The sequence below is a fragment of the Alligator mississippiensis genome, chromosome 10, assembly GCF_030867095.1.
Source record: "Alligator mississippiensis isolate rAllMis1 chromosome 10, rAllMis1, whole genome shotgun sequence".
NCBI lineage: Eukaryota > Metazoa > Chordata > Crocodylia > Alligatoridae > Alligator > Alligator mississippiensis.
In genome coordinates this window covers 26,275,182-26,407,237 of record NC_081833.1, presented here as the reverse complement: position 1 = coordinate 26,407,237, position 132,056 = coordinate 26,275,182, and the positions used below count along the sequence as shown (strand labels likewise).

General features: G+C 49.6%; 3 protein-coding genes across 16 annotated transcripts; 1 reads left to right on the top strand and 2 right to left on the bottom strand.

The window, feature by feature from the left end:
* Window positions 1-18,938: 18,938 nt before the first annotated feature.
* Window positions 18,939-46,359, bottom strand: EWSR1 (EWS RNA binding protein 1). Of its 2 annotated transcripts, none has more exons than XM_014593617.3 (17): window positions 46,258-46,359; window positions 40,536-40,572; window positions 40,203-40,254; window positions 36,669-36,792; window positions 31,042-31,228; window positions 30,094-30,261; window positions 28,835-29,046; window positions 28,078-28,258; window positions 25,195-25,232; window positions 24,634-24,666; window positions 23,215-23,333; window positions 22,339-22,468; window positions 21,749-21,871; window positions 21,450-21,609; window positions 20,763-20,860; window positions 19,672-19,945; window positions 18,939-19,346 (listed from the first exon to the last, which is right to left on the bottom strand). In XM_014593617.3, the coding sequence occupies exons 1-17, from the start codon at window positions 46,268-46,270 to the stop codon at window positions 19,307-19,309; spliced, it is 1,989 nt and encodes a 662-aa protein (XP_014449103.1). In that variant the 5' UTR covers window positions 46,271-46,359; the 3' UTR covers window positions 18,939-19,306. The 2 variants fall into 2 exon arrangements, with proteins under 2 accessions (XP_014449103.1, XP_014449104.1); XM_014593618.3 differs by having other exon boundaries at window positions 25,195-25,229.
* A 7,138-nt stretch (window positions 46,360-53,497) lies between these two features.
* RHBDD3 (rhomboid domain containing 3) lies at window positions 53,498-61,954 on the top strand. Of its 4 annotated transcripts, XM_059713583.1 has the most exons (7): window positions 53,498-53,901; window positions 54,030-54,570; window positions 56,034-56,254; window positions 56,944-57,333; window positions 58,986-59,151; window positions 59,728-60,069; window positions 60,601-61,954. In XM_059713583.1, the coding sequence occupies exons 3-7, from the start codon at window positions 56,101-56,103 to the stop codon at window positions 60,794-60,796; spliced, it is 1,248 nt and encodes a 415-aa protein (XP_059569566.1). In that variant the 5' UTR covers window positions 53,498-53,901; window positions 54,030-54,570; window positions 56,034-56,100; the 3' UTR covers window positions 60,797-61,954. The 4 variants fall into 4 exon arrangements, with proteins under 4 accessions (XP_059569566.1, XP_059569565.1, XP_006265904.3 ...); XM_059713582.1 differs by having other exon boundaries at window positions 53,498-54,570; XM_006265842.4 differs by lacking the exons at window positions 53,498-53,901; window positions 54,030-54,570 and adding an exon at window positions 54,607-54,940.
* A 376-nt stretch (window positions 61,955-62,330) lies between these two features.
* EMID1 (EMI domain containing 1) lies at window positions 62,331-131,767 on the bottom strand. 10 transcript variants are annotated; one of them, XM_019493662.2, is made up of 16 exons: window positions 131,561-131,767; window positions 130,247-130,697; window positions 116,919-117,032; window positions 115,939-116,042; window positions 99,349-99,435; window positions 89,417-89,478; window positions 88,981-89,125; window positions 85,622-85,669; window positions 84,949-85,056; window positions 79,253-79,399; window positions 76,470-76,559; window positions 75,787-75,830; window positions 75,471-75,533; window positions 74,438-74,482; window positions 73,748-73,792; window positions 62,331-64,380 (listed from the first exon to the last, which is right to left on the bottom strand). In XM_019493662.2, the coding sequence occupies exons 2-16, from the start codon at window positions 130,363-130,365 to the stop codon at window positions 64,129-64,131; spliced, it is 1,473 nt and encodes a 490-aa protein (XP_019349207.1). In that variant the 5' UTR covers window positions 130,366-130,697; window positions 131,561-131,767; the 3' UTR covers window positions 62,331-64,128. The 10 variants fall into 10 exon arrangements, with proteins under 10 accessions (XP_019349207.1, XP_019349208.1, XP_059569558.1 ...); XM_019493663.2 differs by lacking the exon at window positions 131,561-131,767 and adding an exon at window positions 130,908-131,011; XM_059713577.1 differs by lacking the exon at window positions 131,561-131,767 and adding an exon at window positions 68,871-68,955 and having other exon boundaries at window positions 64,159-64,380; window positions 130,247-131,005.
* Window positions 131,768-132,056: the final 289 nt, after the last annotated feature.

The window sequence follows — 132,056 nt, the reverse complement described above, 5'->3', positions numbered from 1 at the left end:
GGGGTACCTCTTGGAGTACCTCCTGGGTTACAGTTCTTTTACACACAAAGGACGCATTGAGAGACTGTTAAGAAAGTTGTGCAAGGTAGAAGATGAAAGAGAAACCCTACCAACACCATCAAGTGAAGAACACACTAGGACAAGCAGATCATCTACTCCAGCAGTTCACTGGAGGATGTGCATATTCTGGCAGAAACATTCTAATAGGAGGAGGTTGAGTCAAGTGTTGTTGTTTGAATCAGCCAATACAATACACAAGCTGGCAGAGAAGAATGAAGTGTTGCGTTGCCAAATTGGTGTCAAAGATCTAACAGCTGCTGAGGCACATTCCCATCCTGAATGCAGGCAGAAGGAGCAACAGAAACAATGAGTCTCTCATTCCCATTCACATATGGAGATTGTGCAAGAAGATATTCTTCTTTCTCCAGAAGTGAGATCACAGCATCAAGTGACTGATGAACTAGATGCCGGTTTTGCACAGAAAAATGTGTACAGTCTGCGATTTAGTAGAAGATGAAGGTGGTAAATGTCCCCTGACCACACTAAAACAAATGAAGCAAGAACTTCAGACTGACTTAGACATTCTGAATGAACATAACAAAAGAAGAGATATCATGAACACCATTATCCAGAAACGTCTTACTACAGATGCTACCAAGAGCTTCTATGCAAATGTACCCAAATCAAAATTGAAAACCTTTGGGAATGTAAAGTCAACTATGGGACAGGGCAGCAAAATGAAACAGATGCAGAATGCAGAAGAGATCCAGCAAAGGCTACTCACAGCATTTGCAGCTGGTAGCAGGTTCAACACACTCTCCTACAGCTTCGTGAAGGAACATCTTGAGAAGTTGGATACCTTCAAGTCAGCCGGCCCTGACAATCTTCACCCCAGGGTACTCAAGGAGCTGGCGAGCATCATAGCCCAGCCTCTAGCACAGATCTTTGAAAACTCTTGGCGCTCTGGTGTAGTGCCCGAAGACTGGAAGAAGGCCAATGTGGTGCCTATCTTCAAGAAAGGGAGGAAAGTGGATCCGGCTAACTATAGGCCCATCAGCCTGACTTCTATCCCGGGGAAGATCTTAGAAAAGTTTATTAAAGAGGCCATCCTTAATGGACTGGCCGATGCCAACATCTTAAGGGACAGCCAGCACGGGTTTGTTGCAGGTAGGTCTTGCTTGACCAATCTCATTTCCTTCTACGACCAGGTGACCTATCACCTGGACAAGGGAGATGAGATTGATGTCATATATCTTGACTTCAGAAAAGCCTTCGATCTGGTTTCCCATGATCACCTCTTGGAGAAACTGGCCAATTGTCGCCTTGGGTCCTCCACGATCCACTGGCTGGAAAATTGGCTCCGGGGTCGGACCCAGAGGGTAGTAATTGATGGAAGTCACTCATCGTGGTGTCCTGTGACCAGTGGGGTCCCCCAAGGCTCTGTCCTTGGACCCATACTGTTCAACATCTTCATTAATGATGTGGACACTGGAGTCAGAAGCGGACTGGCCAAGTTTGCCGATGACACCAAACTTTGGGGCAAAGCATCCACACCAGAAGACAGGCGGGTGATCCAGGCTGACCTGGACAGGCTCAGCAAGTGGGCGGACGAGAATCTGATGGTGTTCAATGCCGATAAATGCAAGGTTCTCCACCTTGGGAAGAAAAACCCGCAGCATCCTTATAGGCTCGGCAGTGCTATGTTGGCTAGCACTATGGAAGAAAGAGACTTGGGGGTCATCATTGACCACAAGATGAACATGAGCCTGCAGTGCGATGCTGCAGCTAGTAAAGTGACCAAAACGCTGGCTTGCATCCATAGATGCTTCTCAAGCAAATCCTGGGATGTCATTCTCCCCTTGTACTCAGCCTTGGTGAGGCCGCAGCTGGAGTACTGCGTCCAGTTTTGGGCTCCACAATTCAAAAAGGATGTGGAGAAGCTAGAGAGAGTCCAGAGAAGAGCCACGCGCATGATCAGAGGTCAGGGAAGCAGACCCTACAATGACAGGCTGAGAGCCCTGGGGCTCTTTAGCCTGGAAAAGCGCAGGCTCAGGGGTGATCTGATGGCCACCTATAAGTTTATCAGGGGTGACCACCAGTATCTGGGGGAACGTTTGTTCACCAGAGCGCCCTAAGGGATGACAACTAGGTTGAATGGTCATAAACTACTAAAAGACCGTTTCAGGCTGGACATAAGGAAGAATTTTTTTACTGTCTCAGCCCCCAAGGTCTGGAACAGCCTGCCACCGGAGGTGGTTCAAGAACCTACATTGAACACCTTCAAGAGCAAACTGGATGCTTATCTTGCTGGGATCCTATGACCCCAGCTGACTTCCTGCCCTTTGGGCGGGGGGCTGGACTCAATGATCTTCCGAGGTCCCTTCCAGCCCTAATGTCTATGAAATCTATGAAATATATGAAGCACAAACTTTCTGGATACCCTCTCTCACTTTTTAGATGTGACAAATCATCCAACATGGCCAACAAAGCCGCCTTGCCACAGAACTTGATTGGAGATAAAGCAGTAACTGTTCTGCCAGATGCTACTTCCAAGAAATCATCTGTTATTATTGATGGCATGGCTCTTGTACAGAGAATAGGAAAGCCCCAAACTGCACAAACATTTGGAGATTTGGATGATTTCTTTGTTCAACAAGTGTTTGCCAACTATTCCAACACGTGCAATCCAGTTGTTGTTGTCTTCGATCAATAAATATCACCATCCATAAAGGCAGGCACAAGAATATTAAGGATTCAAACTAGTAGGTAGATCTGAAGAAGAATGAGAGTAGAGTGCATGCGCCTGTGTCTGTGTGTGCATGTGTGTGTACGTTGGGCCGTAGCAAGAGCAGGGAGAAGAGGCAGGCATGTGCCCCACAGCCCAGCAGGATCCACCCAGCTTCCCCTGCCAGCAGTAGGAGGGGAAGGGGCTCCTCTCCCTCCCGGCAGCCCAGTTTCCATGGCGGGGAAGGGGCCTCTAATTTTATGCTTGCCCAGGGCCCCAGTACACCTTAATCCACCTCTGGCAGCAGATGTCTTCCATTACTGGCATCATAGAGTAGTTTTATATTCTTACCAGCAAACAAAGGAAACATAGTTAATTTTCTAAGCAAGGATCCTGGTTTTCCCTAATTGCAAAAAAATTGCAAATTCTCTGATTAAAACCCCAAAGTCTGTGATTAAAATGAAAGGCCACTATACATATAGGTATCAGTTCAACACAATCTTTTCTTGATATATTTACAATTTTAAAGCAATTTGGAAGCCTACCAGCGTCTCAAGCATTATAATAAAATACATTCTAAATAGCTATACATTTTGGTATTTGATTTTGGGGTTTTTTGTCATGGAAAGTCAGAGCTCCCCCTGCTTTCTTTACTCAAAGAACATAGGTCCAGGCCCCTCACTCCCCACCCACATCCCCTTGGCCCTACTGGTGCCCCTCACTCCCCCCCACAGCCCATCAGTCCTGCTTGTGCCCCTCATTCCCCGACAGCCCCCCAGCCCTGCTGGTGTTCCTCACTCCCTCCAACAGCCCCCCCCCCCAACCCTGCTCATGCCCCTCAGTCCTCCCCCCATGGCCCCCTGCCTTGCCAGATGGGTTCCCAGCTGCCAGAGCTATGGGGCCAGGGATCCAGGTCTGCAGCGCCCAAGCCCCAACCACCACCTGTGGGAGGTGGTGGCTCCTGAAGGCAAGTGGAACCCGGGTCACCTACTCTCCTGCTGCTTGCCCGCTGTGGACTCAGGTGGGGCACAGGGGTGGCTTCCTGACACTGCATACACTCCCAGGGGGGCAGAGGGGACCTGTGCCCCCGAGATTGGTGTGCAGGGCAGGGCCAGGCTGCAGGCTTCTCGCCCTGCTGCCTTCCCCCAGTGCCTCCACAGCTCAGCAGGTGCAACCTGGTACTACAGGGCAGAGTGAGGCCGCATGGGGAAGCTCCTTGCCTCTGCAAGTTCTGTGTTATCCTGGTGAGAGGCGTCCCCTGTCCGCACAGCAGCAATGGGGGTGGCAGCATAGGGTTGTGCCCCCTGCTGCTGCTTCAGGGTACACCTTGCCAGGGCAGTGCGGAGCTCGCAGCAGCAAGGGGCTTCCCCACACAGCCCTGCTCTGCCCTGCAGTGCCGGGTCGCACCCGCTGGGCTGTGGAAACCCTGGGGGAAGGCAGCAGGGTGAGGAGCCTGAGCCCACAGCCCATGCCCACCCCCACCCCACGCACAGATCTGGGGGTCATGGGTCCTTCCTGCCCCCCTGGGAGTGCATGCAGTGGTGGGAAGCTGGCCCCAAGCTCCATGCACCGCCCAGCTGGGCAGCAGCAGACCCAGCCCTGCCCAGCTCATTCCCTCCCTCCCTATGGGGACCTCAATTCCACCCCACTCCAGACTTACCTGTGGGAGCTGCTCTCCAGGCTGCCTGGCAGCCCTGTGCATATACATGCACATGGCGCCCCCTGCCTGCCTGCCCTCCTCCCGCTCCCCACAGCCCCTAGCAGCCTGGAACTCTGCCACCCTGCAGAGAGCGCTTTGCAGAAGTGCAAAATCCATGGGTTTCTCCATTAAAATTAAAAATCCATGTTTTCCTCAGGTAAAGGGGGAAATCCACATTTTTCTCTGGTTTCCTGTGCGAAATGGAAAACAGATCCCTGATAAGGAGTTTCTTACAGAATCATCCCAATGCTTCTGAAGTGAACATGTGCTCATTGTTGCTGGTTTCACTGATGGAAAAGCAAAGCACTCTAGCTCAGGTGACATTTCACAACTGCATTCACAGCAGGAAGAGGCAGAAACAAGAATGCTCTTATATGGCAAACATGCAGCTGGTCATAGTTTCATAGTTTCATAGTTGGTAGGGTCGGAAGGGACCTGAGCAGATCATCAAGTCTGATCCCCTGCCGTGGCAGGGTCAAATTACTCCAGCAAGGTGTTCATCCAGCCTCCTTTTAAAGACCCCCAGGTTAGGAGCCAGCACCACTTCTCTTGGAAGTTGGTTCCAGATCCTAGCTGCCCTGACAGTGAAGTAGCGCCTCCTGATGTCTAGCCTAAATCTACCCTCTGCCAGCTTGTATCCCTTATTTCTTGTTACTCCTGGTAGTGGTTGGGGGAACAGGGACTCCCCCAATGCCTGCTGGTCCCCTCTGACCAGTTTGTAAACAGTCACTAGATCCCCCCTCAGCCTTCTCTTGTGGAGGCTGAACAGGTTCAGGTCCCTTAGCCTCTCCTCGTAGGGCCTACCCTGCTGCCCCCTGATCATGTGAGTGGCACTCTTTGGACCCTCTCCATGCTGTCCACATCCCTCCTGAAGTGCGGTGCCCAGAACTGGACGCAGTGGCCTGACCAGTGTCACATAGAGGGGGTGGATCACCTCCTTGGACCTGCTTGAGATGCATCTGTGGATGCATGACGCGGTGTGGTTGACCTTCCTGACCGCGTCCCCACACTGTCGGCCCATGTCCATTTTGGCATCAATAATGACTCTAAGATCCTTCTCTACCTCTGCACTGAGGAGAAGGGAGTTCCACAGCCTGTAGGTATGCTGCTGGTTCTTCCTCCCCAGGTGCAGCACCTTGCACTTGTCAGGGTTGAAACCCATCCTGTTCTCATCTGCCCACCCCATGTAACCTGTCCAAATCCAATTGCAGCCTATTCCTCCCTTCTAGCATGCCCACTTCCCCCCACATCTTAGTGTTGCCTGCGAATTTGAACAGGGTGCTTTTTACCCCCTCATCCAAGTCACTGATGAAGATGTTGAACAGTGCAGGCCCAAAGACCTAGCCATGGGGGACCCCACTGCCCACATCCCTCCAGGTCGAATAAGACCCGTCCACCACCACTCTCTGGGTACGGCCCTCCAGCCAGTTAGTGACCCATCTGACTGTGTAGGTGTCAACGCCACAGTCCTCTAGTTTTTTAATGAGAATGGGGTGAAAGGCAGTGTTGAAGGCCTTCCTAAAGTCCAGAAAGACCATGTCCACTGCTACACTTAGACAGGTTACAGGGGTGGGCCAATGAGAACAGGATGGGTTTCAACACTGACAAGTGCAAGGTGCTGCACCTGGGGAGGAAGAACCAGCAGCATACCTACAGGCTGGGGAACTTCCTTCTCATCAGTGCAGAGGTAGAGAAGGATCTTGGAGTCATTATTGATGCCAAAATGAACATGGGCCGGCAGTGTGGGAACGCAGTCAAGAAGGCCAAATGTACCTTGTCATGCATCCACAGATGCATCACGAGCAGGTCCAAGGAGGTGATCCTCCCCCTCTATGCAACATTGGTCAGGCCACAGTTGGAGTGCTGTGTCCAGTTCTGGGCGCCGCACTTCAGGAGGGATGTGGACAGCATGGAGAGGGTCCAGAGGACGGCCACTCGCATGATCAGGGGGCAGCAGGGCAGGCCCTACAAGGCTAAGGGACCTGAACCTGTTCAGCCTCCACAAGAGAAGGCTGAGGGGGGATCTAGTGGCCGTTGACAAACTAGTCAGGGGGGACCAGCAGGCACTGGGGGAGTCCCTATTCCCCCGAGCACTACCAGGAGTGACAAGAAACAATGGACACAAGCTGACAGAGAGTAGATTCAGGCTAGACATCAGGAGGCACTACTTCACAGTCAGGGTGGCTAGGATCTGGAACCAACTTCCAAGGGAAGTGGTGCTGGCTCCTACCCTGGGGGTCTTTAAGAAGAGGCTGGATGAACACCTTGCTGGGGTCGTTTGACCCCAGTGCTCTTTCCTGCCATGGCAGGGGGTCGGACTTCATGATCTGTCAAGGTCCCTTCCGACCCTACAAACTATGAAACTATAAAACACCTGCGTCTAAGGTGACCTGGTCATAGAAGGCCACCAGGTTGGTCTGACAGAAGGACCTGCCTCTAATGAACCCGTGTCAGCCACCCCTAAGCATAATCTCCCCTGCTGGCCCCTTGCACCAGGATAACGCTCTCAAAAATTTTACCCAGGACCGAGGTAAGACTGACTGGCCTACAGTTTCCTGGGTCCTCCTTCCTCCCTTTTTTGAAAATGGGAACCACACTGGCTCTTTTCCTGTCCTCCGGCACATCGCCAGAGCACCACGAGTGCTCGTAAAGCCGTGCCAGGGGTCCCGCAATGACCTCTGCTAGTTCCCTCAGCACTCTGGGGTGGAGGTTGTCAGGACCTGCTGATTTAAATACGTCCAGTCCCTCCAGGAGTTCCCTGACTAGGTCCTCGCTGACCCTGGGCCTGGGTGTGCCTCCCCTGGGACCTACGGGGGTCCCAGTGTGGGGGGGTGACCCTGTCCCTGCTCAGGAAAATGGAGGCAAAGAAATTGTTAAATAGGTTAGCTTTGCTGTCTGGTGCAACAACCAGATTTCCTACCGTGTCCTGCAGAGGCCCCACATTACCAGGTACCTTCTTTTTACCCCCTACGTATTTAAAAAAGGATTTCTTGTTGTCCTTAATCCGGGTAGCTAGTCCCAGTTCCACCTCCGCTTTGGCCTTCCTGACAGCCCTGCTACAGCCCCGAGCAACCGAGGTATAATCCTCCCTGGTGATGGCCCCTCCCTTCCATTGGGTGTACGCCTCCTTTTTAGCTAGGAGACATTCCTGGATGCTTTTGGTGAGCCATGGGGACTTTGTGCCCTCTTGCCCCCTTTGATCCGTGTTGGGATTACCTCCCTTTGGGCTTGGAGGATCGTCTCCTTAAGGAATGACCACTCTTCTTGGACCCCCGACTCCCCTGGCTCCAGGACCTCAGTGCCTCCCCAACTAGCCTCCTTACCTCATTAAAATCCGCCCTCCTGAAGTCCAGGGCTGCTGCCTTGCTGCAGGCTTTTGCCACCCTGTGCTGGATGGTGAATTCCAGCAGGCGATGATCGCTATTGCCCAGGTGGTCGAGCACCCACAGCCCCCTCACCGGTCATCACCTGTGGCCAGGACCAGGTCCAGGTCCAACAAGGCGTCTCCCCTGCTGGGGCTGTGCACCTCCTGGGTTAGATGGAGGTCCTGTATCTCGGCTAGGAACCTACGTGAGCGGTCAGACCTGGCTGACTGCTCTTCCCAGCAGATGTCTGGAAAGTTCAGGTCACCCATGAAGACCATGTCCTTTGACCTAACTACTTCCATGAGCTGACTTAAGAATTCCCGGTCTAGCTCTTCCCCTTGGCTGGGTGGCCTGTAGTAGACCCCCACTGTTAAGTCCCTTTCCCCTCGACTTCCTTGTATTCTAACCCAGAGCACTTCAGTCTGCCCCTCCTCCGACCCAGTGCCACTCATTGAGGATGTGTATTTCTCCTTGACCTAACGTAGAGCACCACACCCCCACTTCTCCTCCCTGTTCTATCCCTCCTGTATGGGGAGGGATGTCAGGGATACTCTTCTCTAGTATTCTCCTATGATGATGACACAGACATACTGGTCATTCTTCTATGGCATAATCTTGTGCCTAAGGTTTGGATGAAGAGAAGCTACCCAGTAAGATTCATTCTAGTTCATGGTGTGTCAGAATTGCCTGACCCAGTCCGTGCATTTCTAAGTGGATTCCACACTGTCACTGGTTGTGACACCACCAGCCAATTCAGTGGTTGTGCTAAGAAACCTGCTTGGAAAGTGTTTATTCAACATGCACATCTATTGGCAGGTCTAGGAAGTAGTCCTGACTTTGATGACTTGTACAGTTGTGTTTGTACAGGGTGAGTTTGTTGTGTTGCTGTGTCAGCCATCAACATCTTTGACAACCCTTCTGGATATTAGGGTGAAATTATTCCATCAAGGAAAAGCTCTGGATAAACTTCACCTAACATACAACTGCCTTGTGCACCATGTATGCAGAGCTAATTATCAAAGTGTCCTTTGGTGAAGTGTGCTTAAACCTAATCCACCATTGCCATCATCTGACCAGTGTGGTTGGCAAGCTAAAAACAGCAGTTATGTGCCTATCATGTATATGCTTGAACTATAACTGAATACCTTCAGATAACAAGTTGCAAGTGCAAGACAGAATGCCAGGGACCAGCATGCTTGTGCAAGCAGGTTAATGTGCCATGCACTCCTGACTGCAAGTGCTATGAGACAGCATGTTGCAATTCATATAATCACTACAGGGATTCAGAAATAGATTTAAGTAATGAAGAGATTTGAAAAAATACCTTCCAACCCCAGGCCCCGAGCTCCATGCACCCCCCTGGCTGGGCAGCAGCCCCAGCCCTGCCCAACTCATTCCCTCCATATGGGGGCCTCAATTCCACCTCCCTCCAATGCAATGAAAACATGCAATTACATGTTGTATTAATGTTATATATATGCCTTTGTATTACTGTTATATTACCACTGGATTAGACTATTACACTTTCCTATTGCCTTCGCCAAACATGTGTCTGTGTGTTGCATTGAGTTATGTATTATTAATATCTGACTTACCCACGTTCTGAAATTAAAAAAAAAATGTGTTGTCTTATTCAATATAAGTCAAACAAGTAGGTTAGCCTCAGTTATAATGTTTCACTATTGTAGGCCTGCTATGAAATTTATAGTGATAGAATTTGTGAGATTTTAGTATTATTGTTTACTAGGTTTTTAATGCCATTGAGTCAATATATGCATGCTAATGTGTCATCCACCTTGGAATCCGATATGGATACCAGAATGGAAATGTTACAGTTGATCTTCTCGGTTTGCACAATGTTGGTTTTGTCACTGGAATTAATTTTCTAACTCTAGTGGGGGCTGAAATATTGACCAAAATGTGAATTCACTGCAGCCATTTTGGATGCCAGCGTAGCAGCTACACGGACCACTTGCCAGATTGGCAACATGATTTTCTGACATGGCTAGATCACCTCTACCTGAAACACTGCTGCCACTTGTGGCAATGACTTGTCTACAACAATAAAATCTAGAGACCTTATGTGTCAATTTATACCTTATTATTAATCTTAAGGCACCTTGCCACACCTCTGTGGCAAAAATCTCCAAGTGCTGAGGTTATGCGCAGCGATCGCAGTATAGCAGCTGCATTATGCAGACCCATCACACTGAATAGGTCCAATACTAAGACTTCAGTGGGGAAACTGAACTGGTGATAGCGATCATGGAGCAGGGGGCATGGAATTCACATGGAAACAGTCTCTCCGTTCATCCTTTCACTGCAGGGCAGCGCTGGGAAGTGGAAGTGACTCCAAGGTCCATCCCTGCCCAGTCCCTTGTGAAGCCACACTGAGTGCCACAGGATGCCAAGAAAGCTTAGAGAATTTATTCCTCAGATCCAGTTACAGAATCAGTCTGAGATATTAGTTATAGATTCAATAGCTGAATAGCCTGAGCCTGTCCTATTTCAGCTTATGTAGCCTTGAGGTATGGGGGAGGATAATTCTGCATTTTTTATATATATTTGAAGTGTACAAAGTGGGGAACTCTACACACATGATGCAGACTCACTGACAGAAAGGGGCAAATACTGATTCAAAACAAAATAACCTGCAAATATTTAGGTACCTGTTTGTAATTCATGTGCTGTTTGTTTTTTGCTGGCAGCCTGAGTTCACTCATAGAATCGCATCAATATTCTAACGCGTCCTGGCAGGACAGCTAGCTCAGAGACTAGATTTGAAGGCATTTCTGTGCAGAGGGGCCCTAGGGCTCAGATAGGACTTAGATAATAGCAATACAGGCAACCCCCACTTAGCGCTCATAATTGGTTCCTGAAAAACCGAGCGTTAAGCGAAACAAGCGTCAAGTGAAACCAAAAGTATTTGATGACCAGAGATGGCGACTGCAATTGTTTTTAATGACCCAAGATGACCATAAGTGTTATAACGAAACTTGCTGAGCGCTAAGTGAAATCAGGTATCAATTTCAAATGAGCGTTATAGTGAAATAGCACTATGTGAAACAGCGTTAAGCAGGGGTGGCCTGTAATGCCTCAAACGTAGACTTCAGAGAACAGTACCAAGGCAAGCGTAACAACAGATTAGGCTGTAGTACTGCAGAAAAGGACTTGGTGGCTATAGCATGAATATGAACTGAGTATGAATCCATAATATGGTTGCAAAAGAACTAATAGCACACTAGACTATATTGGCAGGAGGGCTGTATGCAAATCACCAAAACCAAGTCTTCCACTCCATTCAGCACTAGTGAGGCCTCACACCTGGTACAAGACCGCTTGAGAGTATTTGGGATCTAGAAAATGAGACAGGTGAGAAAAGGTTGGAAGATATTTAGTCTGGGGAAGAGAAGAGATTGATGCAGGATTTGGTAACAGTCTTTGAATATTAAAGGGCTGTTATAAACACAACAGGAATCATTTGTTCCAGGTACAGAGTTTGTCATTGTAAGATTTTAAGTGCAGAGTCAACAAAGATTTGTCTGGGATGGTTTAGTCAGAGATGAACCTGCCTTGAGCAGGGGGTTGCATTAGGTGAGCTCTTGCCATCCTGTCCAGCCCTATTTTCTTCTGATTATCCTTATTTTATAGATGGGGAAATAGTGGCACAACAGAGCAAGTAACTTGCTGATTGTAACTCACCAGGTCAGCAACAGAATCAGGCACAAAGGCCAGCCCAAGTCCCAGCTCAGCAGCCAAGCTGCTGGCACCATCCTCCCTAGCAGTGCATGCAGGCTCAAGCTGGGGCTGAGCAGAGGGGTGTGGTTTAACTGTCACACCTTTGCTCTGCAAGGACAATTGCATCCAAACACTTTGTGACATGCATCCAACCCAGGAATAGGAGCTTAACAAGCAACGCATGCATCCCATCCAAATAGCCTGAAGTCCTGGTATTGAATCCTCCCAAGTAGCTGCTGACAAACGAGGTCCAGAGCAAGAATGAGGAGTTGAAGTGGTGTGAAGCATTGAGTAACAAATGCACCATAGTAAATGACAATCCATCGTCAGCAACAGTGAGCAGGAAGAGAGCAAATGATTTAATGATGAGCCTTGGAGAAGTGACTGTTATTAATTACTCATCCTAGCACTGCTCAGCCTCTGAAAACTAATGTTTATTATTGCTACCTGTCTATTTTTGCTGTGCTGTCAACACCCCCCCCCCCCATCTCTTTGTCCTGTTTGCTGTAGGGATGATACACAGGCAGCAGCTCACATTCTGAGTGTTAGATAAGGAGAAATAAAGGAAGGAGGAAGGCAGGCAACAGTAAAATATGCAGCAGCAGTCCCTGATCACTGCTTGTTTTCTGAGAGCATCTTCCCTATAAAGATACTGTGAACTCTGTCATAGCCCTCCCCAGCCCAGAGAGGAGGTGTGCCATTCACAGGTAAGGAAACAAAGGCACAGAAAAGCCAGGTGACTTGCTGAAGAAAACAGGTTGTCTCTGACAGAGCTGGGACAAGAACCCAGGCATCCTGATTCCCCTCCCTGCACCTTAGTGGGCCAATTATCCATCCTCCCACCCATCTCATAGGAGCTCATATTGGTCTTAGCATTGTTGCCTGCCCACTCACAAATTTTCAAAAGGGGAAGGCCAAATCTCCCAGAGACTCATTTGGATGGTTGGCTGAAGGGAATGTGATTAGCTAGGATTAGGCATCCAGGCTGTAGCCGTGTTGGTTTAGAGCAGTGGTTCTCAAACCATTTTTTTTGTGGACCACTTGAGCACACAACTCATATTTTAATATCAATAGTCTTACAAATACAGATATTCTCCACTGTTCTGCAACCTTTCTGTGGACCACCTGAATGGAGCTCATGGACTAGTGGTGGTCTGCAGACCACAGTTTGAGAACCTCTGGTCTAGAGGAAAAGGCAATCAGGACTCAAAGTAGAGATTCTCTCTTTTGCAAAAAAAAGTCTTTAATTGCAAGCTTTCAGGCACAAACACCCTTCATCAGGTATTGGAGAAAAGATTGTAAAAGTTCTCCTGGGTAGAAATGAAAGTTCATATTTCATAGGATTTCACAGAGGAGTCAATAGATGGAAAACTCCTTTGGGCAGTCAGTTCATAGCTGGTATGGAGCCTGTGAGGATTTGTGATGATGCAAATTGTCATGTATCCACAGATGCACCATGAGCAGGTCCAAGGTGATCCTCCCCCTCTATGCGACACTGGTCAGGCCGCAGTTGGAGTACTGTGTCCAGTTCTGGGTGCCGCAATTCAGGAGGGATGTGGACAGCATCGAGAGGGTCCAGAGGAGGGCCACTCGCATGATCGGGGGCAGCAGGGCAGGCCCTACGAGGATAGGCTACAGGACCTGAACCTGTTCAGCCTCTGCAAGAGAAGGCTAAAGGGATCTAGTGGCCGTCTATAAATTTACCAGGGGGGGACCAGAGGGGAATGGGTGAGACCCTGTTCCCTCGAGTGCCCCCCAGAGTAACAAGGAACAATGGCCACAAGTTGATTGAGAGTAGGTTCAGGACATCAAGAGGCGCTACTTCAGAGTCAGGGCAGCCAGGATCTGGAACCAGCTTTCAAGGGAAGTGGTGCTGGTTCCTACCTTAGGGGTCTTTAAAAGGAGGCTTGATAACTACCTAGCTGGGGTCATATGAGCTTAAACTTACCAGTGGTCATATGAGCCCAGTATTCATTCCTGCACAGGGCAGGGGGGCGGACTTGATGATCTGCTTACGTCCCTTCCGACCCTACATCCATGAACCTATGAAATTACCTTGAAACAAAGGCAGGAGCAGGGTCTCAGGCAGCCACAGTGACTTCCTGCTTGGGAAAATAGATAGGATTAACTACCCTGAGTCATTCAGAAACTTCCTGGATCATCACTGAGGCCAAAGCAGGTGATCCTGGATTGGTGTGTCTGCCCCAAACCATTACATTGCTCAGGGTCTGGGGAAGTGTGGATACAAGCCATTCCCAGACCCCAAAGACTCAAATTTCACTGTGCTTCAGACAGACAATTCATTGCCAGGGCAGAGAGGTGGTGGGTCAGAGGAATGACCCTGTATGTTAGGAAACAATGCATAAATCATATTCCCGATTCCCAGCACCTACCTAGACTCACAGGCCTTTTCCAGAAGGTTGTTTGCTTTTAAGGATTTAATCAGTTTTAATCAGGACTTTCCTCACACTGATCAAAGCAAATCATGTTTTAGTTTCTTCTGTCCAGATCTAGACTCAATTGTCTTGGGCATGGGTGGGGGGCGCCCAGGCAGACCACTAGTCATCCCATTCCCTAGGGAGAAAGCTAGCCAACCTCTGTCAGCTCCATCAGGCAGATGTAGAGTCGAAGTCAAAGCCATCTGTATTTTCTTGTGGTAGCCCACGTGCCAGGCCCCAAAGAAACGTACACGAAGAGAGCGAGGAGAGGCTACTTGATGCATGATGATTCAAGATGCTAAAGATCAATTCAGAGGTTCTTAAATATTTTTCACTACAAGGACAACATTTTGGCGGAGATGCAGTGGGCAATTCCCCTTATTTGCTGGATCACATCTCCATGGCATCTAAACTAACAAGTGCACTAGAGAAGAATGTATCCCCTTGGCTGTCTTGAGTGAACCAAGAGTCTGGTCCTTTGCACTCTGCTTTTCCCCTCCATTCTATCGTCTACTCCCCACCTCACAACAATGGTCCCCATGAGACCCGACTCTTATAAGCCGACTACACTGACCAATTATGTCTGAGAACTTAGTTTTATATGAAAACAATTCGACTATGGACTGGTGTTTCCCTGGCATTGTATCACTCTTTTGTAGCCTCTGGGTTGTCCTTGTGTTACTTGCTTCAAGGATAAAGTTAAATTTGACTTTAATGTGCCTTTTTGGATGAAGGGAAGGGGCCAGGACACACGGAGAAAATGTGTCAAGATTGCATACAGCAAGGCCAAGTTGGCTTTGAAGTTTAGCTTGAGGCTTTATTCACAAGTCCAAGATCATGCCTTGCCCAACTATGTTCAGCAAATCTTTCTTTCTTATACTGAAACAGAGCAGCCCCAACGTCACTGGTGCCAACTTCAGTCCCACGTTCTCAATCTGCTCCTTTTGAAAAACAGCAGTTTTGAAACAGCTTATCCTCTGCATGGGTCTTTCTAGCTACTGCATGATGAAGGTGCTGTACATGCAGTCAGGCATAGATCAGTAGTGATGTACTTGCAGTTGCTATCCTACAAACTATGTACAGTAATTTGTAAAGTACACCACAGGTCAATAAGCAGCTCAGGAACTGGTTGAGGTCCATAACAGTTGTCCACTGCAACTGGTTTGTTTTTCCAACTTTCACATCCTTATTCCCAGGATGTCACCTCTGCCCCATCAAGGTACCTTACAGGCACTAGCTATTTGCAGTAATAGCACCACCTCTTTCACTTTTTCTTCCAAGCATTATTGATGTTGCAGGTATAGGGCACTCCTCATCAAGCACTCTCAGATGTGTAGAGCAATGACCACAGCACTGCATCGTGCCTGGCACTTTGTCTTGCTGAGGCACTGTGGGGATAGCTATGTAGAATGAATCAATGTAAGCTCATTTTGCTATCACAGAAGTTGGTGACAAAGGTTGTTGTGTGCAGCCACCTGGACAACACTGGTTGTAGCCAAGTCAGATAGGCACCACAAGTGGGTTACCCAAACACAGGTATACTTGTAGCCTGACCAGAACATTCATCCACAGGGCTTTTCCACCCAGATCTGCTACTTCACTCCCTCTGCCAAGAGGGAGAGAAACCACAGGTGCAATTGCTCTTCAATATATTACTTTTAGTCAGTCTCCCATTGTTAGTATAATCCCTCTGTGCCTCTTGTTGAAATTTTTTCTTTCCTTTTACTATGCTGTCACAGCCCTTTTATACCCGCCTTGGGCTTCACCTCATTATTAATAGATCATCCCTCTCCCCACAGAGCTACTTGCTAAAGCTGCCTGTCTACAATCACTACTTCAGAGAACTTGGGCACATCACATGGTCATCCCCTGATCTGCTTATAACCATTAAAGTTGTAGAGCTGATGTCACCCTGACAGCTGGGCTAGAGCCCTGGATAATCTGGGTTTTAATTAGATTATGGGAGTAATAAGGGCTAGACTACAACGTAGTTTTTAACCATGTTGCAACCAGGTCCGGCTTGGTTAAGAGTTGTAGTACACATTGAGCATTAAAACACCATCTCCTTTGTAACATGCCAACCACCAGCTCAGCTGCAGCTGTTGTATTTTCTAGAATCCCTCTGGAATGACCTGTTCTTTTCTTAATTTGCTACCACACCTATAGCCACTGGTGGGAATGGATTGGGCAACTCTCAGCTCTCTTTGCTTCAGTACAAAACTTGATTCTCCACTACTGCAAGTAAATCCTTAGCCTTTAGAAGCAACAGGCATGCAGGCAGGCTGGGACAACTAGCACAGCCTGTAGCTAGTCAGGTTACTTGCTGCTGTGCTCAGATCAGTACTGCAGGATGTTAGGATTTGTCAAAAGGGCCTATGAGAATTACACCCACACATCCATTGAAATTCAGTGGGAACTGGAGGCCTTACTCTGAAAACCTGAACCTCCTCTCTTGTGACTTCAGAGGGACGTTCATGTTTCCAGGAGCTAGAGCAAAGACATGCTGTATTAAAAAGCCCACCCATAACCAGTCAGGACTACCCAACCAGATCAATTTTATTAAACAACTCCCTGTCATGTAGTTCCAAAACTAAAGGAGGTAAAGCTTGACAAATGATGTAGGGGGAAAAAAACAAATGAGTTAGAAAAATCTAATTGAAAGCTTCCTCAGGGCTGCTTAGGTCCAAAGGTTTTGAATTTAGTACAGAAAGCCATACACCCAAAGCTGTCCTAGACCAACTCTTCCACCTAGTGGCTGTACTGAGAACAGCAGTTCTCACTTTGGGGCTCCACTCAAACACAAGGGTAGTTTCTGATTCTTTTTATCCAGCATGTTTAAAAAATGCCTAACTTGCTAATGTCCAAAGTCACTTAATGTCTTCATGCCACTAAATTTATTCAACCCACAATCTCTTCCTTGTAAAGGTTCAGGTGTAGCACAAGTTCTTCCCATATTAAGAGCTGTAGAGGTAACATTTTGGCTGTGCCTACTGTACCTTGTAATCCATTGTGAGGGAAAGTTGGATTGGGCAAGAGGTTATTACAGTGCTTGTCCTTGGCACTAATTTATCTGCAAGTTGCACCTTGTTAGCCTCTGACTCCACTGTAGAGTTGGAGGTCTGTTGTGGGTGGGATTCACCAACCTGAGCTATTCAGGGGAGCAAGTTTAGGGGGTGCTCAGGGATTAAGGCATTTATCCTGAGGATGAGGCATCAACTGGCAACATCTGAAAAGGTTCAAGCATCGAGGAAGTGGCTTAGTGATGCAAAATTGACCTGAGTGCTTCTTCAGGCTAGTCCTACTTAAAATGCATCCGAGTCAGTGCCTAATCCTTTCATTCTAGAATGTATCCACTCCCTTTTGACCCTCAGCCAACCAGATTACATGGACACAGAACACCACTTTCACAATCCTGTAGATCAGGGCTGTTAATAAGCAGCTGAGGGCTCCATGCCAGCCACACCAATGCAGGCCAAAATCACCCCCCTGCCACATTACACAAACTCCTCCAGATTGCCAGAAAAGGGTGGGAGAGGCCAGAGACCCTGGATGCTGCTGAAGTTGCTCCAACTGAAGCAATGAGGGGAGTGGTGATGGGGTGCCACTGGGAACCCAGGGGCTGCAAATTAACCCCTTGTTGGTTACATGTTGGACAGCCCTGTATTAGACCATCTCTTATCTGTACTACTGTTGTGCCTAGCAGGTCTAAATCAGAGCTGCAAGGGATGAACTTGCACATCACAGAAAACCTATTCAATGGTGTGGAGACAGGAAACACTGTCATACTTGTACAGTTTAAGGTAAGCAAATGCTTTCTGATTGACATAATTGGTAAATTCTCAATTTTATCCTGAATTAAAATGACAACACAATGGCCTCTTGTCTAGCCCAAGCTATGGACACTAGGTGAAGTAAGCAAAATGTCCTTATGCCAATGCCTGTATCAACTGCATTCTATCTTTGATGTTTGCCAAGCATGTAAAGACATGCAGGGTCACTGTCACTTATTTGATGCTTGTTACTATTATGACATGGCCTCAGATTTCTCCTGTAGCCTCAGCTTCTTGCTGGGCAATATCCAGGTTCTGAAATTTCCCATCTTTGTGGTCTCAGAAATAATGAACTCTGGAGAGCACTGCATTTCACACCAGGGACTATGCATTCTGGCAATGACAAGTTTTCACACCATGGAGTCCCTATGGAGTGTAGTTGCGCTATAAGCAAAACAAAGACCATTTGTTCAGTTTGAGACTACATGTTTTGTCTTAGAGACTGATATTTAACATGCCCACATTAGACAGCAGACACCAACCCCTGAAACGGCTGTTTTGCTTATATTACAAGTCCTTCATGATGTAGACTGAACAGTGTTTCTTGTTCAGATCCTATATAGGAAGGCCACCTGCTGTTTTCAATGTGACAACTTGGCTGAAGAATTCAAAACACTGTCTGCATTACTTTTAGACAACTTATTACTCAGGGTGATGTCTTTAACCATTCAAACCCACACACTTCTCAATATCAATGTAGTAGTTGCCTTTTCATGAAATGTTCCCCTCCTGGGTGCTGTCTCCCCAGCAATTCACATACCAAGGGTGCATGTAAGCCCACTGTAAATCAAACAAAACTACCACCAGATAATGGATAAGCTACTTAAAGACTAGTCACTGAAATACCCCAGCAATACATTTTTTACTTACAGCTAAGATGCAATTTTGAGCTTATTTGAAGCGATTAGTCAATTTTATCCTCTGAATGCAATGAGTCAAACTTTGTAGTTTGACTAAAGATGCCTGGTCTTTTCCAAAGTTCTTTTAGTGCAGGTTCAAGCTGCATACATTACAACTCAGTATCAAATGGACTGCAAGCCAGTTAGTGTAGACACCATTTTGGTGAAAGCCCCCGACTCTTCTACAGACACTGCAAGACTCCTAATTCCAGGTGGGGATGTTCTGAATAGAGTCTGAGAAGTGTTACATTTATAAACATTTGGAATTTTATTTTAAAAAAACATCACAACCATTAACATTGTTACAGTTAGTTCTCCTCTTCCCTCCTGGTTTTCCACACAATGATACCGAGCATGCTCACAACAATGGTTTCTCATTGGTTTAGTTTTAGTTAAACAACCATTTTTTAAAAGGAAAAAAAATAACTCAGCACACTACCATTTAACCTTGTTTTAATGTTTCTCCACAAATGGTGAAAAATACTAAAGTACAGACAAGGAATAATCATAATGTTGTGGCCAACATTATAAATATGGAATTATAAATTTAAAACATTTTCTGGTTTAAAAAATAAATCTGGTAGTAAATGCAGCTCTGCGGGGTTTTTGCCTCTAGTAGGGCCGGTCTCTGCGCTCCTGACGATGCTCGCCCCTGCAAAGGAAAAGGCTAGATCAGTTTTAGCTTCTGGGACAAACACTCCCACACTCCTGACTGATGTTCCTTTTACATTAAAGGAGAAAGGCATGCTTCTAGCACAAGAGAACAAGAACCACTCTGTACTGCTGACCCCTTGTCCTCCCACACTCACCAGGTCTTCAATTGAGAGGAATTGACTTTAAGTTCCATTCCTCCCTTGTCTTTCATCAAATCAGATCCTGGTTTATTCTTCCTTTAGCTCGTTAGAGGTTTGATCTCAGATCTAACCACATCCTACTGTCAGGTCCATTTAAGAGACTCCAGTTTATTCCATACTTACTTGTCCATTTTTCCTGGTCCTCCACGCCTGCCACCTCTGCCGCCACCTCCCATTTGCTCCATGAGAGGTCCAGGTGGGCCTCCAGGTCCTCCTCGCCGGCCACCTCCTCCACCACCGCCTCCAAATCCACCTCGATCCATACCCCGGCCTCCTCTAAAACCACCTCTATCTCCACCACGTCCACCTCTGAACATTCCCCCAGGACCACCACGATCCATGAGGCCTCCTCTTCCTCCTCTCATACCACCAGGGCCACCTCTGCCACGATCTCCACCTGGCAAAAAAAAAAAAAAAAAAAGTCACCACACTAGTTTGAAAACAGCCTTATAGAATGAGCACTTCCCTTCTCTGGATAGAAAACCAAACCTTTCAACAGAAAACTTGTTCCTTGACTTTAAAGAGACCTAACAGCCTTCCAGATGAACTCAAGTAGACAAGTGGTAAAATCTGCATTCACTGAACTTTAGGAACATGGGCAGCACAGGGTCTGGTGGCTGTTGGGGAACCACAAAAGGCTGGCATAAATTATGGGTAAAAAGGTCCAGTTTCTCCACACTGCCGGCCTCTGACAAAGACATCAATGCTTTGACTCAGGCCAAAGGAACAAAGTATAAAAGGATTAAGCCACTCCGCAAAGTGAAGGTAACCCCAGGGGTCTAATGGTAGATTGGAGGCGCTACAGGTATTCCTGAACACCCACTAAAAGTGTTATGCTACTCTTTCAAGATCCATTAAGGAGTTCCGAGAGAGAGACAGCAAGGTGAAGAGAGATTACTCTGACTGGGAGCAACACAAGTTGATGATGATGCTTTGGAGAACTGGACTGCTGCAGGCAGGCACAAAAGAAAGGAGTTTAAAAGAAAAGAAAAGAAAAGAAAAGATCTAGGGGAGAGCAATGAGTGGCAGGCTGCCTCTGCAGCTCAAAATGGGCTTTGATTTAGACCCAGTAATCATCTAGGACTAAAAACAGACACTCCTTGAGAATAGTGCATAAGCCATGTTAGCCACAAAGTTAAGGCAGAAGCACACCATCTTGACAACTGCTTCCCAGAGTCAGCAGATTATCAGTAATAACTGGGGCATATACATACCTGGAGGTGGAAAGGGTGGTGGAAGAAAGCCTTCTGGTTTAGGAGCCTTGCACTGATTACACTCTGTTCTCCAAGCAAAGTTCTGGTTTCCACATCCCCTAGATAGAGCCATCAGTTAGTAAAACTTAAAAAGATTCTTAACATGCAGATATTACATTCAAAGACCTAATGATTTTAACTGGCATAACTGACCTAGTAGGGGAGCTAATACAAAGTGGGAGGTGAACAAGGACTGATACTGAAGCTATGGCACTGATCAAGTCAATCAGCCTGCATGTCTCCATTTTGCAGGTCTTGAAGATTACTTCATATACACACCAGCAGTTCTGCATAATAGGCATCTCTTTCCATTCTCAGATGCATCTTGCCAGTAGACAAGAATGGCAACACATTACCCTAAATGACTTGACTAAGAATATTCTGGGACATTCCAAATAAGTTCTTGGGGCAAAGGCCTGTCTTTTTGCTGTTTTGTACAGAACAATGGGGTTCCAATTCAGGATAGGCACATTTGTTTCTGGTTATGACAAAGCACAACAAGGTTAGGCTATTCTGCAGGAGATGAAGGCAACACAGAGCAGCAAGGCAGGTAACTTGCAAGCGAGGGAGTGATGTCAGGTTCAACATGCAAGAATAGAGGAGAAAAAGATGTCACAGTTCAGATGCGCACAGTTCAGATATACTTACGGATTGGGGCACTGCCAGTCTCCAGCTCGATGCTGGACATTCCCACCAGAGCTGTTTCCTCTAGAACCCCGAGGTCCCCTTGAGGAAAAGCCACCCCTGTCTCCGCCTCTGCCTCCCATACGGCCCATTGGACCACTAGGACCACCAGGACCTCCTGGACCTGATAGAAAGAATTCATTAATTTCAACAGATGCTGATGACCTCTGCAGCCCAGAATGTAGACCAGAGTAGGCTACACCCTTGGAGCAACATGGTAGGGGGTCAAGGGCTTTGCAGCTCATCCAGATCCAGTACATTACCTCCACGGAGCGGAGGAGGCATTCCACGTTGTTCACGTTGGGGCATCCCACCTCTCATACTATTCATTGGTGGCTTCTTTCTTGTGAGAGTAACTTTGAGTTTGTTCCCCTGGAAATCTTTTCCTAAGGAAAAAAATACAGGAAGGAAGAGTTCATTTTTGTGTTTGTATACTTCCACTATTAGAAAAGGAAACTAAGCTTGAATAAATTGGCACATAATTCAGTGGAGAAGTAGGGTCAATGATCACAGGGAAACGTTTCCTCATACCAAAAAGTCTTTGGGTGGAAAGAGTCCCCATTTGACCTGAAAAAAGAAGAAACTCTCCTCTCCAGAGGTTATCAGACATTAGAAGAGGGAGCCAATGCTAGCTGGGAAATAAGAGCACTGAGCAGTCTCTTTTATGTAATCTGAAAATCTCCCAGATAAAATCCTGGAAGGCAAACCAGATCTTACTCTTTTAATACCTTGTTATCACCTTCCCTCTGCTTAAGGCAAACACCCGCTTTCCTAGTCCAAGTTAGCAGAGAGTTTAGCTATGAAATCCTGAACGAAACTACTCTCATCAGGTTTTTTTCCCCCAATTACTTACCATCAAACCACTCTATAGCTGCTTTAGCAGTTGAAGGGTCATCATAGGACACAGTGGCATCTCCTTTTGGTTTTCCAGTTTCTTTATCAATGTAAAGATTTATCATTGGCTGCCCAGTTCTCTTGTTCATCTAATGCAAAATCAGAATCTCACTTTAATTTGCAGTTTGATACTAAGCTGAAAGGCAAGGTCTTTCCTGCATTTCCCCCGTTCAATTTAAGTCAACAAAGCTCACCTAGCAAACCTTGTTCTTGTGACCCAACCCCCAAGACTGAAGAAAGGAGAGTTGACACACAGAGGGATCCTTTAGAGCACAAAAACGTCTGAACCATTACAATTTGAATACATTTAAGAACCATGTTCAGAATAGGATCTGGTTAACAACTTATGTACCTGATAATGCCAGATGCAATTGGACAAAACTGAATTAAGATGAATCCACATCCCTTTTTGTACTCCCTTCCATTATTCCTAGTTCTGCTAATATTCCAATGTTTCAGAAAAGAACAATACCAACATGGAAACAATTCCATTCTCAATGGATACCAATACTGCAGCATTTAGAACTGCAATATAAAACTGAATGACAAGTCATAAGAGGCTCTTTGGAAGACCTGCGGCTTATTTCAGGGATTCTCAATCTGGGTGGTTAAGACAATCCTCTCTCCTTTCCAGTGTTAAATGGGAAACGGTTTCCAGATAAATGGGGTGGATAAATGATAAATACGTCTGGATTAGTTTCCAGACAAATGGGATGGATGCATAAGAGGCATACCCTGGTATGGAAAAGGTTGAGAGTCCAGCCCCGTGAATAAGTGTGGAACATGATTTACTGCTCATTCCACATTTGTCCTTGACATACATGCTGTCACTCACCTTGACAACACCACATTGTTTGAAGAAGTCTGCTAGCTCTTCCAGGGTCACATTGTCATTCAGTCCCTGTACATACACTGAACTGTTGTCCGAATCTTCATCAGGGTCTACAGACGGGCCTAAGGAAATCAAATTAACCCAGGTGTCATTAACACAAGGCAGCAGGAGTGCTTATAAAGACACAATTTTTGTTTGTTCACCTTTACTTTATTTCCCATTCACCTCCACCCAAGAGAGGATTTTTGGTCTGGTTTCCTGTCATGATAGGGTATATACAGTTTAAACCACATATAGTGGTCTTATCTGTCAATCAAAAAAACTGCCCAACATGGAAGGTACTTATTCCTTTCAGCTCATGTTTCCTGCCAAAAACTGGTGAGGTCCTGCCCATTTCAAGTGTGCTACCAGCAGCAAAGTCCTATAAGTAAAGGTGTGGTAACACACCTTAATGAGGTGAAAACAGCTGAGCACAAACAGTAGGTAATAATGAAACAAACAAACATGAGGGATGAAAAGCAGGAGTGTTTGCTGTTCCGAGTGAATTAGCAGGTATATTTAAACTCATTTAAGTCATCCCTCTCAGTAATGAAATCAATTGGATTTAGCAAAAGGTAGTTCTATTCACGCTACTTAAATAGACATTCTATTCTACATTCTCCATGGACATCTTAAATGGGATGCATTATAACACTGATGTGCCAGGTGAACCACAGCTAAAACAGGATGGTTAGTGACCATATTGGTATGATGTGGAAAATTTTAGGTAGTAACTGAAGAAAAACATCTGTGTTAAAACTGGATACCAGCTGCAAGTACATACCAGGATTTTACATCCTTTGTGTAACTGTGTACCAACATTTAGCCTAAACAGCTATTTTCTTGCTGCAGTAGGTCCTTTATAACCAGTCAAAACTATAAGCTGGTTCTGGGACACAGCAACTGTAAAAATGTGCCTTTGTATGCATGTGATAGGAAAGAACAGATTACAAATTCACAAGCTATGGGGTAGAAGAGCAAGGAAAGGGAGAGAAGTTTTTTAAAGAGAAAAGAAGTGATCACTACACAGGCAGATACTAGATTTGTTTTTATATTGCTTAAAGTTAATCCCTGGCTATTCAGATATAGCAGATATTAACTGCTCAAAAACAGAACCTCATTTCCTGAGCAAAGGAATAAGGATCTAATGAATGCTTGCAAATTTAAGTCAGCTAGCTGGCTGTTCGATTAATCAAAAAGGCAACAGCAAATGAAATTGTCATAAAAACACTGAATTACAGAGGATGAGTATTCTTGGGCATTTAATACAGATGGGTAAGAAATAAGGTGGAGGGATTTTTTTGTGGACAAGTTATCTGAAGGATGGCTACATGGGGATGAGGTTAAGTGGGAAGGCACTCTGAACAGTTATGCAAAAATTACCTAAATCAAGATCTGGTCCTTCTTCCATGGGTCCTGCCAGTCAGGAAAAAAAAAATCAGATAAAATGTTGTTAGTGCACGTCTTGCAGCCTGAAAAACTGACACACACAAAACTATCTACTTACAACCACCATTTGATGGTGTTTGTTAAACTCAAATTGACCTGCATTGCAAAAATGTTAGCAATGCACCTTTTAACTCTGTGATCAGTTTGCTATGATTTTAGCAGCCTTTTAAACCATTAAACCACTATTACACTTTTTTAACACTTTATTGGGCCAATCAGTGTTAAGTTTATAAAAAAGTTACTTTTTTATTTATTAAATCCAAACAAATCTATTCTCCCCAAATTACAGAAGTAGTTTCTCAATACTTCGTTACCCTTTGTTCTGTAACCATAGGTTAAACCTTATACCCCTAGGCATTGCCGGCAGTACCCATTAAAGTCTTGTTGCATATGTCATTTTTAACCACTTACGAAACTAATAAAAATTATATTTTTTTCTAAAAACTGACTGAAATTTTTTTTAAACACTATCCATTGTAATGCTCAAAAACTTACCACCAGGCTTATTGAAGCCACCTCGCTCTCCAGCGCTGCTGGGGGGATAAACGAAGAAATGAAGGCCTTTCCCTTTAAAAAGCCAGTACCGCTCTGAGCCTCTGGGGCTCACTGGGAAGAAGGGCACTGGCTAAACATCTCCAAACAATGCATCTGTCTCTCTCTCTCTCTCATCTCGTCACTATGCCTTTCTTCAGGGCAGCTTGCTCAAATTTCCTTTACATACACAACCTTGTTTGTCTGGCTTTAGACACCACTTTTGCTGTGGAACCCTTTCATTACTTGTATTGGTATTAATCAGTGCAATACTTGGGAAAAAGAAAACATTTAGAACTTTTAAATTATGCCTAGATTTTTTTTTTTTTTTTAAAGAAAAATAATTAACATCATCTACTGGTCAACTCCCTCCCCTTTCTGTGTACATAAAGGTGCACCCTCAGCCTCTGGCAGCAAGACAGCAAACTGAGCCCCAAATCCCTAACATTAACAGATAAAGGCAGGAAACAACCATATGCAATACCTAGAAGAACACAGTTCAGATGACATTTCCATTAAAACCTTAGTATAAAGGTATACACATTCAGGTCACTACTGAATTTAACAGTCTCTGTGGAAAAAGAACTTACAAATATATCAGGGCTCATAGGCCTGGGGGTGCAGCTTTGTGGACACAAAAAAAAAAACAAACCAAAACAGGATTTAAGATCTTAGACAGGCCAATGCAGAATCACAGCCTGCAGCTTTTAATGTAAAAGCTTTAGGCTCTTAGTTTACAACTACTGGTTAGCTAGGAAAATGCCACCTGAAATGGACTTTGTTTTTTGAGAGGATGGGTTTGTTTGGTAGGAGGGAATCGAGGAGGGAGCGTACCATCTATTTTCTAGCAAATATTGCACCTTTAATACCTAGAAATTTTTAAATACACAGTTCCAAGCTGTTGCATGCAGCTTTGCTTCCTCTTTTTTTCTTAAAAGTACACACCATATATGTAATGTCTCTCTCTTTAAACACACGTTTTACACTTTTTAATGTTACACAATTCTAAAGTAGTATACCTCCTCTGCTTTTATTACCAAATAACAAGTATGCAGTTACCAAAGTTACAGAAGGATTCCATTTATACAATGAATACATTTGATTAAAAAATATTCTATGTATATTTTTCCTCTCCATATGGACACCGTGTCTAGTCCCACTTTTCATTAGGCTGCCGGCTGAGTACTGAGTACGGGTACTTTTTAAGTATTGAAGTGTATACAAGGCTCTCACTTTGTAACCTGTAGCATATAAATGCGACAAAGCATGTTAAAAAGTTTCCATGTTTAACAAGCCAATGAAAATATAAAATAATTGAGTCAATGAAAAAGGGCATGTTAATAACATTGAGCTCCTTACCTGCAGGAGACACTGAAATCCATCACCACAGCATGATAAAAAGGGCCGAGTTCCCCTACCCTGCCCCCTTGGTGCTGAACCTACTGCTTCATGGAAAGGCCACCGTTTCTACGGACAGTAGAAAAATCTACATTCATAAAGCAGAGGTCCCTCAAAAATTCTACTCCGCTGGAAATCACTACAAAAAGCCATTTAATCTCCGATTACAGGGGTGAAATTAGAGAGAAAAAAATTTGTGAATCTTTTGCAAATGTAAAGTACTGAGATGGCTAGAAGTTTTAAAATGTGATGATAGTAATTTCAAGTGTCTACATCTACTTTAAACACATTAGAGAAATACATTATGGCTGAAATCTTTATATAGAACAATGGAACTCTTCCATCCAAGCCAATTATGAAGTCACATGTGTTGCAATATTAATATAAATCCTTAAAACTACATTAAAAAAAAAAGCAAGTGGCTGCATTTCTCCAATAAAGATTTCAAGCTGTCTGGATACATTTTAGGTAAGCTATGCAGAATGACAGAGTAACTTCTTCAATTAATCCAACAGAGCTATAAAAAAAGCACATTCATGAATGGCTGTAGGACTGCCCCAGCCAGATAAATAAAACTAATCTTTTACCAAGATCACCCTGATGTTTTACACTTCCCACTTCCCCTTATCTAATTGGTAGTGATGACAGTCTGCATAGCTTTAAACTATGTTACAGAGGGACAGAACACACACAAAGCTACACCTTCCTTACAGCAGCTTTTGATATTAGTTCATCATCCTCACCTTTATTAAAACAGACACCAGAGACAGGGAGATATAAAGTACGGACCTGAATAAATAGGCTTACTAAACAAGATTATGCCATTAGTTAAAATGACCAAACTGATTTTAGACCACCCGAGGGCTCCTTGGGGAAGTCAAGTCAGATCTTTGTGTTCTTGGCTTTTCCTTCACTCTCCAACCAAGTTCTCCTTACTCTGGCCATTCTAGAGTCATGGCTGCAACGGCAATAATCTGACCCACACATTCAATTATGATAGTAGCTCCAAGTGCTACTTCTAGTACAAACAGACAGACATTATAATAGCTGACATTAGGCTTCCATTATGTACATACCTGAAACATCAAGATCCCAGTAGTGAGGCAAAGAAAGTGAATCTTGGATCTCTTGGAAGGTTTGTGTGTGTTTTATCCAGTTATTGTTAAACCCCAGAGGATTTCACCTCTTGATAACCATGAAGGGAGCTGAAAGTTCGATATTTAGCTACACCCTTAATTCCCCAAAACCCAACCAGCTGCAGGAAAAAAAATAGCTCCTGCCCCTACTTCCCCTAGAATGACATCTCCATGGACTAGAAGCAAGCCTGCTATTGATAAGCATTCTCCATGGAAATGTGGTTGTACATTTCAATCTTTCAGTCCCCTCTTTCCACTTCCAATCCTACGGGTAAAACAGAATTAGGTAAAGAGAGAAAAGATTTGCTCTTACCCCATTCCACCGCGTCCTCCTCCCCGCCCACCTCTGCTCATGCCTCCACGATCAAATCCCCCTCGTCCCCTGCCCCGGTTATCAGGGCCGCTCATGTTCCGATTTTCTCCTGGGCCTGAGTAACCTCCAGATTCTTGTCCATATACATTCATGCTGCTGGGATGGTCCTGACGGAATGAACCTGTGGAAAATTAGTATTGAAGATATTTAGATGGCAGCAATCTTATTCTGAAATACCCATTCCTTATACACGCATGCCTTCAGTACCAAGAATCCTAGCAATACTGAGGAACAACTGTTATATGTGGATCTTAATGCAATGGTTCATTTAAAGAAAGGTGTACTGCATTACATTTACAGAATCAAGCTTGAAGCTACTCCCAGGTAGTCAAGAGTCTACAGAATTATCTGCTGACAGAACTACCGGTCACAAAGTAGTCTTGCTCATTTTAACCATTCATATAAATCTGTGTTTCTACACACATTAACAAGTTGCTCACTTCCACGCTCCAGAAGTGTCAGGGGCAGGGCATCACAACTGCAACAAAATTGAGAAAGCCAAACAAACGCAACAGGTTATATGTATTACCATCAATATGCTTGCAAGGTTCTTATTTAATATAAATAACATCTGGGTTCTAACACTGAACTCATACAAAGCCTCTTTCAGGAATTTACCAGTATGTTTCATTTGCTTTATGCAAGTATAAAGCAAGATACAAGTCTTGTACTAACAGAAGATGTTAAGCAAACTCACTCTGTTGGCCATAGCTGCTGCTCGGTTGGCTATACTGGCTTGGGGCCTGGCTGTAGGATCCGGTTGGAGGTGGATAACTAGTGGGTGGTTGCTGTCCATAACTGCTTTGCTGACCGTAGCTTGTCTGTTGACCATAGGTACTTGGCTGCCCATAGGAACTCTGCTGTGAGTAAGTGCTCTGATCATAGCTACTTGGCTGTGTAGATGAATAGCTGAAAGATACAAGTGATTTTAGAAAAAATCTAAATCAAATCCCCTACAGAATGGGCTGCAGAAGTGCCTAACTAGACAGCAATGCAAGTCTTAAGTAGCCTGCATTATCCCAAGTTCTACAAAAAGCAATCAGTTTACAGGTGCTGATCTACAAGTATTACAAAAGAAATAAGCATCCAAACTGGGTTGCTAAAGTTTTTTTAGTATGGTCCCTTGTTCTTTATGGCACTAGAAAGAGGTAAATATAAATCACTGGGGGTGGGAGGAGTGAGTAAAGATGAAGGGTGTTTTCCTAGCAAAATATATATATAAATAAATTCAGGTAAATGTCTGAAAACAGACATTGCCAGTATAGGATTTTAGCACCACAGAAGATTATAGATGTATGCCAGATTAAATTTCAACCAATAGTTTATTTCACCAACTTTTAAACACAAGAAGAATAATTATTTGTTATTTCATGGATGTTTCCTACAAAATAAACCAGACTTGCTTTCAGTTTTTTCTAACACACCAAATAATTTAAAAAACAATGCCCATTTTACATTTCAGGATCAACAATTCAACAGATAATTCTTCTTCTTTTTCTTTTTTTTTTTAAACAAAATCAAAAGCTAACACTGCAAAGGAGTGAAGGGATCAGAACCTAAACTATTCCTTCTTCAAGACTCAAAATATTAGGCAGCAACAACATGTTACAGGTTAATGAGTAGCTTTCACATTAAAGAAATATTCACCTTTAAATATTATGCCATGCCTGCCTTTAAAGATATGCCTCCTTCAACAGGGACTTACTCCATCACAATCGTGTTTTTCCTCCCTCTTTGACCCAGAAAGTAAAAACTGGCCAAAGGGGATAATCTCTTGCAAGTGTGTCAAGAAGAGTTTTAAAAAGCAAGCAATTAAAGCACAACACATTTTACATCTCTGCAAACTAGGGAAGTTCCTTAAAAAAACAAACTCACAAAAACCAACAGCACAAGGATTTACCCATGTTTTATGCTCCAAATCCAGCATTAATAAATCTAGTTTTCTGGAGAAGTTACCTTGTAGGAGGATAGGATGGAGGTGCAGTGACTGGCTGCATAGGGTAACTGCCAGGCACCTGAGGATAACTGTAGTTACTCTGTCCGTATCCTAGGCTGGGCTGGCTGTAGCCTGCTGTACTTGACTGAGGCTGGCTAGTTTCCACTGGCTTGCTGCCATCCTGGGGTCTAAGGGAAAAATTGAGCGATAATGAGTTATCTTGTATCAAAGGCACATCTCTGCCACAATTCTTCTTGCAATAAGGATGCAGATAATCCCTCAAACATGCTTTAGAATACTAATTCTATTTGAGAACACTAAACTCTACTTGATAAATTTGACCTAAAGGTCGCCTTGGGTAGACATAAGCTTTTGGCTTTCACATCAAAATCTGTTGAAGTACTTACTAAACAAAATAGTTTAATTTCTATAAATGACTAAACTATTTGTAATTTACTGCCCTACACCCTATTTTTAAATGCCAGTCCCTCCTTCCCTCCCTCCAATAAACCTTTCTTATATACTGAATAATCAATTAAGTAAAAGGCTTGGTATCAGCATAAGTCAGACATGCTGTATACATTCTACATCTGAAGTCATCCATGTACCTACCTGTTCCAAAATCCAAGCACAAGGGCATGTTAGGTAACACTATTTTAAGTAACCCTTTAACTCAATGACTAGACAAAAGTTAATTTTCTGTACTTTACTTCCAGCCAAATGAACTGTTTTGTTCATCACTAGTACTTCCTGTCACAACTGGCAATATCACTGATTCACTACACTGGAGAGAAAAACCCTAGGCCCTACAAAATAGGATAAAAAACACAGCAACACTTCCCATCTTTGATTTTGAGAAAGAGCAGTGGATTCAAGCATATCTGTTGTTGCTCTTTAATCGACCGAAAAAGGGCTCTTAACAATAGGTAAGGAAAATGAATCTTATTTAAGAAGAAAGACAACATTACCTTGCAGGTGCGGATGTTGCTGGCTGCTGCCCATAGGCTGGGTAGGCAGGCTGGGTGCCATAAGGGGACTGTGCTGCATAAGAAGCCTGGGTGGTGGTAACTGTAGCTGTTGTAGCATCATAGGCAGCTGTGCCATATCCCTGGACAGGCTGGCTATAAGCTGGAGGGGCAGTTGGGGTAGTATAACCTAGATAAATAGTAGCTTGGTCAGACTGACAGTTGAGTTATAGCTTTCACATTTCAAACAGTTTTACTGTTGCTCACGATTCTTATTTGGAGCTTACAAAGTCACTGATTTTAATTTAATTTAAAATGAGCAATACACAATCTGAAAAATTTAGTTTTGTCCTCCTCTTTGCTTCTTTCTGGCATGTGAGGGCCTTTTTTTTTTTTTTTTTTTTTGCTTCCAAGCATTGGTTTTTACCATTTTTTTCTTCTCTTTGCTTTAAGACTGCAAATTCCAGCCTATTCTTTCAGCTCTGGCTGAAGGCTAGAGAAGTAATGGCAGGAGATCACAAGTATCAACAGAATGAAAGGAGTAATGAGTAACTTTAGTCCATATTGAAAGACTACTTCAGTTACTTAATTTTAATGACTAATTGAAAAAAAAAAACAACCCCAAAAACAAAAGCTGAAACATGCAGAAAGTTTTCCAAAACAGGGAAGAGCAGATGACATTACTGAGTTTACTCTAAAGTATACAAAATAAAACATATGACCCCTTTCTCTCTCCTCCTGCCAACCTCTCCCCCTCCCCCCCCCAAATAATGAAAATCCTTAAGCAGTTATACAAATTTGAATCAGTTTCACCCTTTCAGACTTTCTTAAAACAGAAAAAGGCAGAACTCTGGCTTTTAAGCAAGTCCTTCATAGGTCATCTTTTAAAGTCCTATTCATGTAAAAAACTACATATGCTTGCAAGGGAAAGAGTGCATGCTTTTGTTCTGCATTTACTACTTTAGAGAGAAGGGGTACCTCACACATGAAACATAAGAAATCAGATTGTTTCTCCTTCTTTAATCCACTTCCATTTAAGCTATAGAAAGACTTCAACAATTTAATATACCTTTGTTTGTTCAATGTAAATAAATATTTGAAAGTTTTTTTCAGAAATAGTCTCTCTCTTACTCACTGAGTGCGTATATCAAAACAATGTTATTTTATTGATTTTTCCAGCTCAGACTGGTCATATGATAGAGCTGACTCTGTTTTGTCATTTCATTCTAATTCTTCAAACAAATAGTTGTATTAAACAACTTTTTAAATAATGTAAGTTTAACCTAGTCATTTAATATGCCAAATCCTACAGTTTAAAAATAATTTGGTTAGCAAGAGCTGATTGATTCCAAAACTATAAAGGGCTTTAAGCTCCTACAGAAAAGTTCACTGATTTCCACTACTAGCTAACAGCAGACCATTATCTCAAGCCTACTTTGCATCAATTAAAAATTAACAAGTAAAGAGGAAACTTATTTTACTGTACTTAAAATACTTGCGATGTATTCTTCCTTGTAATTACATATAGTGTTCCCCCCCCACTCCTTGTTTCTAACTCCTTCATTTTCAAAGCGGAAATTATCTTCAATACAGAAAAGATTACAAGTTAGCATCTAACTTCTCTTTCATGCTCAAGAGTTTTCAGAATGCATAAAGTTGCTTCCACTGCTTGCTGTGCTACATGAGTGACCTGTGACAAAGTCCTTGCCTACCTAGCTCATGACATAGGATTTAAAGAGAAAGAATTGAAAAAGGAAGCTACCTCACAGCACATTTCAGAGGAGCTGTAAAACCAAGGTATAAAACCAACTTCAGTTCAGCATTCTGAGTATTACTGTAGTACCCAACTCAAGTTCAATTCTTCCACATGGATCCCAGCATTCTGAATGGCAGTTGTGTCAGAATTCAGTCAAACTAGAAATGCCAAAGAGTGAGTATGTATTCTCCCTTCCTCTAGGAAAAGAACTGAAGCAAATAGCAATAACATTTGATTTTCATAATATTCTCATCATTCATTTTTGTCTAGGTGGCCTGTGAACAACCAATCTATGTTCTAGAGCGTAAGTGTGAGGAAAAAAATTTAAGGGGGTGGCATTTAAGGATGTAAAAATAAAACACATTTTTAGTGTTGTACACATTCCCGCAATTTTAACACAAATGGAATTGCCTTTATGATAGTTTAGGTGAGCTACAAGATTTCATATGCACTGGCAGAAATCTAAAGTTAGAAGAACCCTAATTTCAACTAAGCCCTTGGCACTCACTGCAATTCCTAATGACCAAAGGTGAAACCTGCAACAAAAACAAAGAACGCTGGTCCTAAGGCTACATACATGTGGAACCTGCTGCAGGACAGGGGGTTATAGCTGACTATCTTTTCCTTGATACAACTGATGACAATACTGCACCTCAGACCAAAAGCAGACAGCACAGCTTTCAGAATGCTAAAGACCAGCACAGTGTTTCACTCCAGCAATATGAAAAAACCATGAACTTTAACATTTGTGAAATCCAGCCTTGGCACATTGGCTGTAGAAGTACTATTAATATTTAAATCTGCATAGGTAAAAGTAAAATGATTTAGGATCTCATTGGTATAAGTTGTATTATCACCAGAACAATATTCAAGTTTAGAAAAAGCAAAGAGAACTGTATTTTTAAACATATAAGTTCCATTTCTTGGGGAAATTTAAATCATTTAACCCCCACTTACCTAAAATATTCAGAGGCTCTTTTACCTTTTTTCCTCACTATATCATTCAATTTAAGAACACCGACAATCTAATTCAGAAAATCCAGTTCAGGTTATTCCTTAACTGGTTCAGTTTCCTTTCAAAAAGATGGAAGCAAAACCCTTACCAAAGGCTAAATGAATTCTGTATGAGAAGAGGTGTGCAAGATTTGGTCCTCAAATTCAATTCAACAAGAATAATTACTTTATTCTGAAATAACTGATTTCTCTTCAGCTGATGGCAATTTTCAAACAACTGTCTCTAAACAGTGTTATGAGCTACCATGGCATTTGTATGCTGGCAGTGCCTGTTGGCTAAGCAGATTTATCACCAGTAAGAATCAAGATGTAGAACATTTTGTTCACCCCCCATTCTATTTTTGTATAATGAGTTACTCTACATTGTAGTAGGCTATGAACCTAACCACAGGTAAATTAACTGTTGAAATGTTAACACTGAACAATCAAGAGAATAGGATTACTTAATGGCAGTAATTTGGTTACTAAAGATTTGTCTTTGAGTATTTTAAATTATACACATTCATTCTAAACAATAGGAGCATTTCTATTAATGTGTGTCAAATATTTAATGACGGATCTATTTGCTTATTTTTGATGCACATTAATTCATGTGTATTTACCAAGATTATTAAGGAACTAGCTATGATCTTGCTGATTAATCCATTAATCTGCTCTCTAAGGGTTTCAAACATGGTCATAACCCCCCCTCTGTTCTTTATGCTATCAAAAATGGAATGACAACACAGAAAAAGTTTAATAGCATTACCTCAGTTATGTACCAAGGTGCAAATAGGCATCAACAGACAGCTATGTAGCATCAGAGGGAAGACTGCATGAGGTTCAATGGAAGCCCAAGACAGGTTAAAGCAGCCTTATTCTGGGCCAAAGTAGTGGAAGAACTGGCTCTGCTACTTCTGTAGGCCTCAACATCAAGCTATTTCTAGGATGTGGTAGGTTTTCCTTCAGAGGCTTTAACTGCCATAGCAACTTACAGCCACTTTAATTAAATTGTAAAAAATTGTTGCACTTACTCAGCTATACAGTGCAGTGCTTAAAATAAAAAGCCAGTTAGTTCCTAGAGAATGATAAACTAAAATTTAATTATGAAAATTGTTAAGTTTACCATTGATCCTTTTTAAGGTATTAAAGTTTATGTCCCCAACAGCATGGAAATTTTAATATTAAAAACTAGGTAGAATCTCACTGGTAAACAAAGCCAAGAGTAAAAGGCTGACAGGCTTTGAACTAGGCTCCTTTCTTGCTCTACCCCTTTACATCTGCACAGCACACACTCCTAAGGAAGGATGGTGTAGTTTGGAAAAAAACATATGGAAAAGGAATTTGGCGCAGCATATAAGCAGCTCTGCCATGGATAAGGACAAGAATGGGTACCATACAGATCATGGTAAAACTCATACTTTAACCTGCTACATGATCTTCCCTTTCATGATTACTGTCCCTGCCCCTATTAATTTCTAATCTTGAACTACTTTAGAGGACAGAACAATTTTATACTCCTAAAGAAACTGCAGTTACTACGGTTAAAGGCTATTGGTTCCCATTCTTCAGAAAATAAGATTGCTGTCAAGAAGAGACCTCCTCCATATGCAAAGACAGAACCATTAGGTAATTACTCGAATACGGGCATTATGGGGTAATTTTTTTCTCCACACTTTTCTTTGTGAAAATCCACCAGTAGACTCTACAGCCAGATATTACACAGGTATGCTTTGTCTATTCTTGTATCAATATTACTAAGGAACCTTCAAGGACCTTCCACTTCAATTATGTTTATTTTTAATGAAGAAAAGATGACCCATGTAAAACCCCAGACAGAATGTGACTTGGCTAAAAGTAGAACTAAATTATTTTCATGGACTCTTGCCTGGTTCAAACCAAATATAGCAGAATACAGTTTAATGATGCATCCAGTTTCTCCAGGGGAGTTATTTTTCTCAAAACATCAAGACATTTTTATGAATGAGCTCCAGTTAAAGAGCACAAGTCAAAATCATTTACAGAGCATTTATGAAGATGTCAGGTATGCATCTGAATCAGAAACCCAGAGACATAACATGGAACATGCAAAGGTGGTGGTCGATACATCTGAACGTGTCTAATCATGCTGTTTACCCTTTAGGAAATGGTAAATGCAAGACATATTCACCCGAAGCATCATGGTACAGCTTTATTCATAAAGCATGTCACTCAGAGGAGTTTATGAAAGATACTCATTATACAGACAAGGAACACTAGCAAATTTTGAATAGCACTGTACATTTATTGTAATGTTATAAGCTTTTAGGCTAAAACAAATGAAAACACCTAAAGGGTTAACATCAGAAGGTTAGACGGAATGAAACAGCATTTTCCATGCAAGATTGAGCAGGATAGTCAAACCTGTACTGGTCCCTTCTACTGTGGAAAGCACAAGACAAAAAGTAGAGGGTATACTATCAGAACAGGAAAACAGTCACTTTAACTAATTTGAATTTCAAGTAACTGAAGAGTTTAGGAAGGTTCTCCATGACGGCAAAAGATGCCCAGAGTACACATTTTCAGTATCAACTTTTTTCCCCCTTCCATAAAGTACATTCTGTAGTTATACCTAGTTCCACAGCATGAACCAGCATCCAAATATTCCATGACAAAATAAATGGGTACATTTACTCCTGGTATTTACCCCACCCACATCTTGGCATAATTTTAAACAACAGCTCCATAAATAAAAAGTTTATCAAAAGAACACCGTATCCACATCACAGTTGCCCAAATCTATTCAATATTGCGTAGGCCAGAAAGCTCCAACACAGATAAGAAAGACTTTTAAGATTTCCCCAGTAAAATAAAAGTTTTGCAACAGTAGCATGGCTCTTACCAGTTGGAGGCTGCCCATAAGAAGTTGCATACGCAGTCTGCCCGTATGTTGCAGTTGTCTGAGCCTGTGTGTAGTTGACATCAGTCGGTTGTCCATAAGTTCCATAACTCTGTTGCCCATAGGTCTGCTCAAAGATTACATGAATTTAATAAAGTGCTGAGATCACTATTTTATTACAGAGATGTATACAGACAAAACTTAAACGAGACGAACTAAAACATGGAGCAGTATGAAGTGCCTTAACAGTCATCCAACATTTTAATTTTTTTATTTTTTAGTCAAGTTGAGGCTTTGCAAAGTCCCAGCAGTTTTAAATTAACATGTATAATTAATTTATAAATACTGTCTTTAAATGCCATGACTAGCAGATTCATTTGTATTTAGCAAATTCACACAGAATCATAGAAAAAGTACAGAGTGGGAAAGTCTACTTTCAGGAGGTCATCTACTGCAACCCCCTGCTTAAAATAGTTTTGTCAGGCATGATCCTAACTCTGTTGGGTGTCTGTTTGACCTGCTCTTAGAAACAAAAACTTCCAAGCATGAATATTCCACAGCCTCTTGGAGTAACCCAGGGATTCTCAAACTGCGAGCTGCAACCCCCTGGGGAGTTGTGAGCAACTTCCCAGGGGTACATGTGGCAGAGCAGGGAAGTGGTGCACAGCGACAGCAACACAGAGTTTCAGAAGGTGGTGGCTGCCAAGTGTGAACTCCCCATCCCCCACCATCCAGCACCTAGGGTCGTGGTATCGCAACGTCTGAGAAACCCTGGAGTAACCCGTTCCAATGCTCAGCCACCCTCAGAATAAGAAAGCTCTTCTTAATATCTAACCTTAGTTTCCTGTACTGTTGTTTAAGACCAACTGCTCTTTCTCCCATCCTCTGTGGCTACAGAGAACAACCCATCTCAATCCTCTTTATAACCACTCTTCATGTAAAGCAGAACATTGAAATTTAAGGTCTTGATCCCTCAAGCACTTTAATGGGATCATAATGCTATTCACATGAATAATCCCACTAATTACGATAGGAGTATTCACGTGTTTAAAGTTATACAGGAAAATAAGCATTTACAGCAGGATTAAACTATACTTCTAATACTAACATTGCGAAATAAAATCTGGGTCACTTCAAAACTGCTTAATTATTGAGTGCAACATTATTTAGGTTTTCAATATACTAATAAATTAGTTTTGTATATTTTCATACAGAGGCCAGAACTTCCCCAGACATATGTCTACTTCCATACTTTGGTACAACAGTACATTGACTATTCAGAATAATTAGCATCACCATCATTCTGATGAATCATTTTTTCTAGATAATCAAATATTATAGCATGAAGTGCTGAAAGCAATACTTTAGTTACTGTACTGTACAGCAAATATTTAAAAAAAGCCAAGAAATCAAGATGTGATATTGTTATGGTACTGTTTTAAAACCCCAAAGCATTAGTAAATAAACAACACACAGAGGACTTGCCTATAAGCAAACTGAAAGGTGGGCTGATTGTTTTGTTAACAAAAAACCTACCTGTTAACTGACTCTCTGGACTCTGTACTATATCAAAAATTGTATTTTCAAAACCACTGAAGAGCTTGTCTACATACAAAGTTATTCCGAAACAGCTAGTTCTGAAAGACTCCATATGCAGGCATGCTTATTCTAAAAAAGCAGCACTGTCACGTGGATCTGTTCAGGAATAGCTACCAAGCTTTATCTTAAACCAAATAAACTTTGAGTGTAAACAAGCCTCAAGGGCTTGTTACTCCACTACCGAAGTAAACTAATCATAATGGCTACAGAACACCACTCCAGCTACAAAGAGATTTAATTAACATCACTGAATGACAGGACCAGCATCTTAGGAATTAAAACTAAATGACTGTATCCCTATTATATTACAGGTTTCCCTCGCTTTATGCTGTACATGCATTCCTGGAAAAATGGCACATAACTCAAATTTGCATCAAGGGAACCCACTTTACAATGTAACAAACAGGGATGTGTTCCAAGACCTCGACTGTACTGACGCCACAATTGTACTGATGTGGTATCGTACTGCTCCCAGGGCAGCTGCAGCTCCAGAAGTACGGGCACCAGCTGCCTTGAGTGGTGGCCATAGGCGCTGCTGCCAGGCAGCTTTATGGCTCCCAGCCCAGCCTGGGCACCACCACCCAGCTCAGCCCCCCAAATAATTTTGTCTTCCTCCACCTAAGTTGTCACTCCCATAATAAACTGCACAAACCAGCTGACTGCAGGCTTCCATTCCAGCACACAGATCACATAAGAGTGAACTTACCTTGCATATAACACATTTTTGGTATAAAAGGGTCATTGCATAAGAGCAAATTCACACATACAGAACCTGCATAAAGCCAGGGAAACCTGTACTAGCCTGGGTTTTAAGCAAATCCAGACCTGTGCCATGGTCCAACTAACTAAAAGCTAAAAATACCATTTAACTTGAAGCGGTAATTGACAAGTGTGGCTAGGTGATGAGCTAGGGCAATATTTGAGTTCTAGTTGGAGCTAACAATGTAGTGAAGACAAGCATCAGGCCCAAATTCAGAAAGGAATTTAGTTCTCTGACACTTTGTGAAATCAATGAGAAATAGGCACCGAACTACCTTGGTGGATTGGGTGTGGTATGCCCCTCCCTGGAAAGTGATGCCAGCAGAAAAAAGATTTGTAAATTTGTAAACTGTATTTTTAGAAGAAAACTTTGTTTATCTTTAAAATTGCTTTGGAATTTGTGTCTACAGACAGATTCCTTTAAACACTTTAAACTGCCTTTTAAAGAATACCCTCAACTTAAAATCTTAGCCTACTGAAAATGTAATAGCTCTAGGAACAATACCTTCACCTACAGTCTATTCTTTTTTCTTACTTTATCCACTAACTGCTAGCATTTTGCAAATATACATCATCCTACTTTAACAGGTTTCTCTCTTCTGCATTGCCAAGTCAAACATCCACGAACAGGAGAAACTGTCAAATGTAAACCAATAATAATCTTGTCTTGATTCCCTCAGATACAGCAATCTTAAGCTAGAAACACTTAACAAGAAACAGGTTCAGAGAATGATTTTGAGGTTGAAACTGAACTGCCATCAGGAAAATTTCTGAAGATGTATTTTGACATTAGAAAGTGTTTTTCACTGGTTGTTTTATGCCCTGTAAGTTTCTGATTAGTTTATTGCAGGGGTGTGAAACTCATCTGGCAGGCCCATGGACTCCCCTGCTTCCTTCCTCACACCAGATTCAGTACACATTGTACCACCCCACCCTCTTCTTCCCAGGACTATGAGCCAGGGGGTGGAAGGCCTGCAAGCATTATGGGTGTTGTGTGTCACGCCCTATGCGCTGGGTCCCTCTGGCAGCCTGAGGGTCATCTCAGACACAGGGGCAGCACCAGGGACCAGACAACAGGGCTCTGCAGGCTGGTTCTGATCCATGGGCCACATTTTCAACACCCCCAATTTACTAGAAGACGCTGGACTCTGTAGCAGTTAGAAAATTCTCTTAATTTACCTGGGTGGTCTGTGCATATCCTTGAGCTGGTTGAGCTGCATATGCGCTGTAGCTGTAAAATGAACATAATGAAATTTATAAATGCAGCCACTCTACATACATGCAGCCACTCTTAATACATACATTATGCAAAAGACAGTTTCAGTATTCCTAAAGCATTCTTGTTATAGTTTGTAGAATTTTACATTACATTATCCAATTTAAAGAAAGCACTGGGATCAACTCACATATGTGAGTTGAGAAATACAACACAGTGATTATACAATTCTCTAAAGAGGAAGATAGCTTAAGCTCTTTTAAAAACATAAATAACAAGACCACAATTTTACTTACCCCTGCTGGGCTGCAGCTTGGCTATAGGTACTATAATCTGTAGGAGAGGAAAAAAAATGTTGATGGAACATTAATAAAGAGTGTAATTGCCAGAATTCCTTCTAGCTGCTTGGAAAAGGAAAGCCACTACAAACTGTCTGAAATCAGAGTTTAATATGTACTTTAGGTAAATACGGTTTTTAGCATTTGGGTTCAAAATAAAAACTTCTTCCTTTATTACCTGAACTTTGCTGCAGCAGTTTTTAGAAGATCCCACCTTAACGTAACTGTCAATTGGCAAGAGTGGCAGCATAGTAGTAGGGATTTTGTTTCTTAAAGAAAAGAAACATTCTATCTATTTGACACATGAAAATAGTTTTAGGAGACTATTCAAGATGGCAATGTTAAAACACACTGTCTGCTCCTTGTATTTTGACTTGAATGGCCTAAAGTGAATCACTGGAAAATTACAAATTTCAAGACATTCAACTGGCAGTATATGTCCAGATTTTTCTCTCTAGAGCCCAGATCAAAGTCAATGCTCTGATCTAGAGAATCTGAAATTTAGAAAATATGAGCAAAAGTCATAATCTGTATTTATATACCCTGCTTATAGGGATGAAAAATATATACCCATATGGTAATTACAAAGCTATATTTGAGATGATTATGGATCACAGCTTCAAATGAACATTTGTTTGAAAGAGAACTGAAAATAATTTACAAATGCATCTAAGGCAAATGGCAATAGGAGAAGTCACACACTTGCCAAACTAATTACCACTTCCAAATGCTTCCCAGATTCAGTACAGTGTGCATAAAAGAATACAAAAAGAGACGGATTGTTCAAATTGTGTGTCTATGTCCCCTAGGTTTACCATACCTACTCAAGCCATTAGATTTAATTTAGTTGAAAAGTTTGGGACTAGATGTTGTGCCACCTTCCTTTGCAAAAATTCTGACAGTACAACAGGGTTAGTTAACCTAAGCAAGAAAACAAAAGTCTAAAAATTCAAGGAATCTGGTTGGAAACTTTCTGAAGAATTTAGTAGAAGTGCACTGATGCACTGGTTCAATAGCAGATCAGCACCAATATAAAGAAAATTGATTGTACTGGAAATCGCCCTGATGAGGCCGATCATTTGGCAGATAAGCACCTGTGCAGGAGAGCAGTCGCAGCGCAGCATGCAGGCAGTGAGGAGCAGAGCCAGGCAGCATGTAGCTGGTAAGTCTGTTGTAGTGGATGGGGAGGGGTGGAGGGAAGGGGTGTGACAGGGCAGATCAAGGCTCCTGCAGTGAGGGAGGAAGTGTGGCACCAGCTGCCCAGCTGAAGCGGGGCACAGAATGGAGCCATGGCTTGTCTGGGGAGTGCAGGGTGGGGTGGGCTGCAGCTATGGGCTGGGGCTGTGCTCCCAGCCCATGGGAGCTATGCTCAGGACAGGCAGTGGCGCTGGGAGGGGGCTACAGTGAAATTTGGGGTGACTGCAGCACCCCTGTAGCCCTCCTTGCAGCGCCACTGCTGCCCAGGTGCCGGAAACATAGCCCAGAGTGTGGCCCCGCAGCTCTGAGCACAGCCCCCACACGCTGGAAAGAGCCTGGCGCAGCCCTAGCCCTAGCCTGCAGCTGCAACCTACCCTGTGACCCCCACCCTGCGCAGATCCAGGGCCCATGCCCTTCAGGGGTGCACACAGCAGCAGGAGCTGCTCCCCACACAAGCCGTGGCTCCGTCCCATGCCCCGCCTGATCTGGGCAGTGTCTGACCCAGCCCCACTCCCTCATCACACCTTCCCTCCCCCTTCCCTGTCCACAACAGACTTATCAGCTGCACATCTTAGTCCCCAAAATCTCTATCAGTGCGCCCCTAGAATTTCGTCATTTATTTGCTTTAATTCCTTCATCTTCCTAGCTTCTTGTAATTAGAAATGTACATGGATCCAGAACCTCCCCCCCCAAAGATGTTTAATTTTTTATATAAACAGAATTGTACTGTATACCAGAAGTTCTTATTTCTTGAGGTCAAAGACCTTCAACAACACAGCTGTCATTTCTGTTCATCCTATCATGTCATATGCAGACTGAATTATACAGGTGTTCGTGTCCCTCCTACTTCAACTTGGGAGTGGTTTTGGGAGCTCAGGCATTGGCCAAATTTTCAGGGGAGGAAGGAGAGAAATGCAGATGTAACTACCGGTATACAACTTTTGACTAGCTTACACAGTATTTCATATCGAAATGAAGGAAATAAAACTATTGTATTAGAGAGGGTAGGTGGCAGGGAAGTCTCCCCCAAATGTTATTTTTAGACTAACCATCTGAGGTAAACCACAACCAAAAAAGCTGTTAGTTTGAAGACCCTTAGAGTTCTAACAAATTAGTCTATTATGTTCTAGCATTGCTTTTGCTTTTTTAAATATCACCATTTCCTTCTCTCTTCACTTACAAATGAACACACCCAATGCTTCTGAGACTAGCCCTTGTAGCTGAACAGCATGTAAAGTATGGCCAACAGTTGTACGTTGAGAGGAGACTGGTCACTCACCAATTCTGCCATCTCAGGTTTATCTCAAGAACAGTGGGAGAGGCACAACTAGACAGAGTAGAAACTATTCTGATCTCACCTTCACCAGGTACCCTGACAGTAATGAACCAGGCCTTAGAAACAGAGAGGGAATTACAGCCTCTCTCTATACAGATTTGAGAATCTATTGTACAACCCTTCAGTAATAATACTCATTTTTCCTTATTTTCTCTTACTTCCTTTTAGCAGCCTCCAAGGTATTATGTTTTTGTTAGTTTGCTTTTTTACCTCTTTGGACTTCAAAATTTAGCTAAATAAGCATATTATGTTACATGTCTACCTTTATTAATTCCCCCTTTCAATTTACTAGAACATGTGGACTTGTCAAAACAAACAAATCACCACTAATTTAGCTAAACCTTCTCTGAAACTTTTATTTCTAATAGAACCTGAATCTTCTCTCCTGTTCTGTTATATAAGGCTTATCAGTACAATGGTGGTATGCTACAACAGCACCTCCACAGAAAGAACAATTTCATTTATTAAGTAGAAAAAAAGGCCTTTAAAAAGATCTGACAATTTATTTTATGAGTTAAGGTAGCGTTAATCAGTGACACTTTCCTTGAAAGTCCTTTTCATTCTGGGAAAATCCAATCTGGTTGGGTTTAGCTTTAACTCTCGTTTAACATGATAGTCCAAGTAGCCTGACCTACTTTATAAAACTTGTGTCCATTTAGAAGGCTGACATCATTTTGTATTTTCTTCTCCCACACTTCATTGATTTTCTCCACAAAAAGAAAAAACATCTGCCAGAAGTTCCATGATGAACACAGGGAGGAAAAAACCCACTAAATACTTAATATATTCTTAAAAAAAACATGAAAAACCATTCTAATAGCAGAAAAATATGTTGAGTCTCCACTGAAAGCACCTTTACAGTACTTAATTTTAAAAACTGCAAGACTTGAGATGTTCAAATTAAAGGTGAACTAGTGCAGTAGATTAAGGCTTTCTGATGAGTCATGAGGCAACAAGAAGCTTTGGTGAATGAAGAAAGTGTGTTGGGTTTTTGTTTTATTTTTGTAGTTAGCAGCTCCCAGAATGGTCCTTCTAGTGCCAAAAATCTACTGAATTAATACTTAAACCATATTAGGGGACAGAATCATAATACTGCCTTTGTGGTTAGTGCAGCTAGGCAGTTAATCAAGCTCCCAAATGTTATCAAAAGGTGCCAGGTACAGAACTGTATTAAGGTACCAGGGCAGAATTAATCTACTACCTACACTGCATAACTGAACTATATTGTGTCATGAGGCCCTGTGACAAATATAACCTGGTTACATGTGTAGCTAGTCAAAGATAACCAGGTGCTTGCTTGAAGCAAGCAAACTGATTTTCTCCAAAGAAAAGTATTATCTATTTACCCTTCCACTGCTATGACTACACATCTACAAGTTGAATTCAAGCAACATCACTGAAAGGCATTTTTAGCAGGGTTTAGACAGCTTGTATGGATAAAACTTGTAACGACCTGATCCATGCTAAGGCATTTAAGATCCATGCAAGTCCAAAGCAGATTTACAAACACTTCAAAAAATACTGAATCCTAGCATGTACATCAGTCTCCATCTTCTCATCTACACCACTCCTGTACATAACCTGAACTTCAGCAGTCAAAGGCATATTTGCTTAGGAAAGCCCAGGCATGAAATGCTGAATGCATTTCATGGCTAAAGAGGGGGTGGGGGGAGGGGAAACAAGGTTCCTCCATTTTGGTATGTGAATTTCAATAAAAGAACTCAAAATTAGTCTAGTATTTAATATAACCAAACACTTAATCCTACTTCTTCTGTGATCCCAGCAACATCATACACTGATTAAAGGTTGCTGACATGCCAACCCTATTTTCAAAGGTGTACGCTGCACAAGATTTCTGTCATGTAATCACATCAGACTAACAGTTATTCAGCCTGTATTTTTGCTTAAATGGAACTGTAATTATTTGTATATGTATATCCCAACTCTTGCAAGAGAAAAAAAATTCAGCTGTATTCAAAAGTTGGAATTTTAACTATTTAATGCCAATTGCTCCCCTGTATTGGAAAAGGAGCAAGGATCAGAACACATTAAGGACAATTTTAAGGCAGGAAGGAAAAAGCAGCATTATAAACCTCATTTCAACACGTAACTTATTAGACATAATTTTCTTTTTGTCCAATGAAAATGTAACAGCCAGCCAGGATGAATTAGTAGATATTACTAAAGCCTGAACCTGCAGAGGGAAGCTGCCAAAGTAGTGCTGGTCCTAGCAGTCCTAATAATTACACAAAGGGATGTTAATGCAGAGACGACTTAAAGAGCACCAGAGAGGCAGCAAAAGATAAGCTGTAACTGGACCAACTCCTGGACCCTCTCCGATGAAGTCGTACAGCGAGCACCACCGACCCCGGGCCGTGGGGACCAGAGCAGCATCTGCCCCTGCACTTCCACAGGCTGAGCTGCTGCCGTCCTGGGGTTGTTCTTACCACCGCACCTGCCTGGAGCTCGGTGCCCAGCGCAGCCCTGCCCAGAGCTCTCGGCTCCAGCGAGACAAAACCTCACGGGGCCCACGGCTCCCTTTCCCCCGCCCGGGTGGGAGCCCTTGCCTGCAGGCCCCGGCGGCTCCCGATGCAGCGGGGCAGGCGCCGCCCGAGGCATCCGAGCAGCGGCCACAGGCCTGCAACCGCGGGGGGCGGGGGAGCTGCGGGGGGACGGTCAGGTGACCCGCGCCCGAGCCCAGGCGCGACGGCGGGCGGGAAGGGAGGGGGCGCGCCCCGGCCCCGAAGCAGATCTGCGCCCGCCCGCCCGGCCCGGTCACCCCCGCACGGGAGGGCGCGGCCACGGCATGGCCTGTCCCTGCGGAGGCCGCGTGGCCGGGCCGGGCCAGACCCGCCGCACGTTACACAATGGGGCCGGCCGGCTGGCCGGCCTCCCCGCGACCCCGGTCCGCCCCCCCGCGCCGCGGAACCTTCCAGAACCGCCCCCGGCGCCGGGGGGGAGGGGGCCGGTACCGGGGGAAGGGGGGGGCGCTCGGGCGGGGCCGCGGCCTCTGTCCCGCGCTCGGCCTCGCCTCGCCCCGCCGGCAGCGGGACGGCTCCGCCGCGCGGGCGCGCTCCGGGGCTGCCCTGGGTTCTCCTGGCCTGGCCTGGCCCGGCCCCGCCGCCCCGGCCCGGCCCCGGCGCTCACCCGTCGACGCCATTTTCTCTCCTTCCTCCTCGTTCTCTCAACGTCCGTCCGGGCTCTGCCGCCCGCACTGCGCATGCGCAGCCTTTCCCACCTCGGGTGCTACCACTCCGGGACGGGGGAAAGAAGCAGGAGCCTGCCTCCGCTGCGCCGGGCCCGGCTCGTCCCGCCCTGCCTGTGACGAGCCGTATGGCCCAGCCCAGCCCAGTCAGGCACCCGAAAGAGGGAACGGGAGTTGTCCTCGTGATTTACGTCTGCTGGCTCTCCCCCCAGAGGGTGTGGAATGGTTCAGTCCATCCACTTTAGGGATCGTGGCACAATAGGCGCCCCAGCCGGGAAACGTAGAGCAGGCCTCAGAGGCGGGGCTAGGGCGCTTTTGGCCTTGCAGTCGTTTCAGGCCAAGGGGAGGTTGAGTGACCTTGCTGGAATGCGTCCCCGGGGAGCGCGCGGGGGGTAAGGAGCGAGCCCTGCTCTCGGATTTGCTACCTGCCCAAATACCAGCGGTGCAGACGACGTCAACTGCTTTAAAACCTCATCAGACAGAGCCCGACATCATTGCACAGACTTGCAGCATTGCATGATGTCATGGCATGGAGCTGCTGGGCACTGGCACAAGGGCACCAACTGCAGCGTTGGGATCTGGCGTTGCATTCTCGTGGGCAATAGCAGCAGGCGCAATCCTGGCACGGTGGCATGAGGTTATCACGTGCAAGTCGTTCGCTGACATGCTGGTGAAATGCAATCACCCAGGCTCACCCGGATGTCCTCGTGTGTCAGATGTCAGCATGGTACCATCACGGAGTCACTGTTTGCTGGCATGCTGTTAGGACCAAGAATCACAGTGCCAAGGTGTCTTAATGCAGCGGGTTAATGAAGACCTTTGCCATGTATTGTGGTGCTGCATTGCCAAAATACTGATGTTACACAGACTTTAAAAGCAATCCAGGGATCTGTGACTCAGGGCAGAACAATTTTACATTGTCCAGGACAGGTGACTGTGACAACTTTACAGGTTACCTAGAGTGCAACACACTTAATCTTTGAGGCCAAGCCTATACTCTCTTCACTATTCCAGATTTGTGCCATATAAAAACCTTCCCGCGAGGTAGTTGCATAATTAGACTAAAAGTAAACCATTTTGCTGACTTTCCATCCTTTCTAGCAAAGGTGTCAACAGTATAAACTTAAATATGTACAGTATAGGGGCACCCAAACTTCTGTCTTCCACACTTCAAAATCCACATCATTCCCAGCTCTTACTGTGCATCTCACGTTAGCATTTCTGTTCAATATTTATAAGCTGGATACTTTAAAAGCTGCAAGTAGTAGAAAGTAGATTATCTAGTGGCAGATGTCAAGATCAGCATGTCCCCCATGCCTAGATATTTGATTACCCTAATCACTGCCACTCTATATCTTCAAGGGATTTTCTTCACAACCTGAAAGGAGAGAAACCAGTTCTTATTAAACTAAAACTTAAATTCTGTAGATAATTCATTATCCTCAGAAAAGAGCTTGCTGACTCACCCATGTGTTGGGCAGGAGATGAATTCCCACTCAGAACTGTGGACTGATTTGTTTAAAAAAGCTGACATGCCAACAGAACCAAAGACTGCTACCAGTGTATCTCTGCCTTCCCTTTGTGTTATCATATATGTATGTGCAATCCAGGTACAAAGTGCCAGCATAAATGAGAACAGCAAAGGAGCAAGGCCATGGAGAAGCAGGCCTCAGGGCCCAGTTTCAGCCCTGATGCAAGTTCTTATTGATCTAGGTTTGGAATCAAAAGTTCAGGTAACCACAGTAACTTAAGCCAAAGCACTCCAAATTTACACTGACTTGAACCTAACAGGTGCAGCTTAATGTGAACTATTTAGTTTCCAATTCAAATTTGGAGAGCCTAAGCCTACCTCAAGGAGCCTCTGCTACCAAGTAGGGATTTGCTTCTCTGGAGCTTGTCTTTACAACAGTAAGAAATTGCTATCTCAAGCATTCTTCCTCTAGCAGAGTTTTGTTATGTAATTTAGGTTGCAGCAAGTTAATGGATGAAACAGTAACAATAATGATACTTAGTAATTTCTTAGTATTTCTAATACTTAATGTTTGTGTGAAATGTCATTGATCTGTCCTCAGAACAGCCAGGCGTGGTCAAGTGAATTATTTTTTTCAAATGGGGAAACTGAGGCACAGAATGGGAAAGCAACTTTGATGAGAAACAAGAAGATCTTGTCTCTGAAGTCTGAATACATCTACTACATTGCACTGACTCCTGTTGTCAGGAGGTTTGGGGAATTCTCGTATGTGATTCTTGAATTATCACTGTTACAGTTACAAGGCAATTTATACCCAATGATAATAGGACTAGTGCTGACCTCTAACTGCCTCCAAGGCATTTAAGATGCATGAATAAAGTTTTAGAATTGTTAATATAATTCCCTGCTTGGCAAAAAAAAAAAAAAATCCTGAAGGGAAATAGCTTGCCATCAGTTACTGCCAAATTTGGGAAATGTCTTTTAATGAAAGAAGATTCCAAGCAGGCCCCTTTGGGACAACAGAACAAGGTATTTGGAAGGTCTCATTAACGCTCACTCCCACATGATTGTTCATTCCCCTTCTAGCTCAGAGAGAGGTGAATCAAATTTTCCTGCCTAGGATGAAGGAAACTGATCCTAAAACTCATACACAGGTAAGCTGGAAAAATGTTTGTTGGACAATCTTAATTATTCATTCATTCTCCTCCAAAAGTCTCATGTCATCTGCATCCAACCACCAGTTGCCACAATAGTAAAAAATGTCAAAGATCCACCCAAGTCTAGAAGCATGTTAGCTTCTGTAGCCGGTGGCACACACAGTAGTGAAGTGGTTAGCAACATGTCTGGTTGCCTTTGATTCTCCAGCCTGAATGACCAGGTGCCTGCTTGAACTCATGCCTCTGGAGATGTATCAAGACTCCTTAACCACTTAGCTACCATGTCCCAGCTATTACAGCAATAGTGGTCAGCTAAATTATTTAGTTATTACTTAGATCATCCATGAGGTGAAAATGTACCCTGCCTTCTGCATGACTTCAGACTAACATGGCTAACTACCTCTTTCAATTCTATTATTATGCACCTATAAAAGAATGGTGTGGCCCATCTGTAGAACACTGCACAAGCTCTGGTCACCTGTGCAAGAGCCTGGCTAGTGGTAAAGGAAGAAGAACACAAGGAACTCAGGGATGTCAAACAACAGTGGGCATGTCTACACATGTATCAATGCGCTGTAATTACTGCACATTAAGTTTAATACCTGAACAGGCACTAAATACACAGTAATAAGCACTACTACGCAGTAGCACCAATGCATGTCAATTAAGTGAAGCTAATGTTCAGAAGACTAATTCTACTCTGCATTAGCAGTTTTCACTGTAATGCACAATAGAATCAGTCTACTGCACTTTTAGTATTTCATGTAGACGTGCCCAGTGTGGAAAACACAGCAGGAAGAAAAAAAGAATTGTAGGTCACTGACCCTGAGTAACTACCATTGCCTGGGTATTGCAGCACCATCCCACAATGCACTGCAAAAGTGCCCTGCACTGCATTTCATTGGAAGGTGGTACCACTGGGATACCTACCCTTGGTGCAGTTTGGCAATAGCCAGCACAACCCAAAGGCTGAAGACACGGCACCAACCTGGGCACTCAAGTGCGTGTGCTCTCCAATGACATAATAGTATTGGCTGTTGTAAGCCAACATGCTATGGTGGCCCATCTTTAGTGCAGACCTGGCCTAAGTCCATCTACCTGCCAGTATAAGATTGTTCCCTAGTGGTCACAACATCGGACTGGAAGTTCTTGTCTCTGCTCTGGTTTGAAGCATCTACTCTTTAGACTGACAAGGTTCTTTGGGTAAATGTGATATCTTATTAGAGCAACTAAATAGTTGGAAAAAATGTTCTTTGCAAGCTTTGGATACAAACACCCTTCTTCAGGCAGAGGGAGAGTCAGGTGTTTGTACCTGAAAGATGCAAAGAATAATTTTACCAACTATTTAGTTGGTCTAATAAAAGATATCATATTTACCCAAAGAACCTTGTCTGCCTATGTCCTGAGACCATCATGGCTACAACCAACACCCATGAAATGTAGAAGATACTCCTTAGACTGGCATAACGTGCTCAGTTACTTCAGATGGATACCATGGGAGCTGATCCAAAAATCACTGCCGTAGCTTTCTGCTTCATATCCACTCCGCTCCCACCCCCTTGCCCCCTCCCAACATGCACACAGTCTAGTTAAGCAAGGAGCCTCTCATGACTTTGTTTGCACTTGTATTCATCAGGAATTCTTCCCCCAGTTTCATACAGCTGTGTGTGTGACAGCAATAACATGCGTCAGAAATTGAACTGGGGTCATACCTGAATATGGGCTTAATTCCTGCTTTCCCTGAACTGCCCTCTTATACTCTATAGGATCTCAGCTTCCACCAAGGAAGTCTCTGTCCCTTGTGTCTATAAAAAAACTTCAAAGTGATGCCTGGTCCCTAAAACAGTGATTCTTCCTCGAGTCTGTCAAGGACCTGAAAGGGTGGAGTAGTGCAAATGGCTCCAGTCACCTCAGTGAAGATTTATCTTAGAGGTCCAATGATTGTAGTTTAAATTTAATTGCAGCTCACTACTTCGCTGCTAGAACTGAGCAGGGAAAGAGCAGTCCTACAGATCCAAGGATAGGAGAGTGGGGGTGCTCAGTACCAACCTCAGGCTTCTTTACTGAGCAGCCTGCTGGCCTCCTCCTTGCAGACACATCTACCCACCCCTCCTAGCCTTCTGTTCTCCCACAGATTCCCAAGGTACCCCAAAGTCCTTTTACCCTACCCCCTTCTCCACGCTGGTCTCTGGCTTTTCCCCCAAGCTATCCAGCTCCCCCCAAACATCTTCACAAACATGGCTCACTCAACTTTTCCCGGCAGCCACTGCAAACCTTGCCTTCCTCTGTTTCCTTGACTTTTACCCTCAGTTTGCTATCCTGAGGCAGCCAAAGAGACCCAGCTCCTTTCCCTCTTGCCTCCACAACACAACTTCCCCCAGCCAACCCCTCTGACAACTGCTGCCACTGCCAAGTTCTGTGCAGCTCCATATACTAAACCTTTGGGTACTGCTCAAGGTAAAGGTTATATTATGGGCATGCACAAATCGCATGCAAATTATTCAAAAAGCTAATTTAAATACTTGGAAATAGCTTGTACACAGTGGGCCACAAACCAAGCAGCTGTGAACTCACTGCATCTCATTTCTAGAGCTTGGGAGGATGGGCCCTGGCTGGTAGATAGAGGTTGGCATTGGCACAATGCTCTCCCGTGTGGACCCTGCGAGCCCCTGGCAGAAACCGGGGAGAGGCCTGGGACAGCAAGACCTAGAATACCCTTGTACTCTATGATGTAAGGTGGCCATCATAGAGGACCGTCTGGTTGTCCTCTGTCCTCTATTGATAGGAAACCAGATGCCTTTATGTCCTCTATTTTTCCCTTGAAGAGAAAAATAGAGGACATAAAGGCATCCAGTTTCATATCAATAGAGGACAGAGTAGCAGAAAAATGGAATGTCCTCTAGGATGGCCACCCTAACTCCTATACTTGCTAGTAGAAATGCAACCACACTGGAGTTTCTTCCCACCCACTTTAAGTAAGGGGCTTCCACAGCTACTACAAAGCAAATAATTAAGTATTTCCACATTCATACTGATTCCCAGAGCTGCTCAGTTTGAAATAAGACCAATGTATAATATTACATTTCCACTTCTCTCCATTCAGGGAAGTCTTGGACTCCACCAAAAGTTATTCCTTGGCTGACTGGAAAAGAAACAAATGACCACAAGCTTTGGATGATCTTTGTTTACAATAAGTTGGTGACTCCTGCTCATGCATTGAACAAGCTAATCAAAGATACTGAGTCCAGGTGGCCAGCTGGGTTAGCATGGTGTAGGCACACAAGGCAGCAACATCATAAACTTCATGTCCAACCCACTTTGACTGCTCAACCAAAACCACCAGGCTGCAGCAACTGGGAGCACCAGCTTAGAGCAAGCCTTGAACTCATACCTTTGCCACAAACAACCTGGACTACTCTGCCATTGCCTTGAACAAAGCATTAAAGCTCATGGGGGGATCACAAAAGTTCAGCTAAGCAGCCTGGAGGTCAAGATCCTAGTGAGGCTGTATTCCTTTCCCCACCCAAGCTCATAAAGAGCCTTGCTAAAATAGTGAACAACCCCCCTCCATGCATTCCTTTAACTACAGCAATACATTTATAGTGGGACCACCCTCCTAATAGGATGTAGGCACCTGATTTAGAAATTTTGGAAAAAATCTCACTAGGTGCTCACCTGCATCTTCAGATGCCTACATATCTCCTCATTCCTAGTCCTCCACAACCATCCTTCATCCCTCCAAGCAGACTGTTTGCATTTACATAGAGTCTTCTCTCTGCTGCTTGGCTCAGCCTGTATCTACCTCCTCCTAGACCCAAGGAAGGGCACTGGATTCCCAAATGTTTGCCCAACTGCTCCTCTGGGCCAGCTCTCCCAGATCAATCACTATAGTTAATCCAGTAAAACATATCACGAAAAATCCAGGCCTAAGTACCTTTGATAACCTGGACTCAGGGGTAAGAGTTCTGACTGGAATAGGAGCCAACCATGAGTGGCTGCTAATTGCTGGCCCAACAGCAAAAAACCCTTCCTCTCAACTAAAGACCTTTAATCATTGGGCCATTAGCCCCTCCTGGGCTCCCCATCCTAAATGCTGATTTCAGTAAAGCTATTGATTGGTGTTTTTTACTACTTGATACAATAATAATATATAAAACCCAGTTCTCAGAATCAGGCTAGTAGCAAAAGAAGAAGCATAGTCCAGTGTTTTGAAGAGAGGGCTTGCAGCTAAATCAGTATGTTTGTATTCTCTGCTATGTATTTTTTCCCCAGCTACCTCCTAAAGTCAGCACTTTCAGAAAGCACCACCAACTACAGGGTCACTGCTATGTGACCCCAACAGCTTGATTTCAGAGGCATGGAGCTGAGAGCTCCCATTGACTTGAATAGCACTCTGTTACCACTGGTTTGTAGGCTCTAGGTGTTTCAAATTGAGCAACCAAACTCTGAGGCATGCAAAATTAACATGTGATTGCAAATACTGGCCTTAACCACTCCATGCCTCAGTGTGCCTGTCGATCAAAAGGGAACAGTAACACCTGCGCACCTTGAGAGTGTTTGGAGATCCTCAGACTCAGGGAGCCAGATGCAGTGACAGGGTGTGCATTTATTGTTTCTCAGGAATGTGTATTTGTTAAGCATAGTAATATTAATTTTGAAAGAGCTGAGCACTCTGACTCCAATCCCAGGAGTGACCAGCATTGTACAAACCAGGGTCCTAAAGCGGGCAGAAGACAGATAAACCACCAGCGAATTTCAACCTTCTTGATGCTACCAGCCTGCTACAGTCTCTTCATATTTTGGTTTACCTATGGGTATCCTGCCTCAATGCTGAGTCTGCTCAGCTTCGCAATCATCCTATACATAGCAGGAGCACAGATTTGAACTGGTCTATCTTGAGAATCCTCTGAGGATCTGAGGGCAAAGATCTTGCAATCATCAGTGAGCCACTGCAATTTGTAAGGGTTTCTTGAATGTAGTTTCCATGCCTGGGTTCCTTATAGGTTGGCCAGGATAACTCTAGAAGGTGTCCTACTGAGAGACAATGCCACATAAAACATTCCGTTTTCTCCTCCTCAACTTTTAGGATTGCTACTGATGTGTCCATGAAGATAGAGCTGGTGTGACTCCACTGGATTCAATGGGAACTTGGAGTAGCACCTGCAGAGCTCTCTTGTCCTGTCCTGTGGCTGTGGTGGGGACAAGTCATTCAAGATTGGGGGGGGAGTGACTTTGTCTGACTTTGGGCAAGACTTGGGAGTGGACACTGCAGCCTCATGTCTGCCCCTACCCTAGTGCTAGAGAAATGACTGCTCAAGGAGGGGGTTGCCAGATGGAGTTGTGCTGCACTGAGGGGCTGATCTGATCCCTCACTGCCAGGCCCCTCGTGTTATTTGCCCTAGTGCAAAGACAGAGCAAAATGTTGCTAAACCAGAAGGGACCCCACCTGGCCAGGGCACCCGACTGGGACTCTTGAGTGCGAGGGGTGTTGCCAGAGGGGAGACAGGTGGGAGGAGCTGTGTGGTGAAGGTCTGTGAGCACCCACTGCTGCCAGCAAATCCTGGGGATGGATTCCCTCTGCCTGCCCGGCCCCTGAGCACGCGCCCGGCAGATCACCACGGGACGGGGTCTGTGCTTTATTTCACAGCACCCCCTTCCAGCAAGTACCTCATTTGCACTGACCGTACACACATGCAGCAGAGGCCTTGCCGGGTTGGATCAGGCCAGGCGTACAGCCCGACGAACTCCTGGCTCGTGGGCAGCACCAGTGCCCGGGGGATGCAGGAGCCCCGCCTGCCCCCACGCTTGGGCACCCCGGGCCTGGGAGTGTCGGGTTCTGCCTCCCTCCCACGAGAGGAGCAGGGTTTGAACACTTCCCTCCGGAGCTGCAGCCAGGACCTCCTTCCACCACAGAGCTGCCACTTTGGTGATGTTCCCTGGCTGCGCTGAGAGCCGGTGACATGGCTGAGCTTGGTCCCTGCAGCCCGGAGCCCATCGGTAACAGGACAGGTTTCCCTGCCGAGGCTGGCCCCTGCAGCCTGGCGCTGCCTCGGGGCGGTGGGGGGCGGAGGCATGAGCCGTGCAGGGGGGAGCTGGCAGGGGAAGGGGAGCCCAGGGCTTGCAGCTGCGGAGGGAATTGGAGCTTGCAGCACCTCCCCGGGTACAGGGACGTGGCACCTGCTGCCCCCAGGGGCGAGCACCTTTGTGCCCCTGGGTACCTGCATGCATTGGCCTGCAGGCTCTTGGGGCTGAGCCTGGCCCCTTTCATCGCCTCCAGGAGATGGGATGAATCAGGCCCAAGGGAAGGAGAGACCCCTGGGAGGGTCTGGTTGCACCGCGGGCGCAGGTGATGAGGCGAGCGGCCCCCCAGCTGCACGGTTTGCATGAGAGGCAAGGCTCCAAGGCTGCCAGTGCCCTGCTAGTGTCAGCGTCTGGCGGGGGCAGGAGGGTGAGGCTGAGCTGCCTGTGACAGGGCTGTCCTGTGGTCACCACTTGCTAGCAGCAGTGACTTTTGTCTGAGCTTTCCGTCTCACAGCTCCAAGTGCTTCCGGGCACTGCCCTGAGCTGATGCCAGCCCACTGCCAGTCCTGGCTCGAGGGATATGGCAGGAGCAGGGGTGGTGATCCTGCCCGTCCGCTCCATACAGAATGGCACGGGGCTTCGGGGCACATGCAGCCTGCCTGTAATTCCCCCACTGATTAGGACCTGGGATCAAATTTCTGGGACCTTGGAAATAGGTACTGCATGCCAGGGTCATGTGCTGGAGCAAAGGGCTGAGAAGGTGCAGTCTCTTGGTACAGAGCAGCCTGCGCAGAGCCAGGGGGCGGCCTGGCAGGGCTGAGGTTCCCTGCTTCCAGGTGTTTTGGGCTGCAGGGGACCAGGTGCAGGCAGGCCCCTCTGCCCCTCTGTGTATTGAACCCTGGGGTACAGCCTGGCAGGGACCAACCTCGTCTCACTGGGCAGAGGCCTGGTGTAGGCCCCCTTGCTGCACTGGTTTGGGTGTTAGGGGATGAATTCCCTCCTTCTCCTCACAGCTGATCCCAGAGTGCTGAGATCTCTGAAGCCTGGGACTGCTCTGCTTGCCTTACAGAGGCCTCTGAAGCCCAGAATCTCTCCAAGGATGACCATGGCATGAATGTCTCTGCTCCATCAATGTGATGCTGATCAGAAGACCCCTTGCATTGAGGTGGGGGCTGGAGCCCCCACCTTTTGCCTCTGTTACCTTAATGATGCTTCTCTGCTTCTTGTGGCTGGCGGGGGTTTGCGAGAGTCTCTCCCTGAAACCAGCCCTGCTGCTCCAACACTTCCAAGGTGGGTACCTGCCAGCTCTGGCTTCCTCCTCCTCCCCCACCTCTCCTCTCTGTCATAGCCTAGCCTGGATCCAGAGCTCCAGAGCTTGATCAGCCTGGACACATAACCTATCCCTGGCAACTGGCTGAGGAAGATCAGAATGAGAATCCTACAGGGAAGAGAGGAGATTGTGAGGGACTGGAGAGTTGTACTGGGGAGAGATTGGGGTGAATGAGACAAGCGGATGGAGAACAGGATGGGGTGGGAAGCTTTGTTGCCAGGGGTGTTGAGTTCCCCCTGCTCCTTTCTCCTCTACCTGGGCTTTCTAGGCTCACTGTGGTGGCCTTCCAACTAGGTGGATGCTTCCTGGTCCTTGGCCTCATTCCCATTCCTAATAGCCGTGCCACTATTTTACTTGGCCCTGTGTGAGCAGCCTCAACAGGGAGGCCAAGGGTTAGGAAGATTGTGAGCTCCCTGTCAGATGACAGGAGGTAGAAACACATCCTCCTAGTATGCACATGCTTAGGAAATGGCCTGGGATAGGCTATAAGGGGCTTTGCACCTGGTATCACATGCTGTTCTTGGGGGACAGGGAAGGGGACAGAACTGGTTGGCTCAGCTCTAGGTCACAGTTGCTAACAGTGAATGCTGTGAGCTGGAGGGTGCCTGGATGCCTGTGTTAACATGCCGCCCTTTGCTTTCTTCCCCAGTGTATCGCCTGGTGACCTACTGCCTGTGCCACACAGACCCGTCCCTCCTACTCCTCAACCTCCTACTCTTTCCACTGCTGGCCTGGCCTCAGGAGCGGTACCAGGGCACCCTGCGCTACCTCCATGCTGCCCTGCTCAGTGCCTTTGCCTCTGCCCTGGTCTACCTCATCCTGGTGGGACTCTGGGCAGCTCACCCAGGCCCTGCCTGCAGTTACACTCCAGTCCACCTGGCCATGCTGGGGCGACACCAGGCATGGAGGACACGAGTGAGGGGCTGGGGACAGGTGGCTATGGCGGCACTGCCTTTGCTGCTTCTGGTGGTAAGCCAGCTTCTTCTCCCTGGATCACCATGGCTTCTGCACCTGAGTGGTGCTGTGGTGGGGCTGGCCTGTATCCTCTGTCTTATGGTTAGGGAGTTCACGGCATCCGCTCACTCCTGCTACTGATAGGACCCTGAAGCAGCGGTGGGGGCAAGGGTGCAGGTCTCATGGGATGTCCTATGAGCCAGTGGGACCTGTTGGCTTCTGGGGTGAGTTTGTGAGGGAAGGAAACGAGGCCTGTGATTCCAGCCTCAGGGAAAAATCCTGCCTGGCCATTACTAGATGAGGCTTCATGGGTCCCCTCCCCCACCAGATTTGTGGTTTTAGCAAAGGTAGCCCACACAATAGCCTGTGGGCCAAAGTCAGCAGGGGGAGTGAATTAGGATGTTAGATATAATCAGGATGCAGCAGAGAAGCAGTGTCCCTCACAGTGACCAGGCATCTTGGGGTTTGCCAAGAGGCTGCAATCTACCTGCCATGGGGGCAGCAGGAGAGTGGCCAGGGGCAACAAAGGCAAAGCAGGCCTCTGCCCTCTCCCTCCAGGCTGGTGGCTGTAGACAGCACTGGCTGCCTTCAGGAATCTTCAGTGAGGAGGACAAGAAACTTGGGGCCATGTTCCTCCAGGCTTGAGGCAGGTCTGGCTCTGCTGGAGTTGATGAGGATCTGTGCTGGTAAATGCAGCCACAATTTGGCTCTTTCTTCTCTTCTTTGGAGTTCAGCTACTGGAGAAAACAGACACCTCTGAAGGAAACCCCCAGTGTGGTGGTGTCCAGCCAGAAGCTAGTAAGCAACAGGCTTCTTGTAGCCCAGAAAATTACAGTGAAAACTGGCATTGGCAGAGAGAGCAGGTAACTTGCTCAGTGTTGTTACCCGTGGGCCGGTGGAGGTTGGGGGCCTCTGACCTGGAGTCACAGAGTTGATGATTTGTCCTGCTCTAGAGAAGGGACCTCTCTGAGTGGTCTTGGAGCTGCTCAGGCTGGCAGTGACTGCAAGCTCTGACCATCCCATGGCGTTTTAGTGGTCTGGGTGACAGGAGCTTGTTGAGTCTCAGTTCAGCTCTAGTGGCCAAGTGATCCACTGCATAGGAACCACCATGACCACAGTGAGCCTCCTGATGGGCTAGAGAGGCTGCACTCCTCCTTCCAGGGGAGGTGAGGTGAGGCCTGCTGGGGGTTGGGAAGTTGGCACTGGTGGTACTTTGGTATTGATAGAGGGAGCAATATATGCCTGGCAGCTCCTAGGTTCTTGGTGATCTGGCCAGAGCTTCTGCCCTTTGTCATCATTACCCCAAGGGCCACTTGTTAGAGTGGAGTGCCTGGTGCCCAGTGCATGGCTTCAGCATTCCCCTATCCAAATCCTTTGGGGGCTTTCCCCTGCCTTGTGCTCTGGAGACCCTGAGTACTGTTATTAAGAACCTGAGGGCTTCCTCTCACTCGGCTGAAGTGGGAGCAGGTCCTCAGTGGCAGAAGTGTGTCCTGCAGAGACTGCAGATCTCTTTGTATGTTGTGGTAGTATGATGCATGCTGGGACCTGAATGCCCGATGGCAGGGTAAAGTGCTTGGCCCCCTGCATTGAAGATGAGCACAGCAGCAGGGAACACTGAGGTGCTTCTGGCCTGGCCCTGGGGTTAGCTGGCTCCTGACTAGCCATAAAATTAGGGAATCCTGGCCCTGGGTGGGTCAGGCAGGGGGCATTTTCCTTGACCCAAGGAACTACTGGCAGATTGGTCTGGAGCCTTCTCACGGCTGGAGCTGTCAGAGAGGCACCTGGAAGCACTGCAGGATGCTGTGGTTTGCCGGGTTCTGGCACGAAGGGGCTTCATCCGCTTCATCCTGTCCCCAGGTCAGGGGATCCTTCCCATAAGCAACTTGGGCAGCAGCAGAGACAGGTAAGGGAGGCAGCCCAGCACTGGTTGGGATTCACCCTGCTCCCAGGGAGAGGCTGTCTGCTCACAACCCAGGTCTCTTCCCCCTGCCCCAGCCTGGCCTGGTGCCCCATGGTTACTGTGGTATCTGGTGGTAAGTTACTCCATGGGCTTGCCCCAGAGTACCATGGAGTATTATGTCAGATCTCCTGTTCCCCAGGCTGGCTGGCGGGGAAGACTGGCCTTGGGTTCACTCACTAGCAGCCCCTCTAACCTGGGACTGAATGGCAAGAAGCTTGCCTAGCTGGGCAATGGGGGCCCTGGTGGGCAGGAAGGGGTGGGGGATTGACTGGGAACCTGAGCTCCCAGGCATAGGGGGTCTCTTGGTTCAGTGCCGTAGGGTCTGGCTGCTACATGTCCCACACTGCACCTGCTCCACCCCAGTCAGATGGTCAGATCCTCATCTCCTGCCCTTTAGAGCTAGGGGTGCACTTTGTGGGTGGGACCACGCCACACCTATCCTACCTCCCTTCTCTGTGGGCTGCCCCAATTTGCTTGAACTCCCCTATAAGACCCTCTTTTTTCTCTTTTGACTTTCAGCTCTCCAGGACCCTCTGTCTCCCCAGCCTGGCAGCTTTACCCAAGGAGCCCTTTGGATCAGTCAACTGCAGCCCCTGGTCCTCCTTGGGCTACTGAATGGCCCAGGGTCTGGCAGGACTCCAGGCTGCTGCATACCTCTGTCCCCTTGTCTCACTTCCTAGACCTCTACAGGCTGCCTCCCCCATGGGCTGTCCCCATCCAGCATCCCCAGGCATCAGTGGGAGAGGCTCTGCTGGATGAACAGATGCTGCAGGCCGGGATCCAGGCCTCCCTGCAAGACACCGGCCTCGAGGCTGCCATGGGTGAAGTGAAGCTTTCCAAATCCTCCGTCTCCTCCCTCCGGTAAGGGGATGGGTCTGAAGGGACAAAGATGGAGGGGAGGCATCCCCTTGTGACAGGTGATGCTTTATTTATATGGCTTCTAAGCCGGACCCCAGGGGGGAGGGTGGGCCTGGTCTGTGGTTTCCTCATTGGTCTTGAGCACATGGCGTGGGTTGCCTGGGCCACCCTACTCCCTCCTAGCTGTACATGGCTAAGGGGCACACCATGGCTTGTTCATACCCCATGGCTCCCCACTATTAAGGAGATGGAGAGTGAAACTCTTCTGTTGCCAGCCTGTCCTTGGTCCTTACCTTGTGACTGACAGAGTGGCATAGCACATGGGGAAATACAGCCCATAAAGTACATGAAGGGCAAGGGTCTGCTGCCTGTTCCCTTGTATGTCTAGCTGGCACGGGCAGGTTCTGTGGGCAGTCTGGGCATTTCACCACAAACCCAAGGCCTGTCCAAGTCAACCAGCCTCTCCTGGGGTGGAAACTCTCACAAGAACTCCCATGCTGACCTCCCTCTCCCTCTCACCCCTTCTTGCCCCAGGCTGCAGCAGCTGGAGAGAATGGGCTTCCAGACGGAGGAGGCAGTGGTGGCACTGGCAGCCACGGGCCGCGTGGAAGGGGCTGTCTCACTACTTGTTGGAGGCCAAGTTGGGGATGAGGCCACGGTGATGTCAGAGAACAGGCTGGCTCACCATGAGCCTCCGCAACCCACAGCTCACCATCACACCATGGAATAAGGGTCACAAGTGACAGAATGAAATGTTATCAATGAGAGGCAATGGGGTTACAGATCACTGAGAATGGGGGGAAGGAGGGAGGCAGAGCCCATGAGTGGAAGCACTGACCCCTTTGCTATAAGGATCCCTCCACTCCAAACCATGGACCTCTGGAAGGGTCATTTGCAGACCTCAGTGGGGCATAGCTCAGTGAGAGGATGGGAAGCATGAGCTTGCATGGTGGGGAGGGATGTGGCAGGGCGTCAGTGTCAGGGCACTGAGTGGCAGATCGGTTGCAAGGCTGAGACACTACTCAGATTGTGCCAGGGTGTCACCATACGGTGGGGTCTTTCAGCAGCCCCTTGCCTCTTCTCCCCACTGTCCCTCCATGCTCCATCTTCTTGTTTTCTGTCATACACCTTCCTCACTGGGCCTTGTTAAGTAATGCTAGAATTTGATTGCCCATTGACCCAAGTGAGTACATGCTGGCTGAGGCATGTTTGGATGTTCCTGAAACTTGTTCCAAGCCAGATCCAGGGCTCAGCTCCTGGAGCAAGTGTTCAAGAAAGGCCATGCGAGCAGGGAAAATGTATTTGCTAACCCGTGATTCACTAGCGTGAAATGTAGATGCATTTTGAGGCAAGAGGGTGAAGGGCAGAGCTGAACACCAGAGTTGTGAGACCACATAGATATTGCTTTCATCCTGGTGCCATTTGTAAGGGAGGCTGGAACACAGGTGAGATCTATGCATGGGTTCTCCAAAGTCTCACCTACCGTGCGCGATCATGTGTGGTTTAAATTGCCACGTGTGGCCCCACAGCTGCTGTCTTATTGTTCCTGGAAGTCCCACAGTGAAATATAACCCAAAGTTCTGAGAATCCCAAACCTCTGTAACCACAGCTGCCACAAGCTGGCACCATGCCCAGGCAACATGTGGGGAGGGCGAGCTGAGGGAAAGCATCCCCCTGGTTCCATGGTCCAGGGTGCCTTTACTCTGTGGAGTCTTCAAGCCACCCCCATCTGGAGTGACATTCCTGGGTCTGAGTCAGCAAACCCTGCCTCAGGGCACTTACTTGGATGTGATGGGAACTCCACCCATGTCAAGCCAATCTGTGGAGCCATCCAGCTAAACCTCACTGCTATTTCTAGGAGCAATAAAGTTTCCACAAGCTCCAAAGAGCCTGCTTGCTCTGGCTGTTTCTCATCATGCTCCTTCAGGCTCTGCCAGTGTCCTCCCTGAGCTGGCACATCTTCTCTAAGTACTGATGGACTAATCCTTTGCAATATACTGGCCTGCTGCATGCTGGAGAGCACTGGCGGTGGCTTGTGTCTGGCAGGGGGAGGGGAAGCAAGCGAGAGAGCAAGACTCTCTGGATCAGTGGTTTTCGACCTTTTTTTCATTTGCAGACTGGCTTGCAATGAGCCCTGCAGTCTGGATCTGGCCGGCAGCATGGGGTGAGTTTGACTCCCCTAGGTTGCAAGGTGCTCAGAGCTCCTGGCCTCCCACCCCTGGCTCTCAGCTCTACTCTGTGTGAATGCAAACAGACCCCTGGGCTAGCAGGCATCAGTGAGATGTTTTAATGACCATAATACATGACTGGTTCCCAGAGTGGCCAGGGTTACAAGCATATGTGATACAATAGCAGGGGCTCTCCCCAGCTGCTTGTGCACTCGGTTCCTTTGTTCACTAGGTTGGGCAGGGGGAGGGGAGCGGTAGCAGGCATTACTGGCTGTCAGATTTGTATGGACCAGCCCATTAATAACTGGAGCTGCCCCTACTCCTGGCTCCTCTGTTGCAAGCCCTGCTTCCCTTCTGCAGCCAGCTGGATCAGTGAGCAGTGTTGAGGGCCTGTGGGGTGATGCTGGGAGTTGGAAGTGGGGTTGGGCTGTGGATGTGGTTGTGCTCCCCTTCCACCTTCTTCCTTGCCCTGCTCTCCAGATGCTGGATGCAGAGGTGAAGTTCCCTTATCCATCAATGAGGCAGGACAGGAAGGGAGCCAAGACCCCTTATGCCCCTTTCCAGCCAGGCAACTACCCCCTTGGTGATGCTTTCACTCCTAGATGGGAGATCCTTCAACTTGGGCTGGGGATGCTGCCTCATGGGCGGTCATGTTAGACCTTCACCTGCTCTGCCTCTGGTTGGATGAAGCAAAGCTGCACCACAGTGCAGGAAAGGAATATGGCAGTTTAAGCACTGGGCAAAAGCTTCAGGTGGTGGCAGGTGTGAGCCAGTATGTTAGAGAGTGCAGAGGACACAGCATGGTTTGTCACCATCATACCTCCATGACTGGGGCAGCCAAGGGGGCCTGGGGACTGGGTCAAAGTCATGGACCCATGTAGCTTGGGAGAGTCAAAGGCATGGAGAGTCCCACAGTTCTCCCCATGCCTGAGGCATGGAGCACCAAAGTGACAGGCAGGCAGCTGAGCTCCACTCCAGCATTGCCTTGCTGCTTTGGTTTTCAGTGGGTAGTGCTGGCCTCCTGCTGGGACAGGTTGGACCACCCGTGGTGATCAGAGATTGCCTTGCTGGGCTGCAGAGTCCCAACCAGATGGGCAGGCCCTGGCTGGCAGGAAAGGGGGTAAGTTCAGTGTAGCTGCCCTGACCTTGCACTCACCAGTAAAAACAAGGCTTCATGGGAGAGAAATGATTGCCTTAGGGCAAGAGCAGGCAAATATTTTGGGCAGAGGGCTGTTCACTGAGTTTCGGCAAGCCATCGTGGGCCACATGACAGGCAGCCCAGGGCAGATTAATATTAATTTTCTAAATTTGTAGGGGGCCCGCGGGCTGGATAGAATGGCCTGGCGGGCTGCATCCGGCCCCCGGGCCGCATTTTACCCACCCCTGCCTTAGGGCCTGGTGAGGGTGGAAGCAAGGCAGCAATCCCCCTAGCCACCAACGTAGTGGAAGCAGAGCTAGGAGGCCTGGAGGAGGGGCAGTGCAAACCATCCAGGGACTCAGGGGCAAGGTGGGAATGGGATTGCCTTCCTCTTGGCCCCAGGAGACAGGGAAGCAGCAACAAACTATAGGCCAAAGCACCAAGGTCATCCCCCAAGTGCAGAGTCATCTAGAGACGTCTGCCCCAGAGGTTAGCACCAAAGATCACGAGTCCCCCCTTCAGGACAGGGAGGGGAGTGTGGGAGCGGGCCGGGGCTCTGAAGACATCGGGATGAGCAGAATGGGGGCGCGTTCATACACATATAGCGCTGGATACAGGCCTCTTGAAAAATGAAGAGCAAATAAATACAGAGCGGTGCTGCCATCGGCTCCCAAGCACTCTCCCTGGCTGCAGCCCCGGGGGGCCCCAATCACGTTGGCTGGCTTGGGATCCTGGGATGGCCCCTCATGTGCTTCCTCATGTGACAGTCCAGAGTGACGTGGAGGGATGGGGGGAGGCAGGCTCATAGAGAGGCCGTGGTGCTGGGGGCAATGGCTCCCTCTTGCGCTCCGCCGGCCAGGGCCACGCCTTTTCACTGCCTCTCGTCCTGGCCCTTCTGGGACAGCTGGCGGGAGATGATCCGGTAGGCTGCCAGTCCGCTGCGCTTGCCTCGGTAGAAGTTGGGGCTGCTAGTGGTGAAGGGGCCAGCTCCTGACCCTGGGTCTGGTTCTAGCAGTGAAGGGAAGAAAATCAGAGTCAAACCCTGGGGCTTCCCCACTGTGAGGCACACCCAGGAAGATGCTGGGAGATCGCAGGGTGTTATCTTGGCAAGGTGGGGTGGTTCTGTGTACAGCTACCACCCAGCAGCTTATCATCCCTGGTGCAATGCCAGCGCACTTGCTTCCATCTGGCACTGGAAGACACAGCCTGGTCTGCTGCTATTTGCCCAGGTTTTGCTGGTTGTTGAGAGCAGATGTCAAGGACCTACAGAGTTTGGAATCAGATCGTAAGATCCCCCAAGCCTGAAGTCTGGGCCTGCCCTGGTCTCAGGGACAGCAGGGCACATTCACAACGGGCCCAGGCTTGGCTGAACAGTTGGTGGGCATTGCTGCAGCCTTGCCTGGGTGAGAACAGTAGGCTCGTGTGATTTAGTCCGATGGCTCAGGAAGGCCGCAGGGAGGGGCTGGTCCGTCATGTACCCTATTATGGGAATTTAGGTCCTGGTGACCTGCTTGCCTCTGGATAATGGGTAATGTTCTGATATCACAGGGACCAAGGAAATGAAAGGTTCATTGCGGGAGGAGATTTGAATCTGACTCTTACAGTTGCTGGTCTGAATTTCTAGATGCTTATGGAACAAAACTGTGCTTATTAAGGATTCAACAGCCTGTCACACCTGTCTTTAAGTACAGGTGCAAAAAGCTCAAAATGTATGTACATGTCACCTAAGGAGACACAGGGATTACAGTTCTCATGAAAGGGATTGTAACAGACTGGGTGTGGGATGGTGACCCTTACTGCTAACTGAGACCATGCAAAATGGCTAAAAGCTACAGCTCTGGTTCAAGCCTAAGTTACCCAGCTCTGTAATGCCATACACTGAATGCAAGGAAACTCCCCCTGGCAGCAGACTACTCTGGCCTGTATTTCACAGAAGGCACTCTTATGGTCCCTTCTGGTCTTAAAATCTCTTCAGTCCTGATACTGCTAAGAGAAAAGCAGTCAGGGGAGGAAAATGCCTTTGCTTCCTTATCCATCACAAAGCAGGGCCACAGACCATCAGACCAATTACTTTCCCTCTATTGCTCACTTTTGAATGCCAAGTCCAATAAAGATCAGCACTCAGGGCTCCCAGGCTAAGTGAGGACAGCTCTGCATTCCTAACTTGCTCAGGGCCCTCTAAGACTACAAACAGTTTTACAATCCAATTCCCTTCCCACTGTTCATATGCTTTGTTCACATCTTTTTCCCTTGGCCTTGCACTCAGGACAGGCAATTTCATATTGCCCCTCACTTCTACTTCCTGGCTGTCAGAGGCCACCTCTGAGCTGATGCTGCCTTGCACCATGTGTGTTCAGTGAGAGTGTAAGGCTCAGCTGGTTTATTGCACGCCCCCCTCCCGCCCCCCCTTCTCCCCAGACAGGTGATTTATGCCTGTGCTGAGATAAAAGGAGTCAAGGGCAGCTCTCCCCTGTGGTCGCTGCTTGTAGGTAGAGGATAGGAGACCAACAAAGAACATTTCTATAGCAAGAGACTAAAGAAAGCCTTGAGCCCCATCAAGTCCCCAAGACATGAAGGGGGTTTCCTGATCTAGGTAGCAAGTGCCCAGGCTCTAGCCTTCATGCCTGTCACTAAAGGCTGTTCATGCAGCTGGGCTCAGCCCACAGCTGCTGTTTAGAATGGTATCTGGTGCACTGTCTTTGTAAAGAGCACAGAGAGGGGGTTGTTAATGAGGGTGGGAGGTTGCATCCTGCTCCTACAGAACTCCTGGGGGGTTGGCGAGATTTGGCAGGAACCAGCCCTGCTATCAGAACTTGCTAACTCTGAGGCTGGTTAAGCAACAGATCACTTAAAATCTGCCTCACTGGAAGTGCAGGATAGATAATCACTTGTCTGTGATAGTTTAAACAGGGACAAGCTTGCCTTGAGCGAAGGGGTGACCCCTGGAGGTCCCTTCCAGACAGGTCTTGTTGGGATTCAGGAAGCTCCTGACACTGTGGGGTCTGCCATTTGCCATCACCACATTAATTCTCTGCACCTGCGATTTCCCAGTCTCCCTGGCCCCAGGCATGTAACACATGTCACACAAGGCTGTGACCAGCGCATCCCATGTCCCCTCTCTAGATCCATCTGTGACAGGCTCTCTCCAGGAGAGAGGAAGGCAACTCCCTCCCTCCCAAGCAAGTCAGGAACGGTTGATGCCACGGACTGGTCTGATCACGAGAGGACAAGGCCCCTATGCAAGGATGTAAGAGATTCCTACACAAACCTGCCCGTGCTAAGGATGCCCCAGTCCATGCTCTGTGTCCTCTACCTCAGCCCCCACCACAGCTGGCAGTTACGAGACAGGAAGGGTTGTATCAGCACCTAACTGGAATCCCAACCATCTGGCTCCAAAGGGCTTGCAAAACACAGAGGAGTTGTCATCCACAGACTTGGCATGCAAAAGGGGGAACCCGCGGATACAACGGGGGTCCCCAACACAGGCTGGCTCCAAGCGGCCCACTGACTCAGCGAGCCCAGCTCACACGGTTAATGAATCATGCTGAGGAAGAACAGAGAGTAGGAAAAGTTGAGCCTCTTGTTACCTGGCCAGATGATGGCTTCCAGCAAGGTGACCCTTCTAGCCAGGAGCTCCAGCTGGGCCTGCTGCTGTAGGAAGGTTTGTAAGCTAATGGCCTAGTGGAGATTGAGAAGAGCACAGAGTGCGAATTCATTCACCCTCGATGTGGGAAGGGAAAGATAGGGAGGATCCGTCACTGTGGGCTGAGCTGGGGAACCAGGACACCAGCTTGGAAAAGTGTGAGACAGGGGACGTGATGTGGGGAACAAGGGTTGTAAAGGACACAGAGACAGGATCCAGGCTGCTCTGAGCTAACGTGGCAACTGATGCTCAGTGCCCTGTGAAGGATGGGCGAGGGGCTGGTCAGCGAGCAGGAAGCACATGCTGTCCCATCTCCTTGCTTGCTGGGATTTCAGGGAATCAGGATGGGGCACAGCCCATGACAGTGCACACACAACTCGGGGCTGGGGGTGAGGTCAGATAGCTCTCTGGGAGGGCAGACAGAGCCTATCGCCCAGCACCCACTGAACTCAAAGACCAGATGGGGTAGAGGGAAACCTTCTTCTCTCCTCAGCTCTGGCTCCATCCCCACTGAACAGGATTGGGGAAATCACTCTGGGTCCCTCTCTAATGCTCCTAGAGCCATCTGTTCAACCTGCCTCCTCTTGCTGCTGAGCTGCCTCCTCTGCAGTCCTGAGCAGAACAGTGTCTCTGTTCAAATCTCTCCTAATCAGACGGGCTTCCTTTGGCTCCCCTCCCTCTGCTTGCTCCACCTCACTGCTCAAAGTGCTGTTGGGCGCGGGAAAGTGCAACACAAAGCAAAGGATTCTGGCATGGCAGGAGGCAGCTCCTGTGAAATCACCCCATTTATGAGTGCAGGACACCTGGCTTGGGGGCCAAGTCCAAGCAGGTTTTTACAGTACCAAGTCAGAGGCACTTCCCTTTCCTGCTGCTCAGGAGAAGTTATTGAGATCTGCGTGGAGCGAAGACCCCTTGAAGTCTTCTTCATTCTGAGTGTGTACAGCACTCTACACCAGGAAGGCCTGATCCCCGATTGGGTCCTCAGCCAGCTCCCATAATACCAACACCAGTCATCATAAGGGAATGGGGAATCTGGAATTGACCATCCTTTTCCCCTGTTGCCACCAGAGGGTGCCCTCCAACCACAAGTGGCTCCTACCAAAGCCAGTCTCTTGCCTGTCCAGAGCAGGCCCCTTCTCTCCATTGGGAGCTGCACTCAAATCCTGCAGGGCTGAATCTGGCCCCTGGGTCTGGATGAATCCAAGCAGCTGTCTCCCTGCCCTGCTCCCCACTGGTTTAACTGCCCCCTGTTCTGTGAAGTCAGTGCCTGAGCGGGGGCAGGGGGAGGTATATCATCTCGGCCATTTTTTGGGTGTCCTGGTTCCCTAGACCCTCCCCCAGGTCGGAGGGAGAAGGGTGGGGGGATGGATTGGGGGTGGGGGTTCCTCTGGCAGCTCTATGACATCAGCAAGAGAAAGGCTGCTTTGATGTCATCAGAGCCTGGCTTCACATGGTTGACCTATGACCTGTTGAACTGGGATGATGTCATTGCAGGGAAGTGCTCCCCCCTCCTCCCTACCCGCACACACCTGAGGCCAGTCCCCAGGACAGATGCAGAGGGCTGGAAACCCACCAGCTGCCGTAAGCAAACAGGCCAGACTGCCCAGGGGGAGAGATGGACTCAGGAGCCAGGGGCTCACAGGCCATGGGGCCAAGCAGCCCCAGCCTCTGTCTGACCGCAGGCCCCCACCCTGCCCTCCCCTGGGGCTGAGCAGCATAGGGAGGGAAGCCTGGAGCACTGTTTGCTTGGGGGCAGTGTGGGGACCTTTCCAGACCTCTGCATGAGCTGCCCCTAGCCAGCCCCAGCACCACACCTGCAGCCTGGGATTCTGTCCTTCTGTCTGTCTCTACTCACCATAAAGCCCAATCATTGTTTCCAAGATTAAAACCCTCTCAGCTAAAATCTTCAAAGCCTCTCGGAGCTGGTGTAACCCCTCCCCCTGTGGATGAAAGAGACAGATACAGCCGTGAAGGGTACGCCCGTGGGGCCGGGGCATGGGGGCCCGCTGGCCTGGGTCAGCCCTCTGACCCCACAGCCTCCAGGAAAAGGGTGGGGGACCCAGAGAGGGGTGGTCCATCCTCTCCAGGGGGCACTTTGTTAACAAAGCCCCCCCATTTGGCCCGCATTAACAGGCATGCACACGCAACGCCTCAGGGAGGGAGGGGAGGGGGCACTGTCCAGCATCCACCACGCACAGCTCATGCTGGTGGGGAAGGAGGAGCCAGGCCAGCCCAGAGCATGCACCCCACATTCAGCAGCAGCATGGGCCTGGCTGGGTCCTGTCCCAGCCGCTCCACCCTGCCTCTGATCCAGCCTCCTCCAGCTTCTGAGCCCCTGGGGCCTCCACCCTTCAGATCGCCCCAACTACTGCCCTTGGTTGCAGTTCCTCAGATGGGATAACGGGGCCTGCAGTGCTCAGGGCAGCCTACAGGGGTTGCCACTGGGCCACACGTGGCTGTCTCGAGTGCCCCCCCCCGCCACAAGCAGGTAAGAATTCCTAGGTTTGTCCCCCCCCCATGCAGGGAACACAGCCAGGCCAGCGTACAGGATTTATGAGCCTCAAGTCTGCCACCTCGCCCCCGGCACCTCTCAGGGCTCAGTCTCCCTTTCCAGCTGGGAGCTACCCATCCCTCACAGTGGCCTTTTCAATACAAAAGGGATTCAGCTCCAAAGCCGCTGAGCACAGACAGCCCCAGGGTTGTCTCGGGGTCTCCAGCTTCCACTATGAGCTGCCCAGAGGTCTGCATGAGGCCTCCTAGGCACAGATTCTTGCAGAGGCTCCTGGATGGGCCTATTTCCCTATACTCTGCTCTCTGTACATCCTTTCACAGCATCTGATGAAGTGAGCTTCATCTCACAAAAGCTTGTGCTATATCTATCTATCTATCTTGGTTAGTCTATAAGGTGCAAATCTTCCTGCTTTCTGCTCAGTGCTACCTCCACTGCCTGGTGGGGAAAGAATCGGAGCTGTGCCTCTGAGAAAGGAATGGCACAACCCTACACCTCTCAGCAGTGCCCATGGGGGTGCTGGGGGTGGCTCTACGGAGGGCTCCTCTGCACCTCTCCCCCCCCAGCTCATAGGACCGTAAGGGACCTGTAAGATTATCAAGTCCGGTCTCCAGCCTGGGGCTGCAAGGGGGCAAGGGCTATTGTAGGCAGTGCTTGTCCATGGGCATTCTCCCACCTTGGCTAAGGTGTTGCCATGGCCTCAGACTGGCGCTTCAGAGGGGCTGTGGTGGAAGTAAGAATTGCCCCTCAAGATGATGCCGCAGCCTCACTGAGCTCAGACCTCCTGCAGGATGTAAAATCAGGCTGGGCCTAGACTCTGACTCTCCCTGGCTTTTGTCACACCCCACAACAAAAGGGGATAGTCCCAGGATAGTAAGGCCCTGTGAAGGCTTATCTCCCCCTGTCATGCTCCCCAGATCAACCATTCTTCCCTCCCCATTACAGAGCAAGCAGGACACGGGGGGGGGGGGGGCACTAGCCAGGGCCATGCATGTGGCTAGTACAGGACCCCCTCATACACAGCATTACAGGTGGGGAGAGGGTGTGGACACAGGCAGGAAGGGAGGAGGACAGGGGAGGACGTGGTATGCAGCCAGGATCTGTTAGTGAGACAAGGTGGGGTGCTGCTGGCACCCGTTGGCTCATCAGGACCCTGAAGCTCTGTGGGCACCAGGAAGGGCAGGGAATTTCTTGTTGGGGTCCTCAGGCCCTGCCTATAGGGTGGCTAAAACCATTCCACAGCCAGGCAGTATTTTATACCCACTTTATACCAACTGCTTATAGCAGACCTGCTAGGCTAGTAAGCAGCTACACAGGACCTTGGTGAGGTGGGCAGTCAATCTTGGGCTGGGGTTAGCAGGAAAGATGATGAGAATGGCAGAGTCTGCAGGAAACAGCATGCATGCTTATCACAACTGGGGTGACACCTCTATCACTGAGACCTCTGGGGACAGAAAATGGCTTGCCCCCTTTGCCCAATACGAAGGGCAACCCATTTTCTACAGGAGTGTTGAGGTGGTGAGGATGATACCAAACAGCCTTGCAGGAGGCTGGTGCTGTGAGGACTTCAGCCAACCAAGGACCCCTGAATGCAGATTCAGAATGCCCTTGAATGCCAGAGCAAAGGGCTCTGTGTGTATGTGGGAGAATGTGACAACACAGCCAATGTACGGTCAGGCTCCCCAGGTCTCCCCATGACAGGTGAGGATGGGGGGCTCTTGCATGTCACTTTCCAACACCTTCTTTGATCTGTGGCAGCTACTCATGTCCCATGGCAACCCTGAGTCAAGGTTATTGGAAGGCAACTGGCCTGGTCCCACTGGAACGCTTGTCTGGATTTCAGGCTGTGTGTGTGTCCCCAGGGTCTCCTAGAGTGACCATGGGCCAGCCTTCACAGGAGCCTGCCCCTCTGCTAGAACAGTCATAGATTCATAGAGTCGGAAGGGACCTCAGTGGGCCATCTAGTCCGACCCCCTGCCCCTGGCAGGCAAGAAAAGAGTCACCAACCCTGGGGTCATGTGATCCCAGCCAGGTGCCTGTCCAGTCTCCTCTTGAAGATCCCTAAGGATGGGGTGAGCACCACCTCCCTTGGGAGCCTATTCCAGATTCTGGCAACCCTGACTGTGAAGAACTTTCTCCTAATGTCCAGCCTAAACCTTATCTCTAGGAGCTTATGGCCATTGTTGCTTGTCATTCCAGGGGGTGCCCTGGTGAACAGATCATCGCCTACTTCATATTGCTCTCCCCTTATGAATTTGTACGCCTCCACAAGGTCCCCTCTCAGCCTTCTCTTGGAGATGCTGAAGAGGTTAAGGTCCCTTAGCCTTTCCTGCAGGCCTCTAATCAGGCAAGTGGCCCTTTTTTGGATCCTCTCCAGGTTGTCCACATCCCGCTTGAACTGCGGCATCCAGAACTGGACACAGTACTCCAGCTGTGGTTTGACCAGTGCCGCATAGAGGGGGAGAATCACTTCCCTGGACCTGTTTATGAAGCACCTATGGATGCACGACAAGGCGCGATTATCCATTCTCTCTGTTCTCCCAGGGTGCCTGTCATGAACTGTCCAGCACCATGAAGCCGAAGTCTGTCAGCTCTACCAGAAAGCAAATGGTCAGGTTGGGATAGGAAGTGCCAGTCTGATTCCCAGTCTTGCCAGGGCTGTGTGCATGGAGGGCAAGGTGCATGGAGAGGGGTCATGCCCAGGTTGGGTTAGTAGTGGGGTTACTGCAGACCGCAGGCAGCTGGGCTCCATAGATGAAGACAAATGGGTCAAAACAGGTTCTCACAGCTGTATCGATCACTAACCACCACCAGGATGAGGGGGGATGGATGAACTGGCACCTCCCACTTTTACTGGTCAGTCCAACCATGCTGCATAGCGCTGCATGCCATATAGCCACTGGGTCCCAAGACTATGGGACACCTGCTGGCAGGGCAACTCCTTGTGGCAACCACTTATAGTGGCCTGGTGGAGTTTCAGGACCTAAGCCATGGCCCCGTTTCCACCTCCACCCCTACCCACATGATTTTTTGTGCCAGAACAGAAGTGAGAGGTGTCAGTGCCTCCAACCAGACACTGCCCCCAAGAGCAGGATGGCTGAGAAGTGGGCCCTGGGGGGAGATGGATGAAAGACCCCAGGGCAGGGTGACATGATAGGGTGAGGAGGGAATGGAGCAAGAGAGAGACAGAAAGAAAGACAGGTGGGACGGAGGAAGGATGCCTCTGAGTACAGGTCAGGATTCTGGGAGCAAGGGCTGCCACCATGTTTCCCTGTCTGTCCCCGCTACCCCAGGTTGGCATGGGAAGGCCATCACACAAGCCCCCATGTCTACCCATCACCACACCCTCACTCAATCCCCTGCCCACCACAGTGTCATCTTGGTGGCAGCCTGATGGGTCCCAGTAGTCTGTCCCCCTTCAGAGGCACATCCCCATCATCCTCACCATTGGCACCATACCACCAAATGGGTCATCCTGCCCAGTGTTTTATACCCAGATCTTGGCAGCTCATGCCCTAATTGGCTGCTCTGAATGGCAGTCACTGACCTTGTGCCCACTCACGTCTTTGCCCGCAGCATCAGGGAGGATTGTTCAGCAGGCTGCACGTCTGTATATCATGGGTGACAGCTGTCCCACAGGGGTAGGCCAGCTCAGGCAGGGAGCCATGGTCTGAGTGGCCAGCTGGGCCTCCAAAGGGAGGGACAAGGGACAGCCCAGCAGGGACCGGCCACGGGATTCCACTGCGAGGAGGTAACAGGTTCTCCCCAGCGTGGCCAAATCAGGAGAGGACTTCATGGGGTGGCAGGAACTGTTCCCTGGACTCCAGGTAGCCTGCTAGGCTGGGAGGGTGTCTGAACACCCTGGTGCTCTGGGGTGAAGAAGTCCAATCACCTTCTGTGATCCATGTCCCTTCCCCCAGCCTGGGGGGAGGAGGAAGTCCTGGATTCCCTTCCCCTCCTGGTATAGGGCACTGGCACCCCATTATAACCGGCTCCATTGGCCTCAAGTGGTGACAGCCACAGGGTCCCAGCACCAGTACTACTTCTGAGACTTTGTGCCCTGCTTCCCAGGGGCTGGGATAGGGAGGTTGGAGAGTGAGGTGGGAGCAGGCAGGAGGCTACAGTGCCAAGCCCTGGGGTTCCTTGGAGAGGTGGTTGCTCAGGGCTGACTACTGCATGTAGGACAGCCTGGGGTGAGCGAGCAGTCCCTGCTTGGTGCTTACCCAGGTGCCCTTCTCCCCTGGCTCTCCTTTTGGGCCTGGCTCCCCCTGGAACAAAGAAAGGAGAAGGATGCCAGATAATGATGGGAATGGCCCTGGTGGGTGAGACACAGGGTGCCCAAGAATAAGAATGGTACAGGAACGAGATCCCCAGGGCAGGTCTCACCCAGAGCAGGGGACAGGAGGGCAGGGAAGAGGACACGGCAGGACAGGATTCCCCACAGCATGAGGAGGAAGCTAGGCCTCTAGCCCACCATGGCCCATCCCTAGGGCAGGGGAGACCCCAGCCAGGCCCCTTCCCGCAGAAATGGGGGCACGAACCCTTGGCTGAGCCAAGGCATTGGGACAGACCCCTGCAGCCAGTCACAGGTACATATGGGCTCCCTGGGCACAGGCGTTCAATGCCCTTCCCCAGGGTGCAGCTGGTGGGGGGTAGAGGGGATGAGAGGGTCATAGGCCACCCCCTCCAATTGTGGAGTTAAGGGGCAGGGGTGTGGAGAGACCCACCCGGCATAGCGTGGCAGTGGTAAAGAGGAACTATGAAGATAGACCCCTCCTGCCATGGGGCCCAGGGGATGAGGGACATGCGGGGCAGGGGCTATGGGGCTTTGGGGTGAGAGCTTCCCTCCAAATGGAGTCAGTGGAGTTGGAAGGGAGAGCCCCAGGGTATGAGAAGCAAAGCCTACAACTTACTCGCTCTCCATCCAGGCCTCTGCTTCCAGGAAATCCTTGAGGGCCCTGAGCAAGAGAAGAAAGCTAGTCACTGGCTGTGTCCTGGTGTGCTGCCCCAAGGAGCTCTGGCCACACACTCTTCAGTGTCCTGCTGCCTTGTGTGTGGCCAGGCTACTGGCTGGACCCTGGGCACAGAGCAAAAGGCTGCTGATCTGGGCCCCACCCCCTCATGGAGCTGTTTCTTAGGCACTGGGTCCCTCATGAGAGGGTAGCAGCCATTGACCCTATTGTCCCCAGGGGACCACTGCCACTGTTCTCCCTCTTCTGTCCATGAAGTGGTATTGCTGTTGCCCAAACTGCCCAACCAGGGAAGGGAATCACTGAGAAGGGACAGCATCTGTGTTTGATGCTGCTGGGGGATATAGGTGGCACTGACCACCCTAGAGACCCAAGCCACCCACTGATCCCCTGCAGATGTACAGTACTGCCAGCCATGGGGGCAGTATCCCCCAGCACTGTACCCTGCCTCCGTGTCTCCCACTTGTGTGGGAGGACTCCTGTCAGGCTGAGGGAAGCTGTCTCCATGGCCTCTCTGCTGAGGCTGCAGGGGAAAGGGCACCTCTGGGGCAATGACAGGTTCTGGCCTATATGGGACCAGGCTGAGACTCATCAAAGTAATCTCACACAGATTCCTGGACAGGAGCCCTGGTGTGGGAGTAAGAGACCCTGGACTGTCTCCCTTCAGACAGGCATAAAGCTGGAGAGCCACTCGGGAGTGGGGCATCTCCTCTTCCCACTGGTGCCCTGATCTTAGGCCTCTGGCAATGGCACAGGAAGGAGCTGAGGTGCAGGAAGGTGGCTGGCTTCATTCCCCATCTCTGTTTCCTTCCACTTCCTGGTGCCTGAGGGCTGCTAGGGTCTGTGCATTGAACTGCAAAGCCAGGACACCCCAAACACCCCTCCTCTTAGCCTCATCTGCTGCCGTACATGCACACCACTGGCCAAGAGCCACCAAAGCTGTGAAGGGCCCTGGCAGGCTCTGAGGGTCACTCACTCGGTCTCCTTTTTCCCCTGGAAGGCCAGCAGCTCCATCAGCACCTGGTGCTCCGGGTAACCCCTGCATAGAAACACCACCACAATCAGCACCTCTGGCACTTCCCAGCCTGTGCCATGGCAGCCAAGGCCTGGGGGAAGGGCAGCTGGCTGGCAGAGTCCAGCTCATGCCAAGGGGAAAGGAAAGACTTGGCTGCCTGGAGAAACAGGACAGGTAACCACTCCAGTAAGAGCGGGATGAAAAAGCCCCTCTCCTCCTCCCAGGCCTGTGAGCAGCGCTCTGTGCCCTCCCTTTCCCATGCAGCCCCAGCACTTACATCACGCCCAGCAGGGCCTGGTAATCCAATTGGGCCTGGGGGACCTGAAAGAACAGAGGACATACATGTTAGCTCTTCTGTGGTGCCTAATCCTGGAGGGGGGGCAGGACACAGCACAGTGGGGACCAGTCAAGTGAGCCCACTGCAATATGGACTGGGTCCCCACCAACAGCTACTGGTCTGTTCAGTCTGGCACTTCCCTCCCTCGATGCTCAGTATCCCTACCCTCAAGGACAGCAAGTCCCCATGCCCTATGGGCCTGGCTGGGGAGCAGTCCTCATGAAGTCAAGGCAGGGACCTTGCTGTTTGCTGCTAATGACAATGTGGGTCCCATCCAATGGGCACAGCCACATCCCTGAGCGAGGGCTCGGACAGGTTTATTGGACAGATACCTCCTACTCAGGGGAGATGCTATTAATGGTGCTGACACTAAGGGGTAATTGAATAACCCACAGCCATTACATGAAGGCGGGGGATGGAGATGGCGTTGAGCACGTCTACTCAGCCTGAGACATTCCTGCAAAGATGTGGATCCACCCAGCTTGGCATCCATTGTGCTGAGCTTGCCCTGGGCGATGCCCTTTCCCAACACCCCAGTGGGAATGTGAGTGCCCAGCAGGAGATTTTCCCCAGGGGTGGTCACTTAGCCAACCTGAACCAGGGGTTGCACTGTGGGGACTTACCTATTGGCCCCAAAGGCCCAGGGGGCCCAGCCGGTCCCACAATGCTGATGCTGCCAGCCTCAGTGAAGGTATTTGACAGAAGCGGGTCCCCTGGGAAAGAGTAAGGAGGGATCAGGGAACAGGTCAGCTGCCCAGTGAGGCAATGAGCCCCCATGCCCCAGAGCTCATAGAAAAATAGGCTGAGCATTGGAACCTGCTTTGCTGAATGCAGCCCAGCCATAGATCCAGCTAGGTAGGGTACAGCAGGGACACACTGCCAGTGGCAGAAACATACAGGCACGAGAGGCCACATGTGGTTCATCATACACATGTATGCACAGTCAGACATGTGCCTGGCTGACACATTTTGGCCTTGGGTGTGAGACACCATGCTGAGCGGGTATAACCTCACCTGGTGCCTTCCTCTGACAGACTCTGACCCCCAACAGGGCCAGTCCCTGCAGGGGGAAAAGTTGCCTGCTCTTAGTCAGTGTATCCCATGGACCCTGCCTGCCAGGCCACATGATCACCTGCATGCACTTATTTAAGGAAATATGTGGCCTACTGAGCAGAGCACTGGCTTAGGGCATAGAAAATATTGGTTCTAGTCCTAGCTCTGGCACTGGATTGCTGGGTGACCTCAGGCAAGTCTTTTCCCCATCTGTGAAATGAGAGCAATGATCCCAAGTTCTTTGATTAAAGCATGCTGAGACCTGTGGCAGCCACCTGCTAGCTAAGGGTTGGGTGTTGTTATATGTGAGGGCAATGAGGCTGAGGCACAGGCACAGGCCAGCAGTACCCAGGCCCAGCTCAGCTAGGGATGCCTGCCCCAGAAATGGCTTGGTGGTGTCCACTCCTATATTTTGAGTTAGGGTTAGAAGCACTTGGACATTAGGTGCTGGCAGTGGGAGGAGAGCTGATTGAACCATTTGCCAACAGGGTCCTTGGTACTTTAGTTATTGCAACCCTGGGTTATGCTCTTGCTGGGAAGGTGTCAGACTACCGGCTGAGGGTTTGGGCGGGGGGGGGGGGGGGGGGGGGAGGGGGGGGATGGAGGGTGGCAGGGGAGCCAGCTCAGACAAAATTGAGAATCTGTGCTCCCAGCAGGAACAGGACAGACTGCATTACTGTCAGTCACATGCAGGCACCCAACTGGAGTTGTCACAAGAGCCTGCTTTGTTCACTGCTTCTACAGCTCTTGTCTCTCTTTCAGCATCCATGGAAGGGCCACCCAAGCAGAAGCCAGAACATCTGTGTGGGTTTGGGGACCCTGAGGTGACCAGGACAGGGCAGAGTGGCTGCTAAGCCCAGCTGCACATCACTGAACTGCTGCATCTGTGGCCCTGTCAGCTTGTCTCCATGGGAAGCAACTTGCCTGAGGCCCTCAGCACCAGGGCTGAGAAGAGAGCCCAGCTCCCCAGCCCCACTGATGTCAGATGGGCCACATCTTGCACTGACAGGGCTGAGAGCACAGTGGCCTCTGGTGCCATGCTGAGGCAGCACTACCCAGTATGGGGAGCTGGGTCACTCATACCATCTGCTGTACCACAGCACCTCCTGCTGCTGCACCACAGTACTGGGACTGGCACTGGCTCAGAAGGCTGAATGCCCCTACTGAATCCACACCCCACTCCCAGCAGCACAGCACCCCATCACACTGTACTGGGGCCCTGGGGTCAGCTCGGACTAGGAGGAGAAGCTCCCCCTACTGAACCTCTCAGAGCAGCCCCTTACACCTGCTCTGTCATAGGATCATAGGAAAGTAGGGCTGGAAGGGACCACAAGGCTATTTAGTTCAGTCTCCTACTCAAGGCAGGACCATCCCCAATTAAACCATCCCAGCCAAATGTCTGTCCAACCTGCTCTTGAAAATTTCCAAGGATGGAGATTCCACAATTTTTCTAGGCAGCCTGTCCTGATGCTTGACTACCCTTATAGTCAGAAAGTTCCTCCTAATCTCTAATCTCAGTTTCCCCTGTTGAAGTTTGAGGCCATTGCTCCTAGTCCTGTCCCCTACAGTCATGGAGAAAAGCCCATGTCCATCCTCTCTTTCATCACCCTTCAGGTATTTGAAATCTGTTATCCAACCCCTCTCTCAATCTTCAGCCTTTCCTCATAAGTCTTGCATCCCAAGCCCCCAGTCATTTTTGTTACACCGTGCTAGACTCTTTCCAAACTGTCCACATCCTTGAAGTGGAGAGCCCACTGGCTTCTGGCTGTCTGTTTGTTTGCAACAAACACGTACTGTTGGCTTATATTCATCTTAGAGTCTACTGTAATCCCTGGGTCCTATTTTAATAGATAATTTAATAATTTAATACTTGAATACAGAGGTTTTCAAACTGTGGAAGGCTGTGGTTTTGTGACAGGCCATCAGGGTTTCTCCAAAGTGATTGGGAGTCATGGTAGAGCAAGCTGGGAAGCATGCACCGCCATTGCTAGGCTGGATTGTGTGGCTCCATGGCAGCTCACAAGGCCCACAGAGGATAGGGATAGGGATTCTGCAGCAGAAGCAGTGATATGAAAGGGCTCCGTGGCTTTAGGAAGCTTGAAAACTACTGCTTTAATAATAATTCAATAAATATATTTAATGAATTTATGAATTCAAAACTTGAAATTTAAATAAACTCAAATACATTGTAAATAAATTCAAATTTAATAATTTTCTTAGATAAATCTGATAGCTGTGTTTAATAATCATTTAACAGATACTTTATGCTGTATCATTCAGTAACTCTTACCCATGTGGTTTGATGCCCCCCTCCCTCTTTGACCAAATCAGGGTCCTGCTATTTGCTACTTACTTGGGTCTGGGATCTGGGGTATAACTGGCCCCACTGGGATTGGGGGGCCTGGAGGACCTGGGAGGCCTGGAAGTCCTGGTAACCCCTTCTCTCCAGGGATGCCCCTCACACCATCCCGTCCTGGTGAGCCTGGGGGACCAGGAGGGCCTGGAACAAAAGAACAAAGTGTTGAGCAAAGGAAAATCTCCCTGCAGCTGCAGGCATCACCTGGGCACAGCTGTCCTGCAGGGGACCCTGTCAGGCATAACCCAGGCACCATGCTGAGGACGCCATATGGGCTTGGAGGGCTGGGAGCTACAGAACCTGCCTGCGGGAAAGGTGTTGTGGGTAATTCCTTAGTATAGTCACTGGGGAGGAGCTTGGGGTTGCCAAATGGGCAGCAGGCACCCATGTCATACCCATCTGCCCCATGGGGCACCTTCAGGACACACTGCTTGTGTGCCCATGATGTATGGGGACAGCTGAAGCTGCCTAGGTGGTAGGGGTCCCCCATATGCCTTGGCTCTGGTTGGGGAACTCTGTCTGCTTGTCCCTAGCACACCTGGTATGGGCATGCTAATGTCCCTACAGGTCACCCTCCCTGAGAGCTCTCACAGGGCATGGCAGTAGGGACCACAGACCTTGCAGTCAGTCCTTTCTCCAGCAGCAGCCTGCATGGATTGCTCCAGGGGATTTCTGCAATGTGTCCCCTTCTGGGACAAAGCATACCATTGGGGAAGGTACTGAATGGAAAGGGACAAACTGAACTAGCCCAAACAAAAAAGCCTCCTGATACCACCCAAGGACTGTGTAAAGGTTGTGTCTGGTGAATAGGGGAAGCAGTAACACATGATCATCACCATATTATCAGGGGGTATCCATCCCAGACAAGGGGGAACCTACTCTGCCCTCATGGGTGCTGCTTCCCACCTCCCCCTTCCCATCCTCCTGTTTCCTCTCTCTTTCAGCCTTTCACCTGATCCTGAGGCCAACCACACTACACAGCACTGGCAAGTCAGGATGAGCCAGCCTTCCCTGCTCTGTCCTGCCTGAGAAGGACCACCAAGGGAGTGGGACCTGACCAGACCAGCCAGGTGATGTCCTCAAGGAAGGAAGGAAGCCAGTGTCCTGGGTCATAGCGGTCATGGCTGGCTTGCCAGCTCAGAGCCTCTGATCATGACTGACTCACTACCTTCAGCAAAACTCCCTATTCCCTCACCTTTATAGCCTCTCCCTTTGCATGCATCTGGTTTGTCAAAGGCAGGGAAAGCAATGACCATTCACCTCTCAGGACCGAGGGGGTCAGCTCCCTTCTCTTGGCCAAGAAAGTCTGCTTCAGAGGGTCAGAGATCTTGACCAGTGCCTGCTTTGAGAAACAGTGTTGGGGGGTAGGGTCAGACTACAGCTGTTCTGCACTGTCTCTTGATTTGATTTCTGAAATCCCCAGTATCTTTGTTCTTATTCTCCCCATTTCATGTATCTTAGGCTGTGGGCATACAGCATACACAGTGAACTGACTTTACTACCTAGCAGAAGTGGAGCAGACTCACGAAGCGTGGTACTATGTTGTAGTCAATCACTGGAATGAATGGTACATTTACCCCTTAAAATTGTGTAACCTGACTACATGGGGGCATTTCTACCTAGGACACACGTCCCTGCCCAATTTCATCCTGAGCCAGGGCTTCCCTCAGCTAGTGGCCAGGTGCTGCAAAAGCACCTACTGTGGTCTCCAGCTTAGGAGGGCTGGTGGCGTGCCGTGCCCACTTCTTAGTACAGAGTAAATTTAGAGTACTCTAGATGCAAGTGTGAGATAAATTCCTCTACAGCAATCATGGGTCGTATCCGCACCTGTAGTTAAGCACATTTCCAGGCTTGGTTACCATGGTAACCAAGCAGGCTGAGGCCTTTGTACTGGTACCCAAAGCTGTATTTAACTGTTGAATGGTGGACAGCGACGGGGATCACATTCGCCAGCAACATTAACACACCAGCCCCACGTGGGCCCGGCTAGCACTGGTGATGCTGCCTCCTGGCCCCCGCGGGTGATCAGCCTGCTGTGGAAAACCCTGGCCTGGGCTGCATGGTGGGGCTGGCAGGATCCAAGCCCCTGCTCTGTGGGCGGTGCCTTCCTTTCCATGTCACTGCGATGTGCCAGGGAAGATCCTGCCCTCACTTCCTGCTTGCGACTAGCAAGGGCGCTGTACAGCAGGCTCTGGCCCTGCGAGGTGTGTGCTGTCTTGTATTGTGGGTAGGACTTGCAGCCTGGGCTGAGCAGCTTCTTCTCATGTTTAGTAGGGGACTTCCCAGGGGCTCCACTTACTGCCCTCTTGCCAGGAGTCAGCTGGGTCCCACCACCTCATGGAGGGGTGGAGAAAGGATGAGGGTCATTGCTTCCATGGTCTCAGTGTGTGACCAACTCAACCAGGCTACACCCTCCCCTCACTAGGATGGGGACTCCCAGCAAAGGGACAGAAGAAACCCCTTGCACAACCATGGTGAACTCCTCCTTGCACAACAGTAGTGCAGCCACAGGCTCAGCAGTATCCCCCACAACCCACCCATGCTGCTCTCCCACTCTGCCTTGCCATGCTGAGGGGTATATTGTTTCAGTGCATCACAAGGGAGTTGGTGAGGATTTATTCACCAAGGCGCCCCTGGGGGTCACAAGAAATAATGGCCACAAGCTAGCAGAGAGCAGATTTAGATTGGACATTAGGAAGAACTTCTTCACAGTTAAAGTGGCCAGGGTCTGGAACAGGCTCCCAAGGGAGGTGGTGCTCTCCCCTACCCTGGGGGTCTTCAAGAGGAGGTTGGATATGCATCTAGCTGGAGTCATCTAGACCCAGCACTCTTTCCTGCCTATGCAGGGGGTCGGACTCGATGATCTATTGCAGTCCCTTCCGACCCTAACATCTATGAATCTAAGGGAGCAGTCTCCCCAGTGCCAGGGGCCTTCCAGTACAATCCCTGAAGTGAGCCCCAACTAATGCTGACCACCACTTGGGATCTAGTCCCCACTTCCCCATAGCCCCAGCACTGAGGGCCTGGCAGCCAGCCCTGGGCCTTGGGTGCATTGCTGCTGAAGACAGGGAGCATCCTGCAAGATGGGGAGGCAGCCAGCCCTTGGCTGGAGCAGGATCCCTGTGGGTGCTGGGAGGTTAAGAACAAAGGCTGGGAGTGTGAGTGAAGCCAAGGCTGGAAGGGAGCAGGGGGCGTGTGCTACATGGGGAGTGTGCAGAGAGGTATTGGAGCTGGGAGAATTTTGTGGAGATGGCTGTTAACATTTAACTCCAAATGGCCAGAGGCAGCAAAGCACTGGATGCCTTCCAAGCTTAATAAACATTATACAGATCCAAAAGGACTTGGGGCTGCGCTGCCAAAAGCAACCACAGGCAGGAGGGAGCGGGCCTGGCTGCAGCTGGCTGCTTTAACCCCACCTCCTGCTTGGCCCCATAGGCACAGGGCACTCACCTCCCCCACACACCATGGCTGGGAAACCCCAGTCCCTGTGGTGCCCACCCAGCAGACCCTGGAGCTGGGAAGGCCCCACCCCAAGTTCATCCTCATAGTCACTGCCCTGACCTCTCCCTGGGCTTGGAGGGGATCATGTTGGACAAGGTTTCCCCAAGGCCTAAACTGGAGAAGGGCCACTCTGCAGATGAAAAGCTTTTACAGAGCCAAGCAGTATTAACCCTGGGGCCAAGCATGGATTTGGGGCTTTTTAATAACCTCCATGAGAGGCTACTAAGGAACCTAAGTGGCCAGTAGAGAAAGATAAAATGACATCAGGGATCAGACAGCATGCAGGAGGCAAAGCAGGAATCAAGGGCCAATTCCCATCCAAAGCTCAACTACTGGCTTCTTGGTTCTGTACTGGGATGGCACTGCCTGGCTCTTTGTCCACCAGTCTCTGTACAAGGGAGGTCTGTATCATTATCCCAATATTACAGATGGGAGAAACAAAGCACAGAGGGGGAAATGACTTGCCCAAGGTCACTCAGCAGTGCAATGGCAGACCTGGGAAGTGAACTCAGGTATCCAGAGTCCCAGTTGAGAATTCCCTCCATTCAGCCATCCTGGTTTAACAACTAACATTCATCAGGAATATCCAAGAAAGAAGTCATGCATTGAGTTGGCAATATCTTGTGGATGACCCAAAATAGATGATGCTAGAGAAAGCTAAGAGGTAATCCAGAGAGACTAAGCTCAGGGAATGGGCAGCAAAGCAGGAAATGAAATTCAGAGCCAGTGCAGATTGGCAGGAATCATCTGAACTGTGCACACATCTCACTGTGCTCCACATTTATTGTATTAGCCCAGGACAAAACCCTGGGGACACTACAGACAGCTAATGGAGAGCTCAGCTCAATGTTCAGCTGTGGTCCAGAGAAGCAAATGAGTTGTTAAGATGCAAAATGAATAGGCTAGAGGGTCAGAAGGGGAATACTACAATAATAATGGCTTCTATATTAATTGAGAACACAGCTGCAGTATACCTAGGATAGCTCATGGTAAGCTTAAGACACTGTCCAGCACTAGCTACTCCATCTCCAGAAGAGAGCAGGATTCAATAATAAGTGATGAGAATGGGCAGAAGCCTGGATGAAGAGGTGTGAGCTTGAGCCCTAGTCTGGACTCACATTGAAGGCTATCTCCAGTTGACCCAGCTGTAAAGGAGCAGCTGGTTGTTCCATGTGGGGGATAACAGGCAGAGGGCCATGGCATTGGCCACATCATTGCCCAGGGAACTGTCAGCTATACAAGCCACTGTACCATTACAATTCAGACATAGCAGCTTTAATCACAGGGTGACAAAGGCATGCTAACTGTGATGTAGAAGGCAGATCAAACATTCCTAGCCAATTTTTCATACTTCAAGGGCAAGGGGACATGCAAGGGGACCACAGAAACTCCTTCCTATTATAATGCATGATTAGGCCTGTGGAATTCCCTTCCCCCAGATATCACAGGTATGGCAGAGGCTGTGAGTTTAGCAGGATTAAGAAAAGGTTAGGCATTGATGCAAAGGAGAGAAACATTTATTTGACAGGGACACAAACCCTCTTTCTCAAGGCATGAGACAGGGTCAGATAGAGTGACAGGATCAGGTAGAGACTTCCCTCATGGGTAGGTTATTCAATGGTGGGGGTGGAGGGGTGATTCTCCAGGACAGCTGCACCTGACTATTGGTAGAGAGAATGGCCTTGGTTGGATGGATATCCTTCTCATCCCTACAACCCAACACAAATGCATCACCCAGCTCTCTGTATGGAATGAACACAGCACTTGAAGCCAGCATCATCTTTGGTGCAGGATCCTTTGATGGGCTACTCAAAGGTCAGATCCAAAGCCCATTGACACCAAGGAGACTAGTTCTGTTGGACTTTGTATCAGGCCCAAGGTGTGGGCACAGTGGGGTTCAGATCTGCCCCCACACCTACTTTGTTCAGCAACAGTCAGGCTGGTACCTGCCATCAGAGAAACACCGATCTCTGGCACAGAAGCATATGCCTGTGAGAATAAAGAGCTTGCATGTAAATACTACCAATGTCAGGGGCTGAGCTCTGAGAGACAGAGATGGCAGCTCTAAGGCCCTCATGCCCGCTGGGCATCAAGGCCCTGGGAGCCCTGCTGGTCCCCAGCTCCTGGAATCATCACCACTGGACCAGAGGTCACAGCAAGGCCTCATGCTGGGCCTGTTACTTAAGACTTACCTGGTGGTCCAGCAGGACCCCTGACTCCAGGCACCCCAGAAGGCCCCCGGCTCCCAGTGTCTCCCTTGGGACCTGAAGGACCAGGGGGTCCTTGTGACCCTGTTTTCCCTGAAATGGAAACAGCAGAAGAAAATGCCCTGTCAGGTACTACTCTCAGAGCAGCCTTAGCCACACTACCTCAGGGCCAGGGGCAAAGGATGGACTACCCCAAACTTCACAATCTTTATCCAACCCCTCAGAGAGGTCTCCTGAGACACCGCAGACCTTCCCTGTGCACCAGGCAATGGTGATGGAGGTGTCTGAGCCTCAGGGCAGGAGCCAATGGGAAAAGAAATGCTCAGCACCTGGCTTGGATGCTGCTAAAGGGCCTGTTCTTTCACAAAGAAGCTCCAGCCATCTCCACCCTGTCCTGAAGAGACCTCTCTACAGTGTAGTTTCTGTGGCCCATTCAATCAGGCCTCTAGCTGCTGAGATGATTTAGGAGGGCCCAGCCTTTCTTTCAGGGTAACACTGCCCATCTGCTGCACTGGCTACAGGCTCTGGAGTAATCCTACCCTCAGCCAGCTTCTCTCCAGCTTCCACCCAAGGCTTGGCCTCAACTCCTGCAAATAAAGAAAGGGACTGGACCTTCTTTCAGACCCATCCTTGGGCTGGGAAAGAAAATGCCACTTACTGTCCTGGCTAGGAAGTACTCCTGCCAGCCTCTCTCCTTGCGGGGATCCTGGAAGGAAGAAAAGGACAGAGCATCAAGCATCTGATTTCAGGCCCCAAAGCCATACCCAGCTGGTTGCCACCTCTTTCTCCTGCAGTCCAGAGGGGTTACCAAGAGCTCATGGTTTTTGAACCTGCTTGGTGAAAGGCAACAGCACAGAATCCTACTTCATTAAATCATAGAATCATGGAAAATGAGGGTGGGAAGGGACCTCAGGAAGTCATCTAGTCCTACCTTTTGCTCAAAGCAGGACCATCTCCAACTAGATCATTCCAAGTCAGGGTTTTGTCAAGCCAGCCCTTAAAAACTATAAAGGATGGAGACTCCACCACCTCTCTAGGTAACCTGTCCCAGTGCTTCACCACCCTCCCAGTGAGAAAGTTTTTCCTAATATACAACCTAAACCTCCCTTGCTTCTCTCTGACTTTCCAGCACAGTGCTCTAATTATCAAGTCACAGGTTAGGCGTTATACAGGCCCGTCTCTTGCCCTCTTTTTGAAGCTGGACCTCTGTGCAGAAGGAGCAGTCTCAGCTTCAGAGGAGGACTGAATAATGCTTATTCTATGGCACTGTGCTGACTTCCCAGGTGAGATGAGTTCAAACCCTCTCTGGATAAGGAGGATTAGGACCTAGGTTTCCTGCTTGCAGGATGAGTGCCCTAACAACTCTAGTATTAGGAATAAGACATGGGAGGGCCTTACTTCTCCAGTCTCCAGCACCCACTAATCAGGGTTTTCTTGCATGGTAGAATTTTGTGACTCCTGCTTGACCAACATGTGTGCACAGACTCACCTACCTGCCCAGCTGAAGGGCAGCCTACTGCATTTGTTCAGTAACCATGTGGACACTAGCACGTCCACAGGGCCAGGGGAGCAGAATCCCATAGTGTGCTGGGGAAGTGCCATTTGGGCCCTGAATTTAATGTGTGGGTCCCAGATCAGCACTGGATGCATTTCCTGTTGCATTTCCGAGAGGAGACAGCACGCTGCCTCCCAGTGTTGTGGGAATGCAGAGACATGCAGCTCTGTGTCTCAGCAGAGCTGAGGTCCAGGTAGCTCCTTTATCTGGGAGATGCTTTTCACCAGAATCCCAACGACACTGTGGGGTGGAGGGGATCGAAAAGGCTCTGTAAGAATCAATCATTTGACCTCTGACAAGATCTACCAGGAACCAGTAGCCCAATGTGCTGGTTGCCTTGTTCCAAATCAACTTGCCAACTGATCTCAGCAGGATGCACGGGTAATGCTGAGCTGGATTCTGCTGGGCCACTCAGAATCTGTCTAGCCTGGCTGCAGCCTGGAGGGGAGGTGGGAGGGCTTCTGCTTCTGCCATTTCACTGCATGCTGGAGCAGGAGGCCCCAGAACCAGCTGGTCTGGCCGAGGAACCTGGAGGCGCCAAGCCCAATCACGCTTGCTCCCTCAGGGCAAGTGGAACTCAGAGCAGTAGAAGCTGGGACACATCCCCATTAGACCATGGTCATCACAAGCCCTGACCCTCACAAATGCCCCTCTGCAAGGCAGCCCATGCCAGGATGGAGTGGGGCATAGCACAGAAACCTGGAGCACGGGATCATTGCAGAACAGGACATGGGACCATTGCAGCTTCCTCCCAGCTCACGAGGGCCTGTTGCTGAATCCCCATGACACCAATGGGAGCATTTTCATGATCTGCACTGGGAGCCAGGTTGGGCCTATTCACTGCTGTTCCCTTCACACCCCGCTCTGACAGCTGTTCCACTTCTGCCTGCAGCTTAATCTGCTTCAGGGTGCTGTGGCGGGTGTGGGCGGAGAAGGGGGGTCTTGCCACAGAGCTATAAATTTATCGCCACCACCCTGCTGTCACCCTGCCCTCAAACCAGAAACACATGGGCTGTCAGAGCAGGGGAAGGCCTGATAAATCTTCCCTGCTGCATACAGCTGAAGCCAAAGCCCTAGCCAGCCCAATCCCCAGCTGCACTCAATTTAACTCCAGTGGCCTGGTGTAGCCAGGAAGGGGCACAGGCTGCAGCTGAGACGGAAGAGCAGAGCTTGGGGCTGAGCCCCTTTCCTTGGAGGTGGGGTGGGCAGCCCCTCCACTTGTCCTCTAAAGACCCCCAAAGTCTTTATGGCAGCAGGAGGGGTCCCCGTCTGAGACAGACTGTTGGGACAGTCTCTGTGTGCACTCAGGCATACAGCATTCTCTCTTTGATTGGATTCTCCCTCGTTCCTGGCACCGGTCTTTCCCCAGGGATCATGTTTGACCCTCTTAAAGCTACACATTCCCAAGACTCAGACTCCAAGCACTATGGAGAAAGGACTGGCTTTTATATGCAAACAGCTAATACAACAGGCTCCCAGTCTTTGATGGAGGCTCTTATAGATGTTATTGTAAATCACTCTAACACTACAATAATAGGAATAGTAAGAATTGATTAATGAATTGCTGCGCATTTTCTACTCTTTCACCGCAAAGTGCCTTGTTAATGCAACACTGCTGAAATGCAGCTGACTCTGGGGTAGAACATAGCAGCTGTTTAACAGCCTGCAGCAACCAAAGCCAGGAGGAATGTCACATGTGGCTAGAACAGACTGGAGTGTTTGGGAGGTGGAATGTATCAACCTGAGTTGTGATTTTCCTAGGGGGTCAAAACTAACAGGGAAGGAGCTTGCTCTTGAATGAGCTGAGAGGCTCTAGAAGAAAAAGGAAAGTTAAGCTTAAAAGGCAAGTGGGAGGAGGAGCTGTAGAGCAGTATGCTAGTAGGGAGAAGAGTTTGGGGCTTTAGGGCAATCCAACCCCCTCCTCCCCCACAATCATCCCATTGAAGACAGGACTCTGAGACCCAACCCCCAGAAGCATCAAGGGCCCAATCCTGTTCTTCTTAGTCAGACAAACCTGGGAGCTTTGCTTGGGTACATTTTGTAGGGTCAGGTCTATAACTAATGGGAAAGCCCTGACCTGTTAAACACCTGCAGGGTTCAACCCTGAAAGAAGCTGCAGATCAGCCGTGCAATGTTAACTGAAACGCCTGAGATTAAGGAGTTGTAGAAAAATGCCAGGTGATTCCTTAAAATGATCCCTATCACTCCATTTGCACTACCATCTAAATGCCCCAGTCAGAGCATGCAGAGCAACGCCAGGGTCTCCATTCCATTGCAAGGGCAGAGTGCCGCAGGGCCCTGATGGCAGGGGTGCGTATCCAGAAACCAGAGAGAGGCTTTCTGTAGGGGCAAAGAGGGGCTTTGCCTAGATAGAAAATGCATGTTCATGCTCTTGGCATGGCTTCCTACCTGTAGTCCTCACCTTGTTGCCTCACACCCCCTCTCCCTCCACAATTGCTTACCTCTCACGCCTTCATCCCCTGGGCTCCCATGGGTGGCTGGAGACCCCCAGAGCTGGATGGAGTCTGAATGGGCAGGCCCTTTGGTTAAGAGGTGTTTGTTGGGTGCTGGGGAGGTTGCCGGCTCAGCTGCTGACAGCAACGCCATCTGCGAGTGAGAGAGAGTTGCCAGAAGTGTCCCTGACATACCCAATGCTGCTACATGGGTCCCTGACTCCCTGACCAAGGGGAAACAAGGCAGGGACATTTCCCAGTGACTCGGGGGTAAAGCATTATTAGCTTGTACAAATAGCCAACGGTGCTCTACCCTTGACCCCAAGGACAGACAACATTGAGGGATCCATTTGCTTCCCCTGATCCTAGGCCCTGTCCTGCTCCCCCCACCCCGAGGAAGTAGGGGCCAAGTCTGAGAGCTGAGCAAAACCAGGTAGATGCTGACCTTAGCTTCTAGGGTGTTGAGACGCGCCGTCAGCTCCATCACTTTGCTGCAGTTTAAACACCCTGAGGAATCAAACAAGGGGTCAGAGAGTAAAGGGGGTACACAAACATCTTCAGGTCAAGGTTCAAGGGGTAGGAAGACGGGGCAGGGAGCATATGTGAGGTGTGGAGATGGATCTCAGCAGGCTGAGCCAGGGCTCTGAGGTTACACTTCCCCAGGGAGCTGCCAGGCTGCAGAAGATAGGAGTGTGCTGCATGCCTCCCAGGTAGCTTGATCTCAAGCTGCAGCAGTCCATGCTCTTCACTGAGGAGATGCCCAGTGCATTCATAGATTTCATAGACATTAGGGGCTGGAAGGGACCTCATAAGATCATCAAGTCCAGCCCCCCCACCACAGGCAGGAAGTCAGCTGGGATCATGCGATCCCAGCAAGAAAAATATCCAGATGTTTTTTGAGAGTCCAGAGTAGGTGCTTGCACCACCTCCGGGGGTAGTTTGTTCCAGACCCTGGACATACGCACCATAAAGAACTTTTTTCTTATATCCAGCCTAAATCGGCCTTCCTGGAGTTTATGGCCGTTAAACCTTATTATCCTTGGGGAAGCTCTGGCGAACAGCTGTTCTCCCAGGTCCTGATGTGCCCCTCTTACGTAATTGTAGGCTGCCACCAAGTCCCCCCTGAGCCTTCTCTTCTCAGACTGAAGTGTCCCAAGTCCCTCAGCCTCTCCTCATATGCCCTTCCCTCCAGGCCTTGGATCATACGAGTGGCTCTCCTCTGGACTCTCTCAAGCTTTTCCACAGTCCTCCTGAAGTGGGGGACCCAAAACTGGAGGCAGTACTCCAGCTGCGGCCTCACCAAGGCCAAGTAAAGCAGGAGGATGACATCCCTGGTTTTACTTGAGATGCATCAGTAGATGCATGCCAGAGTTTGGTTTGCTTTGCCAGCCACAGCATTGCATTGGTGACTCATATTCATCTTGTGATCAAAGTCAGTCCTGCTGTGCCAGCCAGGATAAAAGCTGTTGCACTGTGACCTAGAGCAACACATTCTGGTGCAGGATGGAGGATGTCCCAGTCAGGCAGGACCAGTCAACCCTCCTGTCAGTGAGCCCCAAGCCAGTGCACAGGAGAGTGCATCTGCACAGGGGAGACCAGAACACACCATCAGGCTGGAACTGCCCCTCATACTGAAGAGAAAAGCTCTCCAGCTTTGCTTGCACTGGGTATCCACCTCAATCCCAGCTGTCAAGAGGATCCTGGAGGGCAGACAGGGAAGCCTCTCCCATTGCAAAGTGTCTGGTATTGGCATAAAACATCAGGGCTGTTGGGTGTTTCATCTCCTTCACCTTCTCTTCCAGGAACAGCCAAGGAGCCCTCAGATGGTTCAGCTCACTGGGCCCCTGGTCTCTAAGAGGCAAGGCAATGAGGTCTCTGCTCGAGCCTCTTTCTGCCTCTGCTCCTTCCCAACGCAGCCCTGTTCTTACAATATACCTCTGCTGGTCAAACATGTCTCCCTTTTGCTCAAGTCTCTTTTCATTTTTTGGGTGTCCCTTTCTAGCTCCTTCCATTAAACATCTTTGTTTTAGACCAACTCAGGAGAACAACATTTTTAGATGTTCCCTAATCCCTTTTCCACTCCACCTACCACCTGTTCTGAGTTAGGCCCACTCTTGCAATCACATATTCCCTGGACACCAGCCAAATCACATTCAGCAATACGCTTTTGTGAATGCTGGTTGCTTGGAGAGCCTTCCAGTTGTATCGCCATCGGGAGCCTCAGAGTTCTAGGGAAAGGGGCCTGGGGAAAGGCTCTTTCAGGCCTAAGACAAGTGATTAGAGAGAAGTTATAACTTCCAGCTGATTCAGGATCAGGGATGAGCAGAGGTAGGATCAAAGATAAACTTGAAAGGGGCTTTTATTGAGGACCTAAAGCATCAGGTAATTTCCTGCACTGAGTCTTTATTTTTCCTTTCCTTCACACCTCTGCATTCTGGGGGCCCAGCATGATTAGAAAGTGCTTGAACGCTGGGCTGCTGGCTCAGTGCTTCCAATCCAGCCAAAGCAAGAGGTACTGGAAACCTGCCAGGTACTGGAATGACAGCAATCTTGCAGAGACGTGAGACAGGTATACAAGGCAACTGGCAGATGGACAAACAGATCAACTACCATGCACATTTCTCTCTCTTACCCGAAAGCTCCATTCCACCATATTTCAAATCCAGGAGGGTTTGAAAAGCAGCTGACCTTGCAGATGCTTCACTAAACTAAACCTTTTATCTTTCTTTCACTGTTGTGAAAGATCAACTGAGATCCAACAAGAACAGTTTCTTCTCCAAAAGGCTTATGCAGCAGAAGAGGTGATGAGAGCAGAGCAAACATTTAAGAAGAGGCCGGACTGGGAGGTTAGTCATGATAGCTATTAATATTCCTGGGTTTCCCCTGCAGAAAAAGCTGGGATCTCCTCCCAAGAAACAGCAGGGTGATGGACCAGAGGTCTGCCTGTTCCTTGCCCGTTTGCTAGACATGAGGCTGCAGTATCATCTACCAGTGCACTGTGCGCTCTCAGCTGTGCAACAGCTAATCATCCCTGCTTCTTGTGCGGTTATTGCTCAGTGGTGCTGCCCAGGAGTATCTTTTCCAGGGAGGCAATGTCAAATTTGGGTCTCTCCAAACCCCACAGCATTTTGCACCCAGCATTGCAATGTTAATGTAGACATCCCAGCCAGATTCTGATTGGGAGATTTATATTCTGCCTCTTTAATGCACCATAGACTATTTCATAGAATCCTAAAAGTGTTGGGCCGGAAACGATCTCAGTAGATCATCTAATTCAGCCCCCTGCACCCAGACCATCCCTGATAAATGTTGATCCAGCCTCTTTTTAAACCTCTGGTGAAGGAGATTCCCTCCTCTCCCTAGGCCGCTTGTTCCAAAGTGCTTCACCATCTTAACTCTTCAAAAGGCTTGCCTAATATCAAATTTAAATGGTCTTTGCTGAAAACTAAGCTACTTTCTTCTTGCCCTTCCCCAGTGGCCATGGAGGACAACTGAACTTTGTTCCCTTTAACAGCCTTTTCTGCATTAGAGGACTATTAGCGTGACTTCCCTCAGTCTCTCTTTTTTTTAGACTAAACAAAACTAGTTCTTTCAACCCTTCCTCATAGGTCATGTTTTCTAAACCTCTTATCCTCCTTGTTCCTCTTCTCTGGACTCCATCCAATTTGTCTACATCTTTGTCAAAGCAGAGTGCTCAAAACCAAACACCACTCCAGATAAGACCCATCAGTGCTGACTAGACCAGAGTATTTGCCTCCCATGTTTTACAAACAACACTCCTGCTAATGTATCCCAGCATAAGATCTGCCTTTTTTTGCAACACCTTCAGATTTTCAACTCCAGCCAGTCTGTGATCTACTCTAACTCCCAGATCCTTTGCTGCAGCGCGGGTCCTTTGCCACATAGTCCCTATTTTATATTTGTGTGTTTTGATTTCTCCTTCTTCAGAAGCAGCACTTTGCACTTGTCTCCACTGCATTTCATCCTGCTGATTTTCAGGCCATCAATCCAACTTGTCAAGATCATTTGGAGTCACCCAAGTAATTTTAACCACCTCCCCAGCTTGGTGGCAACAGCAAATTTGATCAGAGGAATCGGTCTTATCTTAATCATTAATGAAAAATATTGACTAGCACAGGACCCAGGACAGACACCTACAGAATCTCCTTTGAGGTATCTTTTAAAGGGAACCATGGAGAACTACTTGTGGAGAAAGATGTTTTCAACCTGTTTCAGTAGTTTCTTTTAGTTCCTGCAATGAACCATTGTACTGTGTAGCATTGCTGTGCTCTTTTAGAACAGATGCTACACTCTACCCCAGAGATGGCTGCAATTCAATGGCAGGATGAAGGGATATTTAATCCAGTCTGCTCTATCAAATCTGCCATGTTCCTGTCAGCTAGATTTGCTTTCAATTAAGTTGCTGTTAGAACAGTAGAAAATCAGATGTAGGCTAACTGCCTCAGCAATATGCCCAAGATTGGGCAGGGATGGGTAGGAAAGCAAGGGAAGGAAAAGAGGCTTTCTTGGATGTGGAAGAGATCTCAGCCTTCTACCCCTGAAGAAATACTTGCTTATATTTTTCAGTGTCAAAGACAACCTGGGAGTTTTGCAACAGCAAGAGGGGTTAATTGCTTCTAGTCCTAACAATCCTTGCTATCAAGAGTTAAGCCACATCTAAGGTTGTTCTTTGGCCAGCTCAGACTTCTTAAAAGTCTCCTCTTCGTTTCTGCATCTCCTGTTTTAGGGTCTTTTCCATGTTCGGTCCTTGGGGAGATCATCCCAGCCCTCGGAAACTGTCCCTTGTTGCTTCCTTCAGGCCTCAAAGGTTCAGACACTTTTTCCAGCCAGGGCATCTGGAAAGGACAGCTCAAGTCTCACTCATCTGGGACAGGACTTGTCCCTCTGACAATTTATCCTGTCTGGCTTTAAATGGCCATTATCTGGGACTTTTCCATGCTGACCTGACCTCTGACCTAGTGAAGTCTCCTTCTTTTGGAGCAAGTGGACTAGTGAAATCTTTATGCCTGCTTCTCCAGACTTGCCCCTTGTGCGCTAACCTAACACCAATGCAAAGCAGATATCAAGTGCTGCCATTCTGATCTGCACCGCTGGGGTAAGTGGCTGCAAAAGGGCTGGCCACCAGGATCAAGCCTGTGATCTAGGTTGACCTCGTAGTGTGAGGGGAGACAGAGTGGCTACATCCATGCGGCTGGACACCAGGCTGCCTGTACTCAGAATGAGACCTCCAGAGGCACTTTCTAGATCTTGCACAGTGGCAAGGAATATTTCTACCTGCATAAACTTTGATCTCAGGTTTCTTCTCTGGGGACAAGGCAGGGGGACTTGCCTAATCCTATTTGGGGACGCTCAGCAACAGCTTCTGGGACAGCTACTGAAGGGGAGAAAATGCCGAGTTACTGTAAGGACAGCATCAGTGACTAAAGGGGCCAGGTGCTTGAGGAGCAGGGAGGGCATGAGACAGAGGAGGCCACCAAGTGAACATACTGGCACCAGCACTGGGTAGAAGGGACATGGGGTGCTATGCTCTGCTGTCTGCATGTTAGGAAGAGGAGGAGACCACAGACACAGCTGTGTCCCAGTAGCTGCGTATGTTGTATACAAGGCCTGGCCATATAAACACTGCTGCTGTCAGATGCTGGTGGCTTCTGTACAAGGGAAAAAAGCCCTTTTGCTAGCTCCCCCATCTGTTTAACAGCATCCTACCCACTTATTATACACTGCAGGAAGCCTCTGGATTGGGATGCAGGACTAGGTGATATTCTCTGGGTGCTCTGATTAAGACCTCCTGTGTGGCCTTGGGTAAATTGCCAAACTACCCTGTGCCTCAGTTTCCCCATCTGTAAGACACAGATGAACACAGCTCTACCTCATGAAGCATCAGGCATGTAACACCGACAGATAGCTCTGAGGTTCTGTTCCAGGAAAGGTTGATCCAGGGCAAAAAAGGAGCTTGGCTGGTTCCTGACATGGGGCCTATTCAGCCATCCACCACCCACCCTCCTTCACATATTCACAGGAACTCAAGGTGGGGAAGTTTTTTCCAGCTCCCTCACTGTTTTCTGCTCACTTCCTGAGTATGTGATGGGAGACATCCCCAGACATTGGCTCTAGTTTAAGCTCCCCTATGTCCAAGCATACCAAGACTTTTTTTTTGGAGGGTGGGGGGAGAAGAAGACAACAACTCCAGGTCTGGGCCTGTTTCTTGCAATTATACCAGAAAGTCTGATCTGGCTTTGCCTTTATCAAAACCTCCTGTCACTGCCCTACCAGAGTCAGAGGAGACATGACAGAGCAGAGAACACAGTACCCTGCCTTCACCTGACTCTGGGCACACTTGGTGCTAAGCAAATGTTGCTGGGCTGTAGGGCTGGCCTGGATGGAAGCAGCTGGTGGGCCTTAGGGCCACTTCCAGTGGTCACAAAAAGCCTGTCCTCCCCCATCTGGGCAGGGGGGTGGTGAGGGCTGTGCAGAAAACCAGAGCAGGGTGTCTTGGGAATGGAGGCAGCAAGCTGAGTCCAAGGCTAGGGACAGACATTCAAAAAGCCTGAGCCTGAGTTGATTCAATCTTTGCAGGTTAGTCTAACCAGCATAGGCTAAATCAGTTTTGTAACCAGACAGACATCCCAGAAATGCAGGCACATACCTGCAGTGGCTCAGGCTAGAAGCTGGGGGGTTCTAGAGCAGCCCTCCTTTTACTTCCACAGGGCTGAGCTGAGGGGGTTCTGGTCAGGCCCTGCTCTGATTATTCCCCCACCTCCTAAACAGCCCAGCAGGGAATGTTTATCACCCCTAACTCAATGTTAATCAACCCATTAAGAAAACAAAGCCTCTCTCCATTAACTAATGGAGCTCTTTTTAAACAGCTCTTCCAAGGAAGGACATTAAGCTACCTGTTGATTAGCTCCAAAAAGCCTGTCTGCCTCTGTCCTCTCCCACAGCAGGAACCGTAGCCAGTGTGTGGTCTGCTAGCTAATGCTGAGGTGTCTGTGTAAGATAGAGGGGAGGGGGAATAAACCCTGTTTAGCAGGGAGAAGCCAGGCATTTGCTCTGTGCCTGCAAGTCACTGCAGGAGCTCTGGCTAGGGAGTAGAGGGAGGGGCCAGCTCTGCTGTGGAGCAGAGAGCTCCGCCTGGTTCAGAGAACACGCTGAGATGCTGGGGGTGTCTGGTTTATCTTAAACCAACAAGGGTTCTGGGACAGACATTGCATAAACTTGTTTGATCCAAATCAGTTAGGTCTGATTGACTTTTTTTATTAGTACATGTTTAGGATTGTGAATCCAAAAAAGATGACAAAGCCGGTAGGGAAATACATATTGCCCGAGTGAGGGCACCAGGTTTATCTCAAACAGGTTTCAGCCATTTTCAGACTGGTTTATGTGAACTGAACATCTGTTCTGTTACAGGTATAAACCAGGTTCTGATCACTTAAACCGGTTTGTGTGTAATGTCTGTCCCTAGCCCAAATGTCCAAGTGGATTCCAATATAGCTATTGTGGAGTCTCAAGGATTCCTTCCCTCTTTCCCTCTTTATTTAAGCCAGGGTGTATCCATGACAACCAGTTGCCAATTTTCAATCAGACTGGAAGGATGTGGCTGCTCACTGAGCACCTGTTTTAATTTACCCTCTGCCATGGTGAGTACATCCCCTGCCCCTATCCTCATCTCCAGGCTCCACCACTCTTCCTTGCTTGCTCTGCTTCTGGGATATGGGCTAAGTAAAGCCCAAGGTCTGAGAAGGCCTTGGTGGATGCTGGGTAAATGCTGGATGTGTGTGGGAAGCAAGGCACCTCAGCTCAGTTCGGAGGCAGACAAGGCCAGTTGAACAGAGCCAGGTCAAACCCAGAGTGAAGCCAGAAGTAACAAGAATTTCTGCCCTGTCCAGTTACATTTCTCTTTCCCGCAACCCTTGCCCACAGCAGCCCTTGGCCTTGGAGCCGTCATTCCACACCAGACTTTCCCAAGCAGTGACATACTTAGAAGGCAGAGATGCCACCACCTTCCTTTGCCTTCTGCCAAGAGGGTGTCCTGGCAGCATGCCTGGGAAGACAACAATACGCACTTCCACTTCATGTTCTGCAAGGGGAGACCCCTGTTACAATCCACTTGGCTGTGGGAGCTGAGAAAGAGGGCCTGATCTTTGACTGCACTGAAGTCCTGAAGCATAAGGTCACATGCGCCCAGCTAGGTCTCCTGAGCACTTCCAGAGCAGAGCGGGCTTTAGGTCAAGTGAGAACTCAGTCCTACATATCCTTGGCAGTCTGTGGCAAGTCGCTACACTGCCCAAACAAGGTTGATTCCCACAGCACAGGGCTTATCTCCTGGCACCAGCAATCCAATCTAACCCCTTGGCTGGAGCAGCCCTGGCAAGCCCTTCCTTTCTGCTGCCCACACAACACCAGGAAAAGTATTGGACTCACAGCCATCATTCCCTGCCAAGATTCCCAGTGTGGGACAAAGCCCTGAGAAAGGGAACACATAAGAAGACCTGGGAGCAGGCAAGTATCAGTAATGTGGCTTCGGGGAAATGAATGGAAAAGCATCTATGGGCACAGACAGAAGTGACAATGTTTATGTGATTTGGCCCCGGAAACAGTCTACAGCCATAATCAAACAGAAGTGCACAGCTACAGACTTCTTTAAAAAATGCCTGATCCTGTGAAAACTCAGAAGAACAGGCTTCAAAACAAGGTGCATTCTGTAACTTGTGTCTGCAGAGCCCCCAGCCTGTCACTGTTTTCAGAATGGGAGGAGGGAAAGGAAGTGGAGGGAGTTTGGTCTGGGGTTTTTTCAGCTGGCACTGGAGGGTGGGACGGGTGATTGGAGAACAAGTTCCCTCTGCTCCCTTTCTCCCCTCCCATTCTGAAAACAGCCTTAGAGCTGGGAGTGGGGAATGGCATTGCTACAGAGACCAGGCTGCAAGCTTGCAGCAAGCAGCTGGGATCCCCAACTCCAGGACCCAACAGTGAATTTCTGTTGGGTCTGGGGGATTGTTGCAATTCATAGTACTACTTTCTGTAAAGAGCTGTTTGCACCCACTGACTCAAGTGAGGCCAAGTTTCCACCCTAGGGTGGGACCTCAGTCTATGGCTGAAACAGGAAGGACACTGCAAAAAATCAGCTGACACTTCTGCACAAATTTGCTGCCCTTCTTGTGTTCCCTTGCTCCGAATATTCCATGGACTACACCTCTATGTGGAGACAAGTTCCCTTACACACACACACACACACGCACACACAGGCAACCACTTTGTGTTTTTGCTCACATCCAGCTCTTAGGGGAGAAATCAATCACTAAATGTCATTCTGGTCAAAAGGATCTGATTGCTCTTTGTGAACAGAAAAACCATATCCGTCCATCCATCTTCATACTGCCATGCCTACTCCTCCATCTATCTCAATCTGTAGACAGATCAAACAGTGACAGATTTAAAAGGGGAGCGGGAGCTTACTGCTTGTGAGCAGATCAGCTGATCTGCTGTAACTGTTTCATGTGTCTTTTCCTATCCCAGTATAAGTGGACCCTAAACTGGGACACTTACCCTGCAAAGAAACAGCTGCTAAATTACAGTAGTTTGGCTTCCACCCTGTAGGCTAGAGCAGATGCACAAAATAATTACAGTGGATCAGCGGCAAGTCCTGGCCCTGAGTAAACTTCATGGAGGTTCCAACTCTTCCTCCAGTAAGAGGAGAGAACTCTGCTTGGGGCTGGGTTTTTTGGCTCTTTATAAAATAAAAGAGAAATGTATTAATTTTCTCTTTTTTTCTGGTGGGGAGGAGCCTAGAAGCAGAAGTGCTGTCACTTTCCAACAGGATTATCTGTACTGAGTAACAACTGCAGAATACAAATACTAGAATTCCAGACTGGATCAGACACCTGATTCTAAAATGACCTTTGTCCAATTGGGGAGAAGAAATATGTCACAAAGCACTAGAGCCCTATCAAAACAGTCTAGTTTTCAAAACCCCCCTCTCTCTCTCTCTCTGTCCCTTCCATTTTGGTTTTCCCTGAAATACATCAAATCAGGGCAGGAGAGAGAGAAAACCATCATCATGATTTTTCAAGGGTGCTTGTTATAGCTGTGTTCATCTAAGGACATAGGCAGACAAGGTTCTTTGGGTAAATGTGGTATCTTTTGTTAGACCAACTAAATAGTTGGGAAAATTGTTCTTTACAAGTGTTCAGGCACAAAAGAGTGTTTATGCCTGAAAGCTTGCAAAGAACATTTTTCCAGCTGTTTAGTTGGTCTAATAAAAGATATCACATTTAGCCAAAGAACCTTGTCTGCCTATGATTTTTCAAGTAGCACAAGCTGCAGGTAATCAGAGAAGCAAGTCCTTTCCTTGAAACCCACCTGAGTAAGTTGCTGGCCGGTGGGAGTTTCTGCGGAGGGGGATGCTGGGTCGGCTGGCTTCCTGAGGGTCTGCATAGCTGATGGTCTCTGCAAAGGGAAAGTGTTAGCCACACGGCAACTTGGTCCCTGTTGTATCCAGTGCTACCCACTGTGATAGAATTTTCTTTCTCTGGGAGACAGTCCAAGGGATTCTACCTCTAGAGAAAGGCTTGAATCCCAAGCCTCTGGTCCTGTCTCAGGAGCTCTCTAGGCCTGTCAGCTCTGGCATTGCCTGCATGAAGCAAGCTAAGCTTCAGTGGGGCAGAGGCTGTATTCGCCCTTCTCCCTGGGGCCCAGAAAATCTTTCCAGGTATTGGTGCATTAGGAAGTCTCAGTGGCAATAAAAAACCTGGGGGGAAGAGAAATATCAGAGCCTCCAGGAACAGACACTCACCCCAGGCTGTCCACATCTACAGGGGCTTTGCAAAGGCAACCCAGGGGCCTAGTGCTGGGTCCATCCTAAAGGAGAGGCATCTGGCAATGCCCCAGCATCTGTGTTGAACCGGGGGGGGGGGGGGGGGAGCTGCCGCCATCACAAGAGTGTTCCCCCTTCCCTTTGGGTCTGGACTGCATGGCACAAATCCAGGTTGTTGATGTGGGATTTGGCATCTTCACTGACTGCCTTTCTTGCATGCATACCAGCTTCTGGCTTCTTTACTATTTATTCCATCTAGGAAGAGCACACACCAACTGCAGATGCTTCCTTAGCCTGATGTAGGGTATTTAAATCCAAAAGCTTGCCAAGAAGAATTTTTTCACTTATTTGAGTTGGTCTAATAAAAGATATCGGATTTACTCAAAGAGCCTTGCCTGCCTATGTCCTTAAACCAACACAGCTACAACCTACAGCCCACAGCTGGTAGGCACCTACCACACCTCTTCAGGCCTCTTCTCCCCACACCCTTGTTAACAGCTGCCCAGCCAGGGAGAACTTAGATAGTAAAGGAGCAGCAGGAACAAGCAATTGCCTTTTGACTTCTCCCCTAAGCCCCTCAAGGTAAAACTGACCTGACTTTTATTTACATCCTCCTGTATCTCCCTCTGCCCTGACTCTCATGAGGCTTCAGCACCCCATTACAATAGGGCTGCATGTGTGTGCATAGGAGGCAGCAAACTCAGACCAGAAAGAGGGGTCATTGCACCACGGGCCTTCGAAGAGGGCAGTGGGCATCCATGAGGGTGACATGGGCCCCATCAGTAACTCACAGACCACAGAACAAACCCATGGACATCAAGAATGGCCTACAACTTGCAGCGGATCAAAGGCACAGACAGCACATGCCCTCGCCTGATTAGCACATGCTCTTTCCTGATCCCGATCAGCAGATCAACTGGGGGTCCAGAGGGGACCCTTACTCAGATCCTGACACAGGACAGGTAGGGAACCTCCAGACTTGCCTCACCCACCAGTCCCACTGGTTCTCTCCCATCACACGCAGCCTGGGAAAAGGGCAGCAGCTACATTGGTTTGGCCCTTCTCTGCCTTTTGTTGCCCTATCTCCGGGACCTCAGGTCACAATCAAATTCCCTTCCCAAGCAGGGAGCTGAAGGCAGTCTCTGAACAGGCCAAGGGGCTGGGACAGATAGATGGTTTCCTGTAGGGGCAGAGGGCTAGATAAGAAGTGTTGTTTCCTTCCTGCTGTCCCTGAACTGTGTTTCTTGGAAGGGCGTCACTGAACTTTCGTTCAGCTAAAAAAAAACAAAAAAACAACCCTGTGGAACAGGATGGAAGATTTTATGAACAAGCACTCATGGGAAGCACAGGGCACTAGCCAGAGATTGCCATAGGGCTGGAAACAACAGCACTGTTATATGTATGCACAATCCTCAGCATCTCACTGCCCCTCCATGCATCATCCCCTTCACTGCACATCCTCCAGCGTAAGACAGCAGTGTATTACAGCCTGCTTCTCTGCTCATGCACACACCACTGCTTTTACACAGCCACACCAGGGCACTTCAAAGCTCACATCAGCATCTCTGCGCTATGCCCACACCCACTCCAGGAGTCTCCACCACAGCCATGCAACGCCCGATAGCATGCAGCCTCCCTGCACAGCATACATGGACCATGCACTGGGAAACTCTCTGCCACAGGAAGCCACTGAAACAAAGACTTGTCTCGTTGGACTTGACCAGGGGCTGAACGATGTTATGACCATTGCAAGGGGCCAGGTTAAAGGGCCATTTGTAGCGGGGTAGGTAGGATAACTGTTTGCTGCTGAACTAGGAAAGGCTTCATTCCACCAGGTCTGTTGTCTGGGTTCACTTCTCACTTCAGGTTTTTGCCCCTCCTTTGGGCACTCCTGCCTAGTAGATCTGTAGATGATCAAGCCTGAGGTGCTAAATGCCCTTTCTATGCATAGCACCATGAGCCTTTTCGGGGAAAGCCTTGCCATAGAGGTACTGTCTTCTCAGTACACTGCTCTGTGCCCTGCAATGACAAGCACAGGCAGCTGGGCTGGATCTGCCCTAGCTGGATGGCTCCCAGTCCGCAGGACACAAGCCCAGCTGGCTTCCCCCACTGCTTGGGCACCCAGCCAGTCCTGCCCTCCCCCTACACACTCTTTCAAATGCCACAAGAAAGCTTGGGTTTGCTGGGGAAGGCCCACAGTGCTCAAATCAAAGGGAGCCCCATGTGTCATTCATTTGCAAATAGCTTTTGATCAAGGATGTTTGTTTTGCTGTGGCAGCAACATTTCAGGCCTCCCTGTCATCTAATCTGTGCCGGAGGGCTCCTCACCCTCAGAGTCATGCAGTCTCCTCCTACAGAAGGAACTGGCCCAAAGTGATAGCTGTAGGGCCCCCCTTCTTGAGCAGCTGTTCAAGGATCATGGAGCTCCTGATTCACCTTCTGCATTTAGCACAGGGCAAGAGCCCATAGAGATACCAGAGCTGCCCATTTAACCAAGAGGAGGGATCCAGGGAAATCCCAAGAGGTTCACTATTGGGACCCCCTGCTGCAGGACAGCTCCAAAGAACCTGGGATGTATATATGAGCTTTCCCCTGGGCTGGCTGGCATGGGAACTCAAGAGCCCTGCCTCTGCTCTAGCCACTAGACTACACTGCCTTCACAGAACTATGCTCAGAACCCAGGAGTCCCGACCCCCATCTCCCCCCTCGCGCACGCGCACACACACACACACACACACACACACACACACACACACGCGCGCGCGCGCGCGCACACACACGCGCGCGCGCGCGCGCACACACACTGTAGCTTCGGGGCAATAATACCATCCCAGAGCTGGGAACAAAATCCAGAAGCCTGGATTCCTAGGTCTGTGCTCTGGCTATCAGAACCTACAGCAGCAGGGTAACAATGCTTACCTTTTTAAATGCTCATCATGCTGGTACAAAGGGTGCTGGACCTGACAACTCCAGAGACTACAGAGCAAATGCAGACAAAGGCAGCCCCACACAGGCAGTCCTTCCCACAGACTGCCCCTCTCCACCACTATGGAGGGTGCCTCCTCCAGGGGCTGGGAAAGGGTTGCTCTCCATGCTCCACCAGCTCTTGACTGCTCCTCTCACCAAAATAGGGATCAGCCCCAATGATGCATTCTGCACAGTTACAATTTAATTCAAATACTGTGATCCAGGGGTCTCTCTCAAAGCCCTAGCTCCAAGTCTCATGATTTCAGGCAAATCTCAGTTCTCATTTTGAAAAAGAGAAATGTCCAGCCCTCCTGGCTGTGGAAAAATCCTGACATCCTAAAAGCTTAAAAACCAGCAGGCAAATGAACAGAGCCAATCTCATGATTCAGAGGGCAAGCTGACTTGTGATTTTTTGTCGCTTTGTATTAGCCAAAATGTCCTTCCTGCCTACGAAATTCACTGAGCCCCATCCTCAATCCATTAGCCAGCGGTGACATCTAGTAAAGCAGCAGTAGGCAATTATTTGGGCCAGAGGGCCACTTAGGGTGTTTTGGTGAACTGTCATGGCCCGGGTCAACATTCCCCTTCTTGCTCCCCTCCCTGCCTACAACAGCTCACCAAGACTCCCTAAGTGTCTCTGCCCCACGCTTGGCTGCACGGATGGGATGGGGTCATGGATGGGCAGGAAGCGGAAACTGAGAGTAGGATGGGTGGGTAGGATCAGGGCCAAGGCTGGGATCAGGATCACAGAGCTGACAGCATGGACCCAGGGGCCGGACCCAGGGCAGAGCCATGATCTGCTCCTTGCATGCCCCTGCCTGCATAACTGGCACCCAATGCAAGGATGTGTAGGCAGCGTCTGGACCCCTGCCCTGGACCCGGCCTCACCCACCTGTCCTGTTTTTGGATGCTGCTCCCTGCCTGCCCACTGCCACATCCCATCTGCCCAGTTGAGTATGTCCTGCCCATGTGGGTCCCGATTGGTCTCCATGGAGACCCCACGTACCTACTCCATCCAGTGCTCCCAGCAGTGAGTGTGGGGCAGCCGGGCCAGGGCAGCTGGGCAGCAAGGCTGAGTTTGGTGGCGACAGAGACTGGCAGCAGCAGCTGGAAGGAGTCACAGCTGCAGGGGTTGCTGAGAAGCAAGTCCAGCCTCTGTACCACCCCAGCCCCACTGTGTGCCCAGGGGTGGCAGGACCCAGGGGTGTCATGGCTCGGGCTGCCCCTGGCATCTGGGCTTGGTGGGACCGAGGGACCCACTACAGGCCAAACAAAATCCTTTGGAAGACTGGATCCGACTTATGGGCCATGCTTTGCCCACCACTGCATTAAGGCCTAAACTTAATTCTGTTCAACCCCTGCCCTGGAGGAGGAAGGTTCATGGTCCAGGGGTTTGGTAAGGAGACATCTCATTCCTTTCTTTCAGCATCAGATGCCATCTGGGACAGTACCACATTGCAGCAGTTCAGTTAGAGTCCACTGCTACCCTACCACCTGACAGCAGTCAGTACATTATCACAACCAGCTGCTAAATTGATGCTAACAATCCCACTTACACTTCCTTCCTGAGCCAAAGCCACCCAAGTGGATTGAACCAAAGAGCTACCCCATTCTCCCCATGTCACCCATCCTTGGCTACCACCATGCTCCCCCTATGGAGGAGGCTTCTCATAAAAATCATGGAGAAGTGGGACTGGAAATGACCCCCCTATCATCTAGTTTAGCACCTCCCATCCCCCCTGCCTGAAGCAGGATCAGTGCTATCCAAACCATTCTATACAAATCCATTGTCTAATGGCAATCTATTAGCAAAATGACATGGTTAACTCTGACAATACCACAGGAGGGGGACCACTGTGGCCAGCATGCTGCTGCTGCTGCAAAGGTAGTTCAGACATGCTTGAGAGATCCAAGGAGGAAGACTGCATCCCTTGTTGCAGAGAAGGGCAGAAACCCCCCACAGTTCATACCATTCTGACTCCAAACATGGTGATCAGTCTGATCCTGAGGACAGGGGCAAGACCTTCTAGCCAGGAACCTATGGGTTTAAGTCTCAGGAGGAACAATGGCACACCCGTCACAATCCCTAGCCTTGGTTGCAGTTAACACCCAATGCTTCCAAGGAAGGTTTAAGAAACCCCCCAACACATAGAGCATCAGGAAGGGGAAAAATTCCCTCCCAGTCCCATGGGGCAATCAGCAAAGCCCAGAAGCATGGGAAATACCTATAATAGAACACAGACATAGCTACACCTAGATTATCCTTGACCAATGCCTGTCCAACCTCCAAACATGGAGAGTTCACAACTTTCCAGCTTTTTAATGTGGAGACAATATCATCACCACTTTATAGTTCTCCAGACACATGGCACAGATATCTGCTGCTAACACCTCTCTGCAGCCCCCGCTTGGCTCCATCCAAAATAAATTTCTGCTCAAATTTCACCCAGACAAAATGAAGCTGAACCATGCTTTGCTCATGGGACTTGGCTCACAAGAAGTCCAGGGCTGAGTATTAGGGAAGGAGCAGGAAAGCAGTGAGGGGTGTGCTGGGAAAACAGAAGATTGGACTGGAAAGGGGTGTGGTGATAACGGTGGAACAAGATAGGTGGTAGGATAGAGGACCACGGATAGCAGGACAGGAGTGGAAGAGGCTGTGACAGCTTCCCCACATGTAGAACAGCTTAGCGATCCCAACTTCCATCATAAAGCCCTGCAATATGTTGGCCAATAGCTACCAGCCACCACTCCTGGGGGACTTTCCCACTCCAGCATTTACCCTGGCACCTTCAGGCCCAGCCCTGCTGTCTCTTCTTGTAGCAGGCAGGTAGTGCACACCCATGTGTGGGCTGCCTAACTTTCCCTCCTCTCCATAACCTCCATGGGTAGGCTAACCTCCATAGCTGCCTCTTCTAGCCTGCTATAAGAACCCTCCCCTATCCACTGCATCTCCAGGGATCCCCAGTCCCTTGCATCACAATTCAGATCTACTCAGGGAGGCTCTGACAATACCTAATGCTAAAAGTTACCTTAAGGGACACCCCACACAGGGGGCTGCTACTTTCCCAGCTGCCTGCCAGAGTGGAGGTTGGCCTCAACCTCACATTCTGGCCCTCCAGCCTCTCCCTCTGGCCTCCGTTCTACCCTGCTTCTGCTACAACAGTCTCCTTTCTCTCATCAAGGCCAACCACAAAAAAAAAATCACTCTTTAGCAGGGCTCCCTCAGCCGCCTCGTGGATCATTCTGCTTCTTCCCAGCTGCATCTAATAAGGGGCCCAGGCCATCTGGTCCCCAGCTGATCAGGATCAGCTGCTGGGGGGAGCAGCAGATCCATCATAGGCCCAGCTGGGCTGACTCCCACTGAAAGGGCCAGTTGATCTGTGACATCCTGCCTTCTGCCAACCCTGTCTGTGCTGTGGTGTTTGGCCCATGTAGGCTTTTTCCAGTCCCAGATGTGAGACACTTATAGGGTTTTCCTAATTTCCAGCAGATTTATAGATGTTGTAAATAGCTCTCGACCAAGGGGGCAAAGCAAACACGGAGCCTGCAGTGGAGGGATGGCCGCCAGTGCTGTGTGTGGCGGGCGACAGGCCCCAGCCAATGGGAGGGACTGTGGCAAGGGCCAGTGGGTGGGCTGCACTGAGTGGGGCTGGCGTAGAGCATGGCACGCACCATGTGAGTGCTCAGTGTGCACAGCTGTGTCCAAAAGACCTGGAAAGGTGGAAGGAGGGAACTTGGGCAGCAGTAGCGGGGCAGCTGTGTCAGTGATGTGGGGACTGCTGCCCAGTAGTAAGGGCCTGGGGCTGGGGGCAGGAAATACAACGTCTAGATCCCACCTTAGGAAAACCCCTGTGCCCCTCAAGCATCGCTGTGCCTTGAAGTGCTGAGGGGATGTCTGCACTAGGAGTCCATACCAGCCTTCCTCGCAGAGGGGCAGCACCCACAGCTGCGGAGGGGAAGGGAGCAGCTCCTCTGAGCCAAAAGGCACATCAGCTGCTGGCATGGAGCACTCTCAGCTGTGGTCCCTTGGGAAGAAGGGAGCCCTCCCCTTTGTTTAGCAGATTGGGGCTTTTTGGTGCCCCCTGCAAGGACACTGTAACCAGGGTGCTGAATCCCAGGCTTGGGATCCAGTGACAAACTGAAGGGCTGCCTGTTCTATCTAGGCCTGCCAGCAATGGTGGCTGCAAACTCTTAAAAGGCACCGTCACTCTTTGCCTGCTTGTCCTTTGCAGCCACGCTGCCCACATGCTGGCTCTGTTCCCAGGCCTGAACGTGCAGAGGAAATTCCAGCCTGGACCACAGCAGCCCCGAAGGGAGCCCACAGCACTGAGCCAGCCACACAGCAGTGTCTCCATGCTGGTCTGACTGGCTCAGAGGCCAGACAGTGGGGCCTGAAGCCTTCCAGCTCTGCTACAGCCCAGGCCAGTGGGGACTACTGGTCACTCCCATAGGAAGGGTGTTAGCACTTGTCTGCACTGGAGAGCAGCCTTAGTTCCAGCAATAAATGCCCAGTCCCCCATGCAATTGGGTTGGTGCCAGCTCCCTGAGATAAGGGAAGTCATAGACTTCACTGACAGCTACTCCCGGCTGGAATGGGAGTATGCTGTGTCCTTGCCAGCCAGGTCTCTCTGCCTTTCTCTTTTGGGCTGCTCTGGTGCGATGAGGGTGCTGGTTGGGATGTCGATAGCTGAGATCAGGGCTAAACACTAGGATAGGTCAGGACCAAGCTAAGCTCCTCTAACAGGCAGGCATCTTCCTCCCTAACAGCACCGTTAGCTCTCACTGTGGGGAACTGAGTGCTGTGTGGCTTGCTGTTCCTCACCATGGCTGCTGAGGAAGGGGCTTTATGCAGACAAGACCCCAGGACTGCCAAGTGACTCCCAGAGCAAACTCTGCTCCCTGATGCCCCCCTCACTGCCAGCATCATAGTGCAGCCAGCATGTGAGAACAAAGCTGGGCCCTGTCTGCTCCATCTCAGGGGAAGGGCAAAGCCAGGATGGGGATGTCTGAGGCAGAATACAGCACTGCCTTTTCCTTCTGCTCCTGTTGGGGAAGAACCAGCCTGCTGGTTCATGAGCTGCTCTGTTGGGCTGTGGATAAGGAAAGAGAATGCACTTCCCAGCAGCAACACCCATGCTAAGCCCTTCCTCTGCTATCACCCTGCCTATACACATTCCTCATTCCACCCTCGCAGAGAAGGGGAGCTCCATATCACCAGCCCACTTGGCAGATAGGGAAACTGAGGCACATAGCAATTAAGCCTCGTAGGTTCAACCACAGCTCCTGAAGGCTCTATTTTCAATGCCCGGCATAGGACTATATAGCTCTGATTTTTCAAAGGGGGTGTCAAGCAACCCCAGCTCTCACTGGCCTGTTTGGAGCAGCAGGGGCTCAGCCCTTTGGAAAGCAGGGCCTGGCTGTTTCCAGTTGGGCAGCCAGTTTGATCAGCTGCTTTTCCCCTAAGTGGTCACTCAGCAATTCAGTGGTTGAGCTGGCAGGAACCCAGAGTTTTATCCCTGTCTCTCCTCCCTCACAGATCTCTGCCTCACACTAAGCATTAGGACTGATCAGTGCAGCCTGGCCCAGCCAGCCACTTGGCACACGCAGGTCCATGAGCCTCAGCAGTGGTTGTACCTGCCCAGACAAACAAAGCCCTGTGAAATGAGGGGGCATTTCAGGTGGTAAAGGAGTGTGCAGGTTTGGAATTACAGGCGAGCTGGGAGAGTAAACCCCCCATAAGAGATGAGAGCCCCCCTGTCAGATTTGAAAATCATAACCTGGATGGGTCTCTGATTTTGTTAGGGTATTGTGATGGGCAGCCCACTTTTTTTTTTTTTTGCAGACTGCCCCCCTAAGAGTCAAAGTGTAATTTGAATTTTGAACCCTGGGAGTGTGGTTTGTTGGGAATGTGCAGTCCCAGTCCCTCCCACACTCTGCACCAAAGGGGCATCAAAGGCAGCTCTGCTCTCTGGAGAGCACTACCAGACCCGAGCAAGGGGGCATTTCTGTTTCTGGCAAGTGGGTGTCCAGCACAGGCCCGACTGGGAAGTAGTGAGATATGGAGAGACCAGTGGCTTCTACTACCCCTTCTCTGCTGTCCCTTCTCTGCTGTCCATCCCAAAACTGTCCCACAGACAGTCTTTGGAAAGAACAGATGCTACATGTGTCTGGGAGAAAGAAGGGACTGTGATGGGGAGGAGAAGAGGGCAGGGAAGAGATGAAGAGAAACAATCAGATAGGGGGAAGAGGTACAGTGAGATGGAAGAAAGAAGACTCAGCACACTATCAAACCTGTCCCTCCATTCATCTGTCCAGCCATCCACCCATCCAGTTGGCAGAGCTATCCATCCCTCCACCCCTCCAGTATTTAATGCTCCCTAAAGCATGGTGCCCCATGACTGAGGTACTGCAGCTGTGTCAAGCAGGCCTGACACAACCTCTCCAGCAGGGCCCAGCAGGGTACAGATGTCCGTGATCCCTGTAATCCCAAACAGACAGGAGGGAACAGAATCTCTTCCATTGGAGAAAATGGGCTGAAGACAAAGCCCCAAAGTTTGTAAGGGACCTGCCAAAATGGGCACCACACACCCTTTGGGTTGCAGTAGTGTCATGTCAACCTCAGCTGCAGCACTAGTGTGTTCAGTCAGATCTCAGGTTTGCTTGCATCCCCACTCATTCCTCCCATGCACTTCCCTCCTTGTTCTGTGGATGGCCCTGGGCAGCAAGGGCAGGCAGAGGCTGAGACAATCAGGGGCAGCCCAGTCTGAATCTGGGGCAGCTCTTGGCCCTGGGACCTCCATCTTCCCTGTAGTCACTCCCTCACAGGCTTGCCCTGACCTGCCTTCTTTACCTGTGGGCCTTCTGTCCAGCTGGGGTGATCCTGCGCACTGGCTGGCTCTGAGGCCTTTGGTGCCAGATGGCACTTCCCTGACCTCCATTGTGGCTGGGGCAAAGGGGGCAAATATAGGGATTAAAGGTGCTTAGTTCTCTTCCCCAAATTCCTAGTTCTTCCCCATCTCTGGAACCAAATGCCTTTATATTTAAAATAGAGCTATATTCCAGCATGCCAAGGGTTAAAAGTCCCCATCTTATCCAAACTCATGAAACCAGGGATGGAAGCTCCCTGACTCTTCCCCAGAGGCCAGTCAACCAGCGTGGCATCCCATGATCCCAACAGACTGCGCTTTCCCATCTACCCCTATCTGGCCAGCTGCGGGAGGGGAGGGGAGCAGGGAGCTGGCAGGAAACAGTGACACCATGGCTCCTCTCCCCCAGCTCTGGGGTCGAGTCAGGTCATGGACACCCTTTCCCAGGCCCAGCCATGGATAATGAGTTTCCCAAGGCTGGACACATGCAGCTGCCCTCCGGGGCACTCCCCTCCTCGCCCCCCACCCCACTCTAGCAAGCAGTTTACAAGCCCAATGTAAATATTTGCTTCCAGTGCAGGGAAGGGGGCGGTGCTAGGTGGGGGCTGTTTGTTCAGTGCCGGCTGCCTCAGATGGAGCCAGGACCAGAAAAAAACAGTAAAGTAGAGCAGAGATAGAGACAAGTTTCCGAAGCTCATGCCCTGTGTGGTCCCTGCTGTGTGGGTCCCTAGGGGTTTTTCCATCACTGCCGTGACTGCGCCAGGGTTGTGCTGGCACCATACTTCCTGTTTAAAGCTGAATTTTGCAGGCTCTCTAAAATGCACAGACAATGCTGGATAAACTTGCAAACTGGCATGCCAGGCCAGGATGGAGTTTGCTCTGCACACCTGAGGTCATTGGGTCAGGACAGGACTGAGATAGAGCCTGGTCCTGTACCCCTAGCTTGCCTTTTTATTTCCACAAACTGGCCTACCTCTTAAGAGAGAGGTTGTCCCCAGACCCTTCCTCTCCCTCCCGTTAGTTATTACACGGCCCCCATGTGGCCCCCTGCACACAGTCCTACCGGCACAGCAGCATCGTGATAGGGAACAGTAGTATTCAGGAAGCTCTTGGGGAGGTGAACTCTGAATATAAGTTTTGGCCTTACAGCTAATCACCTGTACTGCACGCACACAGAGCTAGAGGCGATGTGACCCTTCCTGCTTCTGGGCATGGGGTCAGGAAGAAAGGCTGCCAATGTGTAAATCGTACCTGGATTGTCCAATAGGTGGTTTCTTGTAGGTGCCACAGAAGTTGCAATTAGTGGCCAGTCTGGATGGAGCCTGCCCTGTCCTGAGGTGGCAAATCCTGTGTGCTTTGTGTTCCTGATGATCTCCCTTCCCATGTCTAACTCAGTTCTTCCCTGTTTCTTCACCCAGGCTCCCTTGCTGCCTGGTCCTCCTCCCCTTGGCAGCCCATGGGAGTTTTGTTCCCACTGGTGCTTCCAGGCAGCTCCTCTATCTTCTCTTCCCCTTGAGGCACAAACACAGGTAGGTAGGCTGCTCCCTCCCCTTGTTGCAGTCTCCGTTAAAGATTTCTGGGCACCTCTGTGCATCAGGTCAGCACTGCTGTAGAGCTGCGGCTCTAGTGAGACCCTGGGACAGTGGCAACTTTAAGAGAGTGCCACATCCCACCTCAAAAGTGGCTGCATTCAGCAGAGGGGGAAGCTGTGTCCCTATCCCTGAGTTGGTTCGGAGGCAGTGCCCATCTAGGGTGCTTATACATATGCTCCAGGAGTGCAGGGTGCGGGGGAGCCACTCTATTTAAAGCACCCACAAGGTCACGTGTAACAGCAAGCATCCCTGTGCTGAAAAACGGCAACGCGGAAGCTTTAATTAAAGCTCGTTTTGGTTAAAGCACCCCTACTGCCATTCTTCAGTGCAGGGACACTGATACATGTGATGCTGGAGTCTGCTGGAGCATGGTGATTACCATGCTCCAGCAGACTTGATTAATTAAATCTGCTCCCATGCGCTATAATTACAGTGCAGCAGAGTAGCCTCACTGCACATGTACAGGTGCCTTGAACACCTGAAAATGATTCAAGGACATGTAAGGAGGGGAAGCTGCACCTGAGGGCAGCACTTGCAGATGGGAGAAAAGGTAGCCAGGCATACCCGCTACAGCCTTCCCCATCCATAGTCAAGGCCTGGGACTTAAGGCCTTTAGGCTCCTGGCTGAGATGTCAAGGGTCCTCCAACCCTTGTTTTCAGGCAGGGATCTGTCAGTGCTCCATAGGCTGCTATAAGATGAGCACTGTGGGCGCCTCTTCCACTCAAGCTCCAGCCCCATGCACATGGGCCCTGGGCTTGTGGTGTTGCCTCTCAGCTGCCTGCAAACATGAGCACGGGGCTGACAGATGCATGTGGGGGGAACAGGTGAAGGCCTGTCGGGGGAGGCTGTCTCCTGCCACACCCACACCCTCCCCCAGCAAAGCCAGAACAGCTATATAAATCACCCCTGGCCTGATGCATTCCCGGCTTCTGGCAGGAGTTCAAAGGACGGGGTTGCTGCCTACACAGAATGCTTCTGTCAGGTGTCCTGTGGGCACCTCTTTGGCAGCTAATGGGCCAAGGCTCTTGAAGTGAACAGGAGATGCCTAGAGGGCAAGCATTTGGAAAGCAGCAGGGAAGAGTCAGCAGAGCGCCAGGCCAGGAAGGATTCAATAAACAGGAAGAATTGATGGCTTCCCTGTGTCAGTGCCTTCACCACATCCTGGTGGGGGTGAAAGCACTTTCTGCAGAGCTAGCGCTGCAGTGCTAAGCTGCCAAACCAGGGTGGGGACAGAACAGCATTTGGGGGTGCAGACCCCGCAGCCACAGACAACTACCAGCCAGGCACTGGAGAGAAGGGCAGTGCTCACCATAGCCACAGCCCTCCTGCCTTGCTGCCTCCTTTTTCTTCATCTCTTCTGATAGTTTTCTCTCCTCCTATCTTTCCTTTCTTCCTTCTTTCCACTTCCTTTTGTGTTTACTCCTTCATTTTCTCCATTTCTCTTTCTTTCTTTTGCCCTTCCTTTCCCTTTCCCCTCTTGAATCCCAGCAGCCTTTTGCTCTGACACGCTGGTTGAGAATTGCCAAGCTTACTATATCAAGTGCCTTTGTGCAGGCTAGAGTTTCAGCATAATGGGATTTCAGATCAGGTGGCCATTTTTCTATTATGGTTCATTTCTGACTCACTGGCTGTCTGCCACCCATTCAGAGGCCATCTCCTTCCTTCCTCGCTGCCGTGCATGCTTTGCTTCCGCACTGTGGAACCTCTTGCTAAGGCATGGGATGAGGCCATGGGATTGGCCCAGCAAAAGTGCCTTTCCTCGGTCTCTTTGCAGGTTGCAGGGGGAGTACAGAAGATATACCTCACCTTCATTTTCCCTTCCATTCACAAGAGCTGATCAGACCTAACCTAAAATATATTTCCCAATATTTTCAACCCAAAATATTTTCCAGAAAAATATCTGCTCTCCCCGTTCTAGTCCCTATTTTCCAATCAGCTCCCCTACCTAGCCAGCCCCCATCAGACTCCTATTTCCAAGTAATTTGGCAAAGGTTTACACACAATATATTGCTTTACACAGCAATATATTGCTTTACACACAATATATTGTAGTGAGGGATCAGCTGGTGAAAGGCTTTGTGGAAGGGATCTTAAGTCAGTTAGTTCAGTGTCTTTGTGATGTGGTTTGCCTAGGAAGGAGTGTAGTGCCCCTGCAGGATCTTACATGGAGCCCTAGACTCAGCTCTTTGAGGCAGGGGCTGTCTTTTTGCTTTGTGTTTGTACAGCACCTCACACCACAGGCTCCTGGGCTGGGACTGGGGCTCCTGGGTGCTTCCCAATAAACACAACATTTTCAAACACTCAAAAAAGGCCCAATCCCCACTGTCACAAAACCTTCCAAAAACCAGACATACACTGTCCTGATATCTCATTCAATATGGAGCTCTCTCTGTAGGGCAGACCTGGCTCAGATCTGGAGTGGAAGTACTGTGGAGACAAAATGTGAGGCTCTCGCCTTGCAAGCGTTTCACCTGCCTTGGGGCAGAGGGAGGGTGTGTGCTTTGAGCAAGGCTCCAGCAGATTTAGACTATTCCATCTCCTCAGACCGTGCCTCATTCTTCCCTCCCAGCCCTTCAGATTTCCATCTATCTTTTCCTTTCCTTGGCTGCACTCTCCTTCCTCCTCCAGCCAGGGCTGCCATTTTGGAGATGGCATCACCAGGATCTGGAGGCCTTTACCACATCTGTCCCTAAGGTGTTCAGTCACAGGGATGAAAAATGCCCCCAGCCCAGTCATTCTCAAGCTTATCTATCCCTGATCCACAGTCCCAAAGGTGGGCCCAGACATGCCAGCCTTTGACACTGGGAAATCTCAAGTGCTGCTGATACTGCTGGGTCTCATGCACAAAGGATCCCACCTGAAGCCAACGGCATGATTGCAACTGAGCCAGGAAAGAGCAAGGAGTGCGAGGCAGCAGGAAGATTGAGTCTGGCCCAACTCCAGACCCACAGCTGATAGGGAGAAAGAGCTTGGTCAGAGACACCCAGAGCTGATGCAGATCTGAAGGCTCAGGGTAGGTTGGTCCATTATAAGCCACCCATTGCCAGCTGCCAACGCCATGCCCACTGCTAGCTTCCTTTTCTCCAGAAGTCCTGCTAAGGCCTGGGTTCATAGTGACCACAAACTTTTGGGTCACAAGGGCCACAGGCACACAGTGGGATTAATGGGGTCTCAGGGGTTACGAGGTGAACTTTGCGCACTGTCAGGGCAGCTGAGGAGAAGGTGTCCTGATGATGTGATGTGACTGCTCTCTCCCAGTGGCACAGACAGAGAGTGAGGGGGAGGCACTGGGATGGACAGACAGGCAGACTCAACTGAGCTCCCACTTCATGAGCAGCAAGGAGCTGGGAAGGGAAGGAAGGAGCCAAGCAGCATGACTGAGTTAGTGGCAGGCCTGGTATGTGAAGGGAAGTCACAGGCAGTCAGGCCCCAGCATCCCTTGATCTCTTTGAAGCAGCCTGCCAGGCCCAACAGCATGACACAGTGCAGAGTGCTCAGCGGGAACCAGCCGCTCAGCTGCAGCCCAGCAGGAAACCAGGAGGCTTGTGTCAGCTTCCTCGGTGTCAATCAACAGCGACCTGAACTCAGTCCCTGCGTAAGCACTACAAAAGCTAGGGCAATAACAGACAGGGGAGTGCAGGCCTGGGTGTGGCAGAGATGGGGCTGCATGAATCACCAAGCCAGGACCCCCCTGCCAGGGCCCTTGCTCTACAATAGGCAGTACAGCCAGAAGAGGCTCGGGCACCCATGCTGTTCCCCGTGGCAGTCATGACACCTCCCCCCAAGCAGAGCCCCCAGGGGACCACACACTGTGTGGGCCAAGTTGGGGGTCAAGAAGGGTCCACCAGGGTACACTGGGCTAAAGGTGAGGTATTGTGTGTAACAAAACCGCAGAGCCCACACATCCCCGTGGCCCATGAACAGCCCCACCACAAGGAAGAAGGTGGACAGAAACCAACCTTGCTGGTATGAAGGAAGAATGAGCCCCTCTCCCTTCGCTACATCCCATTGCTGGCTTGAGGATCAGAGATGGTGAGACTTCTCCCCTAGCCTCCACTGAAAGGGGCCTATCCCCAACATTGACTCTCAGAGTCCTCTTTGCCCCGGGCTGGAAAGTGTCTGGTGCCTGCTCTGTGGGTGTCGGTACTTGAAACAATGTCCAGTGCTTCTCTGTCCCACCCATAGCCAGCACTGCCACATCATCCACCAGCCCACAGTACTCATATTTCCCCCTCCTGTAGCTACACGCAATGCTCCAGGACCTCAGTACAATTTACAGCCAAAATCAACAGCTCATCTCAGGAAGGTCCCCCCTGGCCATGGCTGTATGCCAAGACAGCACCCTACCTCTGGCTGTGGCAAGCAGCAACTAGCCTCCCAGCACCTGGTGCTGAGCACAGCATAGATGGGACAGGTGACAGGGCTAACCGGGGGCCAGGATCTATGCCAGTGCTGCCTCCAAGTCCCCTTTGCCCCAAACAGAGAATGAACTACCCTGTATATCCTCCTCCAGAGCCCCTCCTCCCACATCAGAAGGGCTCTGGCTCCATTATCCCACCCTGGGATTCCCTTTCCTGTGCTGGCAGAGACTGTTCCCCTTCTCAGTTTCAGCTCTCCCAGGCTGAGACAACCCTGAGCTCCCAGCAGTGGCCATGCCTGCAAGTGCAGCTCAGACACATCTCAGAGACCCGTCCCTCTGACCCTGCCTACCTTCTTCGCAGTTGGCACCTGTGTGGCCTGGGCAGCATCTCCACTCTAGAGCCGTGAACGTTTTGTAGGCTACCTTGTACGTCGGCCTCACGATGGTTCTATAGCTGCAAAACACAATGGACCTTAGTTTTGGGGACTAGAAGGGTCTGGAATTAGCTCAGTGCTGCCATCCATCACCCACTCAGGGCCAGACCAGAGATCCCCAGGCTGGTGTTACATCTTCACCATCTCTGGCCCTTCAGATAAAGCAGGGGCGGGCAATTATTTTGGGCAGAGGGCCGCTTACTGAGTTTTGGCAAGACATCGAGGGCCGCATGACAGGCAGCCCAGGGCAGATAAATATTAATTTTCTAAATATTTAGGGGCCCTGTGGGCTGCATAGAATGGCCTGGTGGGCTGCATCCTGCCCCTGGGCCACATTTAGCCCACCCCTGAGATAGAGGAAAACCTGTCCCCACTCCACCCCACATGCTTAGGGAGCAAGGCAATGCCCTTCTGCTGGGCCCAGCTGGTGTTTGAGAGCATCCCACTGCACAGCAGCCTGGGGTGGCAGTCCAAGGATAAGCTGAGTGGGGAAGGTTGGCACCCCCCAGCCTGAGGAGATGACTGGGGGCTGCCTGGGGGTAGAATCACAGGAAAAGGGGCATTGCCCAGCTGGGTTTCATGAGTGCAGGTGGGCACTATGTCTGAAGGCAAATGAAGGCTGAATGGACCAGCTGATCCAGGGTAGCACCATCCCCCTGGGACCAGGCTGGCAGACCAGGTCAGAAGGGACATGATACCAGTGCCTTGTTCCCATTCCAGTAGTGAGGGGTTTGAATTGCAATTGAAGAGCACAGAAGGGTGTGGGAAGAAGGAAAGCATCTTATTGCCTCCCCACCATCTCCAAGGCAGCTGTGCTCTAGCTCTGTCCCACCATAACGGACAAGAGCAGCCTGTAGGGGGAAGCTGAAAGGTGGCAGCAATGGAGTCCCCCTCACCTGCCTCCGTTGCAGCCCATGGGCCAGCGGCAGGTCTGGAACACCCTCTGGAGGAAGGTGCCATTCTGGACGTGGCAGGACACTGTCCGGGTGACTGTGTACGAGCACCAGTTCCTGAAAGAGACCAACACAGGTGACATCATTTACTTTTCCTGCTCCCACCTGATGGGTGGTTGAGGGTGAGGCACATCCAGCAGCCCCAGCCACATGGGCTGGTGGTTTCATGACTCATAGAAACCCCAGACAGCTTCTGGAGACCCTGGTGGAGCCATATTGATATTGGTACTGATAATGATGTTGATCTTATTATCAAACAATAACAACTATAACAACGATATTAATATTAAAAGGAATAGTAATTATTAGACTGATAACAGTAATGATAACAATGCTATTGATATCGATAATAGCAATATTATTCATATCACTTCCTGTTACTCCTGGAAGACCATTTCAGGCTGAACATAAGGAAAAACTTCTTCACTGTCCAAGTCCCCAGGGCCTGGAATAGACTCCCCCCCAGAGGTGGTGCAAGCACCTACTCTGGACACTTTCAAGAAACATTTGGATGTTTATCCTGCTGGGATCATTTGACCCTAGCTGACTTCCTGCCCCTTGGGCAGTGGGGCTGGACCCAATGATCTTGTGAGGTCCCTTTCAGCCCTAATGTCTATGAAATCTATGAAGGAGCTGCAGGGACCCCAGGGGGCAAGCCAGCTGGCTCATGATGGAAGCTCCTGCCACCAACCATGTGAACAAGTCCTCACTTGATATCCTGGCAAAGCACAGGGATGCTGGCAGTGTGTTGCAGAAAGGGTAGCCTCTCTTCCCACACTAATGCCATCACCCCGTTGAGGCCCCAACCAACAGTGCAACCCCATTGTGCTAGGTGCTGTACAGACCCACAGAGAGAGTCTGTTTTCTGCCCCAAAGAGCTTGCAGTCCAAATGGTCTCCTGTTCCAGCCTGGCCTAGGGCTACCCAAACCCCTTGCCTCTGCTTCCAGCAAGTGCATACTCCTTCTGCAGCTCCTATCTCTACCCTGCAGCACAGCCCTATTGCCCCTGCTCTACTCTGACACCTGGGTGCTGCTGCCACAGCACCGCTCTGCTGGGAGCTGAGTCATCCAAGATCCTGCCTGCACCCATCTCAGGCCTGCCATTTTAGGCTACCCAGCAGCCATGCCTGCTTGCACTCAGGTCTCGGACTCAGCCACAGCTCATGCCCACTCACAACCCAAACCAACCTTGGGAGCCACACAAGCCTCTGGTGTGCGGGACCATGCCTTAATGTGGGTTTGTACAGCTCCCAACACAAAAGGGCCATGAAGGGCTGGCAGGAAAGAAATATTAGAGCTGGGTAAAAAAAACATGTTGTCAGAGAAGCAGTTTTCCTCGCCTGTGGGTTTCTTCAGGTGGGCTTCTGCTCCCTGAGTCCATGCCAGCAAAATAAAACCCATTTGCCCTTGTCAGTGGGAGGGGCCCTTGTGGCTCTGGGCTTTGCACAGTAATCTGGCCCCTCCATGTACCCAGCTGTTGAGCTACCAACTGCCTCTGTCTCACAGCTGCTCCTTCATAGTTTGCTGTCCTAGGGTTTTGAAGCTCTCACTGAGCCACTCGCTTTTCAGCAGTCTCCCCACACCTGCAACTACTCAGTGGGGCTAGCTGCCCCTTCTTCAAGGGACAGACCACCCTGCTACAATAGAATAGATGCAGGGTCCAGGGAAACTGAGGCACAGAATGAGGAAGGGACTTGCCCTCTGGCACCCAGAGGCCAATAGCTGAGCTGGGATTGGAACCCAGCTCCAGCCCTTCCCCATTCCCCATGCCACCAGCTGAATCCCTCTCACTACTGATGAGATGTGGCAAAGGCACAAGCAGGGCATGCCTGGTGCCTCAGTCCTGCTCCTGGGGGCCAAAAGCTGTTCAGCTGCTGTGGCATATTTGCCATGGCTGCCAGTGAGCAGGCTAAAGGGCCCCTCCCTGCAGAATGTGCTCCTCTAGGTCTAAGGGCCAACCCAGACTGCTCACCTCCAGGCTCCGTATGCCCAGCAGCCTCTCTGAGTGGCCTTCTCTAACATGAGCACAGAGCAACATGGACATTTAACACCAAAGCCAACTCTCTCTCCCTGAGACCATGCCCTGCATGCCCTGTTCTCCCCTGGGAGAGAGAGAATGAGCCATGCAGGGCATAAATTAGTCATGTCACTTGATGTGGTCCTAGGAGGTTCTCCAGCAGCTGAGGCATCTGGAGAGCCCTTGCACAGTGAGCTCTGTTCCCACCTGGCGGATGGTTGGGGATGAGGCACATCGGCTGCCTGCTGTGCTGGGAACTGGACCAGGCAATCAGCAGCTCATTGTGCAGGAGTCACCAAATCCCTGGCTGCTTCTCAGCACCACTGAACACCCTGAGACATGTCTGCATCAGTGGTAGCACACTCCACACTGCTCCCAGACACCTGCCACGTGGGCTTCACCCTTAGCCCCATCAGCACTCAAGGGTGAAAGGCCCCATTGCCAGGTCTCAAAGTCCTGAGCTGCCTGGTCATGGTAAGGGCAGCTCAGAGTTTTCTCTAAACCATCTGGTGATGGTTGCCTGATATCAGAGTGGAAAGAGCATGGGTCCTCTCAGGTGAGATGATGTTCACAATAGTATGAGGAGCCCCTCAGCCAATCACCTATGGGACTTGTGTGAAAGCATGAGATTCTATGGCTTAGAGTCAATGGGAGATCTCCATGAGAGCAGAGGCTGTAGCAACACCAGTAGCCTCTTCCTCTGGGCCAAAAGCCATGCTGGCCTTCACATAGACTCGAGCAGGTGCGTACACCCATCCTTGTGCCTAAGGAGGCATGTGTCCTTGGCACAAGCAGGTGTGCACCTAGGGTCCAGAGACTGCCTTTTGGTATCCTTGGGCCCTCAGGCCACCTGCATCAGGAGAGCCATTGCCCCCAGCAGTCTGATTAATCTCCCCCTGCAAGCAGACACACAGCCAGACTCCCACCCTGCTCCCCAGATGCACATGACAGAGGGGTAGGGCAGCAGGACCTGAAAACTCACTATAAAGAGAGACTGGATGAACCATTTTAGAGAAAGACTGTGAGTGGAAATGTGGAGAGCTTGGTGCCAAGCCTCCCTTTCCAGTGGCTTCTGTTTCCCATGCCAGAGTCATAAACCCCTGAATAGAGGGATTTAAAAAGGAAACACTCACGGAGACCCCTGGGTCATGTGCCCCAGCACTGCCCCTCCCCTTTCATTCAAACACACAACCCAGATGGGACCAAGCTGATACTGCCCTCTTACAACCTGTGAACAATCTGGTAATGTGAGCCCCTCACTGCGGCCAAAACACGTGCAGTTTGGGTGTCTGGTTCTGGGACACCCCATCCGTCTCTGAATGGGGGCCTTTCAGGACAGGGAGAGCCACAGGCCTGCTAGCCAGCACTGTGCAAGGGGCCCGATTCATGTCTTGGTTCTGCAGTCACAGCCACTCTTGTGCACTCACCTCCGGAAGCATCGGCCCCAGGGGTCTGACAGTAGCTGCCAAACCTTTCTTGCTGCTACTACCTCTGCGAGAGTACAGCTGGCCCCCTTGCCCTGTCATTAAGGGGCTCCCTCTCCTCTGGGCACATGCAGTGCCCTGCCAAGCGCAGCTGAGTGGCACCAGAGGAGGTCAGTGTGATGGGGCAGTCCATCCTCCTTCACACAGCCTCTTCCTGGGCCACATCCTGAGACACCACACAGCCATTTGGCTCCTGTTGGCTTCAGTTTGGTGCTTGGGCTCTCACGGCATGAACAACCCCTGGGAGTGCACAGACTGGTGGGAACTCCAGGGCTTTCCCCAGAGAACGCAGCCCAGCCCAGGAGGGAGCACCGAGTGTTGAGCTCCAGTGCACAGGGGGAATTTTCCCAGGGTATCACCATTACACAGACACCTGGGTCGGGGAACCCAGTGCCAAGATGCTGCGAAAAACCAGGGCAAGCGGCACAAAAGGCAGCACCTCCTCCCTTGCCTTTGGCAGCCACCCTGAGGGACGTGTTGGCAGTGTGAGTGACAGCTTCCTCCTGCTGTCCCTGGGGCTACGCAGCCCAGCTCTCCCTGGCCCTTTCCTCCCATTCTGCCCTCCAGAATGAGAGGCAGTGAGGCAGGTTTCAGAGGCAGCACCAAGGCCAATGTGGCCCACAGTACAAAGAGCCCCCAACAAATGGGGGAGATCAGAGAACAGTAATGTGCCTTTCATCTGAGCATCTTTAAGGGCTTTGCAGGCATTAATGAACAAGGCCTTAATCCAGTGCAATGAGGCTCATTAGCCGTGTCTGCAGGAAGACTTCTAAGCAGCAACTTAATCCTCACATAGCATCCCAGTGCCAAACATCCAGGCACCACGAGGCAGGCCTCCAAAGAGGAGAAACATTGGGAAATTGGCTTAAAATTCATGCGGGTTTTCTTTTAATAACAACCATCCTATTTTTTTCCCCTTTGCAGGCTGCGTGTGGAGCACTTTGGCTTTGCTCAGGGCTTGTGTGTTCCACTGCCACAGAGGCTAGAAACGTGCATTTTGTTAAAAGAAGATGAAAGCTGAGATACACATCTCATCCCATGCTTCAAAGAACATCAAACCGTGTGAGGATCATTGTGACGCTGCCATATCAGGAAAGCCAGGATGTTGTACTGAGACACACAGGAGCCTGGGCTTTCAGCTGGTGCAACTCAGTGATGGCCTTGGTGGAATCACACAAATTTACAGCAGCTGGGGAAGCTGGCCCAGGGTGTAAATCCCTGTGGGGGCAAGATGGAGCCTTTGCAGCAGAATCCCCCTCTCCCCGCCCCCACATTGCTGTCACAAAGTTTAACATGGAACAGGCATGCGGTGAACTGCCAGTGGGCTGCAGAGTGGGTACAGTGGCACTGTTCACGTTGTGTGTGTGCTGTACATCTTCCTCCTGCCCCACCTCTGTCCCCTCTCCTTTGATTGCAAGCTTTTTGGTGCAGAGACCAGCCACTCTGGGTTGGTGCAGCTCCCAGCACAATCAGAGCCCAGTCTGGAATGGTCTCTAGGCTCTGCTCTGATAAACCTCATTCACAGCACAAAACCACAGGGTGAGCGACCTTTCCTCATTCCATGTCCTGCTCCAGCATTGCCTGAGGGTGGCCTGATGCAAGGGATGACTGAGCCAGGCACCCAAGCAGAACCACTGTGCATTTAACCTGCCTGCTACTGAAGAACAGGGGCAGGGATCTGTGGTGCCTACAGTGGGAGCTGTGTGAGATGCCATCCCTGTGCTTGTGCCAGCTGGGACAGGCTCTTGCCAGGGCTGCATGCCCTAGCCTGACTCTGCAGGTATATTAGCTCTAACTCCAGCTTTGCTTCTTGCAAGCTGGAGGCATCACAAAAGGCTGCAGGAGGCAGTGGGGGTTGTTAATGAATGAAACGAAAAGCCAGCACAAACCGGATCCAGATGCTGCTGGAGGGGCCCGCAGGGGCTCCATTTGGGTCTGCCAGGAGTGCGTAGGGTGGGGGGAAACAGCCTGTTGCCTCTGCTTCAGCCCCCTCCATCGCAGCATGGCCTGGCCCCCAGCCTTGAGCCGGGATCCCAAGATGAGCTAACCTCAGCACGAAGCCAGGATGGCGACAGCCCAAACACGCACTGCCTACATGGGAAGCCAGCCCCTCAAGAGCACCAGCTGAGAGCTGAGCTCAGCGTGGAGACAGAACTTCCAGGCTGAGCCCAGCCCAGACACCAGCTGCCCATGGTAGGCTACTGGAAACAAATGAGACTGGAGGAAACTGGAAGGACAAAGGCCCCAGCAGTGGTCACAAGCCCCTGGGCAGGGGTCAAACTCAGTCACAAGTCCTGTGGCCGAAGGTGGGCTGAACTGCAGTACTGGTATTCACCTGTGCTGATCTTTGCAGAGCTTCTTTCTGCGAGTACCTGGGGCTGGCTAACTAGAGACACTACCTACCCCCCAGAAATGTGCTGGTTCAACAGTAGCCTGAACAATGATGCAGCAGCGATTGTTTTGGCTACCCAGGGGTAGGGTCAGAACAACCTGTGTTGTCCCTCCGTCTGTGACTGGACATAGTGGACAGATAGCATCTGATGAACTGAGCTTGAGTTCACAAAAGCTTGTGGTATATAGATACAGATATTTACTTTAGTTAGTCTATAAGGTGCAAATCTACCCTGCCTTCTACTGGACATAGTGAAGTCAGGGCACCAAGTTCTTCACACTGAGGCTGGACGTGGGCTCAGGGAGGCCAGCCCTAATGCTGATGGGAAAGAAGCAGGGGCTGATTGGGGGTTCTAGCACTTGATCCCTGGAGCGCTTGTATTTGAGGATCACCACCATGCTGCTTTCCACATGCCATGCCATTGTGCTTGGGGCTTTGTCTGGCTGAATGGAAGGCCTGATGATTCTCAGCCTGGGGCCCCTCTTCCCTCCTTGGTGGGATGCAGGGGTTCGCAGCACTGCACATACCCAGAGAGCACACAGTGGCCTTGGCCTCAGGATGCCAACTTGGCACCCAGAATTAGGCCAGAGCAAGGTCACTGTGGTGCAGGCTGTAAGGTCACTTGCTCTGGCATCCTGGCCCTCACATTCCTTGTGCATTCCTAGAAACTGTTGGCTAGGGCATTTCAGTCCCTCAGCCCCTCCTGGAGCAGGTCCCAGGCCCCTCTCTCTGTGCACGCCCCCGCCCCACCACAAAGGCCCTTTATGTGATGCCTTCTCTCTCTTAATCCAGCAGACTGGCCTTTCAGCTGTGGAGCTCCTGGGCATGCACAGCAGGCTGAGCTCCATTCATCTGTGAGCATGACTTGGTGCCCCCAGCAGCCTCTCCTCCCTAGGCTGGGCAAGGTGCAGGGTGAATGGTGAGGACCAGGCAGGCCTAGCTATAAGGGGCTGTCTGTGTGGCAAGGAAGCTTGTGCTGCCAGGCCAGGCCATGGAATGTCAGAGCTCAGCACAGGGCAGCCACAGGGCCCCCGGCTGGGATTCCTTCCCATTAGGCCTTCCCACAGAGGGAAGGAGCAGATGCCAGGGCCCATAGGGCCAAATGGAACAAAGCTGCCGGCTCTCTGGCTCCCAGCCCCCTGTGCCCACACTGGGGCAATGCTGCAGCTTGTCTCACCTGACTTTTCTGTCTGGCCTTTAATCAGCTCTTGTAAACTTCTTCTCTTGCACAAACCCGCTAAATGGCTGCAGTTGGGCACCCCTTCCTCCACCAGCTGGCATCCCACCCTATCCCCTGCAGCCCTCCCTGCTGGGCTTCCTAACTCCCCGCAGCAGCTCTACCTAGAGGGCCCCTGGATCAGAGCAGGTTAGCACCTGAACCATTCCCTGCAAAAGCTCTTGCAGTGCACAGAGGACCTGGGAGCTCCCTGATCCCTTTCCCTGCAGGAAGAGACTAGGGCTCCTGCCATGTTTCCTCTGGGAGCTGGTTTTGGGCCTGGACTGGCACGGCAGTGTCACATACCCCTCTCCCTCAAGCACCCTCTGCTGGCATAAGTTGGTAGCAATGTACACAAGAGGGGTGGCTCACCGTTCCCTGACACAAGTGCTCTCAGGACTCTCAGAGCCTTTTTCATCCCCAGAAACCTACTGTAGGCAAAGGGGCTTCCCTGTCTTGTGTCAGGCAGCAGTCTACAGGAGAGTGCCAGAGAGGGCACCTCTGCTACGGATACATTGTGGCAGCCTTGGCATAATCCCATTTCCTCCTTATGCCTCAGTTTCCCCTCCTACAACACTGGGGCATTGGTGACACTTTCCTTTTTGTAAAGTGTTTTGTGAGGCTTGAATGAAAAGTGTCATGCACCAGCCAGGCTGGGTCTGAACAGCCAGCACTGTGGGGAACAGTCATCAGGACAGCTACAGCCCTTTGCCTCCGATGGCTTTTCAGGGCCTGGCACAGGGGGTCGTGGAAAAGTCAACACCCCATCACAGCACTCACTTCCCTCTGACCAAGCCAGGAGGTACAGGGGCACGTTGAAGAAGAGACACAGTGATCAAGACTCTGGTCTCCCTGCAACCCCAAGGAGTGTCCCAGGTGTGTTGGGCAGCTGCCTGGCCCACAGTACTAGACTCTGCCCCCTGTCCCAGCTAGCTCTTTGCAGTGGCTGATGCACTGCCCTGTCTGGTTAATCTGCAGCTCCCCGGGGCTGCCCCTAAATCTGTCTTTTGGGCCAGGTGAGATCTTTAGGCAGACTGAGTGCTGAGGCTGCCTCCGGGGTTCATGGAGCCCAGATGTAAAAGAGCAGCGGGGACAGGTTTTGAAGAGCTCAGTGTCCATCTGCTGAGCTCCTCTAACTTGAGCCCTCCTTAGTGGGGAAGCCCTTGCCCCCCATTTATGATGTCTGGTCCTGGGTTGCTGAGTCCAGGAGTCACCCTCAGCCAGCCCTGCTGCTCTGAGGACCTGCCTCCTGCTTCCCACACACAAATTAGCCAATCTCCCCGCGCCCAGCTGGTGAATGAACAATTTGTGCAAAGCTCCAGGGGGGACCTTTTACCCCCTGTGGGTGAGAACTGAGCTATGTTCAGGAGCTGACAGGAGTGTGTGCGACTCCAGCTTGGGGAGAAGGTGAGGATGACTGGCCAGCCAGGCAAGGCCAAGTGGAGAGCGGGTGGGGGGCGGTGTTATTTTCTTAACCTCTCCACTAGCTAATCCAGGCTCTGTGGTCTCCTGCTCCAGCCTGGCCTAGGGCTACCCAAACCCCTTGCCTCTGCTTCCAGCAAGTGCATACTCCTTCTGCAGCTCCTATCTCTACCCTGCAGCACAGCCCTATTGCCCCTGCTCTACTCTGATACCTTGGTGCTGCTGCCACAGCACCGCTCTGCTGAGAGCTGAGTCATCCGAGATCCTGCCTGCATCCATCTCAGGCCTGCCATTTTACAGCAGCGATGCCTGCTTGCACTCAGGTCTTGGACCCAGCCACAGCTCATGCCCACTCACATCCCAAACCAACCTTCGGAGCCGCACAAGCCTCTGGTGTGTGGGACCATGCCGTAATGTGGGTTTGTACAGCTCCCAGCACAAAAGGGCCATGAAAGGCTGGCAGGAAAGAAATATTAGAGCTGGATAAAAAAAAAAAAAGTTTTGTCAGAGAAGCAGCTTCATCAAAAATCAGAGGGACCTGACAATTTCAGCAGAGCTTTTGGAGGAGAAAAAGCCTAAATGAATGGGTTCAGCCTCCTGATTTTGTTTTGCTAAAACCCAAATCCTTTATTTGCGTAAGATAAAGATGCTTTGTTTTGACTTCCGTAGTTTGATGCCTTTTGGTTGAATTCTCACACTACATGAGACTTAGAATATACTTAAATATACTGAATGAATTCTGAGATTTAAGTATCTAATTAACAAGTGTAATTGACAAATTTAATTGAACAATATATGCAACAGCCTATCCAATTAAAAAAAGGGAATGAAGTGAGCAAAAATACCACTGAACTGAAAATGTGTGGAATTCTTTCATTTTGCAGGCAGATTCCAGAATTTGGCCTTTTTTGTTCCAGTCAGGAACGACAAGTCATTCTTATGCTCCCTGGAGCAGAGACCCCAGTATCTGACCAGTCTCCAGAAATATTGGGTCATCCTAACAAGACAAGGCCAGCGGAGGGGGCAGGTTGGCTGAGCAGAGGGCTGCGGGGGAATGATTGATCATGCTGCTTTGTGACCTGCAAAATGCTGTCTGCTCTCTGAGGTGAAGGCCCTTTGAAAATGAGCTGTGCTGAGAGGATAAAGAATTCAGGGGCTGGAGGGCGGGGGACCATGGTTTACTGTTCCAATAGGGAGCTGATCAAAGGAGGAAAGAAGAGGAGGAGGGGGAAGATCATTGTATGGGAGGCTGTGGGGGACTTGTGCAGCATGGAAAGGATCAGAGGGAAAGGAGATATTTCAGAGGGAAGCGGCCAGCTCCCTCCCTGGGTTAATGTGAGTGAAATCAGAGCAAAAGGCCATACCACGTGACAGAATCCGTGAAGAATTGCCCTTGGGGACGTCATTGCACTTCTGTGTACATCTGCTTGCCCTCTGACCCTACATCTCACTTCTCTACTGCCAGCACAAGGAATACGTCTTACTACATGTTTGTACTGTGCCTGTGCAACAGGGTCTACAGTGCCAGCATAGTGGGAGTGAGAATGCAGGGCAACATGAGAGATGAAAGCAGTTGGAGCTCAGGAGGGCACCACAGGCACGCCACTAAAGGGGAGATAAGTCCCTAACTTGTCCAACAGGAGGCACTGCAGGGAGTGGAGGTGCCAGGTTGGAATTGCTATGCCAAGCATGGAGCTTGGCAGGAGTGTGATGCTCTGGGAGTGGGGGCAAGGGGAGTAAAGGCCAGTGTAAGGAATAGGGCAGTGGAATTTGCCAGGCTGGGAACCAGGTGGGTGGCAGCATGGTTGAGAGGGGATGAGATGGCACATGGGGCTTCAGGGAAAGCACAGGTCACCATAGCCCTACTGGGTTGTCCCAATGGCAGCAGAAGGCAAAGGTTTTCTCCCAGCATCAGGCTGACCCAGGGGAGCCAGTCCTGTGCCAGGAGCAGGCAGCGCTGACTTAGTCAGAAAGAAGCCCCAACTCTCAGGAAATGCCGAAGCAGCACCCAGGCTTGAGTGCCTGGCAGAGCAGGTGCCTCAGCACACCCGTGCTGCCTGGTCCCTAAGCGAGCACCTCTGAACAAGGGGGAGGGTTTTGGGCAATCCAGCCCCTCATACCACAGCTCAGTCACCAGCATCGAGCCACCTTTGCACTGAGAGCTGCCTTTGGGTTTCTCTCTGCCGTCCCAATGTGAGGGACTGGTTATCTCTTCCCTTCTGACAATGGGTTTGCTGATTGGGTGACAAATACAACACATGAACAGTGTCTTTCCTCTGATATGTCCATGCCTTCTGCTTGAGGATCATTATGCCCATTTGACAGATGAGGAAACTGACTCACAAAGTGAAGAAACACCTCTTTCTGCAAGTCAGAGGCAGGGATGACACTGGAATCTGGGTTTGCTGCCTTTTGGCCTCTTGCTCTGCCTGCTAGAAGGTGCTGCCTCCGTCACTCCAGCATCTAGCACTGATCCATCTGGGGTCAGCCCAGCCCAGAGCTATGGGGGATGAACCTGCTGAGGGGTTAATCATTAAACAGGAAACCTGCAAACATTCCTGGAGGTGGAGGGGTGGGAAACCTTCAGGATGGCTCATCTATATAGTTATGAGGCCTGAGCAGGGATCTGGCAAGGAGTACCTGCTATGAATCATAGAAAAGAGAACTGGAAGTACCTTCAGAGAGCATCTAGTCCAACCTCCAACCAGAGGCAGCAGCATCCCTATCCAAACCATCTCATAAAAACCAATTGCCTAATCTATTAGTAAAATTACAGTCAACTCTGACACAGCCGCAAGGCAGAACACCCTGACCTGCCTCAGATAAAGCAGGGTGACAACCCACGGGAGTGGAGAGAGAAACCAGGGTGGAAGAGGAAAGCAACCCAGGCACCAACAGCTCCATTGGGAAAGCAGAAGAGTTGGGTGAGGGGCTTCACCTCAGGGGATGGGAGCTCCCCAGGCATCTGGACCACCAACGGTACAGGTTTGAGTCTGGTGATCTCACTCCCTCTCAATGAGCTGCCTCAGGAGATGTGTTTGAGCCTCTCAGTCAAGCATTGCCTAGATCCATCTTCAGTCCCCAAGACCTCGTGCCCTTCTCTAGCGTGTCCCAGGAGAGCACTTCTCTCCCACCCTGGGGCAGGCAAGCTGTCATAAGAAGGCTCGGAAAGCTGAGGGGAATGGGAGGAAAAGGAAGAAAGAGAAAAACCACAGAGCACCACTACAATCACTGCTAGGTTGTTGGAAAATTGATGTGGTACCTGGAGTGACACCTGCAGCACAGAACTGCATGGGTGCTTAGCACCAGGATCATGGACATAGTAAGGGGTCCATGACCCAAAAGTGCTTGAGAACTGCTGCTCTAGGGGATTGCCAAGGCCCCCTCCCTCCCCAGCATGGCCAGCCCCACTGCTATGGCAGGCAAAACTCCAAAGCAGACGGTGAGGTAAAGATCTTGGGCAGTGAAAAAGGAGGTGAGGGGCCATGGTAGGGTGGCAGGGGTCTCTCTCATGGCCCTGGCCAGTCCTAGATGGGGAGGAAATCTAGTGCATTTCCTTTCCCGATGTTTCCCTTCCCCATGGGCTCTTGGGATGCGGCACCTGTGACCACTGATTCAGTCACTCCCCAGAGTTTCCTGGACACTGGCTGGGCTGGAGAAGCACCTGCTGGCTGTGATAAGCCAAAGTGCCTTCATCACAGCCTGGTTTTGTCTGTAGATGCTCCCAGCAGAAACCTCTGGGGGCCTTGCTGGTTGAGGTCTGCCTCACTGCCACCAGCAGCCTTGGCCCTGCTAGGCACCACTGCTTCTGCAGCTTGCAAGGGACAGGAGAAGGGAGTTTCTGAACCAGACCACCCCAGCCCTGGGACCAGCTGAGATCCAAGCAGTGCTTCTGTGACATGCTGCAGTTTTGCATGTCCCATCTACAGCCTATTACACCTCCTTCCCTAGGACCATCCCCAGCCTGGTGGCAGGTTGGGTACTTCAAATGTGGTCTAACACGGGTCCTTTAAAAAGTGCTGTGCTTATCTGTGCGTCCTGGGTTGGACCAAGATAGGAAAGGGAAATGAGAAAGCGTTTCCCCATAGTGTCCCAGACCCTGCTGAAGCCAGGAGACAGTGGGAATCCGGTGCTGGAGGAATTGCCAGCGCCAAAAGTTTCCAGTAAACACCCAAAAGGCCAGATGCTTTTCAGAACCACCGGGTCCGTAGATCAGAGACAGGAGATGCTTTGTGGGCCTGCACTCCCTGCCTGTGACTATGCAGCTTCTACAGGGGCAACGTGCTCACCTGCCCCTTAGTCCACTCCCTATATACCACAGGGGCCACCAACTCCTACCACTCAGAGCCAATTATCTAGGAAAGAAAGGTCCCCCCCCTACCCAGTTCCAGCCTGCTGAGCCATGCAGCTCTCCTCAAAGGGCATTAACAAGCCAGGTTTCTGTCAGCTCTCCCTGCTGTCATTTTCACATACCACCTAGCAGCAAACCTGGCAGCTGGTTAGAGGGCCCTGCTGTGGGTAACTGGCTCTGGGAATCAACAGATCCCAGGCACTATCGTAACACCACTGGCCAGGAGAAGCCCCAGGCACAAACACTTGCCCAAGGTCACCTAAGCAGCCCCAGAATCCAGGTCAGCCCCTCACCCACTAGTCCACAGTCACGCACAGGCTGGCTGACAGCGCTGGGGGGCTCCAGCACCGGGGCTCACCCATGCCAAGACACGTGTGCTCGCTCTTTACCTTCGGTTGCTGTATTGGAGTCCAGCCAGGTTCCAGGTGCAGCTCACCTCAGGCAGCAGGCAGCAGAGCCACAGAGCCGCTCGGAGGCATCTCATCCAGCTGGGCCACTGCGCCCTCATTGTATCTGCGGGGCCAGTCCTGGTGACAGTGCTTCCGCCCACCTCTCCCAGCCACCACGGAGCCCTTTATTCTTTTTTGAACTCGTTCACTCCCCCCGACGTGCTCCCACGCGTCCCCCTCCTCTTGCCAAGGAGCAAAGCTCAAGGATCTCTCATTGAGAAAAAAGCCACGGAAAAGCCCCCTTGGCAGAGGGAGTCTCAAAGAGCTTCGTGGCCCAGTGCCAGGCACGGTCACAATAAAGCCCAGGTGGAGGCAGGCTCACGAAGGAGGAGGCTGAGTGTTCGGGGGTGGAGGGACGGGGATCAGCGCTGACAATCCTTCCCCTGCCGCCCTGCAAAAGAACTGGAGTTAAGTCTCTCTCTCTCTTTCTGCATTAACTTGGCTGAGGCTCCTGCAGCAGCTGGGGGGAGCTCCAGGAAAGAAGAGATTAGAGAGACATCAACAGAAAAATTAAAAAAAAAAAAAAAAAGGAGGAAAGAAATCACTGCTCTGCTTTGCAATCTCACAGGAGGGGAGAGGGGACAGTGCCAGAGCCTCTCACCTTCCAGGGCTCTGGAGTGGTCTCTGGGCCACTGAGTGGGGCTGGAAGGGAGGGGGGAGAGGGGGAGGGTGTTGCATGCAAGCAGTTCTCTCTCTCTCTCTCTCTCTCTCTCTCTCTCTCTCTCTCTCTCTCTCTCTCTCTCTCTCTCAAAGCTGCCTCTGCCCAGCGTTGCTCCCACCGCTGGATATTTGGCAAAGGGAAAAGCGATTAAGGGCAGCTGGAAGTCCTGCCCCCTTCTCTTCACTGGATTAAGGAACCCAAACAATTGGAGAGACTTTTCAAAAGAAGCTCCATCTCTCTCTCCACCTTCCCACCTCCCCCCACCCCTTTCTCCTTCTCTTCATCATGTTCAAGATGTGGACTGATTTCCTATTCTCAGCCTTGTTAATCAGTAAGGGAAAGGAGCTGGGGAGGAGGGGGGGTGTTGGGGAGGGGGGTAAGCCACTTAGATCATATACAGAGCTCACTTTTTCTTCCTGCTTCCCAGCTCCAGCACCCCACAGAGAGCATAATTTACCGGTTGGCTTCAGTGGAGCCAATTTACTCCCTGGTGTAACTGAGATGGGAATTTGAGCCAAAAGGAAACGTGGTATACGTCTAAGGAAGGGGCGGGGGGGGAGGGGGGGGGCGGACAGTATGGGCTGGATCCCTACCTGGGTAAATCAACATTACCCCACTCGCCAGGATGGAAGCTTGCTGATTTATGCCAGCCGGGTTTGTCTGGACTCTGCCTTCTCCAGGGTGCAGGTGGAAGTGGAAGGAGTGGGACTGAGCTGGTGTGAGAGCAGGGTTAAGTCCATTCTTTTCTGTCAATTTTATGGCTTGGTTTGAAGAGAGGAGTCATTTGGCAGGAAATGCTTTGAATGCAGCCACTAGGAAAAGTAGCTGTGGGGAGGGGAAGAGACCCTCCCACCCAGCCTAAAACCAGTCACATGAACAAGAGGAGCCAAGGTCATGCCTGGGGGAGCTGTGCATGTGTGAGGACTGCACGACAGTGTCAGCTGGATCCTAGCCGGGGTTGGGAGTGTGTGTGGGCTGTGTGTATCTGCATGGTGTGTATGTATGTGGGAAGTATGCATATGTTGTCTGATAGCAGGGCATGCAAAGACATGGAGATGTACGTGATGGAGGTTAGCTGTTTGCAGCCTG

Bases quoted from the DNA above. Each gene is read 5' to 3' on its own strand.
- EWSR1 (XM_014593617.3), bottom strand. The intron at 28,259-28,834 runs GTGAGTTTGCTT...AATTTTCCACAG, and splicing joins CAGCAGCTATGGCCAACAGA to GTTCATTCCGTCAGGACCAT. The intron at 22,469-23,214 runs GTGAGTGACAGC...ATTTTGCATTAG, and splicing joins AACAATGTGGTGTTGTCAAG to ATGAACAAGAGAACTGGGCA.
- RHBDD3 (XM_059713583.1), top strand. From the start codon at position 56,101: ATGCTGATCAGAAGACCCCTTGCATTGAGGTGGGGGCTGGAGCCCCCA. The intron at 57,334-58,985 runs GTATCCTCTGTC...AACTACTGGCAG, and splicing joins TGCTGTGGTGGGGCTGGCCT to ATTGGTCTGGAGCCTTCTCA. The intron at 60,070-60,600 runs GTAAGGGGATGG...TTCTTGCCCCAG, and splicing joins TCCTCCGTCTCCTCCCTCCG to GCTGCAGCAGCTGGAGAGAA.
- EMID1 (XM_019493662.2), bottom strand. From the start codon at position 130,365: ATGAGGGCGCAGTGGCCCAGCTGGATGAGATGCCTCCGAGCGGCTCTG. The intron at 99,436-115,938 runs GTAGGCAGGGTC...TTCCCTTTGCAG, and splicing joins AGGTGCCAACTGCGAAGAAG to AGACCATCAGCTATGCAGAC. The intron at 75,831-76,469 runs GTAAGTCCCCAC...CTGTTCTTTCAG, and splicing joins TGGGCCTTTGGGGCCAATAG to GTCCCCCAGGCCCAATTGGA.